The sequence below is a fragment of the Salvelinus alpinus genome, chromosome 9 (genome assembly GCF_045679555.1).
Source record: "Salvelinus alpinus chromosome 9, SLU_Salpinus.1, whole genome shotgun sequence".
In the NCBI taxonomy this organism is placed as follows: Eukaryota; Metazoa; Chordata; class Actinopteri; order Salmoniformes; family Salmonidae; genus Salvelinus; species Salvelinus alpinus.
In genome coordinates this window covers 1034768-1166484 of record NC_092094.1, presented here as the reverse complement: position 1 = coordinate 1166484, position 131717 = coordinate 1034768, and the positions used below count along the sequence as shown (strand labels likewise).

At 44.8% G+C, this 131717-nt stretch overlaps 3 protein-coding genes across 7 annotated transcripts; 2 read left to right on the top strand and 1 right to left on the bottom strand.

The window, feature by feature from the left end:
- Positions 1-33180: 33180 nt before the first annotated feature.
- LOC139584133 (SKI family transcriptional corepressor 1 homolog-B-like) lies at positions 33181-49815 on the top strand. The gene is made up of 7 exons (XM_071415651.1): positions 33181-33467; positions 34408-36247; positions 36531-36609; positions 36695-36802; positions 37330-37404; positions 39631-39705; positions 46857-49815. The coding sequence occupies exons 2-7, from the start codon at positions 34418-34420 to the stop codon at positions 46952-46954; spliced, it is 2265 nt and encodes a 754-aa protein (XP_071271752.1). The 5' UTR covers positions 33181-33467; positions 34408-34417; the 3' UTR covers positions 46955-49815.
- A 1671-nt stretch (positions 49816-51486) lies between these two features.
- LOC139584132 (E3 SUMO-protein ligase PIAS1-like) lies at positions 51487-88360 on the top strand. Of its 4 annotated transcripts, XR_011676715.1 has the most exons (14): positions 51490-51571; positions 54670-55135; positions 55363-55447; positions 56313-56360; positions 59791-59881; positions 63481-63615; positions 70498-70603; positions 71439-71512; positions 71971-72131; positions 72250-72380; positions 77632-77818; positions 78124-78669; positions 78707-78775; positions 78816-79204. XR_011676715.1 is itself a non-coding variant. In XM_071415649.1 (13 exons), exons 1-13 carry the CDS (start codon positions 51548-51550, stop codon positions 84937-84939), a joined length of 2004 nt encoding a protein of 667 aa, XP_071271750.1. In that variant the 5' UTR covers positions 51487-51547; the 3' UTR covers positions 84940-88360. The 4 variants fall into 4 exon arrangements, 2 of the variants coding, with proteins under 2 accessions (XP_071271750.1, XP_071271751.1); XM_071415649.1 differs by lacking the exons at positions 78707-78775; positions 78816-79204 and adding an exon at positions 84622-88360 and having other exon boundaries at positions 51487-51571; positions 78124-78301; XR_011676714.1 differs by having other exon boundaries at positions 78124-78775; positions 78816-79205.
- A 24739-nt stretch (positions 88361-113099) lies between these two features.
- LOC139584131 (annexin A2-like) lies at positions 113100-122772 on the bottom strand. 2 transcript variants are annotated; one of them, XM_071415648.1, is made up of 13 exons: positions 122644-122772; positions 121570-121627; positions 121277-121370; positions 120305-120399; positions 119641-119754; positions 119308-119398; positions 119079-119158; positions 118120-118179; positions 117825-117918; positions 116014-116109; positions 115810-115868; positions 114303-114425; positions 113100-113485 (listed from the first exon to the last, which is right to left on the bottom strand). In XM_071415648.1, the coding sequence occupies exons 2-13, from the start codon at positions 121615-121617 to the stop codon at positions 113426-113428; spliced, it is 1014 nt and encodes a 337-aa protein (XP_071271749.1). In that variant the 5' UTR covers positions 121618-121627; positions 122644-122772; the 3' UTR covers positions 113100-113425. The 2 variants fall into 2 exon arrangements, with proteins under 2 accessions (XP_071271749.1, XP_071271748.1); XM_071415647.1 differs by lacking the exon at positions 122644-122772 and adding an exon at positions 122543-122622.
- Positions 122773-131717: the final 8945 nt, after the last annotated feature.

The following is a 131717-nucleotide window of genomic DNA, read 5'->3' as shown; positions in this document are numbered from 1 at the left end:
ATTACCACGGCTGTGTATAGACAGGTTGGTTGTTTAGCAACAAAACCGATGTGTGTATCTATGGGGCAAAACAGATTTGGTTGGCTTAGATTGTTAGCAACATGTAAAATATATATTAGGCTTCAATGTTTATTGAAAACATAAATACATTTGCACAATGAACACTTGTCTCAATACATCGATACATTTGTTGTTTATTCCATTAGCGAATTGTTTTCCATATTAGCATTGACATGAACTCAGTCAAAACCCAAGACATGATATCAACAACAAGAAACAACGAGCTGAAATGAGCCACCTACCATTTGTTATATTTAACCTTTATTAAACTATACAAGTCAGTTAAGAACTGTTAAGAGCCTGTTGTAATTACTAGCCTGTTCAACCTCTCTTTCGTATCGTCTGAGATCCCCAAAGATTGGAAAGAATCGGCGGTCATCCCCCTCTTCAAAGGGGGAGACACTCTAGACCCAAACTGTTATAGAGCTATATCCATCCTGCCCCTAAAATCTTCGAAAGCCAAGTTAACAAACAGATCACCGACCATTTCGAATCGCACCGTAACTTCTCCACTATGCATTCTGGTTTCCGAGCTGGTCATGGGTGCACCTCAGCCACGCTCAAGATCCTAAACGATATCATAACCGCCATAGATAAGAGACATTACTGTGCAGCCGTATTCGTCGACCTGGCCAAGGCTTTCGACTCTGTCAATCACCGTATTCTTATCGGCAGACTCAACAGCCTTGGTTTCTCAAATGACTGCCTCACCTGGTTCACCAACTATTTCTCTGAAAGAGTTCAGTGTGTCAAACCTGTTGTCCAGACCTCTGGCAGTCTCTATGGGGTGCCACAGGGTTCAATCCTCAGGCTGACTCTCTTCTCTGTATACATCAATGATGTCGCTCTTGCTGCTGGTGATTCTCTGATCCACCTCTACGCAGACGACACCATTCTGTATACATCTGGCCCTTCTTTGGACACTGTGTTAATAAACCTCCAGACGAGCTTCAATGCCATACAACACTCCTCCCGTGGCCTCCAACTGCTTTTAAATACAAATAAAACTAAGTTCATGCTCTTAACCGATCGCTGCCCGCACCCTCCCACCATCACTACTCTTGACAGTTCTGACTTACGTGGACAACTACAAATACCTAGGTGTCTGGATAGACTGTAAACCCTCCTTCCAGACTCACATTAAGCATCTCCAATCCAAAATCAAATCTAGAATCGGCTTCCTATTTCGCAACAAAGCCTCCTTCACTCATGCTGCCAAACATACCCTCGTAAAACTGACTATCCTACCGATCCTCGACTTCGGCGATGTAATTTACAAAATAGCCTCCAATACTCTACTCAATAAATTGGATGCAGTCTATCACAGTGCCATCCGTTTTATCACCAAAGCCCCATATACTACCCACCACTGCGACCTGTATGCTCTCATCGGCTGGCCCTCGCTACATATTCGTCGTCAAACCCACTGGCTCCAGGTCATCTATAAGTCTTTGCTAGGTAAAGCTCCGCCTTATCTCAGCTCACTGGTCACCATAGCAACACCCACCCGTAGCACGTTCTCCAGCAGGTATATTTCACTGGTCATCCCCAAAGCCAACACTTCCCTTGGCTGCCTTTCCTTCCAGTTCTCTGCTGCCAATGACTGGAACGAATTGCAAAAATCACTGAAGCTGGAGACTTATATCTCCCTCTCTAACTTTAAGCATCAGCTGTCAGAGCAGCTTACCGATCACTGCACCTGTACACAGTCCATCTGTAAATAGCCCACCCAATCTACCTACCTCATCCCCATATTGTTTTTATTTACCTTTCTGCTCTTTTGCACACTAGTACTTGCTCATCATCATCTGCTCATCTATCACTCCAGTGTTAATCTGTTAAATTGTAATTATTCGCTACTATGGCCTATTTATTGCCTTACCTCCTCACGCCATTTGCACACACTGTATATAGACTTTCTTTTTTTCTATTGTGTTATTGACTGTACGTTTGTTTATTCCCTGTGTAACTCTGTGTTGTTTGTGTCGCACTGCTTTGCTTTATCTTGGCCAGGTCACAGTTGTGAATGAGAACTTGTTCTCAACTGGCCTACCTGGTTAAATAAAGGTTCAATAAAATAATTTAAAAAAAGGTGACATTTAAAAAAAAAAAAAAAAACACAACCTGTTCAGAACATACCCAGGTCAGAATATAACCAGACCAGGTCAGAATATAACCAGACCAGGTCAGAATATAACCAGACCAGGTCAGAATTTAACCAGGCCAGGTCAGAATATAACCAGACCAGGTCAGAATATAAACAGGTCAGAATATAACCAGGCCAGGTCAGAATATAACCAGACCAGGTCAGAATATAACCAGACCAGGTCAGAATATAACCAGGCCAGGTCAGAATATAACCAGACCAGGTCAGAATATAAACAGGTCAGAATATAACCAGGCCAGGTCAGAATATAACCAGACCAGGTCAGAATATAACCAGACCAGGTCAGAATATAACCAGACCAGGTCAGAATATAACCAGGCCAGGTCAGAATATAACCAGGCCAGGTCAGAATATAACCAGGTCAGAATATAACCAGACCAGGTCTGAATATAACCAGGTCAGAATATAACCAGACCAGGTCAGAATATAACCAGGCCAGGTCAGAATATAACCAGGCCAGGTCAGAATATAACCAGACCAGGTCAGAATATAACCAGGCCAGGTCAGAATATAACCAGACCAGGTCAGAATATAACCAGGTCAGAATATAACCAGACCAGGTCAGAATATAACCAGACCAGGTCAGAATATAACCAGGCCAGGTCAGAATATAACCAGATCAGGTCAGAATATAACCAGATCAGGTCAGAATATAACCAGGCCAGGTCAGAATATAACCAGACCAGGTCAGAATATAACCAGACCAGGTCAGAATATAACCAGACCAGGTCAGAATATAACCAGACCAGGTCAGAATATAACCAGACCAGGTCAGAATATAACCAGGCCAGGTCAGAATATAACCAGGCCAGGTCAGAATATAACCAGACCAGGTCAGAATATAACCAGACCAGGTCAGAATATAACCAGACCAGGTCAGAATATAACCAGACCAGGTCAGAATATAACCAGACCAGGTCAGAATATAACCAGGCCAGAATATAACCAGGTCAGGTCAGAATATAACCAGACCAGGTCAGAATATAACCAGGTCAGAATATAACCAGGCCAGGTCAGAATACCAGTAGATAACCAGACCAGGTCAGAATATAACCAGACCAGGTCAGAATATAACCAGGCCAGGTCAGAATATAACCAGACCAGGTCAGAATATAACCAGGCCAGGTCAGAATATAACCAGACCAGGTCAGAATATAACCAGACCAGGTCAGAATATAACCAGACCAGGTCAGAATATAACCAGACCAGGTCAGAATATAACCAGACCAGGTCAGAATATAACCAGACCAGGTCAGAATATAACCAGGCCAGAATATAACCAGGTCAGGTCAGAATATAACCAGACCAGGTCAGAATATAACCAGGTCAGAATATAACCAGGCCAGGTCAGAATATAACCAGGTCAGAATATAACCAGGCCAGGTCAGAATATAACCAGGCCAGAATATAACCAGGCCAGGTCAGAATATAACCAGACCAGGTCAGAATATAACCAGGCCAGGTCAGAATATAACCAGACCAGGTCAGAATATAACCAGACCAGGTCAGAATATAACCAGACCAGGTCAGAATATAACCAGACCAGGTCAGAATATAACCAGACCAACCAGACCAGGTCAGAATATAACCAGGCCAGAATATAACCAGGCCAGGTCAGAATATAACCAGACCAGGTCAGAATATAACCAGGTCAGAATATAACCAGGCCAGGTCAGAATATAACCAGGTCAGAATATAACCAGGCCAGGTCAGAATATAACCAGGCCAGGTCAGAATATAACCAGGCCAGAATATAACCAGGCCAGGTCAGAATATAACCAGGCCAGGTCAGAATATAACCAGGCCAGAATATAACCAGGCCAGGTCAGAATATAACCAGACCAGGTCAGAATATAACCAGGTCAGAATATAACCAGGCCAGGTCAGAATATAACCGGGTCAGAACATAACCAGGCCAGGTCAGAATATAACCAGGTCAGAACATAACCAGGCCAGGTCAGAATATAACCAGGTCAGAATATAACCAGGTCAGAATATAACCAGGCCAGGTCAGAATATAACCAGGTCAGAATATAACCAGGCCAGGTCAGAATATAACCGGGGCAGAACATAACCAGGCCAGGTCAGAACATAACCAGGTCAGAACATAACCAGGCCAGGTCAGAACATAACCAGGCCAGGTCAGAATATAACCAGGTCAGAACATAACCAGGCCAGGTCAGAATATAACCAGGCCAGGTCAGAATATAACCAGACCAGGTCAGAATATAACCAGGTCAGAATATAACCAGGCCAGGTCAGAATATAACCAGGTCAGAATATAACCAGGCCAGGTCAGAATATAACCAGGCCAGGTCAGAATATAACCAGGCCAGAATATAACCAGGCCAGGTCAGAATATAACCAGACCAGGTCAGAATATAACCAGGTCAGAATATAACCAGGCCAGGTCAGAATATAACCGGGTCAGAACATAACCAGGCCAGGTCAGAATATAACCAGGTCAGAACATAACCAGGCCAGGTCAGAATATAACCAGGTCAGAATATAACCAGGTCAGAATATAACCAGGCCAGGTCAGAATATAACCAGGTCAGAATATAACCAGGCCAGGTAGGAATATAACCGGGTCAGAACATAACCAGGCCAGGTCAGAACATAACCAGGTCAGAACATAACCAGGCCAGGTCAGAATATAACCAGACCAGGTCAGAATATAACCAGGCCAGGTCAGAATATAACCAGACCAGGTCAGAATATAACCAGGCCAGGTCAGAATATAACCAGACCAGGTCAGAATATAACCAGACCAGGTCAGAATATAACCAGACCAGGTCAGAATATAACCAGACCAGGTCAGAATATAACCAGGCCAGGTCAGAATATAACCAGACCAGGTCAGAATATAACCAGGCCGGAATATAACCAGGCCAGGTCAGAATATAACCAGACCAGGTCAGAATATAACCAGGTCAGAATATAACCAGGCCAGGTCAGAATATAACCAGGTCAGAATATAACCAGGCCAGGTCAGAATATAACCAGGCCAGGTCAGAATATAACCAGGCCAGAATATAACCAGGCCAGGTCAGAATATAACCAGACCAGGTCAGAATATAACCAGGTCAGAATATAACCAGGCCAGGTCAGAATATAACCGGGTCAGAACATAACCAGGCCAGGTCAGAATATAACCAGGTCAGAACATAACCAGGCCAGGTCAGAATATAACCAGGTCAGAATATAACCAGGCCAGGTCAGAATATAACCAGGCCAGGTCAGAATATAACCAGGCCAGAATATAACCAGGCCAGGTCAGAATATAACCAGACCAGGTCAGAATATAACCAGGTCAGAATATAACCAGGCCAGGTCAGAATATAACCAGGTCAGAACATTACCAGGCCAGGTCAGAATATAACCAGGTCAGAATATAACCAGGTCAGAATATAACCAGGCCAGGCCAGAATATAACCAGACCAGGTCAGAATATAACCAAGTCAGAATATAACCAGGCCAGGTCAGAATATAACCGGGTCAGAACATAACCAGGCCAGGTCAGAATATAACCAGGTCAGAACATAACCAGGCCAGGTCAGAATATAACCAGGTCAGAACATAACCAGGCCAGGTCAGAATATAACCAGGCCAGGTCAGAATATAACCAGACCAGGTCAGAATATAACCAGGCCAGAATATAACCAGGCCAGGTCAGAATATAACCAGACCAGGTCAGAATATAACCAGGTCAGAATATAACCAGGCCAGGTCAGAATATAACCGGGTCAGAACATAACCAGGCCAGGTCAGAATATAACCAGGTCAGAACATAACCAGGCCAGGTCAGAATATAACCAGGTCAGAAAATAACCAGGTCAGAATATAACCAGGCCAGGTCAGAATATAACCAGGTCAGAATATAACCAGGTCAGAATATAACCAGGCCAGGTCAGAATATAACCAGGTCAGAATATAACCAGGCCAGGTCAGAATATAACCGGGTCAGATCATAACCAGGCCAGGTCAGAATATAACCAGGTCAGAACATAACCAGGCCAGGTCAGAATATAACCAGGCCAGGTCAGAATATAACCAGACCAGGTCAGAATATAACCAGGTCAGAATATAACCAGGCCAGGTCAGAATATAACCAGGTCAGAATATAACCAGGCCAGGTCAGAATATAACCAGGCCAGGTCAGAATATAACCAGGCCAGGTCAGAATATAACCAGGCCAGAATATAACCAGGCCAGGTCAGAATATAACCAGACCAGGTCAGAATATAACCAGGTCAGAATATAACCAGGCCAGGTCAGAATATAACCGGGTCAGAACATAACCATGCCAGGTCAGAATATAACCAGGTCAGATCATAACCAGGCCAGGTCAGAATATAACCAGGCCAGGTCAGAATATAACCAGACCAGGTCAGAATATAACCAGGCCAGAGAAAACCAGCAAAGGTGAGAACATCGTGGTTCGGCTCGGCTCGGTTCAGCTCAGTAGTGTGAAATAGAGAATACAATGTGACTTCTCATTAGGCCACAGTCATACCACGTTGTAGACAGACAGTGCATGGTGTCACCCATCCTCTCACACACATCCTCACACACACACCATACACCACACACACACCATACACCACACACACACCATACACCACACACACACCATACACCACACACCACACCACACACACACACCACACACATTACCCCTCCCTCTGCGTACATATTAATCAACCAAAGCCATTCTATCTGTATGGAAATACAGGATCCTCCTCAGCAGGAAATACAGGATCCTCCTCAGCAGGAAATACAGGATCCTCCTCAGCAGGAAATACAGGATCCTCCTCAGCAGGAAATACAGGATCCTCCTCAGCAGGAAATACAGGATCCTCCTCAGCAGGAAATACAGGATCCTCCTCAGCAGGAAATACAGGATCCTCCTCAGCAGGAAATACAGGATCCTCCTCAGCAGGAAATACAGGATCCTCCTCAGCAGGAAATACAGGATCCTCCACAGCAGGAAATACAGGATCCTCCTCAGCAGGAAATACAGTATCCTCCTCAGCAGGAAATACAGGATCCTCCTCAGCAGGAAATACAGGATCCTCCTCAGCAGGAAATACAGGATCCTCCTCAGCAGGAAATACAGGATCCTCCTCAGCAGGAAATACAGGATCCTCCTCAGCAGGAAATACAGGATCCTCCTCAGCAGGAAATACAGGATCCTCCTCAGCAGGAAATACAGGATCCTCCTCAGCAGGAAATACAGGATCCTCCTCAGCAGAAAATACAGGATCCTCCTCAGCAGGAAATACAGGATCCTCCTCAGCAGGAAATACAGGATCCTCCTCAGCAGGAAATACAGGATCCTCCTCAGCAGGAAATACAGGATCCTCCTCAGCAGGAAATACAGGATCCTCCTCAGCAGGAAATACAGGATCCTCCTCAGCAGGAAATACAGGATCCTCCTCAGCAGGAAATACAGGATCCTCCTCAGCAGGAAATACAGGATCCTCCTCAGCAGGAAATACAGGATCCTCCTCAGCAGGAAATACAGGATCCTCCTCAGCAGGAAATACAGGATCCTCCTCAGCAGGAAATACAGGATCCTCCTCAGCAGGAAATACAGGATCTTACTCAGCAGGAAATACAGGATCCTCCACAGCAGGAAATACAGGATCCTCCTCAGCAGGAAATACAGGATCCTCCTCAGCAGGAAATACAGGATCCTCCTCAGCAGGAAATACAGGATCCTCCTCAGCAGGAAATACAGGATCCTCCTCAGCAGGAAATACAGGATCCTCCTCAGCAGGAAATACAGGATCCTCCTCAGCAGGAAATACAGGATCCTCCTCAGCAGGAAATACAGGATCCTCCTCAGCAGGAAATACAGGATCCTCCTCAGCAGGAAATACAGGATCCTCCTCAGCAGGAAATACAGGATCCTCCTCAGCAGGAAATACAGGATCCTCCACAGCAGGAAATACAGGATCCTCCTCAGCAGGAAATACAGGATCCTCCTCAGCAGGAAATACAGGATCCTCCTCAGCAGGAAATGCAGGATCCTCCACAGCAGGAAATACAGGATCCTCCTCAGCAGGAAATACAGGATCCTCCACAGCAGGAAATACAGGATCCTCCTCAGCAGGAAATACAGGATCCTCCTCAGCAGGAAATACAGGATCCTCCTCAGCAGGAAATACAGGATCCTCCTCAGCAGGAAATACAGGATCCTCCTCAGCAGGAAATACAGGATCCTCCTCAGCAGGAAATACAGGATCCTCCACAGCAGGTAATACAGGATCCTCCACAGCAGGAAATACAGGATCCTCCTCAGCAGGAAATACAGGATCCTCCTCAGCAGGAATCCCACAAATCGCTCTCATCTACAAATAGTTATTATCTCCTTTGCCCTGTTCCTCTCAACACACACACACACACACACACACACACACACACACACACACACACACACACACACTCACACACACAAGCACATTGCATCTCTATGGTAATTTCCTACCATACCGCCCCGGGGTACACAACATAGATAGACGGTCTGTTGTCATCACTAGGCTACTATTCCCATTCTCACTCCATAGTTCTCACAGGACCTTTTATTCCAGAATCTGGACAATGACGAGGACCTCTCATTATAGAATCTGGACACTGACAAGGATCTCTCATTCTAGAATATCAATACTGACAGGGACCTCTCATTCTAGAATATCAATACTGACAGGGACCTCTCATTCTAGAATATCAATACTGACAGGGACCTCTCATTCTAGAATATCAATACTGACAGGGACCTCTCATTCTAGAATATCAATACTGACATGGACCTCTCATTCTAGAATATCAATACTGACAGGGACCTCTCATTCTAGAATATCAATACTGACAGGGACCTCTCATTCTAGAATATCAATACTGACAGGGACCTCTCATTCTAGAATATCAATACTGACAGGTACCTCTCATTCTAGAATATCAATACTGACAGGGACCTCTCATTCTAGAATATCAATACTGACAGGGACCTCTCATTCTAGAATATCAATACTGACAGGGACCTCTCATTCTAGAATATCAATACTGACAGGGACCTCTCATTCTAGAATATCAATACTGACAGGGACCTCTCATTCTAGAATATCAATACTGACAGGGACCTCTCATTCTAGAATATCAATACTGACAGGGACCTCTCATTCTAGAATATCAATACTGACAGGGACCTCTCATTCTAGAATATCAATACTGACAGGGACCTCTCATTCTAGAATATCAATACTGACAGGGACCTCTCATTCTAGAATATCAATACTGACAGGGACCTCTCATTCTAGAATATCAATACTGACAGGGACCTCTCATTCTAGAATATCAATACTGACAGGGACCTCTCATTCTAGAATATCAATACTGACAGGGACCTCTCATTCTAGAATCTGGATATTGACAAGGAACTCTTATTCTAAAGTCTGGATATTGACAAGGAACTCTGAGTTGGATCACAGAGTGAAGGTAAAGCAGCCAACAAGTGCTCAATATATGTGGGAACTCCTTCAAGACTGTTGCAAAAGCATTCCTCGTGAAGCTGGTGGAGAGAATGCCAAGAGTGTCACACCCTGATCTGGTTCACCTGTCCTTATGATTGTCTCCACCTCCTCCAGGTGTTGCTTATTATCCCTGGTGTATATATCCCTGTGTTTCCTCTCTCTGTGCCAGTTCGTCTTGTTTGTCAAGACAACCAGCGGTTTTCCTTGTTCCTGTTTTCCCCAGTCTCTTTTTGTTCTAGTCCTCCTGGTTTCGACCCCTGCCTGTCCTGACTCCGAACCCGCCTGCCTGACCACTCTGCCTGTTCTGACTATCAGCCTGCCTATCCCCTTGTACTGTTTTGGATTCGGATCTGGTTTCTGACCCGCCTGGCCTGACCTCGAGATTGCCTATTGTCTGGTACTGTTTGGACTCTGACCTGGTTTATGAACTCTCGCCTGTCCCCGACCTGCCTTTGCCTACTCCCTTTGTTATAATAAACATCGGAGCTCTACCATCTGCCTCCTGTGTCTGCATTTGGGTCTCGCCTTGTGCCCTTATAAAGAGTGTGCAAAGCTGTCATCAAGGCAGCTACTTTGGCTACTTTGAAGAATCTAAAAGATAAAATATATTTTAAAATCACCTAATGAACTGTCTGTAGTTGTTTGGTTGATCACATAAAGAACTGTTTGTTTGTCCGCCTTTTGTCATTGATTATGGCTGTGTGCTCTCTATAACTCGGTATCTATTTTCCCTAAAGATAAACGACTAACATGATCCCATTGTCTGTCTAATGCCTTGAGGTGACATCTGATAATTAGTTGATTATCTAGATGGGTTGGTTGCTTAGCAACCAATGGGTCAAAACAGACATGATTGGCTTATATTGTTCACAACATGTAAAATATATTTACTATCCAAATGTTTATTGAAAACATAAAGAAATGTGCACCAATACATCGTTATAGTTGTTGGTTACCTAGATAGATCATTTTAGCCATAATTAGCAGAGACGTGACATCAGTCAACACCTCAAAACAAGACATGGTATCAACAACAAGATACAACAAGATGAAACGAGCCACCTAGGATTCCCCACTTGGCGCTTGTTGTCATTGTTGCTAGCTGTCTGACCGTTTGAGAATAACAACACGGCCTTCTGCCCCGTTGAAGCGCGCACATTGTAGTTGTGACGTTGTCAGCTGACCCGTTTATATGAGTAAATCATCGTCGCTGCGATTGATGCTTTCATTTACATATTTACATAGTAACAAAAGGCCAAATCCTCGTGAAGGGTTTTGGGGAAACATGGAAATTGTATTCTGCATGAGAATGCCATAGCCAGGCATGGCGAGCCCAGCTCGTGATTAGTTTGTGTAATGTCATGGTGATTGTGGAGTGATTGACATGTCTTGTCCCTCGCCCCTCCTCTGAGCAGCTCATTGTCACAGCATGCATCCTCAATGGTACCTTATTCCCTACGTAGTGCACTACTTAGTACTACTCATATAGGCACAACAGCTCACAACCCTAGTGGCCATAGGGATCTGGTCAAAAGTAGTGCACTATAAAGGGAATGTGATGCCATTCGGGCTGCAGACCCAGTCTTTCAGTACCTTTGTTCCCCTGCTCCCTCGGGACCAGACAGCTCAGGCAGATGAGTCTCTGTCAGCAACAAAAGGGTTCAGCCTGCCTCATTTGATGCGGTGACGATCCATCAACGCCCCCTAGATTTCCATCCACACACACATGCAGATGCACACATACATGGACCTGTACTCATTCACACAGAGAAACACACTTACCTCCTCCAGTGAGATGAAATGTTGCGTTTAGTGGTAAAAGGTGTAGATGGGAGGGGGGGTCTGGAGTTGTGTAGACAGTATAGCTGGTGAGGTGAAATGCTTACGTTACTAGCTCCTAACAATAAAGCAAAATATCAAACAATTTGAATGTAAGGGGGGAAAAAAGACCAGAAATCCAGAAAGGCAGGACTAATCTAATTAACAACCCAAATAGCACTGTAGCAGTAATCAATCTATACGTATGTACACCGGGGGCATTGTGTTGCCCGCACCCCACTCTGGAGAGCCATGCAGTTGAATGTGGAGAAGTGGCCGTACCAGCCGGTGAGGCAGTCTGACAGAATACTCTCAATGGTGCATCTGTAGAAGTTCATGAGGGTCTTGGGGGTGGCCGTTTTCCCGAATTTATTAAGCTGCCTTAGGTTGTAGAGGCATTGTTGCCCCTTCTTCCCCATGATGTCGTTGTGGCGAGATCATTTCCGGTCCTCAGTGATGTGCCTGCCCAGGAACATGAACGTTTTGACCCTATTCACTGTGGCTCTGTCGATGAGGTTGGGGGCGTTCTTTCTCTTCTGTCTCCTCATTCCTTAAGCTCCTTTGTTTTGTTGACGTTGAGTGAGAGGTTATTTTCCTGGCACCACTCCGCCAGGGCTTTAATGTCCACCCAGGCTCTCTCGTCATTGTTAGTAATCAGGCCTACCACTTTCACGTCGTCAGCAAACTTGATGATTGAGTTGGAGACATGCATGGCCACGCAGTCATGGGTGAACAGGGAGTACAGGAGGGGGCTCAGCACACACCCTTGTGGGGCCCCTGTGTTGAGGATCAGCGTAGTGGAGGTCGGCCCGTCAGGAAATCTAGGATCCACAGGGAGTATTTCAGACCAAAGGCCCCGAGCTTAGTGGCGAGCTTGGAAGGCACCATGGTGTTAAAAGCTATAGTTGATGAACAGTATTTGGAGACAGATTCCTCTTGTCCAGGTGGGATAGGGAGGTATGCACCCTAACCCTAACCCTAACCCTAACCATAACCATAACCATAACCCTAACCCTAACCCTAACCCTTGTCCAGGTGGGATAGGGAGGTGTGCAGTGCACCGGTGATTGGTTCATCCGTGGATCTGTTATGCAAATTGTAGTGGGTCGGGTATGTGGAAGTGATATGGCCCTTGACTAGCCTTTTAAAGGACTTCATGATGACAGATCAAATCAAATCAAGCTTTATTTATTCTGCACATTTCAGACATGGAATGCAACGCAATGTGATTTACCCGGGGGAAAAAAATAGAAAAACAAGGAAAATAAAAGCTGAAATATTTTACCACACAATAAACATAAGATTTAAAAAACCTAAAGAATGACAAACTGAACGACGAGGAAAAGCTAAGCTACGAAGATGACAGAAGTGAGTACTACGGGGCGAGCGATGTGTTGGGACGAGTGATTGTCACGCCCTGACCTTAGAGAGCCTTTTTTATGTCTCTTTTTGGTTTGGTCAGGGTGTGATTTGGGTGGGCATTCTATGTCCTTTACTTCTATGATTTTGTGTTTCTATGTTTTGGCCGGGTATGGTTCTCAATCAGGGACAGCTGTCTATCGTTGTCTCTGATTGGGAACCATGCTTAGGTAGCGCTTTTTCCCTCCTTTCAGTGTGGGTAGTTGACTTTGTTAGTGGCACTAATGCCCTGTAAGCGTCACAGTTGTTTTCTTCGTTTGTTGTTTTTGTTGGCGTCATTCCAAATTAAAAAGGAAAATGTACGCTCACAACGCTGCACTTCTTTCAACGGCCGTGACAGTGATGTGTTGTTTACACATGAACCAGCTGGAGGATAGTGATGGTGCCAGGAGAGATCCTTTAGATCAGGCCTGGGTAAAGGCCGGCCCGGGGGCCGTATGTGGCCCGCGACCTGATTCAATACGGCCCAAGGAATCATGCTCAGATCACATAAATAATTTGTGAGAGTAAAGTTTTGAAAAAAATAATTTCTTATTCAAATTAAAAGCCCAATGAATACTCGCCTTTGTGTAATGATTGAACTCCCACCGCTTGTGGAACATTTATTTTGAAGGCACGTATAAATAACAACTACACGAGGACAGACAGTGACTGACAGGCTGACACACATGTCACAGTTACAAATAGTAGCTAGCTAGAAATTGCGCAAAAAAAAAAGAGTTTTTTAAAGATGTCAAAGAAAAGGAAAGTAGACAATGAATGTAGGGTGTTCCAGCAAGAGTGGACATCGAAATATGTCTTTATTGATGTATCAGGGAAAGCTGTGTGCTTAGTGTCCAAAGAGAGCATCGCTGTCTTGAAAGACTACAACTTGTCCCGACACTTCCAGATGAAGCATGCAGAGAAATATAGGAATGTCTTCTGAGCAGAGGGCTAGTGCATCGAAAGAGTTGCTTTCTCAGTTGTAAAAGCAGCAAGGACTTCTCACAAAACTGCATTCAGCAAACAACGGAATTGCGAGAGCTAGCTTAGTACTGCCCCACAAAATTGCTAAACATAGCAAGCTATTTGCTGAGGGAGAATTAATTAAAGAATGTTTAATTGACTCTGTAGCAATACTTTGCCCCGACAAGAAAGAGCTGTTTGAAAATGTTTCCCTGTCAAGACGAACAGTGACACGGCGTGTTGAGGACAGTGCAGAGAATATAGAACCACAGTTGAAAGAATTTCACCTATTTCTCCTTGGCCCTGGATGAGAGCAGTGATGCATGTGACACGGCGCAGTTGTTGATATTCTTACGAGGCATAACCCCAGTGTCACGCCCTGACCTTAGAGATCCTTTTTTTGTTCTTCTCTATTTTGTTTTGGTCAGGGCGTGAGTTGGGGTGGGCATTCGATGTTGTGTGTTCTATGTTTTCTATTTCTGTGTGTTTGGCCGGGTGTGGTTCTCAATCAGAGGCAGCTGTCTATCGTTGTCTCTGATTGAGAACCATACTTAGGTAGCCTTTTCCCACCTGTGTTTTGTGGGTAGTTGTTTTCTGTCTTTGTGTCTGTACCAGACAGCACTGTTTCGTTTCATTCTCGTTGTTATTTTTGTTTAGTGTTCTGTTTTTTTATAAATTAACATGAACACTTACCACGCTGCGCTTTGGTCCGATGATTCCTCATCCTCAGACTACGAAAGTTACACCCAGACTTTGAAATGACAGAGGAGCTTGCTTCAGTGCAGTCAATGAAGAGCACAACCACAGGGAAATAGTTATTGGAGGACGTTAATAAGTGTGTGGCAAAGCTGGGACTGAGTTTTGAAAAGATATCCAGTGTGACCACTGATGGGTGCCTAACCTTGAAAAGGACACAAGATCAAGTAGCTGAGCTGAACCCAGATAAGAAAATGATTTTCCTGCATTGCATTATTCACCAGGAGGTGCTCTGTAAATGTGTTCTGAAAATGAGCCATGTTGTGGATACAGTCACTAAAGTGGTAAACTTCATAAGAGGAAAAGCTTTAAACCTTTTTTACCTTGTCAGGGTGACAGGTAGCCTGGTGGTTAGAGCAATGGGTTAGTAGCTGATAGGTTGCTGGATCGAATCCCTGAGCTGACATGGTAAAAGATCTATTGCTCTCCACCTGAACAAGACAGTTAACCCACTATCCCCTGGTAGGCTGGTGTTGGAGGGCCAGTAGGAGGCACTCTTTCCTCTGGTCTAAAAAATATCCCAATTCCCCAGGGCAGTGTTTGGGGACATTGCCCTGTGTAGGGTGCTGTCTTTCGGATGTGACGTTAAACGGGTGTCCTGACTCTCTGAGGTCATTAAAGATCCCATGGCACTTAACGTAAGAGTAGGGGTGTTAATCCCGGTGTCCTGGCTACATTCCCAATCTGGCCCTCAAACCATCACGGTCACCTAATAATCCCCAGTTTACAATTGGCTCATTCACCCCCCCTCTTCTCCCCTGTAACTATTCCCCAGGTCGTTGCTGTAAATGAGAACGTGTTCTCAGTCAACTTACCTGGTAAAATAACGGATAAATTAAATTAAAATTGTAAATAAGAATTTATTCTTAACTGACTTGTCTAGTTAAATAAAGATTAAATTACTTTATTTATTTTTAAACCATTCACAGTTTGTCTCACTGTTGGAAGAGACAGAGTCAGGTCATGCTGATGACAAACGTGAGATGGCTGAGTTTGGGGAAGGTGATTAAAAGGGTGAGGGACCTGAAGTCGGAGAATACGGAGTTTTTGCAAATGAAAGGAAAATATGTGGATTTCCCTGAACTGCAAGATAAAGAATGGTTGGCTGATTTTGCCTTCACCGTGGACATCATGACCCTCATGAATGAACTGAATTCCAAACTACAAGGAAAGGGCCTTTTTGCACATCAGATGTACAGTTGAAGTCGGAAGTTTACATACACCTTAGCCAAAATTTAAACTCAGTTTTTCACAATTCCTGACATTTAATCATAGCAAAAATTCCCTCTCATAGGTCAGTTAGGATCACCACTTTATTTTAAGAATGTGAAATGTCTGTCACGATCGTCAAAGGTAGAGAGTGAGGACCAAGGCGCAGCGCGTGAAAAGAACATCTTCTTTTATTTAGAAGAGGAAAAACACGAAGACGAACACTATACACAAACTAACCAAAATAACAAACGACCGTGAAGCTATAAACGTAGTGCAAACAAAAAGCAACAAACGTTCAACATAGACAATTACCCACAAATACATGATGCCTATGGCCACCTTAAATATGGCTCCCAATCAGAGACTAATTAAAAACATCTGTCTCTGATTGAGAACCACTCAGGCAACCATAGACATAACTAGACACATACACTCAACCATAGACTTCCCTAGAAACATTCACTCAACACAAACCCATACACTCTAACAAATCCCCCTAGACACTACAACCACCCAAGACAAGACAAAAACACAAACATACCCCATGTCACACCCTGACCTAACTAAAATAATAAAGAAAACAAAGAATACTAAGGCCAGGGCGTGACAGTACCCCCCCCCAAAAGGTGCGGACTCCGACCGCAAAACCTGACAAATAAAGGGAGGGTCCGGGGTGGGCCTTAATATGGCGGCGGCTCGGGTGCGGGACGTGGCCCCCACTCCACCATTGTCAATATCCGCTTCAGTGTCTCTGGTAGATCCTGGCTGGCTGGCGGCTTCGGAAGATCCTGGCTGGCTGGCGGCTTCGGAAGATCCTGGCTGGCTGGCGGCTTCGGAAGATCTGGCTGGCTGGCGACTCTGGCTGCTCATGGCTGGCTGGCGACTCTGGCTGCTCATGGCTGGCTGGCGACTCTGGCTGCTCATGGCTGGCTGGCGACTCTGGCTGCTCATGGCTGGCTGGCGACTCTGGCTGCTCATGGCTGGCTGGCGACTCTGGCTGCTCATGGCTGGCTGGCGACTCTGGCTGCTCATGGCTGGCTGGCGACTCTGGCTGCTCATGGCTGGCTGGCGGCTCTGGCTGCTCATGGCTGGCTGGCGGCTCTGGCTGCTCATGGCTGGCTGGCGGCTCTGGCTGCTCATGGCTGGCTGGCGGCTCTGGCTGCTCATGGCTGGCTGGCGGCTCTGGCTGCTCATGGCTGGCTGGCGGCTCTGGCTGCTCATGGCTGGTTGGCGGCTCTGGCAGATCCTGTCTGGTTGGCGGCTCTGGCAGATCCTGTCTGGTTGGCGGCTCTGGCAGATCCTGTCTGGTTGGCGACTCTGGCAGATCCTGACTGACGAACGGCTCTAGCGGCTCCTGACTGACGAACGGCTCTGACGGCTCGGGACAGACGGGCGGCTCTAATGGCTCTGTGCAGACGGATGGCTCAGATGGCGCTGGGTAGACGGATGGCTCAGATGGCGCTGTGCAGACGGATGGCTCAGATGGCGCTGGGTAGACGGATGGCTCAGATGGCGCTGGGTAGACGGATGGCTCAGATGGCGCTGGGTAGACGGATGGCTCAGATGGCGCTGGGTAGACGGATGGCTCAGATGGCGCTGGGTAGACGGATGGCTCAGATGGCGCTGGGTAGACGGATGGCTCAGATGGCGCTGGGTAGACGGGCAGCTCTGGCCGGATGAGGCGCACTGTAGGCCTGGTGCGTGGTGCCGGAACTGGAGGTACCGGGCTAAGGACACGCACCTTCAGGCTAGTGAGGGGAGAAGGAACAGGGCATACTGGACCCTGGAGACGCACATTAGGCCTAGTGCGTGGTGCCGGAACTGGTGGTACCGGGCTGGGTACACGCATCTCAGGGCTAGTGCGGGGAGCAGCAACAGGACGCACAGGACTCTGGAAACGCACAGGAGGCTTGGTGCGTGGTGTAGGCACTGGTGGTAATGGGCTGGAGACACGCACCACAGCGCTAGTGCGTGGAGGAGGAACTGGGCTCTGGAGACGCACTGGAAGCCTGGTGCGTGGTGTAGGCACTGGTGGTACTGGGCTGGAGCGAGGAGGTGGCGCCGGAAATACCGGACCGTGCAGGCGTACTGGCTCCCTTGAGCACTGAGCCTGCCCAACCGTACCTGGTTGTATGCTCCCCGTCGCCCGACCAGTGCGGGTAGGTGGAATAACCCGCACCGGCCTATGTAGGCGAACCGGGGACACCATACGTAAGGCTGGTGCCATGTAAGCCGGCCCGAGGAGACGCACTGGTGGCCAGATGCGTTGGGCCGGCTTCATGACATCCGGCTCAACGCTCAATCTAGCCCGGCCGATATGTGGAGCTGGAATGTACCGAACCGGGCTATGCACGCGTACAGGAGACACCATGCGCTCTACTGCGTAACACGGTGTCTGCCCGTACTCTCGCTCTCCACGGTAAGTACAGGGAGTATGCGCAGGTCTCCTACCTGACTTCGCCACACTCCCTTTAAGCCCCCCCCCCCCAAGAATTTTTTGGGTTGTACTCACGGGCTTCCAGCCTTGCCTCCGTGCTGCCTCCTCATATCGCCTCCTCTCGGCTTTAGCTGCCTCCAGCTCTTCACGAGGGAGGCGATATTCTCCCGGTTGTGCCCAAGGTCCCTTACCATCCAGTATCTCCTCCCATGTCCATGAATCCTGTGTAGGTGGGTCCTGTTGCCGCTTGACACTCCGCTTGGTCCTAGATTGGTGGGTAATTCTGTCACGATCGTCAAAGGTAGAGAGTGAGGACCAAGGCGCAGCGCGTGAAAAGAACATCTTCTTTTATTTAGAAGAGGAAAAACACGAAGACGAACACTATACACAAACTAACCAAAATAACAAACGACCGTGAAGCTATAAACGTAGTGCAAACAAAAAGCAACAAACGTTCAACATAGACAATTACCCACAAATACATGATGCCTATGGCCACCTTAAATATGGCTCCCAATCAGAGACTAATTAAAAACATCTGTCTCTGATTGAGAACCACTCAGGCAACCATAGACATAACTAGACACATACACTCAACCATAGACTTCCCTAGAAACATTCACTCAACACAAACCCATACACTCTAACAAATCCCCCTAGACACTACAACCACCCAAGACAAGACAAAAACACAAACATACCCCATGTCACACCCTGACCTAACTAAAATAATAAAGAAAACACAGAATACTAAGGCCAGGGCGTGACAATGTCAGAATAATAGCAGAGAGAATGATATATTTCAGCTTTGATTTCTTTCATCACATTCTCAGTGGGTCAGAAGTTTACATACACTCAATTACTATTTGGTAGCATTGCCTTTAAATTGTTTAACTTGGGTCAAATATTTTGGGTAGCTTTCCACAAGCTTCCCACAATAAGTTGGGTGAATTTTGGCCCATTCCTCCTGACAGAGCTGGTGTAACTGAGTCAGGTTTGTAGGCCTCTTTGCTCGCACATGCTGTTTCAGTTCTGCCCACCAATTTTCTATGGGATTGAGGTCAGGGCTTTGTGATGGCCACTCCAATACCTTGACTTTGTTGTCCTTAAGCCATTTTGCCACAAATTTGGAAGTATGCTTGGGGTCATTGTCCATTTGGAAGACCCATTTACGACCAAGATTTAACTTCCTTACTGATGTCTTGAGATATTGCTTCAAAATATCCACATAATTTTCCTCCTTCATGATGCCATCTATTTTGTGAAGTGCACCAGTCCCTCCTGCAGCAAAGCACCCCCACAACATGATGCTGCCGCCCCCGTGCTTCACGGTTGGGATGGTGTTCTTCGGCTTGCAAGCCTCCCCCTTTTTCCTCCAAACATAACAATGGTCATTATGGCCAAACAGTTCTATTTTTGTTTCCTCAGACCAGAGGACATTTCTCCAAAAAGTACGATCTTTGTCCCCATGTGCAGTTGCAAACCGTAGTCTGGCTTTTTTATGGCGGTTTTGGAGCAGTGGCTTCTTCCTTGCTGAGCGGCCTTTCAGGTTATGTCGATATAGGACTCGTCTACTGTGGATATAGATACTTTTGTACCCGTTTCCTCCAGCATCTTCACAAGATCCTTCGCTGTTGTTCTGGAATTGATTTGCACTTTTCGCACCAAAGTACGTTCATCTCTAGGAGATAGAATGCGTCTCCTTCCTGAGCGGTATTACGGCTGCGTGGTTCCATGGTGTTTATACTTGCGTACTATTTTTTGTACAGATGAACAGTGGTACCTTCAGGGGTTTGGAAATTGCTCCCAAGGATGAACCAGACTTGTGGAGGTCTACAATGTTTTTTCTGACGTCTTGGCTGATTTCTTTTGATTTTCCCATAATGTCAAGCGAAGAGGCACTGAGTTTGAAGGTAGGCCTTGAAATACATCCACAGGTACACCTCTGATTTACTCAAATGATGTCAATTAGCCTATCAGAAGCTTCTAAAGAATTTTCTGGAATTTTCCAAGCTGTTTAAAGGCACAGTCAACTTAGTGTATGTAAACTTCTGACCCACTGGAATTGTGATACAGTGAGTTATAATTGAAATAATCTGTCTGTTAACAATTGTTAAAAAATTACTTGTGTCATGCACAAAGTAGATGTCCTAACCAACTTGCCAAAACTACAGTCTGTTCCCTGTCAGATGACCAGCGGGAGAAGAATACATCCACCTTCCAACACTACTAGTCTGTTCCCTGTCAGATGACCAGTGGGAGATGTATACATCACTGCTGCTTTGAACAGTTTTCTTGTCGTTTTGAGGATTTCAAAGTGTTGGAAAATGACATGCTGTTGGTTTCCTCTCCTTTCACCTTCAATGTGGATCACGCTCCCACTGACCTGCTGTTGGTTTCCTCTCCTTTCACCTTCAATGTGGATAACGCTCCCACTGACCTGCAACTTGAGCTTATCGATCTTCAGTCTGATGCAGTGATTGGAGAACTATTCAAAACAATGTACTGTTTGGGTCAACCTGTGTAACAGTATAGCTTCCGTCCCTCTCCTCGCCCCTGAACCAGGGACCCTCTGCACACATCGACAACAGCCACCCTCGAAGCATCGTTATCCATCACGCCACAAAAGCCGCGGCCCTTGCAGAGGAAGGGGAACAACTACTTCAAGGTCTCAGAGCGAGTGACGTCACCGATTGAAACGCTCTTAGCGTGCACCACAGCTAACTAGCTAGCCATTTCACATCGGTTACATATGTGAACAGACATGTTCAGTGATGAAATATAACAAGTCAAGGCACAGCTCATCTTTTACTGACTCTCACCTCTCAGCAATCCTGCACATAGCCACGTCAGAAACTATACCTGACTTCACTGCTCTAGTCAATGCCCATCAGAGACTTCACTCCTCACGCTGGCTGAGTAGTTTAAATGTAATGTTGAACTCCCTCTCTCATGTTTTTGTACGTACCCGTTAACAAGAGTTCTGTCCGTGGTGCACAGTGTACTTTTAGGCCAGCATCCCGAAGGCCAGCATCCCGAAGGCCAGCATCCCGAAGGCCAGCATCCCGGAGTCACCTCTTCACTATTGGCGTTAAGACTGGTGTTTTGCGGGTACTATTTAATGGTGCTGCCAGTTGAGGAAATGTCTAAGTGACCCCAAACTTTTGAATGGTAGTGCATATATTTGTACTTTTACTTTCAATATTAAGTATATTTTAGCAATTACATTATTATTATTTTTTTTTAAGGGAAAGTCAGTTACCAACAAATTTTTATTTACAAGAACGGCCCTATGGGGCTCCCAATCAAAGCCGGATGTGATACAGCCTGGATTTGAACCAGGGACTGTAGTGACACCTCTTGCACTGAGACGCATTGTGCCACTCAGAAGCTTCAGAGCCCACAGTTACTTTTGATACTTATGTATATTTAAAAACAAATACTTTTAGACTTTTACTCAAGTAGTATTTTACTGAGTGACTTTCATTTTCTATTCAGGTTTCTTTACTTTTACTCAAGAACACTACTGACTGTTTCCACATTTTGTTACTGTCGTGGAGAATCGTCTCAGAAATATAACACTCTTACAAGAACTTGTGAATTCAATATAGACTTTAATACAAAGTAGCAAAGCCGAGCCCCTCCATGGAAAGAGACTAAATTCTCATATCACAGAGTCCTGCCTTTATAGGATTCTGTCTTTGCATAACGTATAGAGTCCCCTCCCTCTATATGAAAATAGCTTCCCTTGACTTTTCTCTATGATTATCTTTTCATCTCAGAGCTTGCTTGTTCACGCCCACTAACGCTCATATCTGCTTTTGTTTAGGTTATAACGATGACAGAACACTTTTCACGTCCAAAAATAATCTATGCATTGCATGCTTATGTTTTACGTGTTAGTCATCAGTTATCTTGCCTCCATCTTTCCTCCTGTATCCTGCTGACCATAGTACATCCAGCTGTCATAAATGTACGTGTGGTCTTGGTTAATGTACTCTTTCAGAAATAGAGTATAGCCTGGGTGTCATATGGCCTGGGTGCCATCTAGCCTGGGTGTCATCTGGCCTGGGTGTCATCTGGCCTGGGTGTCATCTAGCCTGGGTGTCATCTGGCCTGGGTGTCATATGGCCTGGGTGTCATATGGCCTGGGTGTCATCTAGCCTGGGTGTCATCTGGCCTGGGTGTCATCTGGCCTGGGTGTCATCTGGCCTGGGTGTCATCTAGCCTGGGTGTCATATGGCCTGGGTGTCATCTGGCCTGGGTGTCATCTGGCCTGGGTGTCATCTGGCCTGGGTGTCATCTGGCCTGGGTGTCATCTGGCCTGGGTGTCATCTTCTCTTTATGTGCATGTCCTTGCTACTTCAGCCTGGCAACTAGACCTATTTAAATTTAATGCTCAGCTCTCCTTAATGATTTGCTCCAACATAATGTTACAATAAATTCTAAAATAGATTTTTTTCTTAAAATTCCTCATCAATCTACACACAATACCACACAATGACAAAGCGAAAACAGATTTTTGGAAATTTTGCTAAATGATAAAAAATTCCAAACTGAAAAATCACATTTACATAAGTATTCAGACCCTTTACTCAGTACTTTGTTGAAGCACCTTTGGCAGAGATTACAGCCTCAAGTCTTCTTGGGTATGACGCTACAAGCTTGGCACACCTGTATTTGGGGAGTTTCTCCCATTCTTCTCTGCAGTTCCTCTCAAGCTCTGTCAGGTTGGATGGGGAGTGTTGCTGCACAGCTATTTTCAGGTCTCTCCAGAGATGTTCGATCGGGTTCAAGTCCGAAGCTTTGGCTGGGCCACTCAAGGACAAGCCACTCCTGTGTTGTCTTGGCTATGTGCTTCGGGTTGTTGTCCTGTTGGAAGGTGAATGTTCACCCAAGTCTGAGATCCTGGGCGCTCTGGAGCAGGTTTTCATCAAGGATCTCTCTGTACCTTGCTCCGTTCATCTTTGCCCCGATCCTGACTAATCTCCCAGTCCCTGCTGCTGAAAAACACCCCCACAGCATGATACTACCACCACCATGCTTCACCGTAGGGATGGTGTCAGGTTTCCTCCAGGCGTGACTTTTGGGATTCAGGCCAAAGAGTTGAATCTTGGTTTCATCAGACCAGAGAATCTTGTTTCTCATGGTCTGAGAGTCCTTTAGGTGCCTTTTGCCAAACTCCAAGTGGGCTGTCATGTGCCTTTTACTGAGGAGTGGCTTTGGTCTGGCCACTCTAGCATAAAGGCCTGATTGGTGGAGTGCTGCAGAGATGATTGTCCTTCTGGAAGGTTCTCACATCTCCACAGAGGAACTCTGGAGCTCTGTCAGAGTGATCATCTGGTTCCTGGTCACCTCCCTGATCAAGGCCCTTCTCCCCCGGTTGCTCAGTTTGACCGGGCAGCCAGCTCTATCCTCCCTTTCTATTCCTGTCCTCCCTTTCTATTCCTGTCCTCCCTTTCTATTCACCTCCTCCCTTTCTATTCCTCTCCTCCCTTTCTATTCCACTCCTCTCTTTTTCTATTCCTCTCCTCCCTTTCTATTCCTCTTTTCCCTTTCTATTCCTCTCCTTTCCTCCCTTTCATTCCTCTCCTCCCTTTCTATTCCTCTTCTCCCTTTCTATTCCTCTTTCCCTTTCTATTCCTCTCCTCCCTTTCTATTCCTCTTTCCCTTTCTATTCCTGTCCTCCCTTTCTATTCCTCTCCTCCCTTTCTATTCCACTCCTCTCTTTTTCTATTCCTCTCCTCCCTTTCTATTCCTCTTTCCCTTTCTATTCCTCTCCTCCCTTTCTATTCCTCTTCTCCCTTTCTATTCCTCTTTCCCTTTCTATTCCTCTCCTCCCTTTCTATTCCTCTCCTCCCTTTCTATTCCTCTACTCTCTTTTTCTATTCCTTTCCTCCCTTTCTATTCCTGTCCTTCTTTCTATTCCTGTCCTCCCTTTCTATTCCTGTCCTCCCTTTCTATTCCTGTCCTCCCTTTCTATTTCACTCCTCTCTTTTTCTTTTCCACTCCTCTCCTCCCTTTCATTCCTCTTCTCCCTTTCTATTCCTCTCCTCTCTTTCTAGTCCTCTCCTCCCTTTCTATTCCACTCCTCTCCTCTCTTTTTCTATTCCTCTCCTCCCTTCCTATTCCTCTCCTCTCTTTCTATTCCTTTCCTTCCTTCCTATTCCTGTCCTCTCTTTCTAGTCCCCTCCTCCCTTTCTATTCCTCTCCTCCCTTTCTATTCCTCTCCTCCCTTTCTATTCCTCTCCTCCCTTTCTATTCCTCTCCTCCCTTTCTATTACTCTCCTCCCTTTCTATTCCTCTCCTCCCTTTCTATTCCTCTCCTTTCCTCCCTTTCTATTCCTCTCCTCCCTTTCTATTCCTCTCGTCCCTTTCTATTCCTCTCCTTTCCTCCCTTTCTATTCCTCTCCTCCCTTTCTAGTCCTCTCCTCCCTTTCTATTCCTCTCCTTTCCTCCCTTTCTATTCCTCTCCTCCCTTTCTATTCCTCTCATCCCTTTCTATTCCTCTCGTCCCTTTCTATTCCTCTCATTTTCCTCTGCTTCTCCTTTGCATCTCCTCCGCTCTCTTTCCCTTTTTCCTTTCACAATAGCTGACTGACAAAAAATATATTTTCACGCTGTCACGCTCGTCGAAATGAATGGACCAAGGCGCAACGTGCGTAGAGTTCCACATATTTTAATAAATCGAAACTCCCCAAACAAAACAAACAAGCACAAACGAAACGTAACGTTCTGGGCTGCTCGCAGGCAGCTACACAAAAACAAGATCCCACAAACTAAAGGTGGAAAAAGGCTGCCTAAGTATGATCCCCAATCAGAGACAACGATAGATAGCTGCCTCTGATTGGGAACCATACCCGGCCAACAAAGAAATAGAAAAACTAGAATGCCCACCCAAATCACACCCTGACCTAACCAAATAGAGAAATAAAAAGGCTCTCTAAGGTCAGGGCGTGACACACGCTGATGTTAAATAGGAGATAAGAGACAAAACATCATGATAGACTCCCACTGATGAAATAATCAGAGTGGACCGCCTCTCAGAAAAACTAAATCTCTCTCTCTCTCTCTCTCTCTCTCTCTCTCTCTCTCTCTCTCTCTCTCTCTCTCTCTCTCTCTCTCCCTCTCTCTCTCTCTCTGTCTAATGAGGTGATGACCAGCCCCTTGTTATAATTGCTTTAGTCTCCTTTTAATTTCCAAGCATATTAATCATATGTAGAGTTATTTAAGAACGCATAAATGAATCTTAGATTAAAAAGCCTATCAAAAGAATTAAAGAGTAAGTTAGATTTCCCCACGGCCGGGACTTTTATGTGACTAGTGTTGAGGTGATTATCATGGTGTGATACAGCTCTGTTTTTAAATCAGGGAATTTTACTTTATTTAATTTATTTTAGGTTTTATTTATACTTTATTTAACTAGGCAAGTCAGTTAAGAACATTTACAATGACGGCCTACACCGGCCAAAACCTACCCGGACGACGCTGGGCCAATTGTGCGCCATCCTATGGGACTCCCAATCACGGCCGGTTGTGATACAGCCTGGAATGGAACCAGGGTCTGTAGTGACTCCTCTAGCCTCTGTGATACAGCCTGGAATGGAACCAGGGTCTGTAGTGACTCCTCTAGCCTCTAGCCGCTGTGATACAGCCTGGAATGGAACCAGGGTCTGTAGTGACTCCTCTAGCCTCTGTGATACAGCCTGGAATGGAACCAGGGTCTGTAGTGACTCCTCTAGCCTCTAGGCTCTGTGAAACAGCCTGGAATTGAACCAGGGTCTGTAGTGACTCCTCTAGCCTCTAGGCTCTGTGAAACAGCCTGGAATTGAACCAGGGTCTGTAGTGACTCCTCTAGCCACTAGGGAGCCTGAAGAGAAGATACACTTTCAAAACAGCTTTTCTGTCTCAGAATCAGAGGGTGTGTGTATGTGTGTGTGTGTGTGTGTGTGTGTGCGTGTGCGTGTGCGTGTGCGTGTGTGTGTGTGTGTGTGTGTGTGTGTGTGTGTGTGTGTGTGTGTGTGTGTGTGTGTGTGTGTGTGTGAATTGCAGGAAATAAGCTTTAAAACTACAAAATGTTATCTCCTCTCTGTGTCATAACTTATCTTAACCTGCTGTGGCATAACTTATCTTAACCTGCTGTGGCATAACTTATCTTAACCCGTTGTGGCATAACTTATCTTAACCTGTTGTGGCATAACTTATCTTAACCCGTTGTGGCATAACTTATCTTAACCCGTTGTGGCATAACTTATCTTAACCTGCTGTGGCATAACTTATCTTAACCCGTTGTGGCATAACTTATCTTAACCTGTTGTGGCATAACTTATCTTAACCTGCTGTGGCATAACTTATCCTAACCTGTTGTGGCATAAATGATGGTCTGCACGTGGATCCAGGAGAAGACTGTTATAACATATAACATTATAACATTCTAAATAAATATGTTGTTATTTTACAGTAACACAACAATTCTGAAACACCTGAGGTTTTTCCTGATTTATTAATTAATTCTAAATATGTATTCCTAAAACGAATATTGGTAGCCTAAGGTTTAACATTTCACAAATAGTGAGGAATGATTATGGATAAATAAATGTAATTAATTCTAATGCCATTGAAGCAAGCTTTGGGTCAGCATTTCATGGTTCTTATGTGCTTAATGAATATTGATACAATAGATATTTACTATTATTAAATTGACGGTTTAATAACATACATTGGTTAACCTTTTTTTCTCACCGCTTTCATTGTCCTAAAAAGGAGAAGCATCTCGTCCAACGTGGAGGTGGGCTATTAGGCTACAATCCCCTATTGACCTGAGGCGCATGCAGCCGACGGCCTGACAAAGCAATGTCTCCTCCATTCAGGCGCTGTGACGCCTCGCTCTGACAGATGGGACCACCTCTGACTGACAAAACGGTACAACTCAATGTGTTATTAGCAGCCCTCTGCCTGTATAGCAAAGAATAACTTCCGTTAGCTTTTTTTTTCTCGTTTTAACAGCACGACAACATTTCGCATAATATTCTTATAGGGTTACTATTTTTCAGGTTTAAAAGGGTTTAGAACTTTATTGTTCGTTTTTTTTTCCATTCTCCAAAGCAGCAATCAGCACTTGAAACAATAACAAAGCGCATCCCCGCTCCTGTTTCGGTAAAACTATGAGGTATGGGGCTGGAGAAATGTAACCACTCTCAAATTCATAGACAGAGCCCTGGATACAGGGACAGACCACCCATGATGTCAGCGTTAGTTTGAAACATGTTTTGAGGATATATTCTATTTGTTTGCATTTACTTTGTTGACAAACATTGGGTTTTGATGGGATGACAGTTGAACTCATGAGACATTTACACGTTATATTCTTCAACAATCTATGGGTACATATTGTTCATTTGTTTACAAAAAAATGGATGTAGCAACTGCGGATTGCCCCTTTAATATGCATTCTACTTATTCATATAGCCTATCACCAGTTTAGACGTTGGGTAAATGTATTGCAAAAACTGACGCATTTGGTGCCATTTTACAAGACATCAAGATTGTGTCCATCAAATGATTGATGCTAGAAATAATTTTAATCACAATTTCATGAAAATTTAAATAATTTTATTTGACAATTGTATACTATTATCATTAAGACTATTGATTCACACTTTTTCGATGTCAAGTTTTGCATATAAATATTTAAAAGCTTTAATCCGTTCAAACAATACAGGTATTCCGTTGCAGTTTATTCTCTAGGTTACATATGGACCAAGTTAATATCAGACATATAGCTTCAAAACAAAGAGATTTCCCTGATTTAAACTGTCAAAACGTGCTGTTTCAGAACATGCAGCTGTGCTAAACTACAGCTAAATTTAAACACCCAGTTCCTCCTGATTCTACAAGATAATGGCTGACAGTACGGAATCCACCTTGCTAATCATTTAGAGAGATAAATAATTACAGAACAACATTGTAATTATTGTCGGAGGGGAGGAGGAAAGTATCATGCTAGTGGAAGTCAATATGGACCGGTGGGTGCGCGGTGAATTATCCGGTCACACACCTGCATCAACATTACAGAGGACCCGGGCTAACGGCATTCCGCGTGCCAGGGCCAAAACAGTAACAGACATGCGCTCACTGACTGCTTTGGTCAACGACATGAAAACGTTTAGACTACAATGGATTGTCAACGTTAGAGGCAAACGAATCTTCACTTTACACCTTATTTTGGATATAGGCCTATAGTTTCCCAAATGACTAAAAACAATATGCATTTTTAACCAATCTGTATTACATTTGTCTGTAAATCGTTTAACGTTATGGGGGGAAATGTGTTATATGTTGCTTATAGCTGCCTAATGATTGAACGACCTTTAAAACAGCCGGATCATTGTCTAAACGCATAGCTATCTGGAGGCGGTGGCTGCTGGGCTGTTGAGAGAAAGAGAGTCCGTGGGAACTCAACATATGGCCTGTAACCCGTACCCCATCTTGTGAACCTACATTCAATATCAATGTGTCTTCGCTGCCAGTCTATTTTACCACATGCCAAATCCCAGTACACATAGCATTTCAATAACAATGCATGTTTTATTTAGGTGAATGATGTATTGCGTAGCTGCAGCAACAGCTAGAGGCGGGTTGTGTTGTCGTCATTATCACCAGCCTGATTGGGTAAAGCACTTTCAGAAACACTATGATGGTTAGAACACCTTGTAGCATGTCAAACACTATGATTCAGGGTAGCCTAGTGGTTAGAGCGTTGGACTAGTAACCAGCAGGTAGCCTAGTGGTTAGAGCGTTGGACTAGTAACCAGCAGGTAGCCTAGTGGTTAGAGCGTTGGACTAGTAACCAGCAGGTAGCCTAGTGGTTAGAGCGTTGGACTAGTAACCAGCAGGTAGCCTAGTGGTTAGAGCGTTGGACTAGTAACCAGCAGGTAGCCTAGTGGTTAGAGCGTTGGACTAGTAACCAGCAGGTAGCCTAGTGGTTAGAGCGTTGTACTAGTAACCAGCAGGTAGCCTAGTGGTTAGCGTGTTGGACTAGTAACTAGCAGGTAGCCTAGTGGTTAGAGCGTTGGACTAGTAACCAGCAGGTAGCCTAGTGGTTAGAGTGTTGGACTAGTAACCAGCAGGTAGCCTAGTGGTTAGAGCGTTGGACTAGTAACCAGCAGGTAGCCTAGTGGTTAGAGTGTTGGACTAGTAACTAGCAGGTAGTCTAGTGGTTAGAGCGTTGGACTAGTAACTAGCAGGTAGCCTAGTGGTTAGAGCGTTGGACTAGTAACCAGCAGGTAGCCTAGTGGTTAGAGTGTTGGACTAGTAACCAGCAGGTAGCCTAGTGGTTAGAGTGTTGGACTAGTAACTAGCAGGTAGTCTAGTGGTTAGAGCGTTGGACTAGTAACTAGCAGGTAGCCTAGTGGTTAGAGTGGAGGGGTGGCAGTGTAGCCTAGTGGTTAGAGTGGAGGGGTGGCAGGTAGCCTAGTGGTTAGAGCGTTGGACTAGTAACCAGCAGGTAGCCTAGTGGTTAGAGCGTTGGACTAGTAACTAGCAGGTAGTCTAGTGGTTAGAGTGTTGGACTAGTAACCAGCAGGTAGCCTAGTGGTTAGAGTGGAGGGGTGGCAGTGTAGCCTAGTGGTTAGAGTGGAGGGGTGGCAGGTAGCCTAGTGGTTAGAGCGTTGGACTAGTAACCAGCAGGTAGCCTAGTGGTGAGAGTGGAGGGGTGGCAGTGTAGTCTAGTGGTTAGAGTGGAGGGGTGGCAGGTAGCCTAGTGGTTAGAGTGTTGGACTAGTAACCAGCAGGTAGCCTAGTGGTTAGAGTGGAGGGGTGGCAGTGTAGCCTAGTGGTTAGAGTGGAGGGGTGGCAGGTAGCCTAGTGGTTAGAGTGTTGGACTAGTAACCAGCAGGTAGCCTAGTGGTTAGAGCGTTGGACTAGTAACCAGCAGGTAGCCTAGTGGTTAGAGCGTTGGACTAGTAACCAGCAGGTAGCCTAGTGGTTAGAGCGTTGGACTAGTAACCAGCAGGTAGCCTAGTGGTTAGAGCGTTGGACTAGTAACCAGCAGGTAGCCTAGTGGTTAGAGCGTTGGACTAGCAACCAGCAGGTAGCCTAGTGGTTAGAGCGTTGGACTAGTAACCAGCAGGTAGCCTAGTGGTTAGAGTGTTGGACTAGTAACCAGCAGGTAGCCTAGTGGTTAGAGTGTTGGACTAGTAACCAGCAGGTAGCCTAGTGGTTAGAGTGTTGGACTAGTAACCAGCAGGTAGCCTAGTGGTTAGAGTGTTGGACTAGTAACCAGCAGGTAGCCTAGTGGTTAGAGTGTTGGACTAGTAACCAGCAGGTAGCCTAGTGGTTAGAGTGTTGGACTAGTAACCAGCAGGTAGCCTAGTGGTTAGAGTGTTGGACTAGTAACCAGCAGGTAGCCTAGTGGTTAGAGTGTTGGACTAGTAACCAGCAGGTAGCCTAGTGGTTAGAGCGTTGGACTAGTAACCAGCAGGTAGCCTAGTGGTTAGAGCGTTGGACTAGTAACCAGCAGGTAGCCTAGTGGTTAGAGCGTTGGACTAGTAACCAGCAGGTAGCCTAGTGGTTAGAGCGTTGGACTAGTAACCAGCAGGTAGCCTAGTGGTTAGAGTGTTGGACTAGTAACCAGCAGGTAGCCTAGTGGTTAGAGTGTTGGACTAGTAACCAGCAGGTAGCCTAGTGGTTAGAGTGTTGGACTAGTAACCAGCAGGTAGCCTAGTGGTTAGAGTGTTGGACTAGTAACCAGCAGGTAGCCTAGTGGTTAGAGTGTTGGACTAGTAACCAGCAGGTAGCCTAGTGGTTAGAGTGTTGGACTAGTAACCAGCAGGTAGCCTAGTGGTTAGAGTGTTGGACTAGTCACCAGCAGGTAGCCTAGTGGTTAGAGTGTTGGACTAGTAACCAGCAGGTAGCCTAGTGGTTAGAGCGTTGGACTAGTAACCAGCAGGTAGCCTAGTGGTTAGAGCGTTGGACTAGTAACCAGCAGGTAGCCTAGTGGTTAGAGCGTTGGACTAGTAACCAGCAGGTAGCCTAGTGGTTAGAGCGTTGGACTAGTAACCAGCAGGTAGCCTAGTGGTTAGAGCGTTGGACTAGCAACCAGCAGGTAGCCTAGTGGTTAGAGCGTTGGACTAGCAACCAGCAGGTAGCCTAGTGGTTAGAGTGTTGGACTAGTAACCAGCAGGTAGCCTAGTGGTTAGAGTGTTGGACTAGTAACCAGCAGGTAGCCTAGTGGTTAGAGTGTTGGACTAGTAACCAGCAGGTAGCCTAGTGGTTAGAGTGTTGGACTAGTAACCAGCAGGTAGCCTAGTGGTTAGAGTGTTGGACTAGTAACCAGCAGGTAGCCTAGTGGTTAGAGTGTTGGACTAGTAACCAGCAGGTAGCCTAGTGGTTAGAGTGTTGGACTAGTAACCAGCAGGTAGCCTAGTGGTTAGAGTGTTGGACTAGTAACCAGCAGGTAGCCTAGTGGTTAGAGTGTTGGACTAGTAACCAGCAGGTAGCCTAGTGGTTAGAGTGTTGGACTAGTAACCAGCAGGTAGCCTAGTGGTTAGAGCGTTGGACTAGTAACCAGCAGGTAGCCTAGTGGTTAGAGCGTTGGACTAGTAACCAGCAGGTAGCCTAGTGGTTAGAGCGTTGGACTAGTAACCAGCAGGTAGCCTAGTGGTTAGAGTGTTGGACTAGTAACCAGCAGGTAGCCTAGTGGTTAGAGTGTTGGACTAGTAACCAGCAGGTAGCCTAGTGGTTAGAGCGTTGGACTAGTAACCAGCAGGTAGCCTAGTGGTTAGAGTGTTGGACTAGTAACCAGCAGGTAGCCTAGTGGTTAGAGTGTTGGACTAGTAACCAGCAGGTAGCCTAGTGGTTAGAGCGTTGGACTAGTGACCGAAAGGTTGCAAGATTGAATCTCCGAGCTGACAAGGTAAAATGATTTCGTTCTGCTCCTGAACAAGACAGTTAACCCACTGTTCCTAGGCTGTCATTGAAAATAAGAATCTGTTCTTAACTGACCTGCCTAGTTAAGTAAAGGTAAAATAAAATACTGGTTAGAACACCTTGTAGCATGTCAGAGACCGTTGATAATGTATACATAAAATATATGAATAAGCTAAACATGGACTCAGTCTATAGGTAAAATTGATATGGATGTGAATAGGCCTATTTGAGAAAATCTACAAATTGGAATAGAAATTTAGATTAAATGGCAGAGGTCTTATTCATAAACTAATTTGTTTTTGATATCAAATATTTCAAGAGCTGCTTAGCTTTTTAGTTTCGTTTATTTATTTATTTATTTTGATGATGATAATAAATACATTATTTTTTTTATATTGCCTTTCAATTTCTCATCACGAGACTGCAGGAGAGAAACGTCTGTGATTGATCGCAGCATAAAGAGTTTTAAATAATTAAAGGACACTAATAGGACAGTCATTAGCTAACACATCCACTTTCCATAGACTGTTGCTTAAAACTATTACACAGCTGCCTCCTGTTAATAACGAATTTCATATGTGGAGCGAGGGGATATGAGACAATCAATCATAGGTACCACTAACCTTGAAATAAATGTTGGAAGACATCTAGTCAGTAAAATTCATTGTTCAAACCCTGTATGTCTTTATTGTCTCTTTCTCCTAACATTTTATGGAAAAGGATTCAGGGCCGAAATTGTACTCAGGCCCATAACAGCACTGGTAGTTTTGATCGCGAACGCAAACGGTTAATGTAAAGATGCCGGCACTAAGTGGGTGTGCCTTGCCATTATTTCAGCTGTCACTTGATCTGCGTCGCGGGCGTCGCGGGAAATGTCTTTGTAGCGGAGGTGGCTGCTCCGCTCTACCTCGTGGACACTGTCTTTACACACCGCACACACACACACACACACCGCACACACACACACACACAGAGAGCGAGTCTGGCTCGAGTGAGGGCAGTCAGAGGCAGGTACATAATTATTGGAGAAACCTTCCAGTAGAATTCAATGTCGATCTTATTTTTGCTTCAACAACGGGAATATACGGAGTGAATGTTGCTCTTTGTGTAATTAGGCTACCACAGTGTACAGCTGCTTTGCTGTCGCTGGCACAAAGAAGGACTGTTTGTTTTTCCACTGTCCAAAAAGGTAAGCTTCGCTTTAAGGAAGGATTAACGTGTTTTATCCGTTTTACCTTTTTGTGTCATTGAAAATCACATTATTTCCTAATGCATTAGGGTACATTCAGAACCATATATTCTTAATGCATTGGGGTACATTCAGAACCATATATTTAATTTCATACAACAATCAATCTATTGACGCAATCAGCAATACTAATCTGCGTGCTCATTGGATGGCCTTTTGTAAAATTAGATTGCATCAATTGCATTATATATTTCATGCGGAATTAAAAGTGTCACTTCATCGAAAATTAAACGAATATTTTTTCTTGAAACATCTTAATTCTATCTCTTTTCAGTGACTGTTTTTTCTGAACCTTGTTAATTACAAAGAAAGGTGTTTACAGGTTCTATCCTCTTGGTTGAGCTTCTTGGCATCGCTAAATGTGTATTCTCCTATTGCTCTGTACGGTGTTAGCCTCTTAGCTGTCCCTGCTAAATTATATTCCTCATCACTGGGCTAAATCCAGCTCTCATCCGTTAATGACTTATGCAGGCGGTTAATAGACCAATATTCAAAGGAGAAAATAGGCTTTTTTTTTTTATCCGGAGGAACCACAAAACCTTTCTCGTGAAATTCTTATTATTTAGCCTATTGCATTTAAGTAAACAAACATGTTTACTAGCCTGTTTATGATTAGTATGGGTTAATTAAGTCTATTGGATCATTATTACGATAAGGGATAGTGTTATTATTAATAATAATATAAATATAATAATAATATTATTATTTGCTGTTGTTGGAGGCTAATCAATGTTATAACAATACTGTTGATGTTTTTGAATCTGGAAAGAGGATAAGGATTGTTTATAAATTAGCTTTCATTGGTTAAAAAAGGGTAAACGAAAATAAACAACAAACATTTTCATTATAATGATAATAACTGTTTTTTTGTCTTCTGCAGACTTCCAGTGATGGAGTCTAATCCTACTCAGTTACCTGTGGAACGGGACTCCAGCTGCTCTCCACCGAGCTCCAAACAGAACCGACCAACATTCAACCCCAACCTGAAACCCAACCAGGTCAGCGAGACCGCGCTGTATGGAATACCCATAGTCTGCCTGGTGCTGGACGGCCAGGAGAGACTGTGCCTGGCGCAAATCTCCAACACTCTGCTGAAAAACTACAGCTATAACGAGATCCACAACCGGCGCGTGGCTCTGGGCATCACCTGCGTGCAATGCACCCCGGTCCAGCTGGAGATTCTGAGGCGTGCGGGCGCCATGCCCATCTCCTCGAGGCGCTGCGGGATGATCACAAAGCGCGAAGCAGAGAGGCTTTGTAAATCGTTTATCGGAGCCCACAACCCTCCGAAACTACCGGAGAATTTCGCGTTTGATGTTTCCCACGAGTGCACGTGGGGGAGCCGTGGTAACTTTATACCAGCCAGGTACAACAGCTCCCGAGCCAAGTGCATCAAATGCTCCTTCTGCAATATGTATTTTTCTCCCAATAAGTTCATATTTCACTCTCACCGAACATCAGAATCCAAGTATACCCAGCCAGACGCTGCTAACTTTAACTCCTGGAGGAGACACCTCAAACTGACCGACAAGGGCTCGCCGGATGATTTAGCTCATGCGTGGGAGGACGTCAAAGCCATGTTCAACGGGGGCAGCCGGAAGAGGACGCTGCCCATGCACCGCCACGGGCCCGAACGTTCCTCTCTGTTAAAACCTCACCAAGGACCTTCCAACCTGCTCCGGAGAGACTCGCCGGAGATCCCCCCTAAAATCCTCCGCTGCGAGGACAACCGGGGAGGCATGGGGAGTATGGCGAGCATCACGCGCAGCTATCCCATTATCCCGGTGCCCAGCAAAAGCTACGGGATGCTGCAGAACGTGAAGATCCCTCCACCTCTCTTCCCACACCCATACGGGTTTCCGGCCTTCGGGTTGTGTCAGAAGAAGGATGACAGTGGTGTGATGGGGGAGCCGAATAAAGCCCACCTCTCTGGCGTCTTCTCCTGGCCGCGCACCAAGGACAGCGCCTACCACTCTTTCCCCATGTTCTGGCCTACTGTAGACGGCCTGCCCATACCGTCCTTCCCCCAGCCCCAGCCACAGCACCAGGCCCAGCACCAGGCCCAGCCCAAACAGCCATCGGAGGTCCTGTGCGCTAGACAGAGTGAGCTGGACGCATCCGAGCAGGGTGACAGAAATAGCAAAGCACCAAAGGACAGCCTGGGGGATAGTGAGCGGTGCTCCAGCACTCAGTCCACCCGGAATGAGGATGACAAGTCCGGGGATGAGGCGAGGTCAATGGACGGTAAAATGCCTGTTCTACCCCGGAAGATTAGCTATGTCTCCGCATTCAGACCCGTCATCAAAGACGCGGAGAGTATAGCCAAACTGTACGGTAACCAGGGGAAGTACAACGGGGCTCGAGCTGGGTATCTGTCACCTGATTTCCTGAGCGAGAGCTCGAGCTACAGGTCCTTGTCGCCAGGCAGCGTGGAGAGCGTTGGCGAGACAGATGTGGACGTGGAGACCAATAAGTCACAGGAGGATGAGGAGTCACTTCCGCACTCCATTGGGGACTGCAGGAGCCCTCCTGTCCCTGTTCTAAGCCTGACGCGCGGTACATGTTCACCAAACGGCCTGGAATCCATACCTGAGCCAGAGCAGGCCGCTGTGGTCGACTCACAGAGAATGAACCGACCTTTACAGGTGGAGCTGTCTTCAAATAGAGATAGACAGGGCAAACAGCTGCCGGACTGCAATAACATCACGTCTTTTGATGAAGTGAGTGATTGATATGGTCCGGCTCATTCTATTAGATGGCTATATACATACTAAGGAAGATACTATTTAATTGTGATTAATTCATTGATTCATTAAACAGTCATCATCCTCTTGCTTTTACACACACATTGGGCTTATTTCTCACTTTTATGCGCATGTTTGTTTTGTCTGTGTGAATAGCAGAGAATAAAAGGCCGTTCAAATACACTGTCCAATAGGAGAATTTGTCCCAAATGTCACAGAGCATTATTGACCAATTATCCTCATTATCCGATGTATCTAGGTGTATTCACCAGACAGGAGCAGTCCATATGCTTTTGGTTCAGCAACGAATTACCAGACAGACAATGTGGAATCGAAAGGTTGGATGTTGTTCTGTTAACATTTTTTTTAAATAATAAAATACATTTTGTGAAAAGGAATGAGACTTATTTGTTGTTTATTCAGATGACTGTGCCAGTAGAGAGGAGCCATCTTCGACCGTGAAGGAGGTTGAAACGAAGTCGTATAACGGCCAAAGCAGGGAGGAGGGCCCGAGAGAAGCACTGAACGAGGGTAAGTTTAAGCGCTACACTTGTCAGTCGATAATACGGTATTTTACATTTTCTGTCAGAACTTTTAATATACTAATATTTAAACCTCTATTGTATTACCTTTTTTTATTTTTGTTTTGTAATGTTATAAATGTTGTCTCTGTGTGCATTCAGGCGAGGAAGCGACGCACAATGTTAGTATAATCTCAGACAAACATAGAAAACTGGCTAAATATAAAACCATTAAATAACCATTATAATTAATATTACAATTAATAACACATGTTGGGCTATTTAGTTTAAATATGTTTATTATATACTTTCTTTAATAATTGGATTGATCCCTACAGAATAGGTTAGAAAAGAAATAGAACAGCTCTCACCCCAGGCCTTTTACCAATCGCTTAACATGAATCGTTTAACATAAATTAGCCTATACCATTTAACCTACACCATTTAGTCTATATCATTTAGTCTAAACCCCGAAGCAATTTTCAACCCGTATTAATTTTCTATTTTTAACACATTTTGTTCGTTCCTTTTCTACAGACGAATTGCAGAAACAACTCACGGAGCAAGTGGAGCTAAGGAAGAAATTGGAACGAGAATTCCAACATTTAAAAGGTATAATTCAGCAGGCAGGTTTCCATTGACCCAGGTTTATTCGACGCTGGCTGGCTGGACAAAAGCAATGTCGCAAAAAATATAATTGCGACATGTGTAATGGAAACGGCAGATATAGGAGACATTTTCTACAGATCAACAACATTTTTATCCGTTCGACGGTTTATTTCTCTTTTTGTCGAACTAACTTTATTGCGACAAATGATGACGGAAACGGTGTTTTCGGATAAATGATGACGGAAACGGTGTTTTCGGATAAATGATGACGGAAACGGTGTTTTCGGATAAATAATGACGGAAACGGTGTTTTCGGATAAATGATGACGGAAACGGTGTTTTCGGATAAATGATGACGGAAACGGTGTTTTCGGATAAATGATGACGGAAACGGTGTTTTCGGATAAATGATGACGGAAACGGTGTTTTCGGATAAATAATGATTGCGGAATACTTCTGAAGGTACGCGGGGCACGTGATGTCATCATGTAACTATAAACTCCACTCCACATTTCATTGTAAATTCCTAGTTTACTGCTTGCAAAATCTATATATTTTTCAACTATAAAAATAATGTTTCTTTGCAGGACAACGGTTGTCCTGAGTTCCAAGAATGCCTGAATTGCTTTTCTGATTGGCTGGCAAGTTTCCACCATCCAATTATTACAGATGTACAGGAGTGTACGTGTCAGCATGGTGCGGACGAGGCAGCCCGTAGTGCATGGGCTCTAGATCTGTGGCGATACGTTAGACACATGACAATTATTACAGATGTACAGGAGTGTACGTGTCAGCATGGTGCGGACGAGGCAGCCCGTAGTGCATGGGCTCTAGATCTGTGGCGATACGTTAGACACATGACAATTATTACAGATGTACAGGAGTGTACGTGTCAGCATGGTGCGGACGAGGCAGCCCGTAGTGCATGGGCTCTAGATCTGTGGCGATACGTTAGACACATGACAATTATTACAGATGTACAGGAGTGTACGTGTCAGCATGGTGCGGACGAGGCAGCCCGTAGTGCATGGGCTCTAGATCTGTGGCGATACGTTAGACACATGACAATTATTACAGATGTACAGGAGTGTACGTGTCAGCATGGTGCGGACGAGGCAGCCCGTAGTGCATGGGCTCTAGATCTGTGGCGATACGTTAGACACATGACAATTATTAGAATGTGGCAAATATTAGTCTACTATTGCATTCTATCCATGCTGGCTTTCACGGGCTGCCGGAGATATGAAACAGATAGGTGGGAGGACACACAGGCTGTCGCCAATTTATTAATGCGCAATTTCCCTAACTAGATAATGGAAACACTTCACCCACTACATTTTGATTCGACATTGTAGGTTTTTGCGAAAACGTTTAATTTTTTTGTGACATCATTGCGTCCCGCTGTTTTTATCGACACAATATAGATAAATGGAAATGCATCCTAGCAGGCAATTGTCGCATCTATTTTCAATGCGAACTTTCTAAATGTCGACAAATATCAGTTATATAGTTTTTGATTCCAACGGGTTAGAGAGTGTTTCTCTTAATGTCATGATCAGCATCTTGAACGCTGAACAAAAACAATTCGATTAGGTTTTGCACGGCGTTTTATTTGACATGCTGCTTTCACAGTGCTAGTCGGATCTAGGAAACTGACATTTTGACTTGCTAACTGGTTGTAGTTATATACGTACCGTGTTCAACCAGTTAGCAAGTCGGACATTTCTGAGTTTCCTTTTTCCGACTAGGCATGTGAACGCGGCATTAGTGCATGCTAATTTTGTATTGCATGGTTCGATTGTAATTGATGTTGCTGTCAAACGCATATGGCTGCAATGGTAATTTAGCTATTTACCACGTCTAAGTGCTGTATCCAGGCACTCCGCGTTGTGTCGTGAGATAAAGGGCGGTGGGATATTGTTGCACCTGCAATTAGTAATTTAGGAAGCTAGATTCCATTTTCCCCGAGTAGAATGGCAGAGTGTATAGGCTGAGGCAGGTTTCCATTGACCCAGGTTTATTCGACGCTGGCTGGCTGGACAAAAGCAATGTCGCAAAATATATATAATTGCGACATGTGTAGGAGACATTTTCTAAAGATCAACAACATTTTTATCCGAGTAGAATGCCAGAGTGTATAGGCTAGCATATTAAAAGAATAGCCAAGTAGACTAGTTTATCGGCTATACTAAAGATGACTAAGCCGATCTATTGTAATTTGCTCCCCAGATAATTTCCATCATCAGATGAAAAGGGAGCTGTCCTACAGGGAGGAGATGGTTCAGCAGCTTCATATTGTCAGAGGTGAGAACATACCCAACATTCACACTGAGGCATACTGGTGTAAAAGACTAGCTGTCCTACAGCGAGGGGATGGATCAGCAGCTTCATATTGTCAGAGGTGAGAACATACCCAACATTCACACTGAGGCATACTGGTGTAAAAGACTAGCTGTCCTACAGCAAGGGGATGGATCAGCAGCTTCATATTGTCAGAGGTGAGAACATACCCAACATTCACACTGAGGCATACTGGTGTAAAAGACTAGCTGTCCTACAGCAAGGGGATGGATCAGCAGCTTCATATTGTCAGAGGTGAGAACATACCCAACATTCACACTGAGGCATACTGGTGTAAAAAGACTAGCTGTTTATAGTGTTGTTAGTAAAGTGGGATCAGATTTAACAACATAAACAAGTATTGATGTAAAAAGGGATATATGAATTACATATAATTGGTTGATTGATCAAATGCAACTTTGCAAAATAAATCAATTGATGAATAATCTAACCTCTAAATGTATCTCGAAAAACTCCGAACACATGGAGATGTATGTGGCCGTAACTGTAGGTTCCCCAACGTCTCCTCGTGGACTCCCAGCCATTCAATACATTTGGTGTATTCCACAGCTAGTCTACCTGATTCCACTTGTCAACTAACCATCAAGCCCTTGACTAGGTGAATCAGGTGAGCTATTTCAGGGCTTAAACAACATGGTGAACTGTCCCCAAAGTTTGAAAGCCACTGATGTAAAATCCTAGCTCTTAATATCTTCCTCTGTCCCTTACATATAGACACATTATGCAGCGAGCTGGAGCGAGAGAAAAAGGCTCGCTATGCTATTCAACATAAGTTGAAAGGTAACTGATATGAAGCCTGTAGGAATATGCTAATAAATAAAGATGCAGTGCGTTCGGAAAGTTTTCAGACCCTTCGCTATGAGACACGATAATCGATCTCAGGTGCATCCTGTTTCCATTGATCATCCTTGAGATGTTTCTACAACTTGTTTGGAGTCAAATTGTAGTAAATTCAATTGATTGGACATGATTTGGAAAGCCACAAACCTGTCTATATAAGGTCCCATAGTTGACAGTGTTGACAGTGTATGTCTCAGCAAATACCAAGCCATGAGGTCGAAGCAATTGTCCGTAGAGCTCTGAGACAGAGATTGTTATATTGTCCCCGGCACAAGGTGCACCTGTGTAATGATCATGCTTGTTTAATCAGCTTCTTGATGTGCTATACCTGTCAGGTGGATGGATAATCTTGGCAAAGGAAAAATGCTCACTAAGAGATGTGAACACATTTGTGCCAAAAAAATAGAGAGAAAACATTTCTAGGATCTTTTTGTTTCAGCTCATGAAACACGAGAACAACACTTTACATGTTGTGTTTATATTTTTGTTCAGTTTGTGTATGTGTACAGTACCAGACAGAAGTTTAGACACACCTACTCATTCAAGGGTCTTTCTTTATTTTTACTATTTTCTACATTGTAGAATAATAGTGAAGACATTAAAACTATGAAATAACACATATGGAATCATGTAGTAACCAAAAAAGTGTTAAACAAATCAAAATATATTTTATATTTGAGATTCTTCAAAGTAGCCACCCTTTGCCTTGATGACAGCTTTGCACACTCTTGGCATTCTCTCAACCAGCTCATGAGGTAGTCACCTGGAATGCATTTTGGTTAACAGGTGTGCCTTGTTAAAAGTTCATTTGTGGAATTTCTTTCCTTCTTAATGCGTTTGAGCCAATCAGTTGTATTGTGACAAGGTAGGGGTGGTATACAGAAGATAGCCCTATTTGGTAAAAGACCAAGTCCATATTATGGCAAGAAGAGCTCAAAATAAGCAAAGAGAAATGACAGTCCATCATTACTTTAAGAAATTCAGGTCAGTCAATCCGGAAAATTTCAAGAACTTTAAAAGTTTCTTCAAGTGCAGTCGCAAAGACCATCAAGCGCTATGATGAAACTGGCTCTCATGAGGACCGCCACAGGAATGGAACACCCAGAGTTACCTGCTGCAGAGGATAAGTTCAGATTGCAGCCCAAATAAATGCTTCTCAGAGTTCAAGTAACAGACACATCTCAACATCAACTGTTCAGAGGAGATTGCGTGAATCAGGCCTTCATGGTCGAATTGCTGCAAAGAAACCACTACTAAAGGACACCAATAAGAGGAAGAGACTTGGTTGGGTCAAGAAACATGAGCAATGGACATTAGACCGGTGGAAATCTGTCCTTCGGTCTGATGAGTCCAAATTTGAGATTTTTGGTTCCAACCGCCGTGTCTTTGTGAGACGCAGAGTACATTTACATTTACATTGACATTTTAGTCATTTAGCAGACGCTCTTATCCAGAGCGACTTACAGTAGAGTGCATACATTTTTTTATAACATTTTTTTTTAAATTATTATTATTTTTTTACATACTGAGACAAGGATATCCCTACCGGCCAAACCCTCCCTACCGGCCAAACCCTCCCTAACCCGGACGACGCTATGCCAATTGTGCGTCGCCTCACGGATCTCCCGGTTGCGGCCGGCTGCGACAGAGCCTGGGCGCGAACCCAGCCCAGCCTGGGCGCGAACCCAGAGACTCTGGTGGCGCAGCTAGCACTGCGATGCAGTGCCCTAGACCACTGCGCCACCCGGGAGAATGGAGAGTAGTTGAATGGATGATCTCCGCATGTGTGGTTTTCACCAAGAAGCATAGAGGAGGAGGTGTGAAGGTGTGGTTCCCACCGTGAAGCATGGAGGAGGAGGTGTGATGGTGTGGTTCCCACCGTGAAGCATGGAGAAGGAGGTGTGAAGGTGCTTTGCTGGTGACACTGTCAGTGATTTATTTAGAATTCAAGACACACTTAACCAGCATGGCTACCACAGCATTCTGCAGAGATACGCCATCCCATCTGGTTTGCGCTTAGTGGGACAATCATTTGTTTTTTAACAGGACAATGACCCAAAACATACCTCCAGGCTGTTTAAGGGCAATTTGACCAAGTAGAGTTATGGAGTGCTGCATCAGATGACCTGGCCTCCACAATCACCCGACCTCAACCCAATTGAGATGGTTTGGGATGAGTTGGACCGCAGAGTGAAGGAAAAACAGCCAACAAGCATATGTGGGAACTACTTCAAGACTGCTGGAAAAGCATTCCAGGTGAAGCTGGTTGAGAGAATGCCAAGAGTGTGCAAAGCTGTCATCAAGGCAAAGGGTGGCTACTTTGAAAAATATAAAATATATTTTGATTTGTTTAACACTTTTTTTGGTTACTAAATGATTCCATAAGTGTTATTTCATAGTTTTGATGTCTTCACTATTATTCTACAATGTAGAAAATAGTAAAAATAGGGTTAGGGTTAGAAAACCCTTGAATGAGGAGGTGTGTCCTAACTTTTGACTGGTGCTGTATATATACACTGAACAAAAATGTGAACGCAACATTTAAAGACATCTAGCCCTTTATCCACAGCAAGACTGCCTGTTCACAGGTTAACATTCCTAACTAGGTGTGTCCTTTTGTATGAAATCTGCAGTTAAAAAAATATACACTGCTCAAAAAAATAAAGGGAACACTTAAACAACACAATGTAACTCCAAGTCAATCACACTTCTGTGAAATCAAACGGTCCACTTAGGAAGCAACACTGATTGACAATACATTTCACATGCTGTTGTGCAAATGGAATAGACAAAAGGTGGAAATCATAGGCAATTAGCAAGACACCCCCAAAAAAGGAGTGATTCTGCAGGTGGTGACCACAGACCAATTCTCAGTTCCTATGCTTCCTGGCTGATGTTTTGGTCACTTTTGAATGCTGGCGGTGCTCTCACTCTAGTGGTAGCATGAGACGGAGTCTACAACCCACACAAGTGGCTCAGGTAGTGCAGTTCATCCAGGATAGCACATCAATGCGAGCTGTGGCAAAAAGGTTTGCTGTGTCTGTCAGCGTAGTGTCCAGAGCATGGAGGCGCTACCAGGAGACAGGCCAGTACATCAGGAGACGTGGAGGAGGCCGTAGGAGGGCAACAACCCAGCAGCAGGACCGCTACCTCCGCCTTTGTGCAAGGAGGTGCACTGCCAGAGCCCTGCAAAATGACCTCCAGCAGGCCACAAATGTGCATGTGTCAGCATATGGTCTCACAAGGGGTCTGAGGATCTCATCTCGGTACCTAATGGCAGTCAGGCTACCTCTGGCGAGCACATGGAGGGCTGTGCGGCCCCACAAAGAAATGCCACCCCACACCATGACTGACCTATCGCCAAACCGGTCATGCTGGAGGATGTTGCAGGCAGTAGAACGTTCTCCACGGCGTCTCCAGACTCTGTCACGTCTGTCACATGTGCTCATGTGCTCAGTGTGAACCTGCTTTCATCTGTGAAGAGCACAGGGCGCCAGTGGCGAATTTGCCAATCTTGGTGTTCTCTGGCAAATGCCAAACGTCCTGCACGGTGTTGGGCTGTAAGCACAACCCCCACCTGTGGACGTCGGGCCCTCATACCACCCTCATGGAGTCTGTTTCTGACCGTTTGAGCAGACACATGCACATTTGTGGCCTGCTGGAGGTCATTTTGCAGGGCTCTGGCAGTGCACCTCCTTGCACAAAGGCGGAGGTAGCGGTCCTGCTGCTGGGTTGTTGCCCTCCTACGGCCTCCTCCACGTCTCCTGATGTACTGGCCTGTCTCCTGGTAGCGCCTCCATGCTCTGGACACTACGCTGACAGACACAGCAAACCTTTTTGCCACAGCTTGCATTGATGTGCCATCCTGGATGAACTGCACTACCTGAGCCACTTGTGTGGGTTGTAGACTCCGTCTCATGCTACCACTAGAGTGAGAGCACCGCCAGCATTCAAAAGTGACCAAAACATCAGCCAGGAAGCATAGGAACTGAGAAGTGGTCTGTGGTCACCACCTGCAGAATCACTCCTTTTTTGGGGGTGTCTTGCTAATTGCCTATAATTTCCACCTTTTGTCTATTCCATTTGCACAACAGCATGTGAAATTTATTGTCAATCAGTGTTGCTTCCTAAGTGGACAGTTTGATTTCACAGAAGTGTGATTGACTTGGAGTTACATTGTGTTGTTTAAGTGTTCCCTTTATTTTTTTGAGCAGTGTATATAAAACATTTTTACTGCAGTTTTCATACACAAGGACACACCTAGTTAGGAATGTTAACCTGTGAACAGGCAGTCCTGCTGTGGCTGAAGGGTTCGATTGTATTCCTCAGACATGCAGTGTCTTCGAAAATATTCAGACCTCTTGACTTTACTACAGTTTGTGACGTCTTATTCTGAAATGGATTCAATTACATGTGTTCCTCGTCAATCTACACACAATACCCCATAATGACAACACGAAGACAGGTTTTTATTTTTGGGACATTTATTAAACATTTTAAACAGAAATAGCTTATTTACATAAGTATTCAGACCCTTTGCTATGAGATTCGAAATTGAGCTCAGGTGCATCCTGTTTCCATTGATCATTCTTGAGATATTTCTACAACTTGATTGGAGTCCACCTGTGGTAAATTCAATTGATTGGACATGATTTTGAAAGGCACACACCTGTCTATTTAAGGTCCCACAGTTGACAGTGCATGTCAGAGCAAACACCAAGACATGAGGTCCGTAGAGCTCAGAGACAGCATTGTTTTCGATGCACAGATTTGGGAAAGCGAACCAAAACATTTCTGCAGCATTGAAGGTCCCCAAAAACACACGGGCCTCCATCATTCTTAAATGGATGAAGTTTGGGACCACCAAGACTTTTCCTAGAGCTGGCCGCCCGGCCAAACTGAACAATCGGGGGAGAAGGGCCTTGGTCAGGGAAGTGACCAACATCCCGATGGTCACTCTGACAGAGCTCTAGAGTTCCTCTGTGGAGATGGCAGAACCTTCCAGAAGGACAACCATCTCTGCAGCACTCCGCCAATCAGGCCTTTTTGGTAGAGTGGCAAGATGGAAGCCACTTTTCAGTAAAAGACACATGACTGCCCACTTGGAGTTTGCCAAATGGCACCTAATGGACTCTCAGACCATGAGTAACAAGATTCTCTGGTCTGATGAAACCAAGATTCAACTCTTTGGCCTGAATGCCAAGCATCACGTCTGGAGGAAACCTGGCACCATCCCTACGGTAAAGCATAGTGATGGCAGCATCATGCTGTGGGGTTGTTTTTCAGCAGCAGGGACTGGGAGACTAGTCAGGATCGAGGGAAAGATGAACGGAGCAAAGTACAGAGAGATCCTTGATGAAAACCTCCTCCAGAGCGCTCAGAACCTCAGACTGGGGCGAATGTTTACCTTCCACCAGGATAATGACCCTAAGCACACAGCCAAGACAATGCAGGAGTGGGTTCGGGACAAGTCTCTGAATGTCCTTGAGTGGCTCAGCCAGAGCCCGGACTTGAACCCGAACAAACATCTCTGGAGAGACCTGAAAATAGCTGTACAGTGACGCTCCTCACCAACCTGACTTGAGAGGATCTGTGGAGAAGAATGGGAGAAACTCCCCAAATACAGGTGTGCTTAGCTTGTAGCGTCATACCCAAGAAGACTTGATGCTGTAATCGCTGCCAAAGGTGCTTCAACAAAGTACTGAGTAACGGGTCTGAATTCTTATGTGAATGTAATATTTCTGGTTTTTATATTTTTTTTATAAATTAGCAAACATTTCTAAAACTGTTTTTACTTTGTCATTATGGGATATTGTGTGTAGATTAATGAGGGGGAAAAAACTATTTAATCTATTTTAGAATGAGGCTGTAATGTAACAAAATGTGGAAAAAGTCAAGGGGTCTGAATGCTTTCTGAAAGCACTGTCCATAAACATGCAGTCTGTTAATTAAGTTGTATTACAATTTAGAGCATGGCCTTGATTCAAGTTGACCCACAACTGCCTTTAACTACTTTTGAATTAAAATATGTTTGTCAAGTTACATTTACTGAGGAAAAAGATAATGAACTTATATGCATTTTGAAAACACATCAACAGAAAGTAATTGTGCATTGTGAGGACCACACACACACACACACACACACACACACACACACACACACACACACACACACACACACACACACACACACACACACACACACACACGTACATCTAGTGGATCTATTTAGTGTCTATTCCCTTTCTTCCCAGAAGCTCACGACGCGCTACACCAATTCTCCTGTAAGATGCTGACTCCTCGTCACTGCACTGGAACCTGCTCCTTCAAACCTCCTCTTCTACCACCCTAGTCCCTTCCCACAGTCCGCCGTGAAGCCCCATCCGTCTGGAAAGCAAGACTACTACCACCCTGAAGACTAGGCGTGCAGTATCCAAAATACTAGGCAGGGTCTGAGTTAGGGTAGACAATTTAACACGAGAGCGACAGGGTCTGAGTTAGGGTAGACAATTTAACACGAGAGAGACAGGGTCTGAGTTAGGGTAGACAATTTAACACTAGAGAGACAGGGTCTGAGTTAGGGTAGACAATTTAACACGAGAGCGACAGGGTCTGAGTTAGGGTAGACAATTTAACACGAGAGCGACAGGGTCTGAGTTAGGGTAGACAATTTAACACGAGAGAGACAGGGTCTGAGTTAGGGTAGACAATTTAACACGAGAGACAGGGTCTGAGTTAGGGTAGACAATTTAACACGAGAGACAGGGTCTGAGTTAGGGTAGACAATTTAACACGAGAGCGACAGGGTCTGAGTTAGGGTAGACAATTTAACACGAGAGAGACAGGGTCTGAGTTAGGGTAGACAATTTAACACGAGAGCGACAGGGTCTGAGTTAGGGTAGACAATTTAACACGAGAGACAGGGTCTGAGTTAGGGTAGACAATTCCTAGTAACTTTCCCAAAAATGTCCCAGAAATTCTGGTTGGAAGATTCCTAGAATCAGAAAGGAATAAGCAGGAAACCCAGAATTCTCAAACCAGGATTTCTGGGAAAGCTGGACATTTTGGGAAAGTTACCGGAATTTTGCAAACCTTGTCTGAGAAATGAAATGTGATCAGCATTTTAGATCATAATACATAATATTATATAGACATGGAGGACCTGATCCCAGATCAGCACTGCTACTCTGGGATGCTTTATGAATCCGGCCCTGGCCTCTATCAAATGACCACATCATTGTACCAGAGCAATGCTTTGGCGTGAGGGAAACCTAGAGCCGTCATTAGTCACTGCATTAATTATATTAATTGTAACATATGAGAGAGAGTGTCTTCAGACTCGGTGTATAATTTATATAAAGTACAACATGAAAAATATTATATGTTTAATTGAAAATATGACCATAACTTTTATAAATCATTAATATACAGTACCAGTCCAAAGTTTGGAAACAACTACTCATTCATGAGTTTCTTTATGTTTACTATTTTCTACATTGTAGAATAATAGTGAAGACATCAAACCTATGAAATAACACATATGGAATCATGTAGTAACCAAAAAAAGGTGTTAAACAAATCAAAATGTATTTTATATTTAAGATTCTTCAAATTAGCCACCCTTTGCCTTGATGACAGCTTTGCACACTCTTGGCATTCTCTCAACCAGCTTCATGAGGTAGTCACCTGGAATGCATTTCAGTTAACAGGTGTGCCTTGTTAAAAGTTAATTTGTGGAATTTCTTTCCTTCTTAATGCGTTTGAGCCAATCAGTTGTATTGTGACAAGGTAGGGGTGGTATACAGAAGATAGCCCTATTTGGTAAAAGACCAAATCCAAATGATGGCAAGAACAACTGAAATAAACGACAGTCTATCATTACTTTAAGAAATTCAGGTCAGTCAATCCGGAAAATTTCCAAAAATGTGAAAGTTTCTTCAAGTGCAGTCGCAAAAACCATCAAGCGCTATGATGAAACGGGCTCTCATGAGAACAGGAAAGGAAGACCCAGTGTTACCTCTGCTGCAGAGGATCAGTTCAATAGAGTTAACTGCACGTCAGATTCCAGCCAAATAAATGCTTCATAGAGTTCAAGTAACAGACACATCTCAACATCAACTGTTCAGAGGAGACTGCGTGAATCAGGCCTTCATGATCGAATTACTGCAAAGAAACCACTACTAAAGGACACCAATAATAAGAAGAGACTTGCTTGGGCCAAGAAACACGAGCAATGGACATTAGACCAGTGGAAATCTGTCCTTTGGTCTGATGAGTCCAAATTTTAGATTTTTGGTTCCAACCACCATGTCTTTGTGAGATGCAGAGCTGTTGAACGGATGATCTCTGCATGTGTGGTTCCCACCGTGAAGCATGGAGAAGGAGGTGTGATGGTTTGGGGGTGCTTTGCTGGTGATACTGTCAGTGATTTATTTAGAATTCAAGGCACACTTAACCAGCATGACTACCACAGCATTCTGCAGCGATACGCCATCCCATCTGGTTTGCGCTTAGTGGAACTATCATTTGTTTTTCAACAGGACAATGACCCAACACACCTCCAGGCTGTATAAGGGCTATTTGACCAAGAAGGAGGGTGATGGAGTGCTGCATCAGATGACCTGGCCTCCACAATCACCCGACCTCAACCCAATTGAGATGGTTTGGGATGAGTTGAACCGCAGAGTGAGCCAACAAGTCCTTCCAGACTGTTGGAAAAGCATTCCAGGTGAAACTGGTTGAGATAATCCCAAGAGTGTGCAAAGCTCTCATCAAGGCAAAGGGTGGCTACTTTGAAGAATCTCAAATGTAAAATATATGTTGATTTGTATAACACTTTTTTGGTTACTACATGATTCCATATGTGTTATTTCATAGTTTTGATGTCTTCACTATTATTCTACAATGTAGAAAATAGTAAAAAATAAAGAAAATCCCTTGAATGAGTAGGTGTTTCCAAACTTTTGACTGGTACTGTATATATTTGGTGGCAAAGTGCAATGAATGATATATATCCTGTGATAGTTTTGTTACTTCAATGTGGCTATTTAAGTGGTATTATTTGAATGTATGTAGTTTACGTTTTATTTCATTTCTAAATGTTAACTAATTACCATTGTTCGCTCTCTGCTAATCTGCAACTTTGTATATGTAATTCACTTTAAAGTAGCACCCTAAATTATTTATATGTGTATTAAAATCTGTGGTTTGGGATTCATTTGTTGCTATTTTTGTAAAACAATAACATTGTACAACATCATAGACAAACTCCTACTGATGAGAATTACTCTAATGCACTGGTAATAGTGGGGCTATAGCTTGTCATAGTGGTGACGGACTGTTCATAGTGGGGGTATAGCTTGTCACAGTGGTACAGACTGTTCATAGTGGGGCTATAGCTTGTCATAGTGGAGACAAACTACTTATAGTGGGGCTATAGCTTGTCATAGTGGTGACAGACTGGTAATAGTGGGGCTATAGCTTGTCATAGTGGTACAGACTGTTCATAGTGGGGCTATAGCTTGTCATAGTGGAGACAGACCGGTAATAGTGGGGCTATAGCTTGTCATAGTGGTGACGGACTGTTCATAGTGGGGGTATAGCTTGTCATAGTGGAGACAGACTGTTAATAGTGGGGCTATAGCTTGTCATAGTGGAGACAGACTGTTAATAGTGGGGCTATAGCTTGTCATAGTGGAGACAGACTGGTAATAGTGCGGCTATAGCTTGTCATAGTGGTGACAGACTGGTAATAGTGGTGACAGACTGGTAATAGTGGGGATATAGAATGTCATAGTGGTGACAGACTGTTCATAGTGGGGGTATAGCTTGTCATAGTGGAGACAGACTGTTAATAGTGGGGCTATAGCTTGTCATAGTGGAGACAGACTGTTAATAGTGGGGCTATAGCTTGTCATAGTGGTGACGGACTGTTCATAGTGGGGCTATAGCTTGTCATAGTGGTGACGGACTGGTAATAGTGGGGCTATAGCTTGTCATAGTGGAGACAGACTGGTAATAGTGGGGCTATAGCTTGTCATAGTGGTGACAGACTGTTCATAGTGGGGATATAGCTTGTCATAGTGGTGACGGACTGTTCATAGTGGGGCTATAGCTTGTCATAGTGGTGACGGACTGGTAATAGTGGGGCTATAGCTTGTCATAGTGGTGACGGACAGTTCATAGTGGGGCTATAGCTTGTCATAGTGGAGACAGACTGGTAATAGTGGGGATATAGAATGTCATAGTGGTACAGACTGTTCATAGTGGGGCTATAGCTTGTCAGAGTGGAGACAGACTGATAATAGTGGAGCTATAGCTTGTCATAGTGGAGACAAACTACTTATAGTGGGGCTATAGCTTGTCATAGTGGAGACAGACTGGTAATAGTGGGGCTATAGCTTGTCATAGTGGTGACAGACTGTTCATAGTGGGGATATAGCTTGTCATAGTGGTACAGACTGTTAATAGTGGGGATATAGCTTGTCATAGTGGTGACGGACTGTTAATAGTGGGGATATAGCTTGTCATAGTGGTGACGGACTGTTAATAGTGGGGATATAGCTTGTCATAGTGGTAACGGACTGTTAATAGTGGGGATATAGCTTGTCATAGCGGTGACGGACTGTTAATAGTGGGGATATAGAATGTCATAGTGGTGACAGACTGCTGATTTTATCCTCAAATGTAACTTTTTACACACCTGTAACCTAATGCATTACTTCATCATTTGAAATTAAGTAGCAAATGCTGTATAATGGTTGTAAGGGATGTATTTAAATATAAAGTCAATGGATTTATGTAGTGCGAGATTGCCATCTACAGGTCAATTGTGTAGCAATTCAAATTGTAGAGTCAAGGTATCAAAACAACTATTGAGATTCACTCCGTGGACTAGTCTGCCTCCTAGTCTCCTCGCTTTCACGCCTGCGCCCAGAGTTACAAGATGGCGGAGAGTGCGGAACTGAAGGTAAAGCGTAGGCCAAAATTACATTTGACAAAAAAAGGCTGTATTTTGTTTTTAAGTCATACCCATGGGTTACATGTAGTTGGAATCTTCTTTATTTGAATATTTACTTTATTAGTTATAGGGTATGTTTTTCATTTTTGTAGAAAACTCAGTGGAAGTCGTAGGTAGCATTGTTATTGTTAGCTAGCTACGATTGAGTCTTGCCTGCCTCGCAGCTTGATGCTAGCGAATTACAGTAGTAAGCTAGCTAGCTAACTAGTTGTTGTGTGGTTAGCTTACCAGTTAATATTTCATATAAATGTGTAATACATTGCCAGAACCTTGTTATACCAGCCGGAACTGCGTATTATTTTCCCGCCAGTCAGCATTTTCCAACCAAACCAAAGAGCCATTGCTCGGCCCCAATGTAATGTTAGCTAATAAGCTAGCTCCGTAGCATTGGTCCAGGCCGGGCGAATCGTCCTGGACCAGACGGCCTCAAAGATGTGTAGTTAGCTGGTAACTTCCAGTTGAACGTGTCGACTTTTTTCCCCCCACGATTAAGCAGTTGGATAATCAGCTGATTTAGAATGACGATAGTGACGTCAAAGATGGTCACTACAGGTGGGTGGTGGTAAAAAGTTACCGTAGCTAGCTAACTGGAGTAGCTACCACGGTTAGCCATAGCTAGCTAGCGAGCTATTTTAGCCAGCAAACTGTTATGGAGAATGTGCCCATTCGAAATCGACGTAGATTTTTTTTGTAGCTAAAGTCTAGGATGAAGAAGGCAAGGTATCCGGTATTTTCAACGTCTAAAGTCTAACGTTACACACTAATATAAACTCTCTTAGCCTCTGTCTCGAGTCCTCTTGTCTACCTGCCACTTTAATTGTGTGAAATATGAATTACGGAGTGACAAAGACAGAACTATTAGTAGGCTAGTCAATGTGTGATCAGAAGCACCCTCCATGCTTTTGCCTGTACAGTGAAACCAAATAACACAGAAGCGTCTGTAAACACACCTGTAATGATTTGGTGTTTGTGAGTGATACTTAAATAAATAAAAATGTGCCTTTATTTAACACGGATGCCAGTTAACACCAACCTATTTTAATGTAAACCTATAACGAAACTGAAACACGAGTAGTTGTGAGCCAAGGAGATAAGCCTTGATATTTAATGTAAGGTACCGTTCTAGGATGTGTGAAGGCTGAGGAAGAAAAAGGATTGCATGTCTCTGTTGTTGATGACGTATAAGTTATTAGGTGATGTTAGTTTTGGGAGTTGGCTACCTATCCTCGACGCTTCCCTGCAATTTCACCCATCTGTAGTTCGTCAGGGGCTTTGTGGAGATCTCTTTTGAAGCTTCATCACAGAATTTTCTACAAAAATGAAGTGGTAGAGAGATTATGTCCCTTTACCACTAAGTCAGATCTTCTCTCCTTTCAAAAGATGGATACACAATACACAATTTAATTAACTTTTAAAAATACAAATGTTTTGGTCAAAACAAGCTTTTCCCCAAAATGTTGGTGACTCTGTTAATGCTGAATGGGTGTCCACTGTCCAGCATGAGTAGCTACTAAGTAGATCGTTTAGGTAGACCTCCACTGTGGGGTAAAGCTGCTAATATGCCCATGTATTCACTTTGTAGGCTACCACAGCACTTCCCTTTCCATGTTTTTCACTTCACTTCCATGTCACCCATCATCTCAGAATGTTTCTGAAGTTAGAAACATAATATTAGCATTCCTGAAACATTATTTCGTTGAAGTATAATTTTTTCTCTGAGAAATGAAGCTCATTGATTGCACCCAAATTGGCCATTTTAATTGATAGGATTCATATCATCTTCAATAAATATCTGATTTGGGCCATAATTCTTCCTAACAATGAGTAAGACGTGAGGAATCTAATAAAATGATCAATAGCCACCCACAGGCCCCCGCACACCCAACAACTATTAGACAGTACCAGTTCTCTATGTCTGACAGGCAGGTAGCCTAGTGGTTAGAGAGGAGGGGCGGCAGGTAGCATAGTGGTTAGAGAGGAGGGGCGGCAGGTAGCCTAGTGGTTAGAGAGGAGGGGCGGCAGGTAGCCTAGTGGTTAGAGCGTTCGGGCCAGTAACTGAAAGGTTGTCTGATCGAAAACCCGAACTGACGGAGGTAAAAATCTGTCGTTCTGCCCCTGAACAAGGCAGTTAACCCACTGTTCCTAGGCCGTCATTGAAAATACGAATTTGTTCTTAATTGACTATCCTCTGTAATGTATTCCCTGTGAGTCTGGGGATGGTTTTCATCCCCTGTTCAGAGAAATTAGCCATTGAAGTTGTTTTCATTCTTTACCATAAATGACTGTGAAAGTACCATGTTTTGCCAACTACATGCCTCTGTTCCTGCTACTGTCACAACCACACCCTTTTATCAATGTAGATGGTCTCTTATGTGGATCACAACATTCTCTTTGTAACTGGGTAGAAAACCAATAGCTTTTGCTCATGATGAAAATAAATGGGATGTTAATGACTATATTTAATGAAGATTATCCTATGAATTAAAATGTCTTAATTTGAGTGCAGTCAATTAGCGTAATTTCTCAGAGATTAAATTATAATTCAACAGAATAATGTATTAATGTCTCAGGAATGCTAATCTGTTTCTAACTACATAAAGGATTTCAGAACAATCTGAGATGGTGGGTGTCAAACCTCTTTCTGGTTGCTTTTTGAGGTGGAATGAATGCTATTTTGTCTAGTGAAGGCTAGGTTCTGGTTGTAATTTGTGTAGAGGAGCATGTCCTCAGATCACCTCCGAATTAATCTATCCATAAAGCGTCTTAGTGTAGGAGTGCTGCTTGAGACAAGACTGTAGACTCCTATGGTGTCCAGAGCGAGTAGCCTGCCAGCCTAGCTGTCGTTGGTGAAATAAAAACATACTTGGCCACCACAACATAATTGACTATTTCACAAGTTGTAAAATACCTGTTGATTGTCCCTTTACTCACACAAGTTGTGTTCCCCAAAAATGTAGCTTTGCAGTGAGACAAAGCCAGAGTCTAATGCCAGCATGTTCTGTTGCTAATCCTGTAATAATACTTGTGATATTTTCCTTCTCCCAAAGCAAATGGTGATGAGCCTTCGTGTTTCGGAGCTACAAGTGTTACTAGGCTACGCAGGACGCAACAAGCACGGCCGTAAACACGAACTGCTGACCAAAGCTTTGCACCTCCTTAAGGCCGGCTGCAGCCCCGCTGTCCAGATGAAGGTAAAGGAGCTCTACAGACGCCGTTTCCCCACAAAGATGGTGTCTCCGGTGGACCTAGCCCTGCCCAGTGTCCACTCCACCCTGTCTGGAGGCCTCACCTCGCTTGGGTTTGACAGCCACGGGTCCCCCTCGCCCCTCTCCCTGCTTGGGCCCAAACACGAGCTGGGCCTGCCCCACCTGCCCTCCTCCCTTCACCCCGTACACCCTGACGTCAAGCTGCAGAGACTGCCCTCCTCCCTGCACCCCTTACACCCTGACGTCAAGTTGCAGAGACTGCCCTTTTACGACATGCTGGATGAGCTCATCAAACCCACAAGCCTGGGTGAGTATTCTGGTGCATGTCTGTCTGTTAGGCCATCACTGGGTTGGCTTCTCATGTGATACAATTCAACAGTGTGCAGGTATCTTTCTTTAATCACTTTACCATTTGTACTCTGCACCTGCAGTTAAGTGGATGTACTAAATGTGCTTCTATGTCATTGTCGGTCTTAGTGTATCTTGGTGAGTTGGCTGAGTCTTCATCCTCTCTCTGTGTTCTTTTGTCCCCAGCCTCAGACAACAGTCAGCGGTTTCAGGAGACGTGTTATGCCTTTGCATTGACACCTCAGCAGGTCCAGCAGATCAGCAGCTCCATGTAAGACTGGGGGGGGGTAACATGGGGGATGGGATGGTTAGAGAGGGGTGGTTGGGGGAGGGGGGTGGTTAGAGGATGGGGGTGGTTAGAGGATGGGGAGGGGGGGGGGGGGGGTTGGGGGATGGGGAGGGGGGTGGTTAGAGGATGGGGGAGGGGGGTGGTTAGAGGAGGGGGGAGGGGTGGGTTAGATGATGGGGGGGTTAGAGTATGGGGGAGGGGTGGTTAGAGGAGGGGGGAGGGGGGTGGTTGGAGGAGGGGGGTGGTTGGGGGAGGGGGGGTTAGAGGATGGGGAGGGGGTGGTTGGGGGAGGGGGTGGGTGGTTAGAGGATGGGGAGGGGGTGGTTAGAGGATGGGGAGGGGTGGTTGGAGGATGGGAGGGGGAGGAGAATATGGGGGAGGGGTGATTTTGTTTATTTAACTAGGCAAGTCAGTTAAGAACAAATTCTTATTTTCAATGACGGCCTAGGAACAGTGGGTTAACTGCCTTGTTCAGGGGCAGAACGACAGATTTTCACCTCGATTTTCACCAACATTTCGGTTACTAGTCCAATGCTCTAACCACTAGGCTACCTGCCATTAGAGGATGGAGGGGGTTAAAGGATGGGGGAGGGGGGGTTAGAGCAATAAAACAGTATCTCCCTCAGAATAGGATGTGACTGCTTTCAATGCATACTCGCACTAGGCGTAATTCTCCTTCTGAAAAATAACATACACATGGAAGAAATACTGTTTATAAACTGCAAATCGATTGGATAATGCATGTTCTATTTGGAAGGGATGTTTATTTTTCTCACTGCTCATTGCTTGACTTCTCACCTAAACCTCCTGTCTGTCTGTCTGTCTGTCTCTGTCTGTCTGTCTACAGGGACATCTCTGGGACCAAGTGTGACTTTGCGGTCCAGGTTCAGTTAAGGTAAGGCTCCCTTGGTGTTCCAGCCTGTATTCACCTTAGGACTCGTATTCACCTTAGGACTCGTATTCACAGTAGGACTCGTATTCACCTTAGGACTCGTATTCACAGTAGGACTCGTATTCACAGTAGGACTCGTATTCACAGTAGGACTCGTATTCACAGTAGGACTCGTATTCACCTTAGGACTCGTATTCACCTTAGGACTCGTATTCACAGTAGGACTCGTATTCACAGTAGGACTCGTATTCACAGTAGGACTCGTATTCACAGTAGGACTCGTATTCACAGTAGGACTCGTATTCACAGTAGGACTCGTATTCACCTTAGGACTCGTATTCACCTTAGGACTCGTATTCACCTTAGGACTCGTATTCACAGTAGGACTCGTATTCACAGTAGGACTCGTATTCACAGTAGGACTCGTATTCACAGTAGGACTCGTATTCACAGTAGGACTCGTATTCACAGTAGGACTCGTATTCACCGTAGGACTCGTATTCACCTTAGGACTCGTATTCACCGTAGGACTCGTATTCACAGTAGGACTCGTATTCACAGTAGGACTCGTATTCACAGTAGGACTCGTGTTCACAGTCGGACTCGTATTCACAGTAGGACTCGTGTTCACAGTAGGACTCGTGTTCACAGTAGGACTCGTGTTCACAGTAGGACTCGTATTCACAGTAGGACTCGTATTCACAGTAGGACTCGTATTCACCTTAGGACTCGTATTCACCGTAGGACTCGTATTCACCTTAGGACTCGTATTCACCGTAGGACTCGTATTCACCTTAGGACTCGTATTCACCGTAGGACTCGTATTCACAGTAGGACTCGTATTCACAGTAGGACTCGTATTCACAGTAGGACTCGTATTCACAGTAGGACTCGTGTTCACAGTAGGACTCGTATTCACAGTAGGACTCGTGTTCACAGTAGGACTCGTATTCACAGTAGGACTCGTATTCACAGTAGGACTCGTGTTCACAGTAGGACTCGTATTCACAGTAGGACTCGTGTTCACAGTAGGACTCGTGTTCACAGTAGGACTCGTGTTCACAGTAGGACTCGTGTTCACAGTCGGACTCGTGTTCACAGTAGGACTCGTATTCACAGTAGGACTCGTGTTCACAGTAGGACTCGTGTTCACAGTAGGACTCGTGTTCACAGTAGGACTCGTGTTCACAGTAGGACTCGTGTTCACAGTAGGACTCGTGTTCACGTAGGACTCGTGTTCACAGTGGGACTCGTATTCACCTTAGGACTCGTATTCACCGTAGGACTCGTATTCACCTTAGGACTCGTATTCACCGTAGGACTCGTATTCACCTTAGGACTCGTATTCACCGTAGGACTCGTATTCACCGTAGGACTCGTATTCACCTTAGGACTCGTATTCACAGTAGGACTCGTGTTCACCGTAGAACTCGTGTTCACCGTAGAACTCGTATTCACAGTAGGACTCGTATTCACCTTAGGACTCGTATTCACCGTAGGACTCGTATTCACCGTAGGACTCGTATTCACCTTAGGACTCGTGTCACAGTAGGACTCGTATTCACAGTAGGACTCGTATTCACAGTAGGACTCGTGTTCACAGTAGGACTCGTGTTCACAGTAGGACTCGTGTTCACAGTAGGACTCATGTTCACAGTAGGACTCGTATTCACCTTAGGACTCGTATTCACCGTAGGACTCGTATTCACCTCAGGACTCGTATTCACAGTGGGACTCGTATTCACCTTAGGACTCGTATTCACCGTAGGACTCGTATTCACCGTAGGACTCGTGTTCACCGTAGGACTCGTATTCACCGTAGGACTCGTATTCACAGTAGGACTCGTATTCACCGTAGGACTCGTGTTCACCGTAGGACTCGTGTTCACAGTAGGACTCGTATTCACAGTAGGACTCGTGTTCACAGTGGGACTCGTGTTCACAGTAGGACTCGTATTCACCGTAGGACTCGTGTTCACAGTGGGACTCGTGTTCACAGTAGGACTCGTGTTCACAGTAGGACTCGTGTTCACAGTAGGACTCATGTTCACAGTAGGACTCGTATTCACCTTAGGACTCGTATTCACCGTAGGACTCGTATTCACCTCAGGACTCGTATTCACAGTGGGACTCGTATTCACCTTAGGACTCGTATTCACCGTAGGACTCGTATTCACCGTAGGACTCGTGTTCACCGTAGGACTCGTATTCACAGTAGGACTCGTATTCACAGTAGGACTCGTATTCACCGTAGGACTCGTGTTCACCGTAGGACTCGTGTTCACAGTAGGACTCGTATTCACAGTAGGACTCGTGTTCACAGTGGGACTCGTGTTCACAGTAGGACTCGTATTCACCGTAGGACTCGTGTTCACAGTGGGACTCGTGTTCACAGTGGGACTCGTATTCACAGTAGGACTCGTATTCACAGTCGGACTCGTATTCACAGTCGGACTCGTATTCACAGTCGGACTCGTATTCACAGTGGGACTCGTGTTCACAGTGGGACTCGTGTTCACAGTGGGACTCGTGTTCACAGTGGGACTCGTGTTCACAGTGGGACTCGTGTTCACAGTGGGATTCGTGTTCACAGTAGGACTCGTATTCACAGTAGGACTCGTGTTCACAGTCGGACTCGTTCACTGAGTAAAATAGAGAAATGCCTGCGCTAATAACCGGCTTCATGAGATGGAGTGTTCATCAATGTAGTCAGTATTACTGACTACAGACCGACTACTAACTGACTGACTACTGACTGACTGACTACTAACTAACTGACTGACTACTAACTAACTGACTGACTACTGGCTGACTGACTACTGACTGACTCCTGACTGACTACTAACTAACTGACTGACTCCTGACTGACTGACTACTAACTAACTAACTGACTGGCTCCTGACTGACTGACTACTAACTAACTAACTGACTGGCTCCTGACTGACTAACTGACTACTAACTAATTGACTGACTACTAACTAACTGACTGACTCCTGACTGACTAACTGACTACTAACTAATTGACTGACTACTAACTAACTGACTGACTCCTGACTGACTACTAACTAACTGACTGACTACTAACTAACTGACTGACTACTAACTAACTGACTGACTACTAACTGACTGACTGACTCCTGACTGACTGACTACTGACCGGCTACTGACTAACTGACTACTGACCGGCTACTGACTGACTGACTGACTGACTGACTGACTACTGACCGGCTACTGACTGACTGACTGACTGGCTACTAACTGACTACTGACTGACTGACCACTGACTACTGACTGACTGACTACTAACTGATGACTGACTGACTACTAACTGACTGACTACTGTGTATTACTGGTTCTGTCATTTGAATTGGTTATGGGATGTGTCATATTGTTCTGTGGTATTAGTTATTGATCTCTGTATGTTCTCTCCCAGGTTTTGTTTATCAGAGACGAGTTGTACCCAGGAGGATCATTTCCCGTCCAACCTGTGTGTTAAAGTCAACAGCAAGCCCTGCAACCTCCCGGTGAGTCTGTCTTGACAGCCTTCCGTTAAGTACCACTCATTAAGCCGGTGTTTCCTATCCTGGTTCCTGGGGACCTAAAGGGGCGCACGTTGTTGGGTTTGATTTCTCTAATCAGCTCCTCATCAAGCCTTTAGTTGAATCAGGTGTGCTGGTGCTAAACCAACAATGTGCACCCCTTTAGGTCCCAGGAAACACTGCATTAAGAAATAGTCAAGGACAATCTACTCATATAATATGCATTTTTTCCACAGTTTATTACGTTACAGCCTCATTATAAAATGGATGAGGGGGAAAAAAATAAGGCTGTAACGTAATAAAATGTGGAAAAAGTCAAGGGGTCTGAATACTTTCTGAATGCACTGTATATATACTGCTCAAAAAAATAAAGGGAACACTAAAATAAAACATCCTAGATCTGAATGAATGAAATATTCTTATTAAATACTTTTTTCTTTACATAGTTGAATGTGCTGACAACAAAATCACACAAAAATGATCAATGGAAATCAAATTCATCAACCCATGGAGGTCTGGATTTGGAGTCACGCTCAAAATTAAAGTGGAAAACCACACTACAGGCTGATCCAACTTTGATGTAATGTCCTTAAAACAAGTCAAAATGAGGCTCAGTAGTGTGTGTGGCCTCCACGTGCCTGTATGACCTCCCTACAACGCCTGGGCATGCTCCTGATGAGGTGGCGGATGGTCTCCTGAGGGATCTCCTCCCAGACCTGGACTAAAGCATCCGCCAACTCCTGGACAGTCTGTGGTGCAACGTGGCGTTGGTGGATGGAGCGAGACATGATGTCCCAGATGTGCTCAATTGGATTCAGGTCTGGGGAACGGGCGGGCCAGTCCATAGCATCAATGCCTTCCTCTTGCAGGAACTGCTGACACACTCCAGCCACGAGGTCTAGCATTGTCTTGCATTAGGAGGAACCCAGGGCCAACCGCACCAGCATATGGTCTCACAAGGGGTCTGAGGATCTCATCTCGCTACCTAATGGCAGTCAGGCTACCTCTGGCGAGCACATGGAGGGCTGTGCGGCCCCCCAAAGAAATGCCACCCCACACCATGACTGACCCACCGCCAAACCGGTCATGCTGGAGGATGTTGCAGGCAGCAGAACGTTCTCCATGGCGTCTCCAGACTCTGTCACGTCTGTCACGTGCTCAGTGTGAACCTGCTTTCATCTGTGAAGTGCACAGGGCGCAAATACCAAACGTCTTGCACGGTGTTGGGCTGTAAGCACAACCCCCACCTGTGGACGTCGGGCCCTCATACCACCCTCATGGAGTCTGTTTCTGACCGTTTGAGCAGACACATGCACATTTGTGGCCTGCTGGAGGTCATTTTGCAGGGCTCTGGCAGTGCTCCTCCTTGCACAAAGGCGGAGGTAGCGGTTCTGCTGCTGGGTTGTTGCCCTCCTACGGCCTCCTCCACGTCTCCTGATGTACTGGCCTGTCTCCTGGTAGCGCCTCCATGCTCTGGACACTACGCTGACAGACACAGCAAACCTTCTTGCCACAGCTCGCATTGATGTGCCATCCTGGATGAGCTGCACTACCTGAGCCACTTGTGTGGGTTGTAGACTCCGTCTCATGCTACCACTAGAGTGAGAGCACCGCCAGCATTCAAAAGTGACCAAAACATCAGCCAGGAAGCATAGGAACTGAGAAGTGGTCTGTGGTCACCACCTGGAGAACCACTCCTTTATTGGGGGTGTCTTGCTAATTGCCTATAATTTCCACCTGTTGTCTATTTCATTTGCACAACAGCATGTGAAATTTATTGTCAATCAGTGTTGCTTCCTAAGTGGACAGTTTTTGATTTCACAGAAGTGTGATTGACTTGGAGTTACATTGTGTTGTTTAAGTGTTCCCTTTATTTTTTTTGAGAAGTGTATATCACTGTTAGAACTGCAGACGCTGTTATCCAAAGGGCTTTACAGTACGTACATTGTTTTCCTATGTTTGTGATCCCTTCGGAGAATTGAACCAACAACCTTGGGTTTCGTCAACTCAAACCAACTGACGTTGATCCTGTTGTCTCTTCCTCCTCAGGGCTACCTTCCTCCAACCAACTGACGTTGACTCTGTTGTCTCTTCCCCCTCAGGGCTACCTTCCTCCAACCAACTGACGTTGACTCTGTTGTCTCTTCCTCCTCAGGGCTACCTTCCTCCAACCAACTGACGTTGACCCTGTTGTCTCTTCCTCCTCAGGGCTACCTTCCTCCAACCAACTGACGTTGATCCTGTTGTCTTTCTCCTCAGGGCTACCTTCCTCCAACCAACTGACGTTGACCCTGTTGTCTCTTCCTCCTCAGGGCTACCTTCCTCCAACCAACTGACGTTGATCCTGTTGTCTCTTCCTCCTCAGGGCTACCTTCCTCCAACCAACTGACGTTGACTCTGTTGTCTCTTCCTCCTCAGGGCTACCTTCCTCCAACCAACTGACGTTGACCCTGTTGTCTCTTCCTCCTCAGGGCTACCTTCCTCCAACCAACTGACGTTGACCCTGTTGTCTCTTCCCCCTCAGGGCTACCTTCCTCCAACCAACTGACGTTGACCCTGTTGTCTCTTCCTCCTCAGGGCTACCTTCCTCCAACCAACTGACGTTGACCCTGTTGTCTCTTCCTCCTCAGGGCTACCTTCCTCCAACCAACTGACGTTGACCCTGTTGTCTCTTCCTCCTCAGGGCTACCTTCCTCCAACCAACTGACGTTGACCCTGTTGTCTCTTCCTCCTCAGGGCTACCTTCCTCCAACCAACTGACGTTGACCCTGTTGTCTCTTCCCCCTCAGGGCTACCTTCCTCCAACCAACTGACGTTGACCCTGTTGTCTCTTCCTCCTCAGGGCTACCTTCCTCCAACCAACTGACGTTGACCCTGTTGTCTCTTCCTCCTCAGGGCTACCTTCCTCCAACCAACTGACGTTGACCCTGTTGTCTCTTCCTCCTCAGGGCTACCTTCCTCCAACCAACTGACGTTGACCCTGTTGTCTCTTCCTCCTCAGGGCTACCTTCCTCCAACCAACTGACGTTGACCCTGTTGTCTCTTCCCCCTCAGGGCTACCTTCCTCCAACCAACTGACGTTGACCCTGTTGTCTCCTCCTCCTCAGGGCTACCTTCCTCCAACCAACTGACGTTGACCCTGTTGTCTCTTCCTCCTCAGGGCTACCTTCCTCCAACCAACTGACGTTGACCCTGTTGTCTCTTCCCCCTCAGGGCTACCTTCCTCCAACCAACTGACGTTGACCCTGTTGTCTCTTCCCCCTCAGGGCTACCTTCCTCCAACCAACTGACGTTGACCCTGTTGTCTCTTCCTCCTCAGGGCTACCTTCCTCCAACCAACTGACGTTGACCCTGTTGTCTCTTCCTCCTCAGGGCTACCTTCCTCCAACCAACTGACGTTGACCCTGTTGTCTCTTCCCCCTCAGGGCTACCTTCCTCCAACCAACTGACGTTGACCCTGTTGTCTCTTCCCCCTCAGGGCTACCTTCCTCCAACCAACTGACGTTGACCCTGTTGTCTCTTCCTCCTCAGGGCTACCTTCCTCCAACCAACTGACGTTGACCCTGTTGTCTCTTCCTCCTCAGGGCTACCTTCCTCCAACCAAAAACGGAGTGGAACCCAAACGGCCGAGTCGTCCCATCAACATCACGTCACTGGTCAGACTGTCCACCACAGTACCCAACACTATCGTGGTGTCATGGACCTCAGAGATAGGCAGGGTAAGGAATCTATCGTGGTGTCATGGACCTCAGAGATAGGCAGGGTAAAGAATCTATCGTGGTGTCATGGATATGCAGGGTAATGGATGCAGGGTGATGTAATAGATAGACAGGGTAATGAATGGAGGGTGATGTAATAGATAGACAGGGTAATGGATGCAGGGTGATGTAATAGATATACAGGGTAATGAATTCAGGGTGATGTAATATATAGACAGGGTAATGGATGCAGGGTGATGTAATAGATAGACAGGGTAATGGATGCAGGGTGATGTAATAGATAGACAGGGTAATGAGTTCAGGGTGATGTAATAGATATACAGGGTAATGAATGGAGGGTGATGTAATAGATAGACGGGTGTAATGGATATGCAGGGTAATGAATGGAGGGTGATGTAATAGATAGACAGGGTAATGAATGGAGGGTGTAATGGATATGCAGGGTAATGGATGCAGGGTGATGTAATAGATAGACAGGGTAATGAATGGAGAGTGTAATGGATATGCAGGGTAATGAATGGAGGGTGTAATAGATAGACAGGGTAATGGATGCAGGGTGATGTAATAGATAGACAGGGTAATGAATGCAGGGTGATGTAATAGATAGACAGGGTAATGAATGCAGGGTGATGTAATAGATAGACAGGGTAATGAATGCAGGGTGATTAGAGTTGGAATATTCCGGTAACTTTCCCAGAATTTACAGGTAAAAAAATATATATTTAAAAATCTGGTTGGTAGATTCACGTAATCAGAAGTGAATAAAATCAGCAGGTCGTCCAGAATCCTCCAACAAGGAGTTTTTGAAAACCTGGACATTTTTGGAAAGTTCCCGTAATTTTGCCTCCCTGAAGATGACTGGCTGATTGACTGTTGAAGGAAAGCTGTGGCATGAGGACATGATAGCTTACGTATTAGCCACTGTGAAGCCGAAGGCACATTTCCAGATTGCGTGGATAATAAATGTTTTATGTTCCATTTTATTCTATTAACCCTTATACTACCAATATATTTTACGATCATGGAATACCAACTGTTCATTTGCATATTCTGTCAAACAAAAAATGTACATTTCGTTAACCATAAACATTAGTACTAAAACGCTGATTTACCTTAATTCGATTGTAGTATCATTTCGTTTTTAGAATTTTTAAGTAAGTATAAATTATCATGTTTATGAAGTAAAACCATCTGCCGTTTAAAAGGGTTGTACACCAAAATGTGAAATGGGCTTTCAGAAAGTATTCATACCCCTTGTTGTTACAGCCTGAATTAAAAATAGTTTTTAGATTTTTTTCCCAGTATCATCTACACACAATACCCTATAATGACAAACATGTTTTTAGAACATTTTGCAAATGTATTGAAATACAAAAATATCAAATTTACGTAAATATTCACACCCCTGAGTCAGTACTTTGTAGAACCACCTTTGGCAGGGATTACAGCTTTGAGTCATCTTGGGTATGTCTGTACCAGCTTTGAGTCATCTTGGGTATGTCTGTATCAGCTTTGAGTCATCTGGATTTGTGGATTTTCTCCCATTCTGCCTTGCAGATTTTTTCAAGCTCTGTTAAGTCAGTGGTGGTGAACAGCAATCTTCAAGTCTTTCCACAGATTTCCAATGGGATTCAAGTCTGTGCTTTGGCTGGGCCACTCAAGGACTTTCCCATTCTTGTTCTGAAGCCATTCCAGCATAGCTTTGGCTTTATGCTTCGGGTCATTGTCCTGTTGGAACGTAAATCTTCGCCCCAGTCTAAGGTCATTTGCACTCTGAAGCAGGTTCTCATTAAGGATTTGCTTGTATCTGGCTCCATTCATTGTTCCCTCTGTCATTACCAGTCTCCCGGTCCCTGCCGCTGAAAAGCATCCCCATAGCATGATGCTGCCACCACCATGTTTCACGGTAGGGATGGTGTTAGACAAGTGATGCCTGGTTTTCTCCAGACGTAGTTCTTTGCATTCAGGCCAAAGAGTTCAATTCACTGTCTCATCAGATCACGGAATCATTTGCCTTGTGCTGTGAGACTTTCACCTGCCTTTTTGTAAACTCCAGGTGTGCTGTCATGTGCCTTTTTGTAAACTCCAGGTGTGCTGTCATGTGCCTTTTTCTCAGGAGTGGCTTCCATCTGGACATTCTCCCATAAAGCATAGATTGGTAAAATCCTGTAGAGACTGTTGTCCTTCTGGCAGGTTCTCCCATCTCAGCCAAAGAAATCTGTAGTTCTGTCCGAGTGGTCATTGGGTTCTTGGTCACCTCCCTGACCGAGGCCCTTCTTGCCCCGTTGCCCAGTTTGGTCAGACGGCCAGCTCTAGGATGAGTCTGGGTATTTCAGTTTGGTCAGACGGCCAGCTCTAGGCAGAGTCTGGGTATTTCAGTTTGGTCAGACGGCCAGCTCTAGGAAGTCTGGGTAGTTCCATATTTGTTCAATTTCCCGATGATGTATAGACCACTGTGTTCTTGGAAACTTTCAACACTCCAGGAATAGTTTTATACCCTTTCCCAGATATATGCCTTATCACAATTCTATCTCTGAGCTCTATGGACAGTTCCTGGACTTCATGGTATATACTGTAGTTTGTGCTCTGACATGCGCTGTCAACTGTGGGACTTTATATAGACAGGTGTGTTTCTTTCTAAATCACGTCCAAAAAATAGAATTTGCCACAGGTGGACTTCAATCAAGTTGTAGTGACAACTCAAGGATGATCAAAGGAAATTGGATGCGCCTGAGCTCAATTTGGAGTGTTATAGCAAAGGGGTGTCAATACTTTCAGTATCAGTCAAGTTTGGACACACCTACTCATTCAAGCGGTTTTCTTTATTTTTACTATTTTCTACATTGTAGAATAATAGTGAAGACATCAAAACTATGAAATAACACATATGGAATCATGTAGTAACCAAAAAAAGGTGTTAAACAAATCAAAATGTTTTTTATATTTGAAATTCTTCAAAGTAGCCTCCCTTTGCCTTGATGACATCTTTGCGCTCACTTGGTATTCTCTCAACCAGCTTCACCTGGAATGCTTTTGAAGGAGTTCCCACATATACTGAGCACTTGTTGGCTGCTTTTCCTTCACTCTGCGGTCCAACTCATCCCAAACCATCTTAATTGGGTTTAGGTTGGGTGATTGTGGAGGCCAGGTCATCTGATGCAGCACTCCATCACTCTCCTTCTTGGTCAGATAGCCCTTACACAGCCTGGAGGTGTGTTTTGGGTCATTGTCCTGTTGAAAAACAAATGATAGTCCCACTAAGTGCAAATCAGATGGGATGGCTTATCGCTGCAGAATGCTGTGGTAGCCATGCTGGTTAAGTGTGCCTTGAATTCTAATTCCACTGGTCTAATGTCCATTGCTCGTGTTTCTTGGCCCAAGCAAGTCTCTTCTTTTTATTGGTGTCCATTAGTAGTTGTTTCTTTGCAGCAATTTGACCATGAAGGCCTGATTCACACAGACTCCTCTGAACAGTTGATGTTGAGATGTGTGTGTTACTTGAACTCTGAAGCATTTATTTGGGCTGCAATTTCCTAGGCTGGTAACTCGAATGAATTTATCCTCTGCAGCAGAGGTAACTCTGGGTCTTCCTTTCCTGTGACAGTCCTCATGAGAGCCAGTTTCATCATAGTGCCTGATGGTTTTTGTGTCTGCACTTGAAGAAAAAGTTCTTGAAATGTTCAGTATTGACTGACCTTCATGTCTTAAAGTAATGATGGACTGTCGTTTCTCTTTGCTTATTTGAGCTGTTCTTGCCATAATATGGACCTGCTCTTTTACCAAATAGGGCTATCTTCTGTATACCACCCCTACCATGTCACAGCACAACTGATTGGCTCAAATACATTCAGAAGGAAAGAAATTCCACAAATTGACTTTTAAAAAGGCACACCTGTTAATTGAAATGCATTCCAGGTGACTACCTCGTGAAGCTGGTTGAGAAAATGCAAAGAGTGTGCAAAGCGGTCATCCAGGCAAAGGTGGCTACTTTGAAGAATCTCAAATATAAAATATATTTTAATTTGTTTACTACTTGATACCATATGTGTTATTTCATAGTTTTGATGTCTTCACTATTATTCTAAAATGTAGAAAATAGTCAAAATGAAGATAAACCCTGAGTAGGTGTGTCCGAACTGTTGACTGGTACTGAATGTAAATGATATTTAATTTTAAATTTTCTATACTTTTGAAAACATTTCTAAAAACATGTTTTCACTTTGTTTTTATGGGCTATTGTGATGTCATTATGGGGTATTGTGATGTCATTATGGGGTATTGTGATGTCATTATGGGGTATTGTGATGTCATTATGGGGTATTGTGATGTCATTATGGGGTATTGTGATGTCATTATGGGCTATTGTGTGTAGATGGGTGAGATCTTATATATATTTTTTTAATCTGTTTATAATTCAGGCTATAATACAACAAAATGTGGAATAAGTCAAGTATGACTACTTTCTGTTATTTTATTGACAAATTGATTCATCCATTGATCCTGAAAGACAATGACCAAACAAATGGCTTCGTTTTCTTTATTCACACCACAGCATTATCATGGCTGCTAGTGAAACAGTGACCAAACAAATGGCTTCGTTTTCTTTATTCACACCACAGCATTATCATGGCTGCTAGTGAAACAGTGACCAAACAAATGGCTTCGTTTTCTTTATTCACACCACAGCATTATCATGGCTGCTAGTGAAACAGTGACCAAACAAATGGCTTCGTTTTCTTTATTCACACCACAGCATTATCATGGCTGCTAGTGAAACAGTGACCAAACAAATGGCTTCGTTTTCTTTATTCACACCACAGCATTATCATGGCTGCTAGTGAAACAGTGACCAAACAAATGGCTTAGTTTTCTTTATGCACGCCACAGCATTATCATGGCTGCTAGTGAAACAATGGGAGTGGGAGGGCCTATGGCAGGATGCTTCTACTCACAGTGGGGAATTGTGATGTCATTATGGCGTATTGTGATGTCATTATGGGGTATTGTGATGTCGTGATGGGGTATTGTGATGTCATTATGTGGTATTGTGATGGGGTATTGTGTGTAGATTGATGAGGGAAATAAACAATTTAATACATTTTTGAATAAGGCTGCAACGTAACAAAATGTGGAAAACGTCAAAGGGTCTGAATACTTTATGAATGCACTGTATATCTAAATGGAAAATTATACAAATCTAAAAGTAACTTCCGTTGCCAAAATGTAAAAATAGCCTACATAAAGCCATCAAATAAAAACATTGCAGCCCGCAGGTAGAAAATATCCTGATTTTAAAAATAACTATCCTATAAATCACAGTGGCTACACATGGCCTGTCTGCAAGGAACTTGAAACATTGTCAACGTCCGGGCCAAAGCTAGTGCTCATAAATGATTTTATATATTTGCCACTGCTCAACTAAAAATATCTTGGTCGACCAACAACCTTTCAATCAAACAATGGTCCAGTCAACTAAATGGGGTCAGTCCTAATGTGGAGTGGATCTGAGTTCTATATGGGGTCAGTCCTAATGTGGAGTGGATCTGAGTTCTAAATGGGGTCAGTCCTGATGTGGAGTGGATCTGAGTTCTATATGGGGTCAGTCCTAATGTGGAGTGGATCTGAGTTCTAAATGGGGTCAGTCCTGATGTGGAGTGGATCTGAGTTCTATATGGGGTCAGTCCTAATGTGGAGTGGATCTGAGTTCTAAATGGGGTTAGTCCTGATGTGGAGTGGATCTGAGTTCTATATGGGGTCAGTCCTAATGTGGAGTGGATCTGAGTTCTAAATGGGGTCAGTCCTGATGTGGAGTGGATCTGAGTTCTAAATGGGGTCAGTCCTAATGTGGATCTGAGTTTTATATGGGGTCAGTTCTAATGTGGAGTGGATCTGAGTTCTAAATGGGGTCAGTCCTAATGTGGAGTGGATCTGAGTTCTAAATGGGGTCAGTTCTAATGTGGAGTGGATCTGAGTTCTAAATGGGGTCAGTCCTAATGTGGAGTGGAACTGAGTTCTAAATGGGGTCAGTCCTAATGTGGAGTGGATCTGAGTTTTATATGGGGTCAGTTCTAATGTGGAGTGGATCTGAGTTTTATATGGGGTCAGTCCTAATGTGGAGTGGATCTGAGTTTTATATGGGGTCAGTTCTAATGTGGAGTGGATCTGAGTTCTAAATGGGGTCAGTCCTAATGTGGAGTGGATCTGAGTTTTATATGGGGTCAGTTCTAATGTGGAGTGGATCTGAGTTCTAAATGGGGTCAGTCCTAATGTGGAGTGGATCTGAGTTCTAAATGGGATCAGTCCTGATGTGGAGTGGATCTGAGTTTTATATGGGGTCAGTCCTAATGTGGATCTGAGTTCTAAATGGGGTCAGTTCTAATGTGGAGTGGATCTGAGTTTTATATGGGGTCAGTCCTAATGTGGATCTGAGTTCTAAATGGGGTCAGTTCTAATGTGGAGTGGATCTGAGTTTTATATGGGGTCAGTCCTAATGTGGATCTGAGTTCTAAATGGGGTCAGTCCTGATGTGGAGTGGATCTGAGTTTTATATGGGGTCAGTCCTAATGTGGATCTGAGTTCTAAATGGGGTCAGTCCTAATGTGGAGTGGATCTGAGTTCTAAATGTTAGTTTAATCAAATATTTATACCATTGGCAGAGTTTGTATACCATTTACCAATTTTTGATATGTAGAAAAATTAAGAACTATATTCATACCAACCATATTGGCGGGTGGTCAGAGTATTTGGGAGCATTTTTTTCTCAATCCAATGCCCAAAATGACCCCGGTCAGTAGTATAAGGGTTAAATCATGGTTTTCATGTACGGTGTTGAGTCATCATGGTTCATGGTGACAAGCTCCTTCCTGTTGTCTCCTCTCTCAGAGTTTCTCCATGGCAGTTTACCTGGTCCGACAGCAGACATCCACAACCCTGCTACAGAGACTACGGGCCAAAGGCATCCGCAACCCAGACCACTCCAGAGCTCTCAGTAGGTGGCTCTCTGATATTAGACGTTGCTGCATGGTCCCATAAACCCAAGTCCCTCATGACCATAGGAGCTGCCTCAATAGCACCAGGCTAGGGAAATGGAACGGGAGAATGGCATCTTTATTGGTAACATCCAGCTCATTATGTTCTGTGTTGTCTCTCTCTCTGCACAGTCAGAGAGAAGTTAACAGCAGAGATTGTGTTGTCTCTCTCTCTCTGCACAGTCAGAGAGAAGTTAACAGCAGAGATTGTGTTGTCTCTCTCTCTCTCCACAGTCAGAGAGAAGTTAACAGCAGAGATTGTGTTGTCTCTCTCTCTCTCCACAGTCAGAGAGAAGTTAACAGCAGAGATTGTGTTGTCTCTCTCTCTCTCCACAGCCAGAGAGAAGTTAACAGCAGAGATTGTGTTGTCTCTCTCTCTCTCCACAGTCAGAGAGAAGTTAACAGCAGAGATTGTGTTGTCTCTCTCTCTCTCCACAGTCAGAGAGAAGTTAACAGCAGAGATTGTGTTGTCTCTCTCTCTCTCCACAGTCAAAGAGAAGTTAACAGCAGAGATTGTGTTGTCTCTCTCTCTCTGCACAGTCAGAGAGAAGTTAACAGCAGAGATTGTGTTGTCTCTCTCTCTCTCCACAGTCAGAGAGAAGTTAACAGCAGAGATTGTGTTGTCTCTCTCTCTCTCCACAGTCAGAGAGAAGTTAACAGCAGAGATTGTGTTGTCTCTCTCTCTCTCCACAGTCAAAGAGAAGTTAACAGCAGAGATTGTGTTGTCTCTCTCTCTCTCCACAGTCAGAGAGAAGTTAACAGCAGAGATTGTGTTGTCTCTCTCTCTCTCCACAGTCAAAGAGAAGTTAACAGCTGACCCTGACAGTGAGATTGCGACCACCAGTCTACGAGTCTCTCTACTCTGTCCGGTACGTACACTCATTTACATTTTAGTTATTTAGCAGACGTTCTTAATCAGAATCGATCAATCAGTGATCAACTAATCAGACTCGATCAATCAGTGATCAACTAATCAGACTCGATCAATCAGTGATCAACTAATCAGACTCGATCAATCAGTGATCAACTAATCAGACTCGATCAATCAGTGATCAACTAATCAGACTCGATCAATCAGTGATCAACTAATCAGACTCGATCAATCAGTGATCAACTAATCAGACTCGATCAATCAGTGATCAACTTGGGTAAAAGTAGGTAGATTAGGTAAAACAACCACATCACAATCAGAAGTTCTGTCATCCCACTGAGGCTACAAACAGCACGATATTCATCCTTCTGTTTCCTGTGTGTTTGTCTAGCTGGTCCTCGTGATGTTGATGTGTATTCATCTTCCTGTTTCCTGTTTCCTGTGTGTTTTGTGTAGCTGGGGAAGATGCGTCTGATGATCCCGTGCAGAGCGCTGACGTGTTCCCACCTGCAGTGTTTCGACGCGACGCTTTACATCCAGATGAATGAGAAGAAACCCACCTGGGTGTGTCCTGTGTGTGATCAGAAGGCCCCCTACCAACACCTCATCATCGACGGGTTCGTTCTGCTGCACCTCTCTGGGGATGTTTCACATTGAATGAACAGTCATGCAATGCATTGCAGTACAGTAGCACACACTATTTCTGAACCCCTGTCTGTGTGTGTGTGTGTGCAGGTTGTTCATGGAGATCCTAAACAGCTGTGAGGACTGTGATGAGATCCAGTTTAAGGAGGACGGGAACTGGTATCCCATGAGGTCGAAGAAGGAGGTCACAGAGGTGTCTGCTTCGTTCAACGGGGAGGACGGTACGTGGGGATTCCTCCGGCTTCGTAGCCCTTCTGGTATCATAGTAGCACCATTTATACAAATTCATTAAAAAAATCAAAAGCTGAGATGTCTTGAGTTATTAAGTATTCAACTCCTTTGTTATGGCAAGCCTTAAGTTCAGGAGTAAATATGTGCTTAACAAGTCACATAAGTGTCATGGACTCACTCTGTGTGTAATAATAGTGTTTAAGATGATTTCTGAATGACTACCTCATCTCTGTACCCCAAACATACAATTATCTGTAAGGTCCCTCAGTCGAGCAGGGAATTTTAAACACAGATTCAACCACAAAGACCAGGGAGGTTTTCCAATGGCTTGTAAAGAAGGGCACCTATTGGTAGATGGGTAAACAAAACAATAAACAGACATTGAATATCCCTTTGAGCATGGTGAAGTTATTAATTACACTTTGGATGGTGTATTAATACACCCAGTCACTACAAAGATACAGGCATCCTTCCTAACTCAGTTGCCGGAGAGGAAGGAAACCGCTCAGGGGTTTCACCATGAGGCCAATGGTGACTAAAATAGTTTAAATCAACATTTATTGGTCACATACACATATTTAGCAGATGTTATTTTGGGTGTAGTGAAATGCTTGTGTTCCTAGCTCCAACAGTGTTAATACCTAACAATTCACAACAATACACACAAATCTAAAGTAAAGGAATGGAATTAAGAAATATATAAATATTAGGATGAGCAATGTTGGAGTGGCATTGACTAAAATACAGTAGAATAGAATACAGTATATACATATGACATGAGTACAGCAGCATGTAAACAATATGAAAGTGACCAGTGATTCCATGTCTCTGTATAAAAGGCAGCAGCCTCTAAGGTGCAGGGTTGAGTAACTGGGTGCTATCTGGCTAGTGATGGCTATTTAACAGTCTGATGGCCTTGATGGTCCTTACTTCCGGCGCCGAAAAGAGATGGCTGCCTCGCTTCGTGTTCCTTGGAAAATATGCAGTATTTTGTTTTTTTACGTGTTATTTCTTACATCGGTACCCCGGGTAATCTTAGGTTTCATTACATACAGTCGGGAGGAACTACTGAATATACGATTAACGTCAACTCATCATCGTTCCTACCAGGAATATGACTTTCCCGAAACGGATCCAGTGTTTTGCCTTCCACACAATACAATGGATCTGATCCCAGCCGGCGACCCTGTGCGACGCCGAAAAAGGGGAAAACGTGGCGGTCTCGTGGTCAGGCTTCGGAGACGGGCACATCGCGCTCCACTCCCTAGCATACTACTCGCCAATGTCCAGTCTCTTGACAATAAGGTTGATGAAATCCGAGCACGGGTAGCATTCCAGAGAGACATCAGGGATTGCAACGTGCTCTGCTTCACGGAAACATGGCTAACTCAAGGGACGCTAACGGAGTCGGTGCAGCCAGCTGGTTTCTTCATGCATCGCGCCGACAGAAACAAACATCTTTCCGGTAAGAAGAGGGGCGGGGGGGTATGCCTTATGATTAACGAGAAGTGGTGTGATCATCATAACAACACACAAGAACTCAAGTCGTTCTGTTCACCTGATCTAGAACTCCTCACAATCAAATGTCGACCGCATTATCTACCAAGGGAATTCTCGTCAATCATAATCACAGCCGTATACATTCCCCCCCAAGCAGACACATCGATGGCCCTGAACGAACTTTATCTGACTCTTTGTAAACTGGAAACCACACACCCTGAGGCTGCATTCATCGTAGCTGGGGATTTTAACAAGGCTAATCTAAAAACAAAACTCCCTAAATTCTATCAGCATATCGATTGTGCTACCAGGGCTGGAAAAACACTAGACCATTGTTATACTAATTTCCGCGACGCTTATAAGGCCCTCCCCCGCCCCCCTTTCGGAAAAGCTGACCACGACTCCATTTTGTTGATTCCAGCCTACAAACAAAAACTCAAACAACAAGCTCCCGCGCTCAGGTCTGTTCAACGCTGGTCCGACCAATCTGAATCCACGCTTCAAGACTGCTTCGATCACGCGGATTGGAATATGTTCCGCATCGCGTCCAACAACAATATTGACGAATATGCTGATTCGGTGAGCGAGTTCATTAGGAAGTGCATTGACGATGTCGTACCCACAGCAACGATAAAAACATTCCCAAACCAGAAACCGTGGATTGACGGCAGCATTCGCGTGAAACTGAAAGCGCGAACCACTGCTTTTAACCAGGGCAAGGTGACCGGAAGCATGACCGAATACAAACAGTGTAGCTATTCTCTCCGCAAGGCAATCAAACAGGCTAAGTCTCAGTACAGAGACAAAATCGAGTCGAAATTCAACAGCTCAGACACAAGAGGTATGTGGCAGGGTCTACAGTCAATCACGGATTACAAAAAGAAAACCAGCCCCGTCGAGGACCAGGATGTCTTGCTCCCAGACAGGCTAAACAACTTTTTTGCCCGCTTTGAGGACAATACAGTGCCACTGACACGGCCCCCTACCAAAACCTGCGGGCTCTCCTTCACTGCAGCCGAGGTGAGTAAAACATTTAAACGTGTTAACCCTCGCAAGGCTGCAGGCCCAGACGGCATTCCCAGCCGCGTCCTCAGAGCATGCGCAGACCAGCTGGCTGGTGTGTTTACGGACATATTCAATCAATCCTTATCCCAGTCTGCTGTTCCCACATGCTTCAAGAGGGCCACCATTGTTCCTGTTCCCAAGAAAGCTAAGGTAACTGAGCTAAACGACTACCGCCCCGTAGCACTCACTTCCGTCATCATGAAGTGCTTTGAGAGACTAGTCAAGGACCATATCACCTCCACCCTACCGGACACCCTAGACCCACTCCAATTTGCTTACCGACCCAATAGGTCCACAGACGACGCAATCGCAACCACACTGCACACTGCCCTAACCCATCTGGACAAGAGGAATACCCATGTGAGAATGCTGTTCATCGATTACAGCTCAGCATTTAACACCATAGTACCCTCCAAACTCGTCATCAAGCTCGAGACCCTGGGTCTCGACCCCGCCCTGTGCAACTGGGTCCTGGACTTCCTGACGGGCCGCCCCCAGGTGGTGAGGGTAGGTAACAACATCTCCACCCCGCTGATCCTCAACACTGGGGCCCCACAAGGGTGCGTTCTGAGCCCTCTCCTGTACTCCCTGTTCACCCACGACTGCGTGGCCATGCACGCCTCCAACTCAATCATCAAGTTTGCGGATGACACTACAGTGGTAGGCTTGATCACCAACAACGACGAGACGGCCTACAGGGAGGAGGTGAGGGCCCTCGGAGTGTGGTGTCAGGAAAATAACCTCATACTCAACGTCAACAAAACAAAGGAGATGATTGTGGACTTCAGGAAACAGCAGAGGGAGCACCCCCCTATCCACATCGACGGGTCAGTAGTGGAGAAGGTGGAAAGTTTTAAGTTCCTCGGTGTACACATCACGGACAAACTGAACTGGTCCACCCACACAGACAGCGTTGTGAAGAAGGCGCAGCAGCGCCTCTTCAACCTCAGGAGGCTGAAGAAATTCGGCTTGTCACCAAAAGCACTCACAAACTTCTACAGATGCACAATCGAGAGCATCCTGTCGGGCTGTATCACCGCCTGGTACGGCAACTGCTCCGCCCACAACCGTAAGGCTCTCCAGAGGGTAGTGAGGTCTGCAGAACGCATCACCAGGGGCAAACTACCTGCCCTCCAGGACACCTACACCACCCGATGTCACAGGAAGGCCATAAAGATCATCAAGGACAACAACCACCCAAGCCACTGCCTGTTCACCCCGCTATCATCCAGAAGGCGAGGTCAGTACAGGTGCATCAAAGCAGGGACCGAGAGACTGAAAAACAGCTTCTATCTCAAGGCCATCAGACTGTTAAACAGCCACCACTAACATTTAGCGGCCGCTGCCAACATACTGACTCAACTCCAGCCACTTAAAAATGGGAATTGATGGAAATTATGTAAAAATGTACCACTAGCCACTTTAAGCAATGCCACTTAATACAATGTTTACATACCCTACATTACCCATCTCATATGTATATATACTGTACTCTATATCATCTACTGCATCTTGCCATCTTTATGCAATACATGTACCACTAGCCACTTTAAACTATGCCACTTTATGTTTACATACCCTACAGTACTCATCTCATATGTATATACCGTACTCTATACCATCTACTGCATCTGCCATGCCGTTCTGTACCACCACTCATTCATATATCTTTATGTACATATTCTTTATCCCTTTACACTTGTGTGTGTGTGTAAGGTAGTAGTGTGGAATTGTTAGGTTAGATTACTGTTGGTTATTACTGCATTGTCGGAACTAGAAGCACAAGCATTTCGCTACACTCGCATTAACATCTGCTAACCATGTGTATGTGACTAATAAAATTTGATTTGATTTGATTTGAGATAGAAGCTGTTTTTCAGTCTCTCGGTCCCTGCTTTGATGCACCTGTACTGACCTCGCCTTCTGGATGATAGCGGGGTGAACAGGCCGTGGCTCGGGTGGATGATGTCCTGGATGAGTTGAATGGCTGTGAAAGGAGAAAACTGAGGATGGATCAACAACATTGTAGTTACTCCACAATACTAATCTAAATGACAGAGTGAAAAGAAGGAAGCCTGTACATAATACAAATATTCCAAAACATGCATCCTGTTTGTATCAAGGCACTAAAGTAATACTTTAAAAAAATGTGGCAAAGAAATTAACTTAATGTCCTGAATAGAAAGTGCTATGTTTGGGGCAAATCCAACAACACATCACTGAGTACCACTCTTCATATTTTCAAGCATAGTTGTGGCTGCATCATGTTATGGGTATGCTTGTAATAATTAAGGACTAGGGAGTTTATTTTTAGGATACAAGTAAACAGAATTGAGCTAACCACAGACAAAATCCTAGAGGAAAACCTGGTTCAGTCTGCTTTCCAACAGACACTGGGAGATTAATTCACCTTTCAGCAGGACAATAACCTAAAACACAAGGCCAGATCTACACTGCAGTTGTTTACCAAGATGACAGTGAATGAGCCTGAGTGGCCAAGTTACTGTTTTGACTTAGATCTGCTTGAAAATCTATGGCAAGACTTAAAAATGGCTGTCTAGAAATGAGCAACAACCAACTTGACTGAAGTTGGACTTGTCTCTGTCTGTCTCTCTGTCTGTCTCTGTCTCTCTCTTTCTCTCTCTCTGTCTGTCTCTGTCTCTCTGTCTGCCATAGACTCGTGTCGGACAGTAGAATCGGAGCACCACAGGAACAGCTCATCCCACAGCAGTACCAATAAGGTGGTGGTGATCGATCTGACTCTAGACAGCTCTTCAGATGACGATCTGGACGATGAGCCTCCTCTCAAGAGGGCCTGTCCCTCCTCCTCGCTGTCCCCTGCCTCGCCGCCTGCCAGCAAGGGGTATGTCCAATCACAAAATCCTACAAATACAATCTGTCCACTCATCCTTTCCTGTCATTGCGTGAATTTGAAAGAAGTGAGCAGTTGAAAGCTAAGCCAGCCTTATGATGAGCTTCCGCCATATTGTTATCACCTGTCTGCGACGAAAAGAGGACAGATTTGTCACAGCACCAAGCTACTATTGTTTTATTCAGTTGTCTTCCTTGGCTTTCGGGCCGACTGAACACCAGTCAGACTACTGTCTGTTTCGGGCCCACTGAGCACCAGCCGGACTGTTCTGACCTGGTGTTATGTTCTCCCCACAGAGTGTTGAACCTCCACAGCCAGGCGTCTCCGGTGGCCAGAGCTCCCAGCATGCCTCCTGTTGAGACCAGCTATATCCCTCCTCCCCCCCCCCTCATACAGGACTACAGCCACTACTACCACACCCCCAATGACCTGGACCTCAACTTCTTCTCATTCCTCCAGGGAGACAACCAACAGGTAATGACTTCACAGAATAGAACCAGACAACCAACAGGTAATGACTTCACAGGATAGAACCAGACAACCATCAGGTAATGACTTCACAGAATAGAACCAGACAACCATCAGGTAATGACTTCACAGAATAGAACCAGACAACCATCAGGTAATGACTTCACAGAATAGAACCAGACAACCATCAGGTAATGACTTCACAGAATAGAACCAGACAACGATCAGGTAATGACTTCACAGAATAGAACCAGACAACCATCAGGTAATGACTTCACAGAATAGAACCAGACAACCACCATCAGGTAATGACTTCACAGAATAGAATCATCAGGTAATGACTTCACAGAATAGAACCAGACAACCACCATCGGGTAATGACTTCACAGAATAGAACCAGACAACCATCAGGTAATGACTTCACAGAATAGAACCAGACAACCACCATCAGGTAATGACTTCACAGAATAGAATCATCAGGTAATGACTTCACAGAATAGAACCAGACAACCACCATCAGGTAATGACTTCACAGAATAGAATCATCAGGTAATGACTTCACAGAATAGAACCAGACAACCACCATCGGGTAATGACTTCACAGAATACCACCATCAGGTAATGACTTCACAGAATACCACCGTCAGGTAATGACTTCACAGAATACCACCGTCAGGTAATGACTTCACAGAATACCACCGTCAGGTAATGACTTCACAGAATACCACCGTCAGGTAATGACTTCACAGAATACCACCGTCAGGTAATGACTTCACAGAATACCACCGTCAGGTAATGACTTCACAGAATACCACCGTCAGGTAATGACTACTCTCTCCTCTCTGTAGCATTACAACATGGTGATGGCTGCAGCAGGTAATGACTACTCTCTCCTCTCTGTAGCATTACAACATGGTGATGGCTGCAGCAGGTAATGACTCTCTCCTCTCTGTAGCATTACAACATGGTGATGGCTGCAGCAGGTAATGACTCTCTCCTCTCTGTAGCATTACAACATGGTGATGGCTGCAGCAGGTAATGACTCTCTCCTCTCTGTAGCATTACAACATGGTGATGGCTGCAGCAGGTAATGACTACTCTCTCCTCTCTGTAGCATTACAACATGGTGATGGCTGCAGCAGGTAATGACTACTCTCTCCTCTCTGTAGCATTACAACATGGTGATGGCTGCAGCAGGTAATGACTACTCTCTCCTCTCTGTAGCATTACAACATGGTGATGGCTGCAGCAGGTAATGACTACTCTCTCCTCTCTGTAGCATTACAACATGGTGATGGCTGCAGCAGGTAATGACTACTCTCTCCTCTCTGTAGCATTACAACATGGTGATGGCTGCAGCAGGTAATGACTACTCTCTCCTCTCTGTAGCATTACAACATGGTGATGGCTGCAGCAGGTAATGACTACTCTCTCCTCTCTGTAGCATTACAACATGGTGATGGCTGCAGCAGGTAATGACTACTCTCTCCTCTCTGTAGCATTACAACATGGTGATGGCTGCAGCAGGTAATGACTACTCTCTCCTCTCTGTAGCATTACAACATGGTGATGGCTGCAGCAGGTAATGACTACTCTCTCCTCTCTGTAGCATTACAACATGGTGATGGCTGCAGCAGGTAATGACTCTCTCCTCTCTGTAGCATTACAACATGGTGATGGCTGCAGCAGGTAATGACTCTCTCCTCTCTGTAGCATTACAACATGGTGATGGCTGCAGCAGGTAATGACTCTCTCCTCTCTGTAGCATTACAACATGGTGATGGCTGCAGCAGGTAATGACTACTCTCTCCTCTCTGTAGCATTACAACATGGTGATGGCTGCAGCAGGTAATGACTACTCTCTCCTCTCTGTAGCATTACAACATGGTGATGGCTGCAGCAGGTAATGACTCTCTCCTCTCTGTAGCATTACAACATGGTGATGGCTGCAGCAGGTAATGACTCTCTCCTCTCTGTAGCATTACAACATGGTGATGGCTGCAGCAGGTAATGACTCTCTCCTCTCTGTAGCATTACAACATGGTGATGGCTGCAGCAGGTAATGACTACTCTCTCCTCTCTGTAGCATTACAACATGGTGATGGCTGCAGCAGGTAATGACTACTCTCTCCTCTCTGTAGCATTACAACATGGTGATGGCTGCAGCAGGTAATGACTCTCTCCTCTCTGTAGCATTACAACATGGTGATGGCTGCAGCAGGTAATGACTACTCTCTCCTCTCTGTAGCATTACAACATGGTGATGGCTGCAGCAGGTAATGACTACTCTCTCCTCTCTGTAGCATTACAACATGGTGATGGCTGCAGCAGGTAATGACTCTCTCCTCTCTGTAGCATTACAACATGGTGATGGCTGCAGCAGGTAATGACTCTCTCCTCTCTGTAGCATTACAACATGGTGATGGCTGCAGCAGGTAATGACTCTCTCCTCTCTGTAGCATTACAACATGGTGATGGCTGCAGCAGGTAATGACTCTCTCCTCTCTGTAGCATTACAACATGGTGATGGCTGCAGCAGGTAATGACTACTCTCTCCTCTCTGTAGCATTACAACATGGTGATGGCTGCAGCAGGTAATGACTACTCTCTCCTCTCTGTAGCATTACAACATGGTGATGGCTGCAGCAGGTAATGACTACTCTCTCCTCTCTGTAGCATTACAACATGGTGATGGCTGCAGCAGGTAATGACTACTCTCTCCTCTCTGTAGCATTACAACATGGTGATGGCTGCAGCAGGTAATGACTACTCTCTCCTCTCTGTAGCATTACAACATGGTGATGGCTGCAGCAGGTAATGACTACTCTCTCCTCTCTGTAGCATTACAACATGGTGATGGCTGCAGCAGGTAATGACTACTCTCTCCTCTCTGTAGCATTACAACATGGTGATGGCTGCAGCAGGTAATGACTACTCTCTCCTCTCTGTAGCATTACAACATGGTGATGGCTGCAGCAGGTAATGACTACTCTCTCCTCTCTGTAGCATTACAACATGGTGATGGCTGCAGCAGGTAATGACTACTCTCTCCTCTCTGTAGCATTACAACATGGTGATGGCTGCAGCAGGTAATGACTACTCTCTCCTCTCTGTAGCATTACAACATGGTGATGGCTGCAGCAGGTAATGACTACTCTCTCCTCTCTGTAGCATTACAACATGGTGATGGCTGCAGCAGGTAATGACTACTCTCTCCTCTCTGTAGCATTACAACATGGTGATGGCTGCAGCAGGTAATGACTACTCTCTCCTCTCTGTAGCATTACAACATGGTGATGGCTGCAGCAGGTAATGACTACTCTCTCCTCTCTGTAGCATTACAACATGGTGATGGCTGCAGCAGGTAATGACTACTCTCTCCTCTCTGTAGCATTACAACATGGTGATGGCTGCAGCAGGTAATGACTACTCTCTCCTCTCTGTAGCATTACAACATGGTGATGGCTGCAGCAGGTAATGACTACTCTCTCCTCTCTGTAGCATTACAACATGGTGATGGCTGCAGCAGGTAATGACTCTCTCCTCTCTGTAGCATTACAACATGGTGATGGCTGCAGCAGGTAATGACTCTCTCCTCTCTGTAGCATTACAACATGGTGATGGCTGCAGCAGGTAATGACTCTCTCCTCTCTGTAGCATTACAACATGGTGATGGCTGCAGCAGGTAATGACTCTCTCCTCTCTGTAGCATTACAACATGGTGATGGCTGCAGCAGGTAATGACTCTCTCCTCTCTGTAGCATTACAACATGGTGATGGCTGCAGCAGGTAATGACTCTCTCCTCTCTGTAGCATTACAACATGGTGATGGCTGCAGCAGGTAATGACTACTCTCTCCTCTCTGTAGCATTACAACATGGTGATGGCTGCAGCAGGTAATGACTCTCTCCTCTCTGTAGCATTACAACATGGTGATGGCTGCAGCAGGTAATGACTCTCTCCTCTCTGTAGCATTACAACATGGTGATGGCTGCAGCAGGTAATGACTCTCTCCTCTCTGTAGCATTACAACATGGTGATGGCTGCAGCAGGTAATGACTCTCTCCTCTCTGTAGCATTACAACATGGTGATGGCTGCAGCAGGTAATGACTACTCTCTCCTCTCTGTAGCATTACAACATGGTGATGGCTGCAGCAGGTAATGACTCTCTCCTCTCTGTAGCATTACAACATGGTGATGGCTGCAGCAGGTAATGACTACTCTCTCCTCTCTGTAGCATTACAACATGGTGATGGCTGCAGCAGGTAATGACTACTCTCTCCTCTCTGTAGCATTACAACATGGTGATGGCTGCAGCAGGTAATGACTACTCTCTCCTCTCTGTAGCATTACAACATGGTGATGGCTGCAGCAGGTAATGACTACTCTCTCCTCTCTGTAGCATTACAACATGGTGATGGCTGCAGCAGGTAATGACTACTCTCTCCTCTCTGTAGCATTACAACATGGTGATGGCTGCAGCAGGTAATGACTCTCTCCTCTCTGTAGCATTACAACATGGTGATGGCTGCAGCAGGTAATGACTCTCTCCTCTCTGTAGCATTACAACATGGTGATGGCTGCAGCAGGTAATGACTACTCTCTCCTCTCTGTAGCATTACAACATGGTGATGGCTGCAGCAGGTAATGACTACTCTCTCCTCTCTGTAGCATTACAACATGGTGATGGCTGCAGCAGGTAATGACTCTCTCCTCTCTGTAGCATTACAACATGGTGATGGCTGCAGCAGGTAATGACTCTCTCCTCTCTGTAGCATTACAACATGGTGATGGCTGCAGCAGGTAATGACTCTCTCCTCTCTGTAGCATTACAACATGGTGATGGCTGCAGCAGGTAATGACTACTCTCTCCTCTCTGTAGCATTACAACATGGTGATGGCTGCAGCAGGTAATGACTCTCTCCTCTCTGTAGCATTACAACATGGTGATGGCTGCAGCAGGTAATGACTCTCTCCTCTCTGTAGCATTACAACATGGTGATGGCTGCAGCAGGTAATGACTCTCTCCTCTCTGTAGCATTACAACATGGTGATGGCTGCAGCAGGTAATGACTACTCTCTCCTCTCTGTAGCATTACAACATGGTGATGGCTGCAGCAGGTAATGACTACTCTCTCCTCTCTGTAGCATTACAACATGGTGATGGCTGCAGCAGGTAATGACTCTCTCCTCTCTGTAGCATTACAACATGGTGATGGCTGCAGCAGGTAATGACTACTCTCTCCTCTCTGTAGCATTACAACATGGTGATGGCTGCAGCAGGTAATGACTACTCTCTCCTCTCTGTAGCATTACAACATGGTGATGGCTGCAGCAGGTAATGACTACTCTCTCCTCTCTGTAGCATTACAACATGGTGATGGCTGCAGCAGGTAATGACTACTCTCTCCTCTCTGTAGCATTACAACATGGTGATGGCTGCAGCAGGTAATGACTCTCTCCTCTCTGTAGCATTACAACATGGTGATGGCTGCAGCAGGTAATGACTCTCTCCTCTCTGTAGCATTACAACATGGTGATGGCTGCAGCAGGTAATGACTCTCTCCTCTCTGTAGCATTACAACATGGTGATGGCTGCAGCAGGTAATGACTCTCTCCTCTCTGTAGCATTACAACATGGTGATGGCTGCAGCAGGTAATGACTCTCTCCTCTCTGTAGCATTACAACATGGTGATGGCTGCAGCAGGTAATGACTACTCTCTCCTCTCTGTAGCATTACAACATGGTGATGGCTGCAGCAGGTAATGACTCTCTCCTCTCTGTAGCATTACAACATGGTGATGGCTGCAGCAGGTAATGACTCTCTCCTCTCTGTAGCATTACAACATGGTGATGGCTGCAGCAGGTAATGACTCTCTCCTCTCTGTAGCATTACAACATGGTGATGGCTGCAGCAGGTAATGACTCTCTCCTCTCTGTAGCATTACAACATGGTGATGGCTGCAGCAGGTAATGACTCTCTCCTCTCTGTAGCATTACAACATGGTGATGGCTGCAGCAGGTAATGACTACTCTCTCCTCTCTGTAGCATTACAACATGGTGATGGCTGCAGCAGGTAATGACTACTCTCTCCTCTCTGTAGCATTACAACATGGTGATGGCTGCAGCAGGTAATGACTACTCTCTCCTCTCTGTAGCATTACAACATGGTGATGGCTGCAGCAGGTAATGACTACTCTCTCCTCTCTGTAGCATTACAACATGGTGATGGCTGCAGCAGGTAATGACTACTCTCTCCTCTCTGTAGCATTACAACATGGTGATGGCTGCAGCAGGTAATGACTACTCTCTCCTCTCTGTAGCATTACAACATGGTGATGGCTGCAGCAGCGGCGGCCTCGGCCTCAGAAGACCATGAACTTCTCCTCAACCGCTTCCTGCCGTATAGCTCCTCCCAGATGTTCCTGGACCAACCAGGGACCCCCGGGGGCGGGAGCAGCGCCCTGCCAGCAGCCAATGGGGGCAGCAACAGCGGGAGCAGCTCCAGTCTTGTTTCATCTAATAGTTTAAGAGAGAGGGATGGAGAGAGGGATGGAGAGAGGGACAGCCAGTCGAGCAGGTCTGATGCAGCGGCGACAGTCATATATGGCTCCATACCAGACGTGATCTCGTTAGACTGAAGGGAGGTGGGGGATCGTTCACACAGAACGGAAAAACAACTTGAGGGAGAAAATAGAAACGGAAGGGGACGAATAAAGGAAAAATAAAAAGTAGGAGAAAACAATGCTATGTACAGAGAGGAAAAATATATATTTTCAATTTGACTTATTATATATAAGCTCCCGACGATGATGATGATGATGAGTAACTTCAGGTGATATTTTTCTGTGGATACTGAAGATTTTTTTCCCAGCCTCTTCCTTCACGTGCCCCCTGACCTTTTGTACTTCGTTTTTACTGTTGTATTTCAATATTACACGGCGACGGCATTATTTTTGTCTCAAAAACATGTTTGGACTTCGGAGCGAGAAGAGGAATCTGTCCGTTTGTTTCGTCATCACTGTAGATTTATTTTTCCTTTTTTTTTTTTTACGTTAATTTCTTACTGTGGTCAATAATATTGTATTTAATTATTTTCAAGGTATTATTTATTAATATGCTTTCAAGTTCTGTTGGATCTGTGTGCTGTGTAAAAAGCATTCCCTGTGCTCCATGTTGTTGTTGCCACTAGGATCACACAGGCTAGCCTGGGTACCATTCTGTCTGCTGTCATTCCACTCCTCGTCATGCGTAACAAGGAGTGGAATGGTAGCACAAGACAGACTGGTACCCAGGCTGGTTATACATCCACTACTGTGGTTTCTCTGGTTTGTGTGCTCCTCTCTCATCTCTTTCAGTTAGCCGAGGAAACATTACAGCAGCGTGCATCCTTAGTTGTTTTCACATTAAAGAAATATTTGGAAAATAGTATTGAAATTGGCATCATAGTTACACACAGCAAATTTACATTATGTGGGGGGGGGGGGGGACAAAATGGTTTCAATCCAGTGTATTACTATGGTACCTTATTAAATGTAAGCACTATTTTCACGCAGGGGGTATCTTTTGACTCACTTTTTCACCAGGTCATCTAAGGAAAACAAAAACCCCAAGTATATTGAAGTTGTTTTGGAACAGAGAACAAACTGCATGGCTTTTCACACCTGCTATCTCAGTCAGTCTCTCTGTCTCTCTCCTCTGTCCTCCTCACTCACCAGAGTCCAGTAGCTCTATAACCTGTGTCCTTGTGGTCTGATTCAGAGCTGTCAGTGTGACTGTGCTAGAATTCCTATTGAATGCCTGACAGATGGTCTGTGACAGCAGCATCACGTGCCGCATCCACACTAAAGGGCCGACCTGGGCGGTACGGTGATGGCTGGTCTGTGACAGCAGCATCACGTGCCGCAGCCACACTAAAGGGCCGACCTGGGCGGTACGGTGATGGCTGGTCTGTGACAGCAGCGTCACGTGCCGCAGCCACACTAAAGGGCCGAGACCTGAACGGTACTGTGATGGCTTGGGGATTTTCTTTGGCTCTTTCCAGGATTTTTTCCCCCAGCAACTTTTGTGGATGTGGAACCAGGCCAGTACAGCTTGGCTCAGTTAGGCCCTATAGTGTGGAATGGGCCATAGTGGTTTTGATACCATTATTCTGTCCTTTGTTCTGTTTCCTTCCTGTGTACACAGTTAGTATTATTTATTATTTTCTCTCTTAGTTTTGGTTGACTCATGAATATGCATTGCTATTGTCCTATGATATTTCTTTAGTAATTATACGATTCATGAATATGCATTGCTATTGTCCTATGATATTTCTTTAGTAATTCTATGATTCATGAATATGCATTGCTATTGTCCTATGATATTTCTTTAGTAATTCTATGATTCATGAATATGCATTGCTATTGTCCTATGATATTTCTTTAGTAATTATATGATTCATGCTATTTAAGAGGTCATTGTCGCTTGATCTGCATCGTTGTAACAAACCAATTCTGTTTTAGTTTTTTTCTTCTGTCTGTTGTGCTATTGAATGACGTCAATATCACAACAGAGGTTTGGAGCATTTTGATGGTCTCTGGCCTCTACTGTGTCGTTTGATAATTGTATGAATTAAACAGATAGATACAGCAAGACGACAGACAAGTAATGGTTTGCTCTGGCCTCTGCAAGAAATAGAGCTAGTCAATAAATCACTGTGTATGAGCGGTTGAATCAAGGTGCTTTTGCAGAAGTAATTATGTTCCTGTTATTGAATGTTCTTCGGACGTGAGGCATTTTGTTTGTGCAGCTGTCTTTTATTGAATGCAGTCTGTTCATATGATGGTGTCGCGATGCCTATACGTCATGGACGTGACACCGTTTTGCTGACCTTTACTGTTTTGAATGAAATAAGAGCTTGGCGATGCCAGGATTTGATTTTTCAGATATTTTAATAGTTTAAGTGAATGGCATCAAAACAGGACCATGAACCTAAACGTCAAGACGGTAAGGAACCTCTAAATGTGATATTTAGAGTTAAATCGATCTGAGTCTGGTAAGGCAGTGCACGGTAGGCGCGTGCCGCTGACTGGCTGGCTCATTGTAAACAACTACAAATATAAAACTAACCATCCTTGTTCTGTGACAACTATAGCTGAGATTAGCATAGGATACACAGCTATCTAGCGTGGCTCAACGCAATAAATGTCTTGTTAACTAACTAGTTAAATCAAATCTTTGGCTGAAAGATGCCAGATTGCCCCCAGAAGATAGCTAGTAACAGGCGAGACCGGTATTATCTAGCTCGCTAGCTAGTGGCCAGGTCCCCGGTGTCCTGAAGATACGACCTCTGCTGGTCGGCTACTGCATAAAACCCCTATAGTTAATGTACCTCTTATATTTCCCCTGAAAGTTTCCCTATCTTTAAGTTAGTTGCACAAAACCTTTTAAGGTCAATTTACCCCTTAAATGAAGTGGGGAAAGTTTCAGGTTGCCCGTGGGGTTTCTTAACCGCTTCATTCAATATGGATATCAATGTAAACAGCATTTTGTGGAGGTGAATGTTGGTTTCATCTGGCCTGGTTCAACAGGGAAACATCCACCAGCCAGCTACATAGGTACTTACCTAAACAATGGAAGGATCTAGAATGGGACATTCTTACGGGGTGGTGCCTTTTGGAACTCATCACTTTTGGGGGGGGGAAATATATATTTATTTTAGTATTCTTTCTATAAAAAAAATATTGGTTAAAAACGGGAACTTTAAGGTGCATTTTCCAACCGGTTAGGTGCATAATCCTAACAGGGTGGAACCTAACAAGGTGGACATTTGGAGCCCAAATTAACCATAGCTCTGTGAGTGAGCAAGATTGAGCTAGCATATAATGGTGAACACTTCTCTATCAAACATATTTTAACGTTTTGAAATTTGGTTAATTTTCTCTTTAATTTAGCGTAGCAGGGTGAACATTTGAGTGGGACATACAGTGTAACAACGCGGACAAATAGATAAAACCAAGGGTTTATAATTATGTACCTTTTTAAACCATTGTTTTCCCACCAAATAAATTCTGAGACTTCCTGAATGTGGTGTCATTTTAGATAGGGGGGGGTTTCTTAAATGGAGAATTACAACAAACGGGATGGAAAGTGATATCAGGGACACAGAAATACAATAATCATGAAAAAATACAACTTTTTAATAATATAATTTAACTAGTGGTGTGTTCGTAAATTCAATCTGGAGTGCCAGAGTGCGTCCTGGGCGTACGTAAATTCAAAATCAAAATGTATTTATAAAGCCCTTCTTACATCAGCTGATATCTCAAAGTGCTGTACAGAAACCCAGCCTAAAACCCCAAACAGCAAGCAATGCAGATGTAGAAGCACGAAGCAATTCAGTCCGTTTTAAAATCAGAGTTTCGCCCCCGGAGCGTTCATAGCGCACACTGGACGCTCTGGCCAGGGACTTGGGTTGATCCGAGCGTTCTGACTTCAACTGCAGTCAAGCTAACGCTGGCTTGCTACTTCCAAAACACAAATGAGAGAACACCCCACGTTGACCATTCTGTACAACACTTTGCTATATCAGCTGATGTAAGAAGTGCTATATAAATAGATTTGATTTTACTCGCCCTAGCAGAGCTGGTTAGGCTGTTTCATGTTACCCAGTGCGTTGGTGACTTTGTTGCTGGCAACAATTTAATTACGCATTTTTGCCAACGTTCACCGACACCAGCCATATTCAACGGGTGTTGAGGGTTTGTAAATTCACCAGTAATTCTGCACTTCACTTCACGAACGCACCCCTAGTGTAACGATCTTCGTTGGGAGAAAGAGAGGAGGACCAAAGCACAGCGTGGTAAGTGTTCATGATGAATATTTAATGGAACAAACTGAACACTGAAATACAAAACAATAAAGTGAACGAACGAAAACCGAAACAGTTCCATGTGGAACAAACACTGACACGGAAAATAACCACCCACGAAACCATGGTGGAAAAGGGAGACTCAGGCGGTGGACTGGAGGGAGACTCTGGCAGCGCTGAGCAGGCGGGAGCACCTGTAGTGCGGAGACCGAGAGACAGCCTGGTGCGGGGCTGCCACCGGAGGGCTGGTGCGTGGAGGTGGCACCGGATAGACCGGCCGTGAAGGCGCACTACAGGTCTTGAGCACCGAACCTGCCCAACCCTACCTGGCTGAATGCTCCCCGTAGCCAGGCCAGTGTGGCGAGGTGGAATAGGCCGCACTGGGCTGTGCTGGCGAACCGGGGACACCATGCGTAGGGCTGGTGCCATGTACACCGGCCCGAGGAGATGCACTGGAGACCAGATGCATTGAGCCGGCTTCAAAATCAAATCAAATCAAATTTTATTAGTCACATACACATGGTTAGCAGATGTTAATGCGAGTGTAGCGAAATGCTTGTGCTTCTAGTTCCGACAATGCAGTAATAACCAACAGTAATCTAACCTAACAATTCCACACTACTACCTTACACACACACACAAGTGTAAAGGGATAAAGAATATGTACATAAAGATATATGGATGAGTGGTGGTACAGAACGGCATGGCAGATGCAGTAGATGGTATAGAGTACGGTATATACATATGAGATGAGTACTGTAGGGTATGTAAACATAAAGTGGCATAGTTTAAAGTGGCTAGTGGTACATGTATTGCATAAAGATGGCAAGATGCAGTAGATGATATAGAGTACAGTATATATACATATGAGATGGGTAATGTAGGGTATGTAAACATTGTATTAAGTGGCATTGCTTAAAGTGGCTAGTGGTACATTTTTACATAATTTCCATCAATTCCCATTTTTAAAGTGGCTGGAGTTGAGTCAGTATGTTGGCAGCGGCCGCTAAATGTTAGTGGTGGCTGTTTAACAGTCTGATGGCCTTGAGATAGAAGCTGTTTTTCAGTCTCTCGGTCCCTGCTTTGATGCACCTTCATGGCACCTGGCTCGATGCCCACTTTAGCCCGGCCGATACGAGGCGCTGCTATGTACCGCACCGGGCTATGCCTGCTCACCGGGGACACCGTGCGCCTCACGGCATAACACGGTGCCTGCCCGGTACCTCTCTCTCCACGGTAAGCACGGGGAGCTGGCTCAGGTCTCCTACCTGACTTAGCTACACTCCGTGTTCCCCCCCCTCAAGAATTTTTTTGGGCTGCCTCTCGTGCCTGTTGCGCTGCTGTGTGCGTGTCACGAACTCCATTCTCCTGTAACCCTCCTCACACTGCTTCAGAGAATCCCAGGCTCCGGCACTCTCCCTGGGTCGACCGACCACCTCTCTATTTCGTCCCAAGTTGTCATATAGTCCAGATCTCGCTGCTGCCCGATACCACGCTGCTTGGTCCTTTGGTGGTGGGTGGTTCTGTAACGATCTTCGTCTGGAGAAAGAGAGGAGGACCAAAGCGCAGCGTGGTAAGTGTTCATGATGAATATTTAATGGAACAAACTGAACGCTGAAATACAAAACAATAAAGTGAATGACCGAAACAGTTCCGTGTGGAACAAACACTGACACGGAAAATAACCACCCACGAAATCCAGGTGGAAAAAGGTTACCTAAAGTATGATTCTCAATCAGAGACAACTAACGACACCTGCCTCTGATTGAGAATCATACCAGGCCAAACGGGGAAAAAAAACATAGAAAAACGAACATAGATAACCCACCCAACTCACGCCCTGACCATACTAAAACAAAGAAATAACAAAAGAACTCAGGTCAGAACGTGACACCTAGGACTATAAAATAATGACGTGGAAGTTAATTCCCGGTTCATGGCAAGAACGTCTACATCCATTGGGGGAAAAAATGTAAAAAATGTATACAATTCTCTTTTAATGTACATATTTTTGTGTTTTTAAGGTAAAGGACACCTGATCTTATATTTAAAGCCTCTTGGAATGCACATTTTTACACTAAATAAGAAGTGACATTTCCTGGGGACAGAAAGGGCACAGCATTGTAGGAATGGTAAGTTAGTTACTCTGTAAGTTAGCTACTCTGTAAGTTAGCTACTCTGTAAGTTAGTTACTCTGTAAGTTAGCTACTCTGTAAGTTAGTTACTCTGTAAGTTAGCTACTCTGTAAGTTAGCTACTCTGTAAGTTAGCTATTCTGTAAGTTAGCTACTCTGTAAGTTAGCTACTCTGTAAGTTAGCTACTCTGTAAGTTAGCTACTCTGTAAGTTAGCTACTCTGTAAGTTAGTTACTCTGTAAGTTAGCTACTCTGTAAGTTAGCTACTCTGTAAGTTAGTTACTCTGTAAGTTAGCTACTCTGTAAGTTAGCTACTCTGTAAGTTAGCTACTCTGTAAGTTAGCTACTCTGTAAGTTAGCTACTCTGTAAGTTAGCTACTCTGTAAGTTAGTTACTCTGTAAGTTAGTTACTCTGTAAGTTAGCTACTCTGTAAGTTAGCTACTCTGTAAGTTAGCTACTCTGTAAGTTAGTTACTCTGTAAGTTAGTTACTCTGTAAGTTAGCCACTCTGTAAGTTAGCCACTCTGTAAGTTAGCCACTCTGTAAGTTAGCCACTCTGTAAGTTAGTTACTCTGTAAGTTAGCTACTCTGTAAGTTAGCTACTCTGTAAGTTAGCTACTCTGTAAGTTAGCTACTCTGTAAGTTAGCTACTCTGTAAGTTAGCCACTCTGTAAGTTAGTTACTCTGTAAGTTAGTTACTCTGTAAGTTAGCTACTCTGTAAGTTAGCCACTCTGTAAGTTAGCCACTCTGTAAGTTAGCTACTCTGTAAGTTAGCTACTCTGTAAGTTAGCTACTCTGTAAGTTAGCTACTCTGTAAGTTAGCTACTCTGTAAGTTAGCTACTCTGTAAGTTAGCTACTCTGTAAGTTAGTTACTCTGTAAGTTAGCTACTCTGTAAGTTAGCTACTCTGTAAGTTAGCTATTCTGTAAGTTAGCTACTCTGTAAGTTAGCTACTCTGTAAGTTAGTTACTCTGTAAGTTAGCTACTCTGTAAGTTAGCTACTCTGTAAGTTAGCTACTCTAAGTTATCAACTCTGTAAGTTAGCTACTCTGTAAGTTAGCTACTCTGTAAGTTAGCTACTCTGTAAGTTAGCTACTCTGTAAGTTAGTTACTCTGTAAGTTAGCCACTCTGTAAGTTAGCTACTCTGTAAGTTAGCTACTCTGTAAGTTAGCTACTCTGTAAGTTATCAACTCTGTAAGTTATCAACTCTGTAAGTTAGCTACTCTGTAAGTTATCAACTCTGTAAGTTATCAACTCTGTAAGTTAGCTACTCTGTAAGTTAGCTTGCCGTGCTAGAAAGTAATAGACAATATGAGAAAAGTAACTACAAGAATGTGGTTTATTATCTTATGAAGCTATTTGGTTATCTTGATTGTATAATTTCTATTTTGCTGTCTCACAAAATAAATGCGATCTCTTTGACGGGCCATCTCCATGGTAACCAGGTAGTTAATCTTTATGCCGTACATATCTTTCAAGCTACTGTAAAAACCCTTAAGTATGCCATTACCTAAGGAAATATTTGAGCGGCTCTATGCAACGTTCCCCTAACCCGGACGACGCTGGGCAATTGTACGCTGCCCAATGGGACTCCCAATCATGGCCGGTTGTAATACAGCCCGGGATCGAACCCGGGTCTGTAGTGACGCCTCTAGTACTGCGATGCAGTGCCTTAGACCGCTGCGCAACTCGGGAGGCCCTCCTGTTTGCTTTTTGATATGTGTTTGGGTTTTTGTCCTGCTGGAAGACCCAAAACCTTCAATGGAGAACCAGTTTTTGGACACTGGGTTTAACATTGGACTACAAAACACTTGATAATCTGCTAATTTCATGATGTCTTGCGCATGTTCAAGGCCCCCAGTACCAGAGGCAGCAAAGCAACCCCCGCAGCATTATCAAACCTCCCCCGTCTTTGATTGTAGGGAGGGTGTTCTTTTCATTGAATGCTTCATTTGGTCATCAGTAAATAAACACAGCGGTGATCTGTATTGCCAAAGAACTCACATTTTGTTTCATTGGTCCAGAGAACATTTTCCCCAGGATTTAGGCTTGTTTAGGTTTTTGAGAAGTTCAAATCAGGCTTTCTTGTCTCCTTCAGCAGTGGGGTCTTCCTATGTTTACCAACGACCAAATGGAGTGTTGAAAGAAAAGAACTAGCTCCTCAATGACGTAGGGAGCAGGCCAGGCAGCAGGCTGTTAGCCAGCCTGCCAGTTTAGTGGAGCCTGCCATTAGCACAGTCAGTGTAGTCAGCTCAGCTATCCCCATTGAGACCGTGTCTGTGCCTCGATCTAGGTTGGGCAAAACTAAACATGGGGGTGTTCGCCTTAGCAATCTCACTGGAATAAAGACCTCCTCCATTCGTGTCATTATTGAAAGAGATTGTGATATCTCACGTCTCAAAATAGGGCTACTTAATGTTAGATCCCTCACTTCCAAGGCAGTTATAGTCAATGAACTAGTCACTGATCATAATCTTGATGTGATTGGCCTAGCTGAAACATGGCTTAAGCCTGATGAATTTACTGTGTTAAATGAGGCCTCTCCTCCTGGTTACACTAGTGACCATATCCCCCGCGGATCCCGCAAAGGCAGAGGTGTTGCTAACATTTACAACAACAAATTTCAATTTACACAACAAAAAAAAAGTTTTCATCTTTTGAGCTTCTAATCATGAAATCTATGCAGCCTTCTCAATCACTTTTTATAGCTACTGTTTACAGGCCTCCTGGGCCGTATACATCGTTACTCACTGAGTTCCCTGAATTCCTATCGGACCTTGTAGTCATGGCAGATAATATTCTAATTTTTGTGACTTATTCACATGGAAAAGTCCAGACACTCTCCAAAAGGCTTTTGGAGCCATCATCAACTTTTGCCCAACATGTCTCCGGACCTACTCACTGCCACAGTCATACTCTGGATCTAGTTTTTTGTCCCGTGGAATAAATATTGTGGATCTAAATGTTTTTCCTCATAATCCTGGACTATCGGACCACCATTTTATTACGTTTGCAATCGCAACAAATAATCTGCTCAGACCCCAACCAAGGATCATCAAAAGCCGTGCTATAAATTCTCGGACAACCCAAAGATTCCTAGATGCCCTTCCAGACTCCCTCCACCTACCCAAGGACGTCAGAGTACAAAAATCAGTTAACCACCTAACTGAGGAACTCAATTTAACCTTGCGCAATACCCTAGATGCAGCCGCACCCCTAAAAACAAAAAACATTTCTCATAAGAAACTCGCTCCCTGGTATACAGAAAATACCCGAGCTCTGAAGCAAGCTTCCAGAAAATTGGAACGGAAATGGCTCTACACCAAACTGGAAGCATTCGACTAGCTTGGAAAGACAATACCGTGCAGTATCGAAGAGCCCTCACTGCTGCTCGATCACCATATTTTTCCAATTTAAGAACAATCCAACATTTATTTTTTGATACTGTCGTAAAGCTAACTAAAAAGTAGCATTCCCCAAGAGAGGATGGCTTTCACTTCAGCAGTGATAAATTCATGAACTTCTCAAATCAAATCAAATCAAATTTTATTAGTCACATACACATGGTTAGCAGATGTTAATGCGAGTGTAGCGAAATGCTTGTGCTTCTAGTTCCGACAATGCAGTAATAACCAACAAGTAATCTAACCTAACAATTCCACAACTACTACCTTATACACACACAAGTGTAAAGGGATAAAGAATATGTACATAAAGATATATGAATGAGTAGTGGTACAGAACGGCATAGGCAAGATGCAGTAGATGGTATAGAGTACGGTATATACATATGAGATGAGTACTGTAGGGTATGTAAACATAAAGTGGCATAGTTTAAAGTGGCTAGTGGTACATGTATTACATAAAGATGGCAAGATGCAGTAGATGATATAGAGTACAGTATATACATATGAGATGGGTAATGTAGGGTATGTAAACATTATATTAAGTGGCATTGTTTAAAGTGGCTAGTGGTACATTTTTACATAATTTCCATCAATTCCCATTTTTAAAGTGGCTGGAGTTGAGTCAGTATGTTGGCAGCGGCCGCTAAATGTTAGTGGTGGCTGTTTAACAGTCTGATGGCCTTGAGATAGAAGCTGTTTTTCAGTCTCTCGGTCCCTGCTTTGATGCACCTGTACTGACCTCGCCTTCTGGATGATAGCGGGGTGAACAGGCAGTGGCTTGGGTGGTTGTTGTCCTTGATGATCTTTATGGCCTTCCTGTGACATCGGGTGGTGTAGGTGTCCTGGAGGGCAGGTAGTTTGCCCCCGGTGATGCGTTCTGCAGACCTCACTACCCTCTGGAGAGCCTTACGGTTGTGGGCGGAGCAGTTGCCGTACCAGGCGGTGATACAGCCCGACAGGATGCTCTCGATTGTGCATCTGTAGAAGTTTGTGAGTGCTTTTGGTGACAAGCCGAATTTCTTCAGCCTCCTGAGGTTGAAGAGGCGCTGCTGCGCCTTCTTCACGACGCTGTCTGTGTGGGTGGACCAATTCAGTTTGTCCGTGATGTGTACACCGAGGAACTTAAAACTTTCCACCTTCTCCACTACTGACCCGTCGATGTGGATAGGGGGGTGCTCCCTCTGCTGTTTCCTGAAGTCCACAATCATCTCCTTTGTTTTGTTGACGTTGAGTGTGAGGTTATTTTCCTGACACCACACTCCGAGGGCCCTCACCTCCTCCCTGTAGGCCGTCTCGTCGTTGTTGGTAATCAAGTCTACCACTGTAGTGTCATCCGCAAACTTGATGATTGAGTTGGAGGCGTGCATGGCCACGCAGTCGTGGGTGAACAGGGAGTACAGGAGAGGGCTCAGAACGCACCCTTGTGGGGCCCCAGTGTTGAGGATCAGCGGGGTGGAGATGTTGTTACCTACCCTCACCACCTGGGGGCGGCCCGTCAGGAAGTCCAGGACCCAGTTGCACAGGGCGGGGTCGAGACCCAGGGTCTCGAGCTTGATGACGAGTTTGGAGGGTACTATGGTGTTAAATGCTGAGCTGTAATCGATGAACAGCATTGTCACATGGGTATTCCTCTTGTCCAGATGGGTTAGGGCAGTGTGCAGTGTGGTTGCGATTGCGTCGTCTGTGGACCTATTGGGTCGGTAAGCAAATTGGAGTGGGTCTAGGGTGTCCGGTAGGGTGGAGGTGATATGGTCCTTGACTAGTCTCTCAAAGCACTTCATGATGACGGAAGTGAGTGCTACGGGGCGGTAGTCGTTTAGCTCAGTTACCTTAGCTTTCTTGGGAACAGGAACAATGGTGGCCCTCTTGAAGCATGTGGGAACAGCAGACTGGGATAAGGATTGATTGAATATGTCCGTAAACACACCAGCCAGCTGGTCTGCGCATGCTCTGAGGACGCGGCTGGGAATGCCGTCTGGGCCTGCAGCCTTGCGAGGGTTAACACGTTTAAATGTTTTACTCACCTCGGCTGCAGTGAAGGAGAGCCCGCAGGTTTTGGTAGGGGGCCGTGTCAGTGGCACTGTATTGTCCTCAAAGCGGGCAAAAAAGTTGTTTAGCCTGTCTGGGAGCAAGACATCCTGGTCCGCGACGGGGCTGGTTTTCTTTTTGTAATCCGTGATTGACTGTAGACCCTGCCACATACCTCTTGTGTCTGAGCTGTTGAATTGCGACTCGATTTTGTCTCTGTACTGGGACTTAGCCTGTTTGATTGCCTTGCGGAGAGAATAGCTACACTGTTTGTATTCGGTCATGCTTCCGGTCACCTTGCCCTGGTTAAAAGCAGTGGTTCGCGCTTTCAGTTTCACGCGAATGCTGCCGTCAATCCACGGTTTCTGGTTTGGGAATGTTTTAATCGTTGCTGTGGGTACGACATTGTCAATGCACTTCCTAATGAACTCGCTCACCGAATCAGCATATTCGTCAATATTGTTGTTGGACGCAATGCGGAACATATTCCAATCTGCGTGATCGAAGCAGTCTTGAAGCGTGGAATCAGATTGGTCGGACCAGCGTTGAACAGACCTGAGCGCGGGAGCTTGTTGTTTTAGTTTCTGTTTGTAGGCTGGAATCAACAAAATGGAGTCGTGGTCAGCTTTTCCGAAAGGGGGGCGGGGGAGGGCCTTATATGCGTCGCGGAAATTAGTATAACAATGATCTAGGGTTTTTCCAGCCCTGGTAGCACAATCGATATGCTGATAGAATTTAGGGAGTTTTGTTTTTAGATTAGCCTTGTTAAAATCCCCAGCTACGATGAATGCAGCCTCAGGGTGTGTGGTTTCCAGTTTACAAAGAGTCAGATAAAGTTCGTTCAGGGCCATCGATGTGTCTGCTTGGGGGGGAATATATACGGCTGTGATTATGATTGAAGAGAATTCCCTTGGTAGATAATGCGGTCGACATTTTATTGTGAGGAGTTCTAGATCAGGTGAACAGAATGACTTGAGTTCCTGTGTGTTGTTATGATGATCACACCACGTCTCGTTAATCATAAGGCATACCCCCCCGCCCCTCTTCTTACCAGAAAGATGTTTGTTTCTGTCGGCGCGATGCATGAAGAAACCAGCTGGCTGCACCGACTCCGTTAGCGTCTCTTGAGTTAGCCATGTTTCCGTGAAGCAGAGCACGTTGCAATCCCTGATGTCTCTCTGGAATGCTACCCGTGCTCGGATTTCATCAACCTTATTGTCAAGAGACTGGACATTGGCGAGTAGTATGCTAGGGAGTGGAGCGCGATGTGCCCGTCTCCGAAGCCTGGCCAGGAGACCGCCTCGTTTGCCCCTTTTACGGCGTCGCACAGGGTCGCCGGCTGGGATCAGATCCATTGTATTGGGTGGAAGGCAAAACACTGGATCCGTTTCGGGAAAGTCATATTCCTGGTAGGAACGATGATGAGTTGACGTTAATCGTATATTCAGTAGTTCCTCCCGACTGTATGTAATGAAACCTAAGATTACCTGGGGTACCGATGTAAGAAATAACACATAAAAAAACAAAATACTGCATATTTTCCAAGGAACGCGAAGCGAGGCGGCCATCTCGTTTGAGGAAAAGATCATGATCATTAGGAGGCAAATTACGGACTCCTCTTTAAATCTGCGTATTCCTCCAAAGCTCAGTTGTCCTGAGTCTGCACAACTCTGCCAGGACCTAGGATCAAGGGAGACACTCAAGTGTTTTAGTACTATATCTCTTGACACAATGATGAAAATAATCATGGCCTCTAAATCTTCAAGCTGCATACTGGATCCTATTCCAACTAAACTACTGAAAGAGCTGCTTCATGTGCTTGGCTCTCCTATGTTGAACATAATAAACGGCTCTCTATCCACCGGATGTGGACCAAACTCACTAAAAGTGGCAGTAATAAAGCCTCTCTTGAAAAAGCCAAACCTTGACCCAGAAAATATAAAAAACTATCGGCCTATATCGAATCTCCCATACCTCTCAAAAATGTTAGAAAAAGCTGTTGCGCAGCAACTCACTGCCTTCCTGAAGACAAACAATGTATACGAAATGCTTCAGTCTGGTTTTAGACCCCATCATAGCACTGAGACTGCACTTGTGAAGGTGGTAAATTACCTTTTAATGGCGTCAGACCGAGGCTCTGCATCTGTCCTCGTGCTACTAGACCTTAGTGCTGCCTTTGACACCATCGATCACCACATTCTTTTGGAGAGACTGGAAACCCAAATTGGTCTACACAGACAAGTTCTGGCCTGGTTTAGATCTTATCTGTCTTATCTGTCGGAAAGATATCAGTTTGTCTCTGTGAATGGTTTGTCCTCTGACAAATCAACTGTACATTTCGGTGTTCCTCAAGGTTCCGTTTTAGGACCACTATTGTTTTCACTATATATTTTACCTCTTGGGGATGTCATTCGAAAACATAATGTTAACTTTCACTGCTATGCGGATGACACACAGCTGTACAGTTCAATGAAAGATGGTGAAGCCCCAAAATTGCCCTCGCTGGAAGACATAAGGAAGTGGATGGCTGAAAACTTCCTACTTTTAAACTCGGACAAAACAGAGATGCTTGTTCTAGGTCCCAAGAAACAAAGAGATCTTCTGTTGAATCTGACAATTAATCTTAATGGTTGTACAGTCGTCTCAAATAAAACTGGGAAGGACCTCGGCGTTACTCTGGACCCTGATCTCTCTTTTGACGAACATATCAAGACTGTTTCAAGGACAGCTTTTTTCCATTTACGTAACATTGCAAAAATCAGAAATTTTCTGTCCAAAATTGATGCAGAAAAATGAAACAATGTTTTTGTTACTTCTAGGTTAGACTACTGCAATGCTCTACTTTCTGGCTACCCGGATAAAGCACTAAATAAACTTCAGTTAGTGCTAAATACGGCTGCTAGAATCCTGACTAGAACCAAAATATTTGATCATATTACTCCAGTGCTAGCCTCCCTACACTGGCTTCCTGTTAAGGCAAGGGCTGATTTCAAGGTTTTACTGCTAACCTACAAAGCATTACATGGGCTTGCTCCTACCTATCTTTCCGATTTGGTCCTGCCGTACATACCTACACGTACGCTCCGGTCACAAGACGCAGGCCTCCTAATTGTACCTAGAATTTCTAAGCAAACAGCTGGATGCTGGGCTATCTCCTATAGAGCTCAATTTTTATGTAATGGTCTGCCTACCAATGTGAGATACGTAGACTCGGTCTCAACCTTTAAGTCTTTATTGAAGACTCATCTCTTCAGTAGGTCCTATGATTGAGTGTAGTCTGGCCCAGGAGTGTGAAGGTGAACGGAAAGGCACTGGAGCAACAAACCGCCTTTGCTGTCTCTGCCTGGCCGGTTCCCCTCTCTCCACTGGGATTCTCTGCCTCTAACCCTATTACAGGGGCTGAGTCACTGGCTTACTGTTGCTCTTCCTTGCCGTCCCAAGGAGGGGTGCGTCACTTGAGTGGGTTGAGTCACTGACGTGGTCTTCCTGTCTGGGTTGGCGCCCCCTCTTGGGTTGTGCCGTGGCAGAGATCTTTGTGGGCTATACTCGGCCTTGTCTCAGGATGGTAAGTTGGTGGTTGAAGATATCCCTCTAGTGGTGTGGGGGCTGTGCTTGGACAAAGTGGGTGGGGTTATATCCTGCCTGTTTGGCCCCTGTCCAGGGGTATCATCGGATGGGTCCACAGTGTCTCCCAACCCCTCCTGTCTCAGCCTTCAGTATTTATGCTGCAGTAGTTTATGTGTCGGGGGGCTAGGGTCAGTCTGTTATATCTGGAGTATTTCTCCTGTCTTATCTGGTGTCCTGTGTGAATTTAAGTATGCTCTCTCTAATTCTCTCTTTCTCTCTTTCTTTCTCTCTCTTGGAGGACCTGAGCCCTAGGACCATGCCTCAGGACTACCTGGCATGATGACTCCTTGTTGTTTCCAGTCCACCTGGCCATGCTGCTGCTCCAGTTTCAACTGTTCTGCCTGCGGCTATGGAACCCTGACCTGTTCACTATGATTATTATTATTTGACCATGCTGGTCATCTATGAACATTTGAACATCTTGGCCATGTTCTGTTATAATCTCCACCTGGCACAGCCAGAAGAGGACTGGCCACCCCTCATAGCCTGTTTCCTCTCTAGGTTTCTTCCTAGGTTTTGGCCTTTCTAGGGAGTTTTTCCTAGCCACCGTGCTTCTACACCTGCATTGCTTGCTGTTTGGGGTTTTAGGCTGGGTTTCTGTACAGCACTTTGATATATCAGCTGATGTAAGAAGGGCTATATAAATACATTTGATTTGTTCCTCTCCTATCAACCTGGTGTTCCTCTCCTATCAACCTGGTGTTCCTCTCCTATCAACCTGGTGTTCCTCTCCTATCAACCTGGTGTTCCTCTCCTATCAACCTGGTGTTCCTCTCCTATCAACCTGGTGTTCCTCTCCTGTCAACCTGGTGTTCCTCTCCTATCAACCCGGTGTACCTCTCCTATCAACCTGGTGTTCCTCTCCTATCAACCTGGTGTTCCTCTCCTATCAACCTGGTGTTCCTCTCCTATCAACCTGGTGTTCCTCTCCTATCAACCTGGTGTTCCTCTCCTATCAACCTGGTGTTCCTCTCCTATCAACCCGGTGTTCCTCTCCTATCAACCCGGTGTACCTCTCCTATCAACCCGGTGTACCTCTCCTATCAACCCGGTGTACCTCTCCTATCAACCCGGTGTACCTCTCCTATCAACCCGGTGTACCTCTCCTATCAACCCGGTGTTCCTCTCCTATCAACCCGGTGTTCCTCTCCTATCAACCCGGTGTTCCTCTCCTATCAACCCGGTGTTCCTCTCCTATCAACCCGGTGTTCCTCTCCTATCAACCCGGTGTTCCTCTCCTATCAACCCGGTGTTCCTCTCCTATTAACTATCAACCTGGTGTTCCTCTCCTATCAACCTGGTGTTCCTCTCCTATCAACCTGGTGTTCCTCTCCTATCAACCTGGTGTTCCTCTCCTATTAACTATCAACCTGGTGTTCCTCTCCTATCAACCCGGTGTACCTCTCCTATCAACCCGGTGTACCTCTCCTATCAACCCGGTGTTCCTCTCCTATCAACCCGGTGTTCCTCTCCTATCAACCCGGTGTTCCTCTCCTATCAACCTGGTGTTCCTCTCCTATTAACTATCAACCTGGTGTTCCTCTCCTATCAACCCGGTGTACCTCTCCTATCAACCCGGTGTTCCTCTCCTATCAACCTGGTGTGCCTCTCCTATCAACCCGGTGTACCTCTCCTATCAACCCGGTGTTCCTCTCCTATCAACCCGGTGTTCCTCTCCTATCAACCTGGTGTTCCTCTCCTATCAACCCGGTGTTCCTCTCCTATCAACCTGGTGTTCCTCTCCTATCAACCTGGTGTTCCTCTCCTATCAACCCGGTGTTCCTCTCCTATCAACCCGGTGTACCTCTCCTATCAACCCGGTGTACCTCTCCTATCAACCCGGTGTACCTCTCCTATCAACCCGGTGTTCCTCTCCTATCAACCCGGTGTTCCTCTCCTATCAACCCGGTGTTCCTCTCCTATCAACCCGGTGTTCCTCTCCTATCAACCCGGTGTTCCTCTCCTATCAACCCGGTGTTCCTCTCCTATCAACCCGGTGTTCCTCTCCTATCAACCTGGTGTTCCTCTCCTATTAACTATCAACCTGGTGTTCCTCTCCTATCAACCTGGTGTTCCTCTCCTATCAACCCGGTGTTCCTCTCCTATCAACCCGGTGTACCTCTCCTATCAACCCGGTGTACCTCTCCTATCAACCCGGTGTACCTCTCCTATCAACCCGGTGTTCCTCTCCTATCAACCCGGTGTTCCTCTCCTATCAACCCGGTGTTCCTCTCCTATCAACCCGGTGTTCCTCTCCTATCAACCTGGTGTTCCTCTCCTATCAACCTGTTGTTCCTCTCCTATTAACTATCAACCTGGTGTTCCTCTCCTATCAACCTGTTGTGGTCGTCTGCTGCAATAGCAACAAGGAGAGATGAGTTGTGTGTTCCGTTCTGCACCCCACTGTTATACATCTGTTTGTGTCCGGTCTGTTAAAACGAGTCACAAACCCGGATCCGGGATCCCCCCCATCAAAAAAGCTGACTAGCATAGCCTAGCCTAAAGCCACAGGGATATCATATAATAAAATGTTCATGAAATCACAAGTCCAAGACACCAAATGAAAGATACACATCTTGTGAATCCAGCCATCATTTCTGATTTTTAAAATGTTTTACAGGGAAGACACAATATGTATTTCTATTAGCTAACCACCATAGCAAAAGACACAACTTTTTTTCCCACCATTTTTTTCCTGCATAGGTAGCTATCACAACTTCGACCAAATAAAGATATAAATAATCACTAACCAAGAAACAACTTCATCAGATGACAGTCTGATAACATATTTATTGTATAGCATATGTTTTGTTCGAAAAATTTGCATATTTCAGGTATAAATCATAGTTTTACATTGCAGCCACCATCACAACTCTCACCAAAGCAACTAGAATAACTACAGAGAGCAAACGTGAATTACCTAAATACTCATCATAAAACATTTATCAAAAATACACAGCGTACAGCAAATGAAAGACAAAGATCTTGTGAATCCAGCCAATATTTCAGATTCTTTAAGTGTTTTACAGCGAAAACACAATTTAGCATTATATTAGCTTACTACAATAGCCAACCACACAACAGCATTGATTCAAGCTAACAGTAGCAATAACGAATAAACCAGCAAAAGATATACATTTTTTCACTAACCTTCTCAAACTTCTTCAGATGACAGTCCTATAACATCATATTACACAATACATATATTGTTTGTTCGAAAATGTGCATATTTAGCGGCACAAATCGTGGTTATACAATGAGAATAGTAGCCAAGCTGCCAACAAAATGTCGGGAGAAATCTTGGGAGAGGCACCTAATCTAATCAATAACTAATCATAAACTTGACTAAAAAATACAGGTTGGACAGCAAATGAAAGATACATTAGTTCTTAATGCAACCGCTGTGTTAGATTTTTTAAATTAACGTTACTACGACATACAGCGTGCGCTAATGCGAGACCGCACCGAAATTAATGGCCGAATAATAGTTTTACATTTTAACAGAACAACGAATTAACATCATAAATAGTTCTTACTTTTTGATGAGCTTCCATCAGAATCTTGTGCAAGTGGTCCTTTGTCCAGAATCATCGTTGCTCGGTTGTAGATTGCCGTCTTCAACTTAGGAATTAGCAGCAAACATTAGCCATGTGGCGAAGACGTGTCCAACTCACCATAACGCAGGACAAAGAAATATCCGAAAATCTCAATATACTGATATAAACTGATATAACTCGGTTTAAAATAACTACATTATGATGTCTTTAACACCTATATCGAATAAAATCAGAGCCGGATATATCTAAGGCCTATAACGAGAGCTTTCAGAATGCCATCCTGAGGTCCTCCTCTGCGCCATGACGAACGTTGAAAAGAGTGCACCCCCGGTTCCATGAGCCTTTTGTCACAAGCCGGCTCATAGCCTGTGACAAAAATGAGGGGACACGAACAACAGGTATAGGCCAATTTAAAAGTGTTCTTTATTATTAAACAAACTATGAACTTAAACTAAGAAAAAGGAATGAGGTGTGGATGTATCATAATGTAAGGTGTATGTAAAGTGCATGGGTGCATGAATATGTGTGTGTGAACATGACTGAGTGAAAACTATGCAAAACTACAAAGGAACAAACAAATCATGAGCATACCTGGAGGAGCAGAGAGAGAGAGAGAGAAGTGATAGTGACAGCTTTAATACCCTGAGCCCAGGTGGCTCCAATCACTAACGACCCTCCTCTGCCTGCAGGAGGAACCGCCCCCTGCACTGCAGAGGAGGAGCCGTGACACCCCCCTCCTTAAAATGAGGGTCCCACCCTCAACCCAACTTCCTCCAACATATTCAAAATAATTCAAATTTCCCAAAAAACAAATAAACAACAAAAATACCAATCCCGGCTCCTAGCAGTAGCCCCGTGTCCCCCAGCTAACTGTCCGCCCCTCAAACTCAGCAGCCTTGGTACCTGAGGAGCAATTTAAGAGAAAAGAGGCGCAGACAGCCCGTAGGGGTCAGCAGAGAAAAGATACAAGCTAGGTTAAAGGAGCACGGGACAGAGCATCAGCAATGATATTATCCTTACCACTAATATGCCTAATATCAAGGTTGAATGGTTGCAAGAACAAAGCCCAACGCATCAGGCGCTGGTTGGGGTTTTGCAGGGACCTCAGAAAAACAAGTGGGTTGTGGTCAGTGAACACAGTTAAAGGGGTCAAACCAGAACCAACATAGACCTCGAAGTGCTGTAAAGCCCAAATGAGACCTAAAGCCTCCTTTTCAATTACAGAATAGTTTTTCTGATACTTATTAAATTTTCGGGAGAAGAAACAGACTGGACACTCAACCTTGTCGTCATTCTCCTGGAGAAGCACAGCCCCAGCACCGATTTGACTGGCGTCTACCTGCAATTTGAAAGGTTTCCCAAAATTTGGTGCTGCCAACACAGGTGCCAAACACAAAAGAGTCTTAACTGCATCAAATGCCTCTTGACACTGGGTGGACCAGATAAATTCAGCCTTGGCCTTCAACAGATTGGTCAGTGGGGACACTACTACCGAAAAGTTTTTACAAAAAGCACGGTAGTACCCCGCCATTCCCAGGAAGCGCATCAGTTCTTTCTTTGTAGAGGGCTGTGGGAACTGCTTCACAGCCTGAACCTTGGCTTCTACGGGACAGACAAATCCCTGACCAACAACCTTGCCTAGGTATGTGACTGTAGCTTTGGCAAACTCACATTTTGCCAAATCAATACCTGTGTCCAACATAGACTGCATCTCTGTTTCCAGTTTTAGTCTCTTCTCCTCAGATACACGATAAAATCTGTGTTTGATAGGCTTAGCATCTCCGATGTCTATATCATGTTCAATTAAGTGGGTTTGTGATGGAGTGTCAGAAAACAAAACAGGGTAGTTTCTAATAAGAGCTACCAATTCATCACGTTTCTCAGAGTCTAAATGATCTACCAAAACCCCAAGGTTTTGCAAAGTCTGGGAGTTTTTCAACCGACCTTGTAAGACCTGGTTTGGCTTACTTGTACACTGACACGTATGACAAGTTTTAATAAACTGAGATACATCCCGCTTTAAACGTGGCCAGAAAAAAAAACGAAGTATGCGATCATAAGTTTTACGAACACCCATATGACCTGCCACATCACCATGTGAAGTTTGCAACACTTTCTTTCGCAAACTAGTAGGTACAACTATTTGAAAGACTGGATCTCCTAAACCCTGATCATAGTGTGGAACCCATTTCCTGACCAACAGCCCATCAAGAAGAAAATAACACTGAGCACTATTCCTCACCACTGAATCAGGAACCACTTTATCAAACAGATCAGCCAAAGTAGTATCGGCTTTTTGCTCAGCCATCAATGAATCTCTAGAACTAGTCAACTGTTCTGTCTGGAGTTTGACTGGCAACTCAAGACTTTCTGGCTTACTCTCAATCTCCTTACGAGAGGCTGCGCGGGTAACCGCACAAACTGGAAATACCTCAGGAGACACACAGTTCTGATCCGGAGATTCCCTTGCAGGGGACACTGAAGGTTGCTTCTTACAGATGTTTAACTTGCCATCTGCCCACACCTTACTACCTGCCAAGTCATTCCCCAAAATCATGTGCACTCCCTCTACTGGCAACTGAGGTCTAACCCCAACATCTACATCACCCTCTACTAGACCACATTTTAGGGTAACTTCATGTAAAGGACAAGAGAATGGAACTGCGAGAGGTCCCGGGTTCAGATCCCGGATGAGCCCCCACTTGTCACAAGCCGGCTCATAGCCTGTGACAAAAATGAGGGGACACGAACAACAGGTATAGGCCAATTTAAAAGTGTTCTTTATTATTAAACAAACTATGAACTTAAACTAAGAAAAAGGAATGAGGTGTGGATGTATCATAATGTAAGGTGTATGTAAAGTGCATGGGTGCATGAATATGTGTGTGTGAACATGACTGAGTGAAAACTATGCAAAACTACAAAGGAACAAACAAATCATGAGCATACCTGGAGGAGCAGAGAGAGAGAGAGAGAAGTGATTAGTGACAGCTTTAATACCCTGAGCCCAGGTGGCTCCAATCACTAACGACCCTCCTCTGCCTGCAGGAGGAACCGCCCCCTGCACTGCAGAGGAGGAGCCGTGACACTTTATATGGCCTCAGATCTGCCTAGCAACACAATTCCAATTCTCACTGCTTACTGACATCTAGGGGAAATCGTATGCAGTGCATGTCGACTCATAGATCACATGCAATTTAATAAACTGACCCTGGAACAGAGCATCGATTTCAGATTTCTCACTTCCTGACAGGAAGTTAGCTGCAACTTGAGTTCTGTTTTACTCACAGATATAATTCAAACGGTTTTAGAAACTAGAGAGTGTTTTCTATCCAATAGTAATAATAATATGCATATTGTACGAGCAAGAATTGAGTACGAGGCAGTTTAATTTGGGAACGAATTGTTACAAAGTCGAAATGGCGCCCCCCTACTGACAAGAACTTGCACCATTCTCCTTCGACCTCTCATCAACGAGCTGTTTTCACTGTCAATTAGGTTAGTATTGTGGAGTAACTACAATGTTGTCGATCCATCCTCAGTTTTCTCCTATCACAGCCATTAAACTGTAACTGTTTTAAAGTCACCATTGGCCTCATGGTGAAATCCCTGAGTGGTTTCCTTCCTCTCCGGCAACTGAGTTAGGAAGGACGCCTGTATTTTTGTAGTGACTGAGTGTATTGATACACCATCCAAAGTGTAATTAATAACGTCACCATGCTCAAAGGGATATTCAATGTTAGCTTTTTTTTTTACCCATCTACCAATAGGTGCCCTTCTTTACAAGCCATTGGAAAACCTCCCTGGTCTTTGTGGTTGAATCTGTGTTTTAAATTCACTGCTCGACTGAGGGACCTTACAGATAATTGTATGTTTGGGGTGCAGAGATGAGGTAGTCATTCAAAAATCATGTTAAACACTATTATTACACAGAGTGAGTCCATGCAACTTAATATGTGACTTGTTAAGCAAATGTTGACTCCTGAATGTATTTAGGCTCCTTACCATAACAAAGGGGTTGAATACTTATTGACTCAAGACATTTCAGCTTTTCATTTTAAATTGTGTACAAAATTCGAAAAACATAATTCCTCTTTGACATTATGGACATTTTGCATTCAGTTAAAGTATTTCAATTCAATTGAATTCAATTGAATATTCACATTCAATATTTATATACAGTTTCAATATGGTACATATTGCATTCATTGTCTGAATTAAATTGACAAACAATCATTTCAAATTGATCAAAGTTTCATATATTCAATCTGATGCATTCAGATTTCGTTTCTAAATTCAGATTGAAAACTGCTCCGAACGACATCCCGGTACTCCGAACGACGTCCCGGTACTCCCAACGACGTCCCGGTACTCCCAACGACGTCCCGGTACTCCCAACGACGTCCCGGTACTCCCAACGACGTCCCGGTACTCCCAACGACGTCCCGGTACTCCCAACGACGTCCCGGTACTCCCAACGACGTCCCGGTACTCCCAACGACGTCCCGGTACTCCCAACGACGTCCCGGTACTCCCAACGACGTCCCGGTACTCCCAACGACGTCCCGGTACTCCCAACGACATTCCGGTACTCCGAACGACGTCCCGGTACTCCCAACGACGTCCCGGTACTCCCAACGACATTCCGGTACTCCCAACGACATCCCGGTACTCCCAACGACGTCCCGGCACTCCCAACGACATTCCGGTACTCCCAACGACGTCCCGGTACTCCCAACGACGTTCCGGGTACTCCCAACGACGTCCCGGTACTCCCAACGACGTCCCGGTACTCCCAACGACGTCCCGGTACTCCCAACGACGTTCCGGGTACTTTGCCTGCAAGGAAAAATAGAAGATCTAGGATACATGGAGTTCCCTTCCAGCCAATCACAACGTACAACAGGCTGCAGTAGTGAGCATTAACTAACAGAACTATTCTATATTTTAATTTTTCCCCAAATGTTGTGATATCCAGTCTTGTCTCATCGCTGCAACTCCCGTACGGACTCGGGAGAGGCGAAGGTCGAGAGCCGTGCGTCCTCCGAAACACAACCCAACCAAGCCGCACTGCTTCATAACACAATGCCCACTTAACCTGGAAGCCAGCCGTATCAATGTGTCGGAGGAAACACCGTACACCTGGCGACCGTGTCAGCGTGCACTGTGCCCGGCCCAACACTGGAGTCGCTGGAGCGCGATGGGACAAGGACATCCGAGCCGACTAAACCCGGACTACGCTGGGCTAATTGTGCGCCGCCTCATCGGTGTCCCGGTCACGGCCGGCTGAGACACAGCCCGGGATCGAACCCGGGTCTGTAGTGACGCCTCAAGCACTGCCTTAGACCGCTGCGATGCAGTGCCTTAGACCGCTGGCCAATCAGGAGGCTCTACCAGAAGTATTCTAAGATCAAGGACAATGTTTCACAATGCCTCTGTACTGCCACGGTACCACATTTCAACTGTCTGCTTTGATCACTTGCCAATTAGTAGAATGCAGGATAGAACAGTTAAACAAACAGCTGCTGTAAATTCAACAACAACTACACTGAACAAAAATATAAACGCAACAATTTCAAAGATTTTACTGAGCTACAGTTCATAAGGAAATCAGTCAATTGAAATAAATTCATTAGGCCCTAATCTATGGACTTCACATGACTGGGAATACAGATATGCATCTGTTGGTCACACATACCTTAAAAAAAAGGGTAGTGGCATGGATCAGATAACCTGTCAGTATCTGGTGTAACCACCATTTGCCTCATGCAGCGCGACACATCTCCTTCACATAGAGTTGATCAGGCTGTTGATTGTGTCCTGTGGAATGTTGTCCCACTCTTCAATGGCTGTGCGAAGTTGCTGGATATTGGTGGGAATTGGAACACTCTGTCGTACACGTTGATCCAGAGCATCCCAAACATGCTCAATGGGTGATGTGTGGTGAGAATGCAGGTCATGGAAGAACTGGGAAAATTTCAGCGCCCAGGAATTGTGTACTGGTCCTTACGACATGGGTCCGTGCATTATCATGCTGAAACATGAGGTGATGGCGGTGGATGAATGGCACAATAATGGGCCTCAGGATCTCGTCACGGTAACTCTGTGCATTCAAATTGTCATCAATAAAATGCAATTGTGTTTGTTGTCCGTAGCTTATGCCTTCCCAGAGCGCGATGGGACAGAGCCGACCAAACCCGTACCATAACCCCGGTACAGTTGAAACCAGGATTCATCCGTGAAGAGCACACTACTCCAGCGTGCCAGAGGCCATCGAAGGTGAACATTTACCCACTGAAGTCAGTTACGACACAGAGCTGCAGTCAGGTCAAGACCCTGGTGAGGATGAGGAGCCATCAGATGAGCTTCCCTGAGACGGTTTCTGACAGTTTGTGCAGAAATTATTCAGTTGTACAAACCCACAGTTTCATCAGCTGTCCGTGTGGCTGGTCTCAGACGATCCTGCAGGTGAAGAAGCTGGATGTGGAGGTCCTGGGCTGGCGTGGTTACACGTGGTCTGCAGTTGAGGCCGGTTGGACGTACTGCCAAATTCTCTAAAACGACGTTGGAGGCAGCTTATGATCGAGAAATAAACATTCAATCTCTGGCAACAGCTCTGGTGGACATTCCTGCATGTCAATTGCACGCTTCCTAAAAACTTGAGACGTGTGGAATTGTGTTGTGTGAAAAAAACACATTTCAAAGTGGCCTTTTAGTGTCCCCAGCACAAGGTGCACCTGTATAATGATCATGTTGTTTAATCAGCTTCTTGACATGCCACACCTTTCAGGTGGATGGATTATCTTGGCAAATGAGAAATGTTCACTAACAGGGATGTAAACAAATCTGTGCACAACATTTGAGATAAATAAGCTTTTTTGTGCGTATGGAACATTTCTGGGATCTTTTATTTCAGCTCATGAAACATGGGACCAACACTTTACATGCTGTGTTTTATACATTTGTTCAGTATAAATTACAGAGTAAAAAGGAAGCTTGTACAGAATACAAATATTCCAAAACATGCATCCTGTTTGTAGTAAGGCACTAAAGTAAAACTACAAAATAACTTTGTGCTGAACGTTGTCCTGAGTGTTATGTTTGGGGCAAATCCAACACCTTACTGAGTACCACTATTCATTTTTTTTCACCACTCTAAATATGGTTCAGTCTGCTTTCCAACAGACACTGGGAGATTAATTCACCTTTCAGCAGGACAATAACCTAAAACAGAAGGCCAAATACATACAATTATCCTGAGTGGCCTAGTTACTGTTTTGACTTAAATCGGCTTGAAAATCTATTGCAGTATTTGAAAATGTAGCAACAAACAACTTGGCAGAGCTTGAAGAATTTAAAAAATAATGTGCAAATATTGTTCAATCCAGGTGTGCAAAGCTCTTAGAGACTTACCCAGAAAGACTCACAGCTGTAGTCACGGCAACGGTGATTCTAACATGTATTGACTCGGGTGTGAATACTTATGTAAACTATATTTCATTTTCAATAAATTTGCAAAAACTGTTTTTACTTTGTCGTTATGGGTTGTTGTGTAGATGTGATTTATTTAATCCATTTTGAATTCAGGCCGTAACATGTACAACATAGATAGGAATACTTTCTGAAGGTGATGTGTACTACATCGTGAAGTGAAGTGTGTGATGTGTACTACATCGTGAAGTGAAGTGTGTGATGTGTACTACATCGTGAAGTGAAGTGTGTGATGTGTACTACATCATGAAGTGAAGTGTGTGATGTGAAGTGTGTGATGTGTACTACATCGTGAAGTGAAGTGTGTGATGTGTACTACATCGTGAAGTGAAGTGTGTGATGTGTACTACATCGTGAAGTGAAGTGTGTGATGTGTACTACATCGTGAAGTGAAGTGTGTGATGTGTACCACATCATGAAGTGAAGTGTGTGATGTGAAGTGTGTGATGTGTACTACATCGTGAAGTGAAGTGTGTGATGTGTACTACATCGTGAAGTGAAGTGTGTGATGTGTACTACATCGTGAAGTGAAGTGTGTGATGTGTACTACATCGTGAAGTGAAGTGTGTGATGTGTACTACATCGTGAAGTGTGTGATGTGTACTACATCATAAAGTGAAGTGTGTGATGTGTACTACATCATGAAGTGAAGTGTACTACATCGTGAAGTGTGTGATGTGTACAAACAAAGTGTATTTCTTTGCCATGTTGTTTTGCAGTATTGCTTTAGTGCCTTGTTGCATACAAGATGCATGTTTTGTTATATTTGTTTGGAGTTCTTTTCACTCTGTCATTTAGGTCATTATTGATGAGCCATCCTCTTCCATCACAGCCATTGAAATCACCAATGGCCTCACGGTGACATCACGGAGCAGTTTCCTTCCTGTCCTGCAGCTTAGTTCAGAAGGACGACTGTATCTCTGATGTGTCTGGGTGGTTTAATGCATCATTATTAACTTGACCAGGCTTAGAGACATATCAGACATGTAATCAGCACTACATACAGCCGCTTGTTCAGGATTATGCTGCTGGAGGTTCGATTAACATTTATTATTGAAATATTAGCACCAAACAAACACTATTTAAATCATTTAATACAGCCTTTTCAGTGGAAACACGAGAAGATTAAATGACATCCTGTTTAGTGTTTTTTTTAGAATGTGTTGATGTCCTGTAAATTAATACAACTATCTTTATGCTCTGCTTATAGAAGTTTAATTCACAAGTCATTTGTTCTACAATGTTCAAGTTTAGCACTTTAATTAGCCTTGCTTTGATTTCCAGGAAAAGTGATTGTCTGAATATTAGTCAACATCTCTCTTCGCCATTAACCTGCTCTCCTTTTATAAATTGGGGAATAACTAAGAAAAAGTGAAATATTTCATTTTATTGAAAAGATAAACTAGTGGATGAAAGCATGTCAGTATCAGGCCAGAGAAGAAGAGTAACTACTGAACTACCTCTACCGCACTCTAGTGGTCACCTATAGTAACTGCATATTATTACACACTGACTATTTCTTACCTCTTGGAAAATGGGTCAAGATGTGATATTGAAAATGACTTGGTAGAGCATGACGCTTGCAATGCCAGGGTTTCGGGTTCGATTCGCATGGAGAGAACCAGTACGAAAAAGGACCAGTACGAAACTACTGTAAGTCGCTCTGGATAAAAGCATCTTTCAAATGACTAAATGATGTGAACTCTTTGCCAAAGTAACTTTATTACCAGTTAACTAGGTTTGTTACAGGAACACAGTGGGTTCAATATCTTCATCTAATGAAATACTTACAGTAGAATGATGCCATCTCTTTGAAGTTATTAATACCCATATGATAACAGCCAATAGTATGAGTAATACTCTAACGTAGGGAGTTGTAGTCCAGTGGGAGTTGTAGTCCAGTAGCTGCCTAACTAATACCTGGACATTGTAGTCCAGTGGGGGTTGTAGTCTAGTAAGCAACCTTCCCAGCAGTGGACATAATGACCAGTACGCCGAAGGCTTGTAGGTAATGAAATCCAGATGACGTTTAGTCGTCTCCTCCACACAGAGACAGCATGGCCTTCTGGTAATCCCCCTTAGTGTGCTCCTGGAGAGGAGAGAGGTACAGGGTCAGGTTAGGGACTGGTGGGGGGGGCAGAGACATCAGGATTAGGGCCGAACAGACATGCGGAAAATCTCAATTGCATACTCTCTCCTTCTCAAAACACATTGGAGGAGAAGGTCAGAGGGGGACAGACCTCTGGCTTTTCTCCTCCAATGGGTTTGTAGAAGGAGAAGAGAGAAAGAGGACATGAGGTGTATGCAATTGAGATCTTCCCATAGAGATATCTGAGGAGGTGGTACAGTAGGGTGTTGTGTTACTGACAGAGATGGTCTGGAACAGACCATTAGTGTGGGGAGGTATTGATGTGTATTATTGTAGTGTGGTACTCACAGAGACGGTCTGGAACAGACCATTAGTGTGGGGAGGTATTGATGTGTATTATTGTAGTGTGGTACTCACAGAGACGGTCTGGAACAGACCATTAGTGTGGGGAGGTATTGATGTGTATTATTGTAGTGTGGTACTCACAGAGACGGTCTGGAACAGACCATTAGTGTGGGGAGATATTGATGTGTATTATTGTAGTGTGGTACTCACAGAGACGGTCTGGAACAGACCATTAGTGTGGGGAGGTATTGATGTGTATTATTGTAGTGTAGTACACAGAGACGGTCTGGAACAGACCATTAGTGTGGGGAGGTATTGATGTGTATTAGTGTAGTACTCACAGAGATGGTCTGGAACAGACCATTAGTGTGGGGAGGTATTGATGTGGTGTATTATTGTAGTACTCACAGAGATGGTCTGGAACAGACCATTAGTGTGGGGAGGTATTGATGTGTATTAGTGTGGTACTCACAGAGATGGTCTGGAACAGAGACTTGCCGGTCTGACTCTTGAACTCTGTTCTGACCTTCATGAGGTCGACTTCACACCGAGACACCATGATCCTCGTCACAACCTTCTCCTTCGCACTTTTACCCTGCAGATTATAAATACAGATTATCACCCTGCAGATTATCACCCTGCAGATTATAAATATACAGATTATCACCCTGCAGATTATAAATATACAGATTATCACCCTGCAGATTCTAAATATACAGATCACCACCCTGCAGATTCTAAATACACAGATCACCACCCTGCAGATTCTAAATACACAGATCACCACCCTGCAGATTCTAAATACACTGATCATCACCACCCTGCAGATTCTAAATACACAGATCATCACCACCCTGCAGATTCTAAATACACAGATCATCACCACCCTGCAGATTCTAAATACAGATCATCACCACCCTGCAGATTCTAAATACACAGATCATCACCACCCTGCATATTCTAAATACACAGATCACCACCCTGCAGATTCTAAATACACAGATCATCACCACCCTGCAGATTCTAAATACAGATCATCACCACCCTGCAGATTCTAAATATACTGATCATCATCACCCTGCAGATTCTAAATATACAGATCATCATCACCCTGCAGATTCTAAATATACATCATATTAACGCCACCTTCTCCATAGCGCCTTCACTCTGGACAGAGGCGAGACACAGTAAGCAGGCTAGTAGTAGGAGTACCAGTACTCTGCACAGAGGCGAGACACAGTACGCAGGCTAGTAGTAGGAGTACCAGTACTCTGCACAGAGGCGAGACACAGTACGCAGGCTAGTAGTAGGAGTACCAGTACTCTGCACAGAGGCGAGACACAGTACGCAGGCTAGTAGTAGGAGTACCAGTACTCTGCACAGAGGCGAGACACAGTACGCAGGCTAGTAGTAGGAGTACCAGTACTCTGCACAGAGGCGAGACACAGTACGCAGGCTAGTAGTAGGAGTACCAGTACTCTGCACAGAGGCGAGACACGGTAAGCAGGCTAGTAGTAGGAGTACCAGTACTCTGCACAGAGGCGAGACACAGTACGCAGGCTAGTAGTAGGAGTACCAGTACTCTGCACAGAGGCGAGACACAGTACGCAGGCTAGTAGTAGGAGTACCAGTACTCTGCACAGAGGCGAGACACGGTAAGCAGGCTAGTAGTAGGAGTACCAGTACTCTGCACAGAGGCGAGACACAGTAAGCAGGCTAGTAGTAGGAGTACCAGTACTCTGCACAGAGGCGAGACACGGTAAGCAGGCTAGTAGTAGGAGTACCAGTACTCTGCACAGAGGCGAGACACAGTAAGCAGGCTAGTAGTAGGAGTACCAGTACTCTGAATTTCAACACTACATGATGCAACATGGTGTAAACTGATGCCATCTGCAGTATTCCTTGTACTGTTTACATCTGTTGCAAGTCCCCAATTTAAACTATTCAAAGAACCAGGAATATATATGTTTATTAATTACCTTCATGGCCTCTGCAAGTCTGCTGGCGAAGTACAGTGGCTTGTTCTCAAAACACTCAACTGTAACAGAGACAGAGGAACTGTCAGAACCTGCTAATTAGTAAGGAACACCTCACCTGGCTGGAACTCCTCCAGGTCTTAATTGAAAAAACAAAAACTCGGCACTCCGTAGAATGAGTTTGACCACCCTGGTTTAAAGTCTTACCGAGTGTGAGGAAGGACTTCTCCAGGTCTCCCTTCACCTCCTTCCTGATGCTCTCCTGCATGTCATAGGGACTGTAGCTCTTGTACCTGTCAAACACTGGAGCAGACAACACACATTCAGACTGTTTAACAGGTATTAGACACCTTGGGACGACAGGGATCCGTTAACATCCACAGAGACAGAACATGAATTCAGTTCACGTAGCTGGTATATGCTTACAGTCTCTGTTAGTCAGTCCGTCAGGTATGTCCCTTTCTGCAGGTGTCAGGTATGTCCCGTCTGTCTGGTATAACGCCATCGATAAAAGACATTACTGTGCAGCCGTCTTCATCGACCTGGCCAAGGCTTTCGACTCTGTCAATCACTGTATTCTTATCGGCAGACTCAACAGCCTTGGTTTCTCAAATGACTGCCTCGCCTGATTCACCAACTACTTCGCAGATAGAGTTCAGTGTGTCAAATCGGAGGGCCTGTTCTCCGGACCTCTGGCAGTCTCTATTGGAGTACCACAGGGTTCAATTGTCGGGCCAACTCTTTTCTCTGTATGATGTCGCTCTTGCTGCTGGTGATTCCTTGATCCACCTCTACGCAGACGACAACATTCTGTATACATCTGACCCTTCTTTGAACACTGTGTTAACAAACCTCCAAACGAGCTTCAATGTCATACAACTCTCCTTCCGTGGCCTCCAACTGCTCATTAAACGCTAGTAAAATGAAATGCATGCTTTTCAACCGTTCGCTACCCGCCCGCCCGACTAGCATCACTACCCTGGACGGTTCTGACTTAGAATATGTGGACAACTACAAATACCTAGGTGTCTGGTTAGACTGTAAACTCTCCTTCCAGACTCACATCAAGCATCTCCAATCCAAAATCAAATCGGCTTTCTATTTCGCAACAAAGCCTCCTTCACTCACGCCGCCAAACTTACCCTAGTAAAACTGACTATCCTACCGATCCTCGACTTCGGAGATGTCATCTACAAAATAGCTTCCAATACTCTACTCAGCAATTGGATGCAGTCTATCACAGTGCCCCTTATACCACCCACCACTGCGACCTGTATGCTCTAGTCGGCTGGCCCTCGCTACATATTCGTCGCCAGACCCACTGGCTCCGGGTCATCTATAAGTCTATGCTAGGTAAAGCCCCGCCTTATCTCAGCTTACTGGTCATGATAACACCCACCCGTAGCACGCACTCCAGCAGGCATATCTCACTGGTCATCCCCAAAGCCAACACCTCCTTTGGCCGCCTTTCCTTCCAGTTCTCTGCTGCCAATGACTGGAACAAATTGCAAAAATCACTGAAGCTGGAGACTTATATCTCCCTCACTAACTTTAAACATCAGCTATCTGAGCAGCTTACCGATCGCTGCAGCTGTACACAGCCCATCTGTACATAGCCCACCCAATCTACCTATCTCATCCCCTTATTGTTTTTATTTACTTTTCTGCTCTTTTGCACACCAGTATTTCTACTTGCACATCATCATCTGCTCATCTATCACTCCAGTGTTAATCTGCTAAATTGTAATTACTTTGCTACTATGGCATATTTATTGCCTTACCTCCTCACGCCATTTGCACACACTGTATATAGACTTTTTTCTATTGTGTTATTGACTGTACGTTTGTTTATTCCATGTGTAACTGTGTTGTTGTTTGTGTCGCACTGCTTTGCTTTATCTTGGCCAGGTCGCAGTTGTAAATGAGGACTTGTTCTCAACTGGCCTACCTGGTTAAATAAAGGTGAAATAAAATAAAACATTTAATATGTGGTCTCTGTTAGTCTGTCAGGTAGGTACCTTTCTGCAGGTGAGGAACACTCCTCTCTGACATGATGGAGATCCAGGTGGCCACATCTGTTCCTTTCCTCTTCACCCCAGCATCATACAGGGCCTGGAGACAATATTACATAACACATTACTATAAACCTTAAACAGGGCCTGTATGGTATCATACTAGACACCATCATAAAACTTCTATTGTAGTGAACCTGACTCTAGCTTTTCAAACAGATGGTTTTATTCATGTGTATATATATCTGGTTGATGTATCCATGGTGACAGACTACTAGACAGGACAGTAGATTGTGCTTACTCTGGCATCTTCATCGATCTTCTCATAGTCCACCACACTGGAGGGTTCTGCCCTCTTGGCCTGTCAACAGATAAGATTAGAACAGGATCAAAGATCAACTCAATAACAGACAACTTACTGCAGTCATACCTGCACCATGAATAGTTGGGGTTAGTTAGGGTCAGGGATGGAATTGAAGGTTTTTAATCCACCGGCCCGCCGGGCTAGCCGACTTTAATTTGTTCTAGTCCTGGTCCAGAACCTGTGTCATGTGATATTGTAAAAGACAGTTTCTCTAGCCAGCAGGTAAGTCCGGCACATTTTCTACTAGCCTGGTCTAAAAAGTACTAGCCTCGGGCTAGCTTAACTTCCATCCCGGGTCGTACCTGCGCCAGGGCTACTTAGGGCCGTACCTGCGCCAGGGCTACTTAGGGCCGTACCTGCGCCAGGGCTACTTAGGGCCGTACCTGCGCCAGGGCTACTTAGGGCCGTACCTGCGCCAGGGCTACTTAGGGCCGTACCTGCGCCAGGGCTACTTAGGGCCGTACCTGCGCCAGGGCTACTTAGGGCCGTACCTGCGCCAGGGCTACTTAGGGCCGTACCTGCGCCAGGGCTACTTAGGGCCGTACCTGCGCCAGGGCTACTTAGGGCCGTACCTGCGCCAGGGCTACTTAGGGCCGTACCTGCGCCAGGGCTACTTAGGGCCGTACCTGCGCCAGGGCTACTTAGGGCCGTACCTGCGCCAGGGCTACTTAGGGCCGTACCTGCGCCAGGGCTACTTAGGGCCGTACCTGCGCCAGGGCTACTTAGGGCCGTACCTGCGCCAGGGCTACTTAGGGCCGTACCTGCGCCAGGGCTACTTAGGGCCGTACCTGCGCCAGGGCTACTTAGGGTCGTACCTGCGCCAGGGCTACTTAGGGTCGTACCTGCGCCAGGGCTACTTAGGGTCGTACCTGCGCCAGGGCTACTTAGGGTCGTACCTGCACCAGGGCCAGCAGGAGCTTGGCGAAGTCTCCCGAGGTGTCTCCAGCCACATCCTTCTCCAGATCTTTCTTGAACACTGAGGAGATCAGCCACATTCAGCCACATCATCATTTCCCACAAAGCCTGAAACTCAGTGGTCTAATGATGTAATTTACTAGGTAGATAGACACAGAAAGAGAATTATAACATCATATTATAAATGTATCTCTGTGGATTCAGACTCACGTTCCTTGTAGACAGTCTTAATCTCAGCCAGTTCTGAGGAGCTGCGAGAACAGACAATCTCTATCAGCACCTCCTCGTCCGTTCCTAGACCCTGCAGACACACAGGCATGTTGCATTACCATAACATTGTACTATAAGGTTAGGATTATATTGTAAAGGTCTGTTTTAGCTCCAGTGGCCTTTATCCCTCCCAACTGCACTGTAGACATACTACCAGCAGAGGGCAGTAGAGACCACTACACAGCTATCAGATTATAACAGAGTTAGTTACTGTAGACATACTACCAGCAGAGGGCAGTAGAGGTTTGGTTAATGAAAGAGACTGTCCAGTACCTTAATGGACCCTTTGATCTCAGAGGCATCGTACTGAGCTGTACTCTTCATCAGGCCTAAGATCACAGTCTCCAACGACCCAGATAGAGCCCCCTTCAGGGCTGTCACCAGATCCTACAGGAGAGAAACAGAGAGCATGTTACTTAGATACAGGCCATGTTACAGTCAGAGTAACAGAAGAGACAGGCCATGTTACAGTCAGAGTAACAGAAGAGACAGGCCATGTTACAGTCAGAGTAACAGAAGAGACAGGCCATGTTACAGTCAGAGTAACAGAACAGACAGGCCATGTTACAGTCAGAGTAACAGAAGAGACAGGCCATGTTACAGTCAGAGTAACAGAACAGACAGGCCATGTTACAGTCAGAGTAACAGAAGAGACAGGCCATGTTACAGTCAGAGTAACAGAAGAGACAGGCCATGTTACAGTCAGAGTAACAGAAGAGACAGGCCATGTTACAGTCAGAGTAACAGAACAGACAGGCCATGTTACAGTCAGAGTAACAGAAGACAGGCCATGTTACAGTCAGAGTAACAGAAGAGAAGAGACAACCCTCACAGGTGTCATGACAGTTCACGTGACATTAGATCATCAGCGAAGGGTCATCTTATTGATTGAGCCAGTTGACCCTAGTTTCTGATTGGTTGAGTTGTCCTCCTGTACCTTCTTGGCTCTCCTCTCATAAGCGAACGCGATCTCTCTCCTCTGGCTGTAGGTCCTCTTGGTCAGAACAGCGATGATGGTCGCTTCATCCACTCCTGAGGTGACATCCCAGAAATACAAAACATCAGATCATTCAGGAATAAGTGGACATTGTTCTAGATAACTAGACATTGTTCATTGAATAAAAATAATCAGTAAATCTGAATGACGAGGAACACTTTAGTGGTTAGGCATTAATGATAGTGAACTGGCTATCCATTATACCAGTCTGGAGAGGGACATCTGCCAGTCTGCAGGGAACTAGCTTGTCTGGATGCAACTCTGTCTGCCACTAACTGGTATTATGAGGCTGCTGCTAGTACTGAGGCATTGCCTTGGGAACATTCCCAGTTCAGGCAGGAAGCTGACTCAAATACCACAGACTGTTGCCACATGGATACCTTTTACCCAGCCAGAGCCAAACCCAGCCTCTAACCCAGCCTCTAACCCAGCCTCTAACCCAGCCAGAGCCAAACCCAGCCTCTAACCCAGCCAGAGCCAAGCCCAGCCTCTAACCCAGCCTCTAACCCAGCCTCTAACCCAGCCTCTAACCCAGCCAGAGCCAAGCCCAGCCTCTAAACCAGCCTCTAACCCAGCCTCTAACCCAGCCTCTAACCCAGCCAGAGCCAAACCCAGCCTCTAACCCAGCCAGAGCCAAGCCCAGCCTCTAACCCAGCCAGAGCCAAGCCCAGCCTCTAACCCAGCCAGAGCCAAGCCCAGCCTCTAACCCAGCCTCTAACCCAGCCAGAGCCTAACCCAGCCAGAGCCTAACCCAGCCAGAGCCAAGCCCAGCCTCTAACCCAGCCAGAGCCAAGCCCAGCCTCTAACCCAGCCAGAGCCAAGCCCAGCCTCTAACCCAGCCAGAGCCAAGCCCAGCCTCTAACCCAGCCAGAGCCAAGCCCAGCCTCTAACCCAGCCAGATGCCTCTCTTACCCTTGGTCTTGATAGCAGTCTCTATTCTAGCAGCATCTTTGTCTGGATCGAAGTCAGACGCAGGAACGACAGTAGGGTATTTGGGCTCACAGGACTGTAATATATAATAGTTTATATTAATATAGTTTAATATTAGAGACGACAGTCAAGTATTTGGGCTCACAGGAGAGTCAGAAAACATCAGTATTGATGGTCACTGTTACAGTAGTGGAATACTAGTATTAATAGCAGTAGTAGCAGGAGGAGTACTGTGGTGCAACTTTCTACTGGAGTTTAACATTAATACTACTTACCCCCACATTAAGAGACAGTTGTCCCAGAAACTCAGATACCAGCGACATGTTGACTGTCCTGTAGAGGGGAGGGGGGGGGGGTGAGAAGAGTTTATTGTTTTAGAGACAGTTCTCCTACTGAGAACCGTGTAGTTTAATCTCCTGATCATCGCCACTGGGAGTTGGGTAACTCTCCAGACCATCCAAAGGTCTGATTGGTTCTCTCAGGAGATTAATTACATTCTTCTACTAACTGCAGCGTCTCTGAACCAATCATCTCTCTGTCGATATCTAAGGCACCAAGTCCTCTCTGTTTATCAAAATGACTAACTAGATGTAACAGTCTGTCAACTATTATACGTCCAGCCTAGACACACCCTGATGAAACACTAGCTAGCACAGAGAACTAACTTTAACTACTACCACCCCTTACTACAACAAGCTAAACACTACATCCTAACCCCTACTACACCCACACCCTAACCCATACTACTACACCCTAACCCCAACTACTACTACTACACCAACACCCTAACCCCTACTACTACTACTACTACTACTACTACACCCTAATCCCACACCCTACTACAACCTAACCCCTACACCCTAGCCCCTACTACCACACCCCAACCACCACAACCTAACCCCTACAAATACTACCACACCCTAACCCCTACAACTACACCCTAACCCCTACATCCTAGCCCCTACACCCTAGCCCCTACTACCACACCCTAACCCCTACACCCTAGCCCTTACTACCACACCCTAACCCATTTGGCAGACAACCAGCACAGACACACCCTGGAGCTTGCAGCAGAGCACTCTGTCTCAGGGAGGCAGTACAGCTGAATCACTTCTCAGGACTGTTCATACAGAGAAAAGACTGCATTCTGAGCACACATATATTCTACTGGACATGAAGAAACAGATACAATGAAAGACAACACTGTGAATCTAACTTGGGTTTAGTCCCCTACAAGTAAAAACTCACAGAGCTAGTTTCGGTATGACAGAAATCCTTCCAAGAGCTAGTTGAAGCCAATTGTTCTGATACATTTATTGTAATGAATGTCAAAGGAATGATCAGTTTACCTGACTGTGCTGAAGAGAGCTGTGGTGCTGTAGAATAGTCCTGGCTATGTGGCTTGGAATGGGTGTGGTCCTTAAATACCACAGGGAGGTTCTACATGGAGCTTGAGAACCTATAATACAGCTCTCTCCTTAGTCTCCACCCCTGAGTCAGGACCCACAACACACAGACATTTGTGTTGGAGAGATATACACTACCTTAAAGGTAGAACAGACAGCATTTTAACTACTTTGCAGATATGAAACAGACTAATTATAATATCAGTCAAAAATATCAAATTCCCAGTTTATATTACAAAATCAACTTTTTTAGTTATATTTAGTTATATAAGTTATATTTCACTCCAAAATAGAGTAAGGCATTGCTGGCAGAATAGATGGATGCAGTTCAATGATTAATGTAATTCACCAATACATGTTTTAGTAGTCCAACTATTGCTGTTTGGTTGTAAATCACAGCTGGTACAATTTACTGCCTCCACCCAGGATGCACCGTTTCAGTTTAAATGAACTCAACATTTTGGACAAAAACGGACGAATGTAAACAAAGGCTGGGAATGTCAATACAATTAAACTAGTAAGGAAATGATCACAAGTCATCCGTAACGTGGCTAGTTGATCTATTTATTCAGCTATTTATTCAGCTATTTATTCAGCTATTTATTCAGCCTGCTGAAAACCCGGAGCCCGACGTTAACTAGCTAACCGCTGGGAGGATGTCATTGACGACCGGATCAGTGGCCGACTTCCCCCATATCGTCTTCCGGTGGCTACAACTACAGATGCTGGTGCCATTCGGTTAGCCAGCTAGCTATGCTGAACTTGAATATATCTCTTAGTTGTTAACTAAATGTATTTTGTATAGATCAAATGAGAGGGCAGGCAAGTCCCCATTCAGATGTCAAAAGGTGGGTTAGCACCAATGAGGAATATAAACACTGTATTGCCGACGTTATGTATTGGCCATTGAGAGGCTTTGAACCCCTGGTCATATTGGGACTCCCTAGTAGGAGCAGTCCTCCATAGGAACGAATGGAAATCCATTTAAAGTCATTGTTTCAAGGAGAAAATCACATGTATTTCATTATTTTCTTGTTGTAATGGGCTCAGTAACATTAGTACTCTACAAAAAAATACTTTGATTTAAAAGTATGTATTAAAGTGTCTAACAGAATAAAGGTGTCAAATGTAGACATTAATAAATGCTTTTCTATAGCTTCATAAATATGTTTTACATTTGAGGAGGAGAGCCAAGATGGAGGCACGGTGGCTTCAACACAATGGTGAGGAAGGGCCAAGATGGAGTCACGGTGGCTTCAATACAATGGAGGAGGAGAGCCAAGATGGAGTCACAGTGGCTTCAACACAATGGTAGGGGAGAGCCAAGATGGAGGCACGGTGGCTTCAACACAATGGTGTAGGAGAGCCAAGATGGAGTCATGGTGACTTCAACACAATGGAGGAGGAGAGCCAAGATGGAGTCACGGTGGCTTCAATACAATGGTGTAGGAGAGCCAAGACGGAGTCATGGTGACTTCAACACAATGGAGGAGGAGAGCCAAGATGGAGTCACGGTGGCTTCAACACAATGGTAGGGGAGAGCCAAGATGGAGGCACGGTGGCTTCAACACAATGGAGGAGGAAAGCCAAGATGGAGTCACGGTGGCTTCAACACAATGGAGGAGGAGAGCCAAGATGGAGGCACGGTGACTTCAACACAATGGTGGGGGAGAGCCAAGATGGACATTTACATTACATTTTAAGTCATTTAGCAGACGCTCTTATCCAGAGCGACTTACAAATTGGAAAGTTCATACATATTCATCCTGGTCCCCCCGTGGGGAATGAACCCACAACACTGGCGTTGCAAGCGCCATGCTCTACCAACTGAGCCACACGGGACCATGGAGGCAGGCATGGTGACTTCAACACAATGGTCAGGGAGAGCCTAGATGGAGTCATGGTGACTTCAACACAATGGTGAGGGAGAGCCAAGATGGAGTCATGGTGGCTTCAACACAATGGTGGGGGAGAGCCAAGATGGAGTCACGGTGACTTCAACACAATGGTGAGGGAGAGCCAAGAGGGAGTCATGGTGGCTTCAACACAATGGAGGAGAAGAGCCAAGATGGAGGCATGGTGGCTTCAACACAATGGAGGAGGAGAGCCAAGATGGAGTCATGGTGGCTTCAACACAATGGTGGGGGAGAGCCAAGATGGAGTCATGGTGACTTCAACACAATGGTGAGGGAGAGCCAAGATGGAGTCATGGTGGCTTCAACACAATGGTGGGGGAGAGCCAAGATGGAGTCATGGTGGCTTCAACACAATGGTGGGGGAGAGCCAAGATGGAGTCACGGTGACTTCAACACAATGGTGGGGGAGAGCCAAGATGGAGTCATGGTGGCTTCAACACAATGGTGGGGGAGAGCCAAGATGGAATCACGGTGACTTCAACACAATGGTGGGGGAGAGCCAAGATGGAGTCATGGTGGCTTCAACACAATGGTGAGGGAGAGCCAAGATGGAGTCACGGTGGCTTCAACACAATGGAGGAGGAGAGCCAAGATGGAGTCATGGTGGCTTCAACACAATGGTGGGGGAGAGCCAAGATGGAGTCACGGTGGCTTCAACACAATGATGAGGGAGAGCCAAGATGGACTCACGGTGGCTACAACACAATGGAGGGGGAGAACCAAGATGGAGTCACGGTGGCTTCAACACAATGGTGAGGGAGAGCCAAGATGGAGTCACGGTAGCTCAAACACAATGGTGGAGGAGAACCGAGATGGAGTCACGGTGGCTTCAACACAATGGTGGGGGAGAGCCAAGATGGAGTCATGGTGGCTTCAAAACAATGGTGGAGGAGAGCCAAGATGGAGTCACGGTGGCTTCAATACAATGGTGGGGGAGAGCCAAGATGGAGTCATGGTGGCTTCAACACAATGGTGGGGGAGAGCCAAGATGGAGTCATGGTGGCTTCAACACAATGGTGGGGGAGAGCCAAGATGGAGTCACGGTGGCTTCAACACAATGATGAGGGAGAGCCAAGATGGACTCACGGTGGCTACAACACAATGGAGGGGGAGAACCAAGATGGAGTCACGGTGGCTTCAACACAATGGTGAGGGAGAGCCAAGATGGAGTCACGGTAGCTCAAACACAATGGTGGAGGAGAACCGAGATGGAGTCACGGTGGCTTCAACACAATGGTGGGGGAGAGCCAAGATGGAGTCATGGTGGCTTCAACACAATGGTGGGGGAGAGCCAAGATGGAGTCACGGTGGCTTCAATACAATGGTGGGGGAGAGCCAAGATGGAGTCATGGTGCCTTCAACACAATGGTGGGGGAGAGCCAAGATGGACTCACGGTGGCTTCAACACAATGGTGGAGGAGAACCGAGATGGAGTCATGGTGGCTTCAAAACAATGGTGGAGGAGAGCCAAGATGGAGTCACAGTGGCTTCAACACAATGGTGGGGGAGAGCCAAGATGGAGTCATGGTGGCTTCAACACAATGGAGGAGGAGATCCAAGATGGAGTCACGGTGGCTTCAACACAATGGAGGAGGAGAGCCAAGATGGAGTCACGGTGGCTTCAACACAATGGAGGAGGAGAGCCAAGATGGAGTCACAGTGGCTTCAACACAATGGAGGAGGAGAGCCAAGATGGAGTCACGTGGCTTCTGAGAGGTGGAGGAGGATAGGGCTGAGAGGTGGAGGTGGTTAGGGCTGAGAGGTGGAGGGGGTTAGGGCTGAGAGGTTGAGGGGGTTAGGGCTGAGAGGTTGAGGGGGTTAGGGCTGAGAGGTTGAGGGGGTTAGGGCTGAGAGGTTGAGGGGGTTAGGACTGAGAGGTTGAGGGGGTTAGGGCTGAGAGGTTGAGGGGGTTAGGGCTGAGAGGTGGAGGGGGTTAGGGCTGAGAGGTGGAGGGGGTTAGGGCTGAGAGGTGGAGGAGGATAGGGCTGAGAGGTGGAGGGGGTTAGGACTGAGAGGTGGCGGGGGTTAGGGCTGAGAGGTGGAGAGGGTTAGGGCTGAGAGATGGAGGTGGTTAGGGCTGAGAGGTGGAGGGGGTTAGGGCTGAGAGGTGGAGGGGGTTAGGGCTGAGAGGTGGAGGGGGTTAGGACTAGCAGCACAACAGACAACCCTGAGGGGGAATAGACTGTTTCAGATTTCATCATTCCACCATGATTATACCTTTCATGCTGTTGATATATTTCTACAGCTACTTATTCATTTGAATATTTATACAGCTACTTATTATATGAATATTTATACAGCTACTTATTAATTTGAATTTTTCTACAGCTACTTATTATATGAATATTTCTACAGCTACTTATTATATGAATATTTCTACACCTACTTATTAATATTATACAGCTACTTATCAATATGAATATTTATACAATTACTTATTAATATTTATATTTATACAGCTACTTATTATATAAATATTTCTACAGCTACTTATTAATTTGAATATTTCTACAGCTACTTATTAATATGAATATTTCTACAGCTACTTATTAATTTGAATATTTCTACAGCTACTTATTAATATGAATATTTATACAGCGACTTATTATATGAATATTTCCACAGCTACTTATTAATATTAATATTATACAGCTACTTATCATTATGAATATTTCTACAGCTACTTATTATATGAATATTTCTACAGCTACTTATTCATATGAATATTTCTTTAGCTAGTTATTTTCTCTGTTGTCCCGGTTGTGTTGGTTGTGCTCTGGACAATACACAGAGGTTAGAGTTAGGGTTGGAGATATTTTGTATTTATTAGGACCCCCATTATCTGTTGCAAAAGCAGCAGCCACTCTTCCTGGGTTCCACACAAAACATGAAACATGACATTATACACAACATTAATAGACAAGAACAGCTCAAGGACAGAACTACATCAATTTAAAAAGGCACACGTAGCCTCCATATCAATACACACAAACTATCCAGGTCAAATAGGGGAGAGGCGTTGTGCCGTGAGGTGTTGCTTGATCTGTTTTTTGAAACCAGGTTTGCTGTTTATTTGAGCAATATGAGATGGAACTGTAGATCTCGTACAACGCTGTGTACTACTCCCTTCACAGAACAGCGCAAACTGGCTCTAACCAGAATAGAAAGACGAGTGGGAGGCACCGGTGCCCAACTGAGCCAGAGGACACGTACATTAGAGTGTCTAGTTTGAGAAACAGACGCCTCACAAGTCCTCAACTGGCAGCTTCATAAAATAGTACCCGCAAAACACCAGTCTCAACGTCAACAGTGAAGAGGCAACTCCGGGATGCTGGCCTTGAAGGCAGAGTTGCAAAGAAAAAGCCATATCTCAGACTGGCCAATAAAAATAAAAGATTAAGATGGGCAAATGAACAGAAAGAAAAACAAGGACATTTCTAAGTGACCCCAAGTTTTCTCAACAACAGGTTATGGTCAATAATATCAAAGGCTGCACTGAAATCTAACAGTACAGCTCCCACTATCTTCTTATTATCATTTTCTTTCAACCAATCATCAGTCATTAGTGTCAGTGCAGTACATGTTGAGCGCCCTTCTCTGTATGCATGCTGAAAGTCTGCTGTTAATTTGTTTACAGGGAAATAGCATTGTATTTGGTCAACACACTTTTTTCTAACAGTTTGCTAAGAGCTTGCAGCAAGCTGATAGGTCTGCTGTTAGAACCAGTAAAGGCCGCTTTACCACTCTTGGGCAGCGGAATGACTTTGGCTTCCCTCCAGGCCTGAGGACAAAGGCTTCCCTCCAGGCCTGAGGACAAAGGCTTCCCTCCAGGCCTGAGGACAAAGACTTCCCTCTAGGCTCAGATTAAAGATATGACAGACAGGAGTGGCTATAGAGTCAGCTACCATCCTCAGTAGCTTTCCATCTAAGTTGTCAATGCCAGGAGGTTTGTCATGATTGATCGATAACAGTAATTGTTCCACCTCTCCAACACTAACTTTACAAAATTCAAACTTGCAATTATTTTCTTTCATTATTATTTTTTTTATGCAGGAATATGAGGCTGACTGATCGTTGTTTGCATTTCCTGCCTACGTTTGCCCACTTTGCCAATGAAATAATCATAAAAATCATTGGCAACATCAAATGGTTTTGTGATGAATAAAACATCTGACTCGATGAAAGATGGAGTGGAATTTGTCTTTCTGCCCATAATTTCATTTAAAGTTTTTTATATCATAATCTGCACATTATAAATTGTAATTATTTTCACCTCTATGGCCTATTTATTGCCTTACCTCCCTACTCTTCTACATTTCCACACACTGTACATAGATTTTTCTATTGTATTATTGATTGTACATTTGTTTATCCCATGTGTAACTCTGTGTTGTTGTTTGTGTCACACTGCTTTGCTTTATCTTGGCCAGGTCGCAGTTGTGAATGAGAACTTGTTCTCAACTGGCCTACCTGGTTAAATAAAGGTGAAATAAATAAAGGTGAAACAAAACATTTTTTTTTTATCTTGGCTTCATAATACAGTGTATTCTTCTTTTGTTGAGTTTAGTCACTTATTCCATTTGCAGTAAGTCAGCCAGTCAGATGTGCAGCCAGACTTATTAGCCACTCCTTTTGCCACATCTCTTTCAACCATACAGTTGTTCAATTCCTCATCAATCCACGGAGCCTTAACACTTCTAACATTCAGTTTCTTAACAGGTGCATGTTTATCAATAATTGGAAGAACCAATTTCATAAATTGTGCAGCGTCTGGATGCTCCTCATCATTCACATCACACATTTTAATTAATAACATCATCCACATAAGAGTAACAGCAACATATTTTGTATGATCTCTTATACACTATTTTAGGCCCAGCTGTTGGAACTTTGTCTTTCCTGGATATAGCCACTATATTGTGATCACTGCATCCAATAGGGACGGATACAGCTTTAGAACAAAGCTCTACAGTATTAGTAAAAATGTGATCGATACATGTGGATGATCTAGTTCCTGTAGTGTTTGTAAATACGCTGATAGGTTGATTAATAACCTGAACCAGGTTACAGGCACTGGTTACAGTGAGAAGCTTCCTCTTGAGCGGACAGCTTGATGAAAACCAGTCAATATTCAGGTCCCCATGAAAGTAGACCTCTCTGTTTACATCACATACACTATCAAGCATTTCACACATATTATTTAGATACCGACTGTTAGTACTTGGTGGCCTATAGCAACACCCCAAAAGAAAAGGCTTTAGATGTGCCAAGTGAACCTGCAACCACAACACTTCAATAACACTTGACATAAGATCTTCTCTAAGCATTACAGGGATGTGGCTCTGAATATATATACAGCAACACCTCCCCCATAAGCATTACAGGGATATGGCTCTGAATATATACAGTAACACCTCCCCCATAAGCATTACAGGGATATGGCTCTGAATATATACAGTAACACCTCCCCCATAAGCATTACAGGGATATGGCTCTGAATATATACAGTAACACCTCCCCCATAAGCATTACAGGGATATGGCTCTGAATATATACAGTAACACCTCCCCCATAAGCATTACAGGGATATGGCTCTGAATATATACAGCAACACCTCCCCCATAAGCATTTCTGTCTCTTCTATAGATGTTATATCCTTGTATTGCTCCGGCTGTATCATCAAATGAATTGAGGGGTATGTCTCATGATTAACAACTTATGGTGTGATCGTGGTAACATACAGGAAGTCCGGAATAACTCACCATCAAATGCCAACTTCATTACCTTCTAAGATCATTTTCTTTGGTTATTGTCACTGACGTGTATATTTTCCCCTAAGTCAACACTGCGACGTCTCAAGGAACTACGACTTTATGCAAACTGAGGCCGCATTTATTGTACTGTGAACTATAAAGGAAATCTGAGGAGAACACTATCAACACATATCTATCATCTATCTATCTATCTTTCACATATCTATCATATATCTATCTATCTTTCACATATCTATCTATCTTTTACATATCTATCATATATCTATCTATCTATCTTTCACATATCTATCATATATCTATCTATCTTTCACATATCTATCATATATCTATCTATCTTTCACATATCTATCATATATCTATCTATCTTTCACATATCTTTCACATATCTATCTTTCACATATCTATCATATATCTATCTATCTTTCACATATCTATCATCTATCTATCTTTCACATATCTATCATATATCTATCTATCTTTCACATATCTATCATATATCTATCTTTCACATCTCTATCACATATCTATCTATCTTTCACATATCTATCATATATCTATCTAGCTTTCACATATCTATCATATATCTATCTATCTTTCACATATCTATCATATATCTATCTTTCACATATCTATCATATATCTATCTATCTTTCACATATCTATCATATATCTATCTATCTTTCACATATCTATCATATATCTATCTATCTTTCACATATCTATCATATATCTATCTATCTTTCACATATCTATCATATATCTATCTTTCACATATCTATCATATATCTATCTATCTTTCACATATCTATCTATCTTTCACATAGCTATCATCTATCTATCTTTCACATATCTATCATCTATCTATCTATCTTTCACATATCTATCATATATCTATCTATCTTTCACATATCTATCATATATCTATCTATCTTTCACATATCTATCTTTCACATATCTATCATATATCTATCTATCTTTCACATATCTATCATATATCTATCTATCTTTCACATATCTATCTATCTTTCACATATCTATCTATCTTTCACATATCTATCATATATCTATCTATCTTTCACATATCTATCTATCAACACATATCCTGTGTAACACACGGAGAGGACACACTTCCTACAAGGCTCTTCCCGCCCTCCCTTCGGCAAATCAGATCACACCTCCATCCTGCTCCTCCCCACCTATTGGCAGAAACTTAAACAGGAAGCCCCTGTGGTTAGGACTGTTAAACATTGATCTGACCAATCGAAATCTATGCTTCAAGATGTTTTGATCACGCAGACTGGGAAATATTCCAGCTCGCCTGGGAATA

What these genes read in the sequence shown, in the direction of transcription:
- LOC139584131 (XM_071415647.1), bottom strand. Translation starts at nt 122,607, where the DNA reads ATGTATCAGAACAATTGGCTTCAACTAGCTCTTGGAAGGATTTCTGTC. An exon ending in TAAGACTGTCTACAAGGAAC is followed by an intron (nt 119,159 to 119,307) that starts GTGAGTCTGAAT and finishes TGATCTCCTCAG; the next exon opens with TGTTCAAGAAAGATCTGGAG. An exon ending in AGATCGATGAAGATGCCAGA is followed by an intron (nt 117,919 to 118,119) that starts GTAAGCACAATC and finishes TATTGTCTCCAG; the next exon opens with GCCCTGTATGATGCTGGGGT.
- LOC139584133 (XM_071415651.1), top strand. Translation starts at nt 34,418, where the DNA reads ATGGAGTCTAATCCTACTCAGTTACCTGTGGAACGGGACTCCAGCTGC. An exon ending in ACATCACGTCTTTTGATGAA is followed by an intron (nt 36,248 to 36,530) that starts GTGAGTGATTGA and finishes CGATGTATCTAG; the next exon opens with GTGTATTCACCAGACAGGAG. An exon ending in AGACAATGTGGAATCGAAAG is followed by an intron (nt 36,610 to 36,694) that starts GTTGGATGTTGT and finishes TTGTTTATTCAG; the next exon opens with ATGACTGTGCCAGTAGAGAG.
- LOC139584132 (XM_071415649.1), top strand. Translation starts at nt 51,548, where the DNA reads ATGGCGGAGAGTGCGGAACTGAAG. An exon ending in CAGCAGATCAGCAGCTCCAT is followed by an intron (nt 55,448 to 56,312) that starts GTAAGACTGGGG and finishes GTCTGTCTACAG; the next exon opens with GGACATCTCTGGGACCAAGT. An exon ending in TCCAGGGAGACAACCAACAG is followed by an intron (nt 78,302 to 84,621) that starts GTAATGACTTCA and finishes TCCTCTCTGTAG; the next exon opens with CATTACAACATGGTGATGGC.